The sequence below is a fragment of the Nycticebus coucang genome, chromosome 4 (genome assembly GCF_027406575.1).
Source record: "Nycticebus coucang isolate mNycCou1 chromosome 4, mNycCou1.pri, whole genome shotgun sequence".
In the NCBI taxonomy this organism is placed as follows: Eukaryota; Metazoa; Chordata; class Mammalia; order Primates; family Lorisidae; genus Nycticebus; species Nycticebus coucang.
In genome coordinates this window covers 67,367,180-67,489,075 of record NC_069783.1, presented here as the reverse complement: position 1 = coordinate 67,489,075, position 121,896 = coordinate 67,367,180, and the positions used below count along the sequence as shown (strand labels likewise).

The following is a 121,896-nucleotide window of genomic DNA, read 5'->3' as shown; positions in this document are numbered from 1 at the left end:
TAAGACTAAGAGAATTGTCCAGCATCAGAAGTAGAAATTATATTTGCAGATGTACGTTGAGATTCTCTGTTCATTTGCTGCCCTGGGAAGTCTCTTCACTGCTAGCCTATGGTAGCCTGGGATTGTCAAGTGGCAGCTGGAGCGCCATCCTTGGGTGCTCCCTCCTCCCAGCGCTCTCCAGAGAGAGGAAGGGTTTCAGGTGGTCCTTCTACTTGCAGCCCGTATTAATTGCAGGAGCAGCCTCCTGGCTTCCTCTCAGCTCCCTGGCAAGCACTGGCCTAACCACTGGCTGGTATCTGCAGAGGAAGTGGTGGAATGCAGAAGTTTACAGGATGTTAGTGTACATTCGTCTTCCTGTCCCAAGCCCCTGGAGCCCAGCCAGCAGTTGCTGAGCCACTATGCTCCGTGTCCTCCTCTGCTCAGCAGCCTTGGGCAGCCTCAGAGCCTCCCCGCTCCATGCTTTTCTAAAGGCATGGGCCTCTGAGCAGAGCTTATAGTCAGAAATGGGCAAAACGACAACAAATTTTTATTGCTTACATCCTATGCAGCAGTCACTGTCCTAGGAAGGCCACAGACAACTGAAAGGGTCAGCTAGACCCCTAGTACAAATTGTCCTATCTGGTGCACAAACTTATTGGAAAACCATCCATCTGCCTCAAACTTAAGAGTGCCCTGATAGGCACTAGGCTTGCAGCTCTGAGGGAAAAGGAGCTCTGCAGGGAAGAGGGTGAGGGGTTTTAAAGTGCACACTGCAGACCTGTGTAGGTTCTCAGCTTGAGAACCATAGAAGAGGGGGTAGGGGCCGGAGGGGGTGTGGTAAGACAAAGGCAGATTTAGTAAAGTCCTGTCCATGGAAGGGAGCTCTAGCGTCCAATAGCATAGCTGGCAGGTCAGGATCCAGTAGATGGCCACAGGCACTGCCTTCCAGAAACTGGTCCCTTGGTCCAGATGAGGCCTGGAGCTTCCCTGCCATGTGCTTCCTTTTGGGTCCTGGAGTATAGTGGCATCCAACTCTAGATTCTCTTAGTCTGCCTTTGGTCTCATGAGAAAAGCTCTGACTTTTGTGTTCTCCTTGTATGGAGGGTGGCACTGGCCGAAGTAGTAGCAACTTATAAAAGCCAGACGACTCTTCTGATTATGAAGAGGAATCGACACTCCCAGGCTGCCCAGTGCTTCTGGAGCTGGAACAGCTGCTCTGCTGTCCCATAATCCTGGTGGGAGGGACAGGGCAGGAGGCATCGCCAGACTAGGATGAGGTGGGGATCCAGACGTGGTTGAGCTCTGGCTCCCAGACCCACCAAAGTCCTATAACATAGGCCTCAGAGTGAATAGACTTCAAGTGACCAGTAAGTACTTCTATGTTTGGTGCTCTGTAATTACAAAACAAGTAACCTCAAAATAGCAGATATTTTATTGGTTTTCTTAATAATGTTCCAGATCAATTAACCCTCACCCCCAATCTTCTGCAAAGAGGCCTGGAAAGGGACCCATCAATCTGGTCCTCACAGGGCTGGGTTGGTGGAGCAGGGCCTTAAGAGCAGGACAAAGAAACACCATCCCTCCTGTCTGTCCCTTTCACACTGTGGGTAATAAGTCATGGCCACAGGCGAGGGACTAACCAGATTGAGGAAGACTAAGAGAGAACAAGGAAGAACAAAGGAGGCTGAACCCGCCTCTGGGGAAGACTGTGGTGGGAAGGCTGAACCCTCACTGTGGCAAGCACAGATTTGAAATCACTGATTAAGTCCTGGGGCTCCAAATACATTTATGGGAGAAATGGGCTGAAATGGTACGGGTGATAGGTGCTGAGCAATGGACCAGGGTCTCCAGAGCTGAAAGCACATTGGAGAATACCTATTGATCTTTTAACTTATCATCATTCCATTTGGGTCCTGTGTATGTTTTATAATATGTATAATGTAATAATATAGTAGTACCTGTATATAATTTACAAATAAATAAATATATTTATATTGGGAGTGAATGCACAAACATTTCCTACTGATGGGGTACACAGTCAAGACAGTTGGAGACCACTTACTTAGAATGATAACTAAACACACAAGAGAGCCAACCCACCCACGGTGGGGTAGGGGCCCTGACTAGGGGCCTCTGCCGGGATGGTGACATAGGAGAAATAGTCAGCTGTCCACTAGGAAAGCCCTTCTCTCAGCTACTGTCTAGTGCTTGATGTCCTAAGGGGGAAAATCACTTGCATTTTGGTGAAAGAAGAAAACAGATATTACTATCATGACTATTGCTGTCTACACCCACAATAAGGGGGTCACATCATAGTAGGAAGCCTTTGTACCCAATTGCTCTATACACAGTGGTGGCCACTGAAAGGCAAGTTGAGGACTGGAATCCAGCCTATGCCCTGCTCACTAAACCAAGTGCCCCAGAGATAGTTGCATCTTTCCCAAGGAAGAGTTGACTTGTACTAATTCTCACAAAGGTGCTGTATGGATTAGCAATAGCCTTGCCTTTTTTGTTTTTTTGCTTTATTTGAATATAATTTTTGTCTTTTATAAACGCAGTTTGTTGGTGGGTGTGTCTTAGTCTAGTAATGTTCGAAAATCCCTGGTGGATGAGCATTGTGGTGGGGTGGCAGAATGGGGTTCTGGTTTCAGAAGATGCAGCCTCTCAAAGCTCAAACTCCACAGCTGAGCACTCAAAAACCAAATAGCATTTTCTGCCCTGCGGCTCAGGGATGCCCTGAGGCTATCTGACAAGGTGAGTTGTTCCACACAGAAAACAAAGAACTACCACATCAGTCCAGCCTTTATTGGAGCCAGCCTGCTGCCTGGTTGAGATGTGGCCTGCCTCAATGTCTCCACTGGAGACAGGCATCCAGCCATGGAAAGTTCCATTTGATTCTGCTTGAGACTGCAGTGGAATAACGCAATCTCTCTGAATACAGCGGTGTGCCATCACAGATGTCCACACCTGTCCGTGTTCACCCTCATCTCCCTGCAAACTCCACTGATTTATTTTCTGGGAAATGAAATGTCTTCCCCCCAAATATCTTTTCCCTCTTAGAGAACAGTTTTGCTTCCCAGTCATCGGGTAGCACCAAGAAAGGCCACAGAGTGGGGCCTCCCTCGGGCTGTCCCTGTAGTACTCATGGGACACTCAAGCCTCAGCCTTGGGTTCCTTCATGGATTTGACAAATTCCTTGACTTCTTCTTCCAAGGCCTTGTTTCTCTTCTCAACATCCTCCCGGGAGCGCTCCACGTTGCGCAGGCTGATCTCCAAGGCTGCAAATTTCTTCTTTTCGTTCTCTAGTTCTTCATTGAGCCTCACCACCTTAGCCCAGACGTCATAATTTTCCTTCTCAAGGCTAGAGGAAAGAAAGAAAAGAATGAAAGACAGGGCATTAATTCTAGGCACTTCCTCCCCACTTGATCACCACCTCCAGGTCTAATACAGGATTTAGTATATTTTTACCTCTATAGCACTTTGTACCAGTCCTGCTCAACAGAAACTGCAGATTCTGGATTCTTCAAACCTTTGTCCACAAGAGAACCCTCTCATTCTGCTTTGGTGGAGAGCAAATACCTGCACCCACTCTTATTAGGGGCCTCCTCGGGAATTGCCCTTTGGGGAACAGTGGTCCTGGCAGTCCCACTCTCACTTCTAAATCCTGCTCCAGGTGAAGACCTGCAGACCTGTAGGATTCCTGAATTCCCGAAATTACTGTAGGATTTTCATTGTTATTGGCCAAAATCCTGATAATAGTTCCAGGTGACTCCCTGCCAGGCTAAGCAGAATTAACCCTTAGAAATGAGTGTCCATATGCTATTTATTAAGGCAGAGGAGGGAATTTCAGACCTGGTGTGTGGGGAGGAGATTACGCTTCAGAATTTCATTCTGTGGGGGTGCTGCCTTGCCTCCCCAAATGACCCACCCACTCCATTTCCATATGGAGACTTGAGCTCATGCCTTGGGTTCTATCTTCAAGGCCTTGGCCCACTTCACAGGTGACGACCCCTCTTCAGGGCCTTGCCTCCTCCTCCCTGTCTCTTGTTTAAGCTAAATTAGTCTCATTCCTTCTGACTCTCTCATTGCAAATCTAGTTTTCTCCTCCAAGTTTTCCACACCCTCTGGCTGTCGGGGAAATCCCAAGTGAGACACTGGCCACCGGTTCCAAGTGGGGGAGGTGGTGTCTGCGGGCTGGGGCCTAACATGGGAGGCTCCCCTGACAGGTGGCTTCTGTGTCAGGCAGGAGGACCAGCCACCTCTGCGGGGGCCAGTATTTTTATGCTTTGTCAGTAACACTCCCTATTAAACTGTCGTGTAGCCTTCTCTGTGTCACTTCTCTCTGCTTGGGTCCTGTAATTCTGTAGGTGATTGATTTCAGGTTCTTAGATAAAAAAGCAATGTTGTGCTTTCAGATGGCGGCCCTCTGTGGGGGCACCAGATGAGGGCTCACAGAAATCTGTTTTTCAGGGACCTGAGTCTTAGTGGACGAAGACACACCCATAAATGTGAAAGACCTACAAACTGATACTGCACTGCTTCACGACTAATATTGATATGGGATGGCTGGATTGAGGTTTTCCCCCCACGAGAAAGAACTTGCTGGCCAATCAACAGTGTGAAAAGATTTCAAGAAAATATTCTACTACCTAACAGAATAAATTGTGTCCAAGTATCTATGGAATTTGCATGTGATGGTGGCAATATCTGCCCAGCTGATCTCTTGCCTGTTTGCCTCCTGCAGCCTGTGCCCAAGGGGAAGCCAGTGATCTCATGAAGCATGAGCTTGGTTGAATAAGTCCAGATGCTTCCACCTCTTCTACCAGTTACTCTCCCCTGCCCCAGCCACTTCCACACTCTCTCTGAGAGATGGTACTGGTCCTGTTCCCTTCTCATGGCCTTGGCCTCTGTTCTTGCTCTGCTCTGCCTGACAGCCGTGTACCTGCTCCCTCAGCTTCTTCCTGCCTTTACTTACATGCTGCCTTCTCAGGGAGGCCTTCCCTGATCCCCCTATTTGACAGTTGAATTCCCTTCTAAATTCTCCAACCTCTTGACCCCCATTGTTTTTCTCTATAGCATTTTCCACCAGCTGGCATAACATATTTTACTAAACAGTGTGTATATATATATATATATATCTTATATTTTTTATATTTTATTAAACAGTGTATATATATTATTTTTATATTATTTACATATATAAATAATAATATATAATATAATTATATATATAAATATACAGATATACACATATATATTATCTGTCCCCACTAGAGTAAAAGCTCTGTAAGTGTAGGAACTTTCATCTCTTTTGTTCACTGCTGATCCCTAAAACCTGGAGTGGTGTCTAGCACAGAGGAGGAACTTGAGAAATATTTACAAAATCAGTGAGTGATATTTATATGAAAAATGTTTAAAGTTCCTTTAAATTCATTAAATCATGTTAATCCTTAAAGAACCACTCTTTGGAAATTGCTGATTAAGCTAGTTTAGGTTAAAACTTAAAGCTTCACAAATATAATCAAATGTAGAGGATTTGCTAATTTCGTCATCTCATCATTTCCTTTACCCATATCAGGCCCAACTGCTGTTGACTGTCATCTTCCCCAATCAAAGCTTTTTATTATGATTTCCCTTGCAGATGAAAACAGTCCCTATTATTTCTAAAGATGGAAGCTAAGTGCTGCCCAGTGCTCCTCTGTATGGAACTTCTCCTCTGTGTGGGACTTACTTTTTAATCTGTTCCTCATACATTTGCTTCTGTGTTTCTATTTCCTTTCGCAGCTCCTGGACCATTCTCTGCAAAGAATCAAGATCCTCTTCTCCAGAGTTCTTTTCGCCTGGCCCAGTTTCAGAATTTGGGCTGGTAGGAATATCTTTCCTGGAGTCACAGGCATGGGAAGAAAGTGGACCTGCTTTGTCCCCAGGGGACGCTGGTGTGGCAGGGACATTATCATAGGTGGAAGTCCTCTGGGAATCAGAAAAGGGGTGCAAATCTTGAGACATTGCTCTCCTGTGCCCTTCTCCTGCCTTAGATTCTGAAGAAGGTGACCAGAACTCATTTTTAAAGATCTCCACTTTGCTGCTGTTGGCACCTTGAAAAGCTGATGTCAAGAAGCATTTCCGGTTAGGAAGTGTTTGTGTCCTTTTTCGAGATTGTGTCTTCCAATCCCCTGGCTTTTCCTTGGGGTCTTTGCTGCTGTCATCCAGATGCCCATCACTCGGCTGTTGTCCAGTGGGGCTGGTTGTGTCAGAGTCACTTGTCTAGAATAAAAATGGCCATTGGTGTTACATGGGCTCTCCCTCACCTCATGTAAGACAGGAAATGTTTCCTAGTTACCCACCTATAAAATTCTTAATTAGAAAGATACTTATTTCTTTTAACTTATCACATAGTTATTACGTGCATTACCCCCCCCACCAAAATATGGCACTTAAAGGAACTCATTCTCTAGAGATGAAATGCTCACTAAAATCAATTGTTTGCGACAGAGAGTCCTACACTGAGATCCTAATATAACTTTAGATGTGGTGGTCTTTCAATTATGACTCAAAATCTGGAAGCTATTAAAGAAAAGTTAAAAAAATTCAACCTACATGAATTCCTGGGACCTAAAAAATTAAAAAAAAAAAAGAAAGAAACAAATGAAAAACTGACAAAAGTATTTGTACACTTCGCACAGATAATAACCTAATCTTTCTAGTATACAAAGTTCATAAAAATTGAGGAAAAAACCCCCAGCAACTACTAAAACTACGGGAAGAGAACAAGATCAGACAGTTCACAGAGGAAAAAATGGAACCGACCCTTACACATATGCACAGATGTTCAGCTATGCTTTCATGGTATGTAAAACTCAAGTTAAAATGACTGACACTCCAGTTCTCACCTATCACATAGGCAAATCCCCAGAATTTGACAATATACTCTGTTGGTGAAAGAAGTATAAAATAGAACAAATTCTAATAATTTTCATCAAAATGGCACATTCAAATATATTTACCCTGCAATCCAGTAATTCTTTTTTCGGAAACTTATCCCAGAAATACATCAGCCTGAGTACAAAAGGTCTGATCAAGGTCATTCACCACAGACTTGTTCATAATGTAAAGGACTAAAGCCAAGCTACTTATTGATAGAGGGTGGCTGAGTAGATTGTGGTACAGCTGCGGAATGGAACACTGTACAAAAACATGAGATCATGGGAGGGGGTTGTCTATGCATCAATGTGAAAAGTCTTCGCAATATACTATTAAGTATAAAAATGCAGTGTACAGAGATAGGGGCGTGTGTGTGTATGAGAAGAAGAGAGACAGAAACAAATTCTACTACATTTTGTGTAAAAAGGAGGGTAAATAATTTACATTACTGTCTTCTTATATTTGCATAGAAAGATAAATAAAAAACTAATAAAGACAGGAAGGGTGGGGGTGGGTGAGAATGGGGAGGAAACGGGATCTCTCAATGAATACCTTTTATATCTTCTTGATTTTTTAAACCATGTGTATATATTATGTATCTTAAATTAAGTTATAAAGAAAAAGAAAAAAGGAAGAAAGTGAGAGCACAAGAGTGATCCCTAAACATAGCATTGGAAAATCAAGGCTCAAGCTCTCCCTCTCATCTACTTCTGGCTAATCACCTTGTCAGCAACCTTATTTGGAGTTAGAAGCATCCGGGTCCCAAAGTGAGAACCAGATCTGAGTCCTACTCTATAACATGCTGCTACCCTGGGGCAGCTGGTCAGCCTCAGCTCCTCAATTATAAAATACAGATGAAAAATTCTGCCCTGCAGTGTAATGGGGAGGACTCTATAAGTAATCTACTTAAATTACCCAGCACAATGCCTGCCTGTAACAAACAACCAACAGCAGAAACCTGTTGAATAAGTGTGTAATGACAGCTATTCTCAAGGTCTGCTGAGTTGATCTTATTACATGAAGTATGAGAATGTCTAAATTTTAATTTAGTTTTAGAGTATTAGTAAGATGCTAAGTCTCCAAATTGACCTCACCTAAGAAAAAAGTCACAATTATTACTATGACCCACCCTTTTTTTCATCTTTAAGATTAACAGTACATGGAGGCATGGTCCCCTGACTCCAACTGGTCTGGCAAGCAGAGGCTAGCTGGGTATGGACTGAGACTGGAGGGTGGGGCACAGTGCCCTGACTCCAACAGAGCCTGCAAACAGAAGCTTGCCAGGCAGTGGACTGAGACTGGCAGGAAGGGGCATGTTCCCCTGACTGCAACTGGTCTGGAAAGCAAAGGCTAGCTGGATATAGACTGACATTGGTGGGCGGGGCATGGCCCCTGGCTTCAACTGGGCCTATGAGCAGAGAAGTAGACAACAGTGTGTGACTAAGTCTGGCGGGCAGGAGTGTGCATCCCTGGCTCCAACTGTGCTATTGGAGACCCTTGAATCCCTCTCTGTTGAGCAGGGTTTGCACTGCCTGAGACAATTTAATTGGAACCCATGTCTGGAGCTGTCTACTCAAGGACATTCTGAGGTTGACCTTCGAAGTTCTGTAGTAGAAAAATAACTGAAGGGTGGGGACTGAGTGCCACAGCTGTTTGTATCTCTTCACAGTTGAGATTTCAACCTAATACTGTGGTTTCTTAGGATAGGGTAGAAGTTGGCTGATATCAAAACAGAGGTAGTTTGTGCTATCTCACCAAGTAGGTCCTCTGAGTCTCCAGCCAAAATTCTGAAAGGGGCCTTTGTAAGGTTGTAGGAGATAAGCCACAATTACAAAGCCCAGGGCTTCAGTAAAGGAGCTATCTCTACTACTGGGGAACCCCAATTCAATCTCATCCTACCAGTACTAATAACCAAATGGTGGAAAATAAACATGTTGCGGACCTAACAGAAGAACTCTGGCAACATGAATAACCAGAGTAGATCAACCTCCCCAAGAAATGACAAAGGATATACAACTGAAGATACCATGCATAGACAAATGTCAGAAATGTCAGAAATCAAGTTTAGAATATGGATTGCAAATAAGATAGATACAATGGAAGAAAAGATAGAAATTGAATTCCAAAGAGTAGTTCTAAAGTTGTCTCGAGAAATTAATGAATTTAAAGCCCAAGTCACCAAAGATATGGACATAATGAGAAAAGAGAAACAGAGATCAAGAAAATGAAAAAGTTAGTTGAGGAGCTCCAAAATACAGTAGATCTCTCAGTAATAGAGTTGACCAGGCAGAAGAAAGGATGTCTGAAACTGAAGACAAAGCTTTTGATTGTTTCTGAACACTCAAAGAGGCAGACAAATGGAGAGCAAAAACTGATCATTCCCTGAGAGAGTTGTGGGATCACTACAAAAGATCAAACATTGGTCTTGTAGGGATTCCTGAAGGAAAAGAGGATGGCCCTAAAGGTACAGATGCTCTACTCCAAGAGATTTTGGAGGAGAATTTCCCAAGCATTGCAAGAGATACAGAACTTCAGATAGCAGACAGTTTTAGAACCCCAGCAAGACTCAATCCAAATAAAGCATCTCCTAGACACATTGTGATTAACTTTGCCAAAGTTAAGATGAAGGAGAAAATTCTGCAAGCAGCCAGACATAAGCAAAGCATCACCTACAAAGGGAGAAGTATCAGAATGACTGCATATCTCTCAGCCGAAAGGTTTCAAGCCAGAAGAAGATGGTTATTGACCTTCGATTTTCTAAAACAAAACAACTTCCATCCCAGGATCCTGTGTCCAGCTAAACTGAGTTTCATTTGTGATGGAGAAATAAAATACTTTAATGACATAGACACGTTGAAGAAATTTTCCATAACTAAACTAGCAGTCCAGGATATTCTCAGATACATCCTCCACAATGATCAGCACAATGCTCTACCTCCAAAGTAAACTCACCCAGAAATTTTTGAGCAAAACCCAACTTTCACAGTGGCAAAAGGATTAAAAATGTCCACTGGACATCCAAAAATCATGACACCCAAAACACAACCAGGCTTATCAATTCCCTCAATTAATGTGAATGGTTAAAATTGTCCTCTAAAGAGGCACAGGCTGGCTGACTGGATACATAAAGTGAGACCAGATATCTGCTGTATACAAGAATCCCACCTTACCTTAAAGGATAAAAACAGATTCATGGTGAAGGGATGGACTTGTATAATACAGGCAAATGGAAACCAGAAAAAAGCAGGGGTTGCAATTTTAGTAGCAGATATAATTGGCTTTAAACCAACAAAGATAAAGAAAGATAAGGAAGGTCAGTACATATTTGTCAAGGGAAACACCCAACATGAAGAAATTTCGATAATTAACATTTATGCACCCTACCAGAATGTTCCTCAATTCATAAAGCAGACACTAATGGATATGAACAACTTGATATCTTCCTGCACTATAATAGATGGATATTTTAACACTCTTTTGACAGTTTTGGATAGATCCTCCAAGAAGAAACTAAACAAAGAAATATTAGACTTCAACCTAATCCTAGAACAAATGGACTTTACAGACCTCTACAGAACATTTCACACTAATAAAACTGAATATACATTCTTTTCATCAGCCCATGGGTCATCTTCCAAAATAGATCATATCCTAGGACACAAGTCTAACCTCAGCAAATTTAAAAATGTAGAAATTATTCCTTGTATCTTCTCAGACCACCATGGAATAACAGTTGAACTCAACAGCAACAGGAATCTTCATACTCAAACAAAGTCATGGAAACTAATAATCTTAGGCTGAATGATAGCTGGGTCAAAGTTAAGATTAAGAAGGAAATCACCAAATTTTTGAAACAAATTGATAATGAAGACACAAATTATCAAAACCTGTGAGATACTGCAAAGGCAGTCCTAGGAGGGAAATTTATAGCATTGGGAGCCTTCATCAAGGAAACAGAAAGAGAGGAAGCCACAACTTAATGGATCATCTAAAGCAACTGGAAAAGGAAGAACACTGCAACCCCAAACCCAGCAGAAGAAAAGAAACAACCAAAATTAGGGCAGAATTCAATCCTGTAATTCCTCTGCTGGGCATATACCCAGAAGACCAAAAATCACAACATAACAAAGATATTTGTACCAGAATGTTTATTGCAGCCCAATTCATAATTGCTAAGTCATGGAAAAAGCCCAAGTGCCCATTGATCCACGAATGGATTAATAAACTGTGGTATATGTACACCATGGAATATTATGCAGCCTTAAAGAAAGATAGAGACTTTACCTCTTTCATGTTTACATGGATGGAGCTGGAATATATTCTTCTTAGTAAAGTATGTCAAGAATGGAAGAAAAAGTACCCAATGTACTCAGCCCTACTATGAAACTAATTTGGGGCTCTCACATGAAAGCTATAACCCAGTTACAATCTAACAATAGGGGGAAGTGGGAAAGGGAGGGGAGGGAGGGGGGTGGTGGGTTGAGGGAGGAGGATTGGTGGGATCATACCTGTGGTGCATCTCACAGGGGTATTTGCGAAACTTGGTAAATGTAGAATGTAAATGTTTTGGCACAGTAACTGAGATAATGCCAGGAAGGCTATGTTAGCCATTGTGATGAAAATGTGTCAAATGGTCTATGAAGCGAGTGTATGATGCCCCATGATCATATCAATGTATACAGTTATGATTTAATAAAAAAAAAAAAACAAAAAAAAATTAGGGCAGAATTAAATGAAATTGAAAACAAAAGAATCATTCAGAAGATCAATGAAACAACAAGTTGGTTTTTTGAAAAGATTAACAAAATTGATAAACCTTTGGCCAACCTAACCAGAAATAGAAAAGTAAAATCTCTAATATCACTATCAGAAATGATAAAGGAGAAATAACAACAGACACTTCAAAAATTCAAAAAATCCTCAATGATTAATACAAAAATCTATTCCCAGAAATATGAAAATCTAAAGGAAATGGACCAATACCTGGAAGCACACCACCTTCCTAGACTCAACCAGAAAGAATAAGAAATCTTGAATAGACCTATATCAATCACTGAAATAGCATCAACAATACAAAATCTCCCAAAAAAGAAAAGTCTAGGACCAGATGGTTTCACATTCAAAGTCTATCAAACCTTTCAAGAGGAACTAGTACCTATATTATACAACCTTTTCCAAAGCATAGAAAAAGAAGGAATACTTCCCAACACATTATATGAAGCAAATATCACCCTGATATCCAAACCAGGAAAGGATTCAACAAAGAAAGAAAATTATAGACCAATATCATTAATGAATATTGATGCAAAAATATTCAATAAGATCTTAGCAAACAGAATTCAACAACACATCAAAAAAATTATACACCATGATCAAGTTGGTTTTATTCCAAGGTTACAGGGTTGGTTCAACATACAAAAATCTATAAATATAATACATCACATCAATAAAATAAAAAACATAGACCAAATGATTCTCTCAATGGATGCAGAAAAAGCCTTTGATAATATCCAGCATCCTTTCATGATCAGAATACTTAAGAAAATAGGCATAGAAGGGACAGTTCTTAAACTAATAGAAGCCATCTATAGCAACCCACAACAAATATCATATTGAATGGTGTAAAATTGAAAACATTTCCACTTAGATCAGGAACAAGGCAAGGATGCACTGTCTCCACTGCTATTCAACCTAGTAATGGAAGTCTTACCCATTGCAATCAGGCAATGGCAATCAAGTGTATCCAAATAGGGTCAGAGGAAATCAAACTTTCACTCTTCACTGATGATATGATCCTATATTTGGAAAATCCCAGGGACTCAACTTCAAAACTCTCAGAAGTGATCAAGGAATATAGCAGCAGCTCAGGATACAAAATCAATACAAGTCAGTAGCTTTTAAATATGCCAACAATAGTCAAGCTGAAAATATAGTTAAGGACTCTATTCCTTTTACAATAATGCCAAAGATGAAATATCTGGGAATTTACCAAACAAAGGATGTGAAAGATCTCTTTAAAGAGAACTATGAAACTCTGAGAAAAGAAATAGCTGAAGATGTTAACAAATGGAAAAACATACCTTGCTCATGGCTAGGAAGAATCAACATTGTTAAAATGTCCATATTACCCAAAGCAATCTACAGATTTAAAGCAATCCCTATTAAAACACCATTGTCATACTTTAAAGAACTTGAAAAAATAATTCTTTGTTTTGTATGGAATCAGAAAAAACCCTGAATAGCAAATACATTACTCAGAAATAAGAACAAATCAGGAGGTATCACATTACCAGACTTTGCACTACTATAAATCTATAGCGATCAAAACAGCATGGTACTGGCACAAAAACAGAGTGGTAGATTTATGGAACAGAATAGAGAATCAAGAGATGAACGCAGCTACTTACTGTCATTTGATCTTTGACAAGCCTATCAAAAATATTCAGTGGGGGAAAGACTTCCTATTTAATGAGTGGTGCTGGGTGAACTGGCTGATGACCCGTAGAAGACTGAAACTGGACCCACACCTTTCACCATTAACAAAAATTGATTCTCACTGGATAAAAGATTTAAACTTAAGACATGAAACTATAAAAATACTAGAAGGGAGTGCAGGGAAAACACTTAAAGAAATTGGCCTGGGAGGATATTTTATGAGGAGGACAACACCAAAAATACATTACTGGGATCTGATCAAACTAAAAAAGCTTTTGCACAGCCAAGAGCACAGTAAGCAAAGCAAACAGACAACCTTTAGAATGGGAGAATATTTTTGCAGGTTATGCTTCTGACAAAGGTCTGATAACTAGAATCTACAGAGAACTCAAACTAATCGATAAGAAAAGAATAAATAACCCCATTTCTATGTGGGCAAGAGACTTGAACAGAAACTTCTCTGATTAAGACAGGCTCATGGCCTACAAACACATGAAAAAATGCTCATCATCCTTAATCATCAGAGAAATGCAAATTAAAACCACTTTGATATATCATCTAACTCCAATAAGATTGACATACATCACAAAATCCCCAAACTACAGATGTTGGTGTGAATGTGGAGAGAAGGGAACGCTTCTACGCTGCTGGTGGGAATGCAAGCTAATATGACCTTTTGGAAAGAAGTTTGGAGAACACTCAAGGAACTAAAAGTAGACCTACCATTCGATCCTGCAATTCCTCTACTAGGTATATATCCAGATGATCAAAATTATTTTACAACAAAGACATGTTACCAGAATGTTTATTGAAGCTCAATTCATAATAGTCAAGACATGGAAACAGCCCAAGTGCCCATCTACCCATGAATGGATTAACAAATTGTTGTATATGTACACCATGGAATACTATGCAGCCATCAAAAAATATGGAGACTTCACATCTTTTATGTTTACCTAGATGGAGCTGAAACATATTCTTAGTGAAGTATCTCAAGAATGGAAAAAAAAAGTATCCAATGTACTCAATACTACTATCAATATATAATCACCTACACACTGATACGAATGGCAAAACATAACTATAGACCAGAAAGTAGAAGGGAAGAGGAGAGAGAGGGGAGTGGGGATATGGGAGGCGGGAGAGTATTTGGGGGACATCACCTAATGTGCATGATGCAATGGTACATTTCAAAACTATTAATAAATGAGTATAATTAAAATAGAAACAAAGGTACTTATTTCAAAATCAATAGAAAAACAGAGCATGCTAAATTTCCCCCCAAATAAATTCACTCTGTCATACTGATACAAGATCACCATCTTTGTCTGTGGTGTCTTGAATATTATTTGAGGATGTTTTTGAGCCCCTCATGTTCTCAATTGTAACTGCTCAACTGGTAATTCTGGGAGTTAACAAACACTGTGAATAAACTGTAACTTTCTTCGAAAAAAAAAAAGAAAGAAATGAATGTAATTGTGATGGATGTGTTACTTAGTTCAATGTAAGCATTTCACATTGTATATCGAAACAGTACCCTGAACTCCATAAATGCATCAATGTACAAAGTTATGATTTAACAAAAAAATAAATAAATAAATAAAATAAAAATAAAAAAAGATTAACAGTACGATGGGTAATAATCTGGTCAACCAGAAATCTTAAATTCATTTCTTGGCCACACATAAAGATCAAACTGCTATGTAAAGTTCACATGTTCTTTTTAAAAATATTTATTCCTATAAATACATAAATATCTTTGACCTTTGTAAATTATTGCCCTCAAATAGTCTACATTTCGGAAACAGTGCAATTTTTGGACATTGGGAACGTGAGCTCCCACCCTTTAGTACAAACAAGGGGGCTGACATTGCTGAGACAGCTTATCAGGGAATGAGAAATATTACATAAACACACCACATACTCTGAGAAAAGAATCACGTTTCACGCGTTAGCAGGAAACCAGTTCTCTCTGGACTCTCACCAGAACATTTATAATCAGGTCAAAACTTTCTCCATTGAACTTCTCTGATTATATTTGAAAAGGTTTCTCTTTTAGAGTGGGCTTCAGAGAGAATCCTCATGGCTCAGTCATTGGGCAACTGGCACACCTGTCACCAACCTCCCTCCAGGATGCTAAGAGGGACTAGATTTTGAAAGAATTCAATCTTTCAGGTGATGTGTTCAGATGGGTCTGCACCAGCTACCACATCATCCAAATTCCCCAAATGGCCACCCTGGAGCAGCTCTCACATGGAATGGCTCAGACCAAAAGAGGGCCTGTTGGAAGCAGGCAGGCTGTCCACATCTTACCATGCTACTGAGGCTGTCTGTCCTAGAAATTGGAGGGTCTTCAGTGGCATCCCAGCCCACAGAACTTCGGGGCACTGGAGGTTTCTTGGGGTCATTTTGAGGGGCCGGAGGTGACAAGGGTGCATCCTTGGACTTGGGGAAAAGGACTTCATGGTCTCTGATCATCATGGTCATCACTCTTTGGATCTGAGGAGTCCCTGAAAGAAAGAAAAAGAGAACTGTAGTTCTGAAGTGCAGGACGAGAGGCAGGTACAACTCCAGAGACTCCACGCAGGGAAGTCTCCAAACTTGGCTTTATAACCACAGGGCCCAAAGGGAGACCCATTTTGTTCCTCACAGGACCTTTTTAATGGCTTGGGGTAGGAGATTATGGTTAAAGGTATGAAATAGAAGAAGAAAATGGGAGTAGGGTCAAAGAGGGAGCTGTTTTGGTTATTTTCAGCCTATAGTCCACTGGATTAGTTTTTGATCAGGAAATACAACAGGAGAGAAAAAGAAGACATCTTTCTCTCCTGATGTGGTTCTCAACATGACATCTGCTTTCTTACAGACACAGCAAATATGTGCCAGACTCACTGCCCTCCCCATGGCAGATGTTAGTACTCTATGCCGGGAGCCTTGCTCATTGAGCCAAGACACAACTTCAGAAGCCTACTCAACACAACTTCTAAAGACTTTTTTGAACTGACTTATAAAATGACACCTGTTTTCTCTGTCTAGCTAAGGATATTTAAAAGTAACAAAGGAGCACAAAACACCAGCAAACTATTTTGGTGCTAGCCTACTGTACTGTGTACCCCTGGGCAAATCCTTAATCTCTCCCCTCTGCTGTGATCTGAAAAATGGCCGTAATTCCTACCCTGCCTACTTCACAGGGTTATCGTGGTATTCAGATGAGATAATCAGCTGAAAATGCTTGGCAGACTGCAGAGCAGTGCGCAGACATCAGGGCCTGTGTTGTATTTGTCGTTCCTTCCTCTGTGCCTGCCTTGCTACAGGACCAGCCGTACCTCTCATAATCACTGTAGGGTCCTCGACCTTCGACTTGATGAGATTCACACCGATCACAGTGGCCAGGTTGTCCACATTCATCTTGTTAACGGCACAGTTCAGCTGGATTTCATGTAGGAACCTGCAGGGTGCCAAGAAACCCCATAGTATAAAACAGGAAGTGGTTGGGGGAAGCACTTCAAGGTACCAACAAGCACTCAGGGATGGATCCCAACTCTGTCCTTCTGGTCTCAGGAATGTGACCAGCCTGCTCTGCTCACAAGATTTTAGCTTCTTCCTAAAATACCCAAGATCAAGAAAGGAAGAAAAGGGCGGCACCTGTGGCTCAGTGAGTAGGGCGCCGGCCCCATATGCCGAGGGTGGTGGGTTCAAACCCAGCCCCGGCCAAACTGCAACCAAAAAATAGCTGGGCGTTGTGGCGGGCACCTGTAGTCCCAGCTGCTCAGGAGACTGAGGCAAGAGAATTGCTAAGCCCAAGAGTTAGAGGTTGCTGTGAGCCGTGTGATGCCACGGCACTCTACCCGAGGGCAGTACAGTGAGACTCTGTCTCTACAAAAAAAAAAAAAAAAAAAAGAAAGGAAGAGAAAGCAGGCGGGGCCTGCACAGTTGCTGGGGGCTAAGTGGGCACCGCACAAGCAGGAGGCAGGATTCAGTTCGGGGAGTCAAGTGGAGTCTAGAAAGATCAAAATGGGTATTTGGCTGCCCCCTTGTCTTGCCTTACAAACCTGTCTCCCAGCTCTCAGCACCTGTCCCACCCAAGTCTCCAGGAAGGACACCTTTATTGGTAAGAAGGTCTCAGAGACAAGGAATCCATGGTGCCTCCTCCTTACTCTCATCCTCTGATCAGAGCACCAAGAATCATTAATTTTTAGCAGGTGCTCAATAACTAACACAATGTTCACTACTATTCTAACCATTTGAATCAAGCAGCTCTCAGATTCACTGTAACAAAACAAAAACAACAACAAAAAACCCTGAACAGATCAGTAGGGAATTTTTAAATACTCTATCTAAAACCATTTTTTAAATGAATAGATTGAAGCAACATAAAACTCCAAATACAGAGAAATTATTAAATACATGTAAATGATGATGTGTCCAAATGATGAAACATTATGACTATCATGGAGTCATTCATAATCCTGTTTTATAACATAGGGAAATGCTCACAATGTAACATTAAATCAAAAAAGACAGGATACAACCCTTCTTATAGGTATATAGTATAATTTAAATTTGATATTTAAAAGGTTGTTCTTCTGTATTTATATTGATGAATGAAAATATCTATCACAGAGAGAAAATATCCAAATGGGAAAATGCCTGATGTTGACAGTGATTATTGCTGGAAGAGGGAATTATAGGGATTATAGGTAAATTTATTTCTTATTTATAGTTTACTTTCCAGTTTTCAAATCAAGTATCACCTTCATAATTTGAAAACTTTAACAGATTATTTTTTAAAAATATAATAAATGACAAAATTCAGGTCTGGAATTAAGACCCAGATTCCCAAGCCAGCGAGATTTGGGTCAGTTCACATCCAGATGTTGCCACAGGGAAGGTCCAGAGCAGGTCCTCAGAAAGGGCTGAGGAATATAGAAGGACCTGGCCCAGAAGGAGTATCTCCAGCTAAATTATGGCCCAGAGTCATCAAGATGGGAGGTAATTCTAGATATAAGGATTTGGGGTTCTCTTGTGTGTTCCAGGACTCCCGGGCAGGGCTAAACACAGGAACATGTTCATTCTGTGCACAAACCCAGTTTCCAGGGATCCTTGGTATTATCTTGTGGAAACAGGAAGTTACCTCAGTGCTGTGTGAATGGATTTGATCTTCCAAAGTTCTGGGCAGAATCTCTGAGTTTACAAAGACAGCCCTCCTTGTCTAAGCAGGGACTGCTCTCTGAGGCAGCTGAAAGCTGTAACATTGATGTCAGGGTACTCTCACCTGCAGAGGTAGCTCAGGAGACTATAGTTGTCACGAGGAAGGATGGAGAGCTGCTTCATCAACTCCTGCTGAGCCTGGGAAGAGATTTTTTTTTAACTCTGGTAAATAAGCCTGCCCACTTGCCCACAATGAGACTATCTTCATATCCCAACAGAACTGGTTATCTAAGGCAGTGCCTGTGGCTCAGTGGGTAGGGCGCCAGCCCCATATACCAAGGGTGGCGGGTTCGAAACCGGCCCCCGGCCAAACTGCAACAAAAAAATAGCCGGATGTTCTGGTGGGTGCCTGTAGTACCAGCTACTTGGGAGGCTGAGGCAAGAGAATCGCCTAAGCCCAGGAGTTGGAGGTTGCTGTGAGCTGTGATGCCTCATCACTTTACCGACGGTGATAAAATAAAAAATAAAAAAAAAAAGAAAAGAAAAAGAAAGAATTGGTTATCTGTGCAGAAACAACACTTTGGCAGTCACTCCTGATCCTATAGTTTGTGGGTTAAAAATAATAATAATTAACTTAGAAAAACTATAAATTCTCAAAAAATTGTAAAAAATATCATAGAGAGGGTTGTAGTTTTTTGTCTGTCTTTAATTATGCCACTCCATCCCACTTCTAACTCCAACCTACTCTATCCCAAGCAAGGACTGACAACTCAGGCACTAATTGTTTGCTTAATGAATGCTTGAGATGTAACAATTCAATAAAGAATTGGACCATAAATATCTCAGAATCACTTTAAGACCAGCAAGAAAGAGAGAATGCTTTATTTATTTATTTATGTTTTAAAAACAAGACCTCAATTTATTGCCTGGGCTGGAGTGCAGCACTGATCACAGCTCACTGAACCTTCAAACTCTTGGGCTTAAGCGATTCTCTTGCCTCAGCCTCCCAGTAGCTGGAACTGCAGATGCATACCAACATGACCAGCTGGTTTTCTATTTTTAGTAGTGACTGGGTCTCACTCTTGCTCAGGTTGATCTTGAACTCCTGAACTCAAGTGATCTTCCTACCTTGCCCTCACAGAGTGTTAGGATTACAGGTGTTAGCCACCGCACCTGGCCAGAGGATACTTTTGAGAAGGGTTTCAAATACTGCGGCCTTCCTGAGACCTGCTGGGATGCAAGGACAGGCTGTCTATACTGGAGGACAGATGTGAGGTCAGACTGTTCAAGCTCTGTAGTGGCCACGAGTGTCACACATGGTTGTTCAAAGAGCACATGTGCTGGGGAGAAGAAAGATAGGGAGCTTTTCTTTGTTCCTTTCAGCCAGAGCTGCCTGCAGGGTCTGTAATCACCAACTGCAAGGGCATGTCCATGAGAGTGCACAAGTTCACATGAGACATGTGGGCTCTCCTCAAACATGAGCACCTCCTCACAAACTTGTGCTCTTCCAGAGAAAATGCGCCCTCCAAGCCTGCCAGCCCACCCATACGTAGAGTGCCTGCTCCATGCCAAGATCTACCCCCTTCATGTGACTCAAGCACATTCTTTGCAAAATTTGCTACAGCCTCACCCTTCCCAGCTACACCTCTGCCTCCTTTTCACCAGTGAGAAGGACGTTGTGCCTTTGTCTTGTGCAGATATGCATTGCCGTAGATCTGGACACTCTCAGATAGGTTGAGAAAAGCTGGGAGAAGTGGGTCTGAAGTGAGAAAATTCAAGGGAGGGAATCTTATGGTCACGACAGCATCTACGTGTTTTAGTTACATTCCCTACAGCTGAGGTGTGAGATGCTATGGAACTACTTTTCTTTTTAGCTGATTTTAAAATGTTATTTCATAAATTTTCATTACTTCCACACGAATAAGCTGATATACTTGTATAAATTCAGACTTTTCTCCCTCTCTAATTAATAAATTATCTACAAAATAGCCTACATTAGATCATGCAATCTAATCCTGGTTTAGAAAAAAGCTGTAATAGCTACAGCATAGCTGTTCTGTTCTTATTCTTTTCCTTTCCTAATTTTGAAATATCAAATTACTTTTCCTTTCATGCCAGGATCTACTCAAATCACGAGCCTCCCCACTCCCAGGCAGGATGGAATTTCTCACGGGGCACCATTTCTTCCTTCATTTTTAAAGTACATATTCTGGGGAGCAGAATATATAACAAATTCTCAAATAGAAGAAACTAAACTTACCCCTACACCAATATTTTTTTTTAAAAGTCACTCACCTGTGTCATACTCCTTGGCCCTCAAAACAATCCTGGGCATAGAGATGATATTATGAAAATTCTCTAAGTTTGTGCTAGCCAATATAGCAGTTACATTGCCACAGGTGGTCACTTAAATTTAAATAAATTAAAATGAAATAAAATTAAGAATTCCACTCCTCAGGGGCAATAGCCACATTCCAAGCCCAACAGCCATGTGCAGCTAGTGGTTACCACAGTGGACGATGCAGCTATACAACAGTTCCATCAGCATAGAAAGCTCTATTGGTCCAAGTCAGGGGTTCTCAACCTGTGGGTCGTGACCCCTTTCCCCTTTCACAGGGGTTGCCTGAGACCATCGGAAAACACATATTTCTGATGGTCTTAGGAACCTAGACACCGCTCCTCAGGTGTGGGGTCACCACAACATGAGGAACTGTATTAAAGGGTCGTGGCATTAGAAAGGTTGAGAACCACTGGAAGTAAATAAATGGAATCTCATAGATAATGCATAATTTGCCTAATGGCCAAATCAAAATTAAATCTAGGTCTTCATTATAGGTTTTTCTTTGTACCACTTTGCTACAAAGAGCTTTTAACATAGTTGTGATAAAAACCAACCTACTTAAAGGAATCAGACACCCCCCCCCCCAAATTAGAAGTGTAACACAAATGTACTCATGGGCCATTTGGTTTTGAAAATCTTAGTTAAAATCTATGAAGGTGTTATTGTTGTTACTTGCTTTTTAAAAAATTTTTTCCTTTTGGTGGGGGTGGGATATTCATCAGTTTATTGCCGTGACTCCAATGTGGTGATTGTTGACTATAAGGCCTCTACAGTGAAAAATCCTGCTGGCAAATTTGTGTGCTCTCATAAACGTGATGTTGTAGACTACAGTCCTTATGGGCTAAAAAGAACAAACAAAATTTCCCTGTCCTTCCTCTTCTCCACACGTGCAGTTCTTGAACGACCATGCCTGACACTCATGGCCGCCGCAGAGCTTGAACAGTTTGACCTTGCACCTGCCCTCCAGGTTGGTCACCTCTCCTTGCATCTCGGCAAGTCTCTGAAAGGCTGTAGTGCTTGAAAACATTCTCAGAGTAGCCTTTTTTATTTCACTACATTTAATGTGACTTAGGGATTTTTGATTATGGTCCAACTTTTACTGGATCATCACATCCCATGAAGGCTATCCTTTGCCAGTCACTGTGACTGGCTTCATTTGCCTTTTGTTGCTGAGGAAGTTTCAGTTTGACAATGTATCTCCCCAAAAGATATGGTGAGGGGCCTTGACCTACTGCTGCCTACCAGAATAGTGTTCAGAAAACCAATCACTTTCTGCAGAAGCAGGGCAACCAGCTCTAATGAGATACACACCTTTGCCTCATCTGTGTTTGTGAGCTGCCCGCAGACCAGGAAGCCTTCATACTGGCCCCAGGGAACCACTGGCTCCGGGAGGTCTCGGAGGTAGAGTTTTAATAGGGAGGCCACGGTGTGCACATCTGTGTCTCTGGAAGAAAGTAAACAATGCTCTTAGAAAAGGAAACTGCAACTTTTCTCGCTTCCACTCTGGTGATCCGTAAGTTACACAGGGGAGTAGAACCCTAAGTTACTCAGGAGAGCTAGGCAGAGGAGTAGAGCTCGATAAAGAAGAATCAGATCAAAACATTTTTGCTAATTCCTCCTTCTAGAGTAACAACTCCAAACACTTTTTCATCTATCTCTTCCACCCAACTACCTCAAAGGTAAGTTCAAAGTCCACTTTTTACATTAAATTTTCTTTAATTATTTTAGTCTTTATTGCTTTCTTCAGTCTCAAGTCACTTAGTGTCTCACAATTAGCACTGTCTACTTAGTCCTTAATTTTGGATGTGCTAACTTCTTTATGTCCTTGGTCCATTGATCTCTGTGCGCTTCTAGAGTTCTTAAAATAGTTCTGGGATTCTCTCATATATTCACTCAATAATTCATTCTCTTAACAAGCATCAAGATAGCCTACTAGATGCAAGATACTGTGCCAAGCAAGCACTGGGATTTCAGCAGCCAATACTAGGGACACACAAGACCCTTGGTTTCACTGACCCACAGAGCTGGGAGGACTCCAGTGTTACCAGGTCCAGACCATCTGGGAATCTTCTGGGTTTCAGTAAGGAAAAACCTAGAGTAGGCTGGGCAGATATGCCTGCTGGTCTTAGGAACTGGACAGGAAGAGAAGAGAGGCTCTTAAGGCAACAGGAATGAGCACACGGGGCCTTGGTGGAAGCTCTGCCAGAGCAGACTGTGTTTGTTTTGTTTTGTGTGTATGTTTGACAGCCAGTTGTTGGAGCTGTCATCTGAAAAGTCTTCCCCTTTGCAGCGTGTGAACTCTCAACCTCGAAAGGAGAAAACGGGCTGGCACAGAGCCCTGTCTATGCTCCACGGCTGCCCTCAGGAAATCTAGGGTGGGGACCATTCACATAACATTGGAATTCTAGAAAATCTTTCCCTGCTGAGTCACTATCTAAAAATACCCCTGTGCAAAGTCAGGCTGGGAAAAGTACTCTTGCCAAATTATAAGTTCCCAAGAAAGTGGCAGAAAAACAATTAGTTTGATGACTTGCAGGAGTCAGGCATTCTCCTGACACCTCTACCTTGCTGTCCACCACTTAGTTGTCTCTGTCAGAATCCCTGGGACTCTGGTTTAATTGAAGCCTCTCCTTTACCCTACGTCCATCAGTCTTCCAAATCCCCTGTGTTCTATTATCTCAAAGGGAGGGGGAGCCCTGCACACTCCTCCCCTACTTTCAGTGCCCTATCTCAGCAGGCCATTGTCTTTGGCCAAGACTCCACCCAGCCTGTCCAGCCTCCCATCCAATGCACTGCCCAGTGCAGGACAGAGCCTCTACACTCAGAACACACCCATAGAATGATTCATAAAATGAATCTGGAACAAGAAAAACAGCACATATAATAAGTCAAGAAACTTTATCTTTTGAAGAGAAACCACAATAATAAAAAAAGACAACTAGACTGTTGAATCAGGATAAATTAAAACAACAAAAATATCCAATATTAGAAAAAAGGCAGGGTTACAATGACAGATGTAGTATGGATACTTCAAAGTCTTAATATAAGAACACAATTAACTATATAAACCATATTAAAATGCTGAAACCTACAGAAAGCTTCCAAATTCATTTCACCAAAGATAAGGCTGAGAAGCCATGTCCCCCAGGTCTGGCTCATTCCTCATTCTTTGTTTACTGGGTCTCTGTTTAAATGTCATTTTCTTGGGGACCTCCCTAAATCCACCAAACCATGTCAAAAGCTCCCTATTCTAAGTCATCTTAGTGCTATGTTTCATGTTTAGCACTTAAAATAATGGAACTTATACAGCTAGTTCTGTACATTTTTTAAAAATTTTTTTTATTAAATCATAGCTGTGTACATTAATGCGATCATGGAGCACCACACACTGGTTTTATAGACCGTTTGACACATTTTCATCACACTGGTTAACATAGCCTTCCTGGCATTTTCTTAATTATTGTGTTAAGACATTTACATTCTACGTTTACTAAGTTTCACATATACCCTTGTAAGTATGCACCACAGGTGTTTTGTTTTAATGTTGGTTTCCCTGTAATAGGGCTGACTCAGAGGCCAATTTTGTGATCTAAGTTTCCAGCATTATTTTCTCCGATTTTGCTGTTCCTCCAAACCAATGAAACATCTTTAAGTATATGTGTATATATATATATATATACATATATATATATAATTTTATTTTATTTTTTTTAAATCAAGGGCTAGAGCAAATCAGGTAGTTTCTGGGCTTGACAGATACTTGACTGATCCACCAGATACTACCTAGGGCCCCTCAGTTGGCTTTGCCAACCCATCCCTGAGGGCACCATTGCTTGCAATGTGGCATATCTGTGAGTCCATTTTTCATGGAAATGTAGGTGTGAGAAGTATGTTGGCTTTATGGCCAGAAATTATCCATCCTAATAGAAACTGGACAGGAGGTATTAAAATTTCATTATATGGTTAATGATACTGATTCGCCTGCACTAAATATCATCAAACAGGAGCTCCTTTGTTTTTCTGTGTTCTAATGAGGCAATAGGGTGGTGGAGTCTTGGGGTGGAATTGAGCACATGGATCTAGGTGAGTGCCCACAGGAGTGATGTCAAGGCACAAGGTAGGGGCTCCCCACTCTCCCCAACCCCCTTCTTCCACTCACTGCCTCCTAGAATCTCTTATAGGAGGCAACAGAATCTATAACCACGGTCAAGGTTTAAGAAGCCAGTAACCCAAGAGAGGTCAACAAAACTGGCAAATTAACTGTGAAGTGAAAGTGACCAGCATTAGATGATTTCTTGAGCATAGTCTGGTCTGGGGATGGGAGGGGAAGAGATCCACCTTGAGACTGTTCACCTGAATTGTATATGTGTGTGTGGGGGGAGGGAGGTGGGAAGAGTGGAAGGGGATAGGCGAGGGCAAGAGAAGGGGAAGGGGAAGGTTTCTGGAGTTGTGAGTGACCCAGGGGTGAGACGACCTGAGGCCGATTCTTCACAGCCCAAGAAGAGGCTGCCTGCCCTTCAGTGAGTTGCTTGATCTTTCTAAGGCCACTTCATCACCTACAGAATGGCAATATCCCTGCTCTCCAGGTTTGCCTTGAGAATCAAATCAGGAATGTGTATGAAAATAATTTCAAAACTCTGTAGTCCAACGTGAGATTAGGCTTTCATATCACATCACAGAGGATGAAGAAATGGAAAGCTGGGCACTGGGGTGGGCTCTGCTCACTCTACTGCCAGGCCCACTGTGGGATGCTTTATTCTGATAATCCACAGATGGAGAAGTTTCCTTTAATCTGAGACATGCTTTGAGAGGAGGCCTGGCTCCTAAATATGTGCAAATGCAACTAAACAAGAATCAAATAAGAACCAATCACACCTCCCAATCGGACTTGGTCTCTCAAAAGTCACGTGAACCCAAGAGTCCACCCTGGCAGGACCCTGAAGAGCCCCAGGTGACTGACCCTTCCTATTTCTGAGTAAACTCTGCCCCTCAATTGTAGGGGTGAAGATATCATGATGAGGTGTGGCAACTCTTCTCTTTCCAGCCTCTAATATTTCACAGGAATCAAAGACTCTGACACCACCACCCATAGGTGCTTATGAACTTTATAGGTAGGTGCGTAAGCTAAGGCCTACGGCAGTTATTTGGCAAATCTCAGTAATCTCCGTTCCTTTTGGCACACTGTCTGGATTGCTTTAGCAGCACCCCACTTGTATCTTTTGATTAAGTCAAAACTAATTAAAAACGTAAGAAGAAAACTGAATATAAATGTGGTAAGTGTAATGGAACAGGGGCTGGAAAATAACACGCACTTCATGGTGCTGCTGAAAGGTCCCCAAATGTGTTGCCCATTACCTGCTATAGTTCCAGTAACAAAACCCATACCTTTGCTTCCTTAGCAGACCCTGGGTCACTGAAATACAGCACCCTTGGTAAATTAACTTATTGCATGACAAGGGCAGTGGTCCACACTCTAAGACTGGCCATGAGCACGGAGACAAACAGACGGGTCTCAGCAGTGTTTCAGGGGAAGAGCAGGCAGCACTGGTGATTAGAGTGCAGCGTGAGGGAGAGACCACACAAGCATGATGCTTAGGGCTTCACAGTTTCCCCAGAATCAGCCCTACCACTTTGGCCTAAATAAACTCTGGAGAATTGCAGTTTTCAGAAACTGAATAGCCTTCAGGCCCATCTTACTAAATCCTGGTTCTCAGCTGCTAATTTGGCAAGAAGGGTCATTCTTTTGCCAGCAGGACAAGTACACACAGACAACCTGGTGAATATTGCACAACAGACAGGGGGTGCACACTGGGGTTCGCACTCACAGAGTGTGGCAGGGAGGGAGGCCTCAGACGAGTGGCTGGAGGTGGCAGCAGGGAGAGGGATAGTGGGAAGAAGTGTCACTACGCCCCATCTGCTCCAGAGAAGGCCAGGCAACATCCACGGAGGAGATGTGGCAACACCAGGCTGCCAAGACATCAGTTCATCAGGACACCAGCCCCAAAAGGGCTCCAAACTGAATCAGAATCACACAGTCCTGTGGTCTCAGAAACTAATGAGAAGCTCTGGTTCTGGAAGGCCACTGGTGTCCTCAGATTAGATGCAGTGTGTTCTCTACCACACTGAATGTTCGTAAAGTTGGCTCGGCACTCTGTGTTCCTCATTTGCCCCAAAGGGTGGGTCTCAGTTAGGTCCCATCTTCGGTACATCCCCTTCCCCAATATCCCGAACCTCACCCGAATTCCCCCAGCAAGGCTCTAGTTCTGGTTCCCACCATCGCTCACACAAATTATCTGATACTCTCCTAACTGTGCTCTAGGCTCTCAGATTTGGAATTATGAGCAAAACAAAAGCTCTTTCTGTTTCAAGCCAGGGCTCTCAGACGTGTCTACACAAGTCCTTAGCTCAACTGAATGGAGAGGTCCTCTCACCCAAGCCAGGCAGAGGGGAGGGCAGAGGGGGGACACTGCATACCTGTCAAAGGAGGGCCGCTCCCCGGCATCAAAAGCATCTCTCAGCTGCTTCACCAGGTTGTCCTGCCCAGGCAGACGGAAGATGCCCTCTTCATTCAGGCCGTGCTCGAGGATGAACTCTGCACACTTCTCCACCAGGATGGGCACCAGATGAGGACCGAATTTCTGCTCATAGGCCACAGTCTCATCCAAGCGCTGACCAAACACGGCTGGGGAGAGGAGACACAGGACCTGACCATCATTCTCACTTCCCTTGAATGGACAGATGGGTCAATGCACTTTACCTATTTCTGGATTTTTCTGTGTCATCTGTAACTTCAAAATTCTTAGTGCAATGATGCTCAACAGTCTTTTTCTATTGGCCCTCAGTTTTTATATATTCAAAATAACAGTTGGCTTTTACTGAGTACTTCTGTGCTAGGAATTGTGCCAAGCACTTTGCACACTTTTTCTCATTTGGTCTTGACAGCAAACCCCATGGGGTGGTAGTAATGCTTTACCCATCTTACTGTTATAAGACCCTGAACCTCAGAGGTGCCAGTGAACTGGCCAAGGTCAGGCAGCTCAGGGCCCAGCCCAGTGGGAATCCAAGCCCAGGAGGTAAACTCCTGAGAATATGCACTTACCACAGCAGCAAGCAGGCTGCCTTGAATTCTGCTTGTGCCACAGAATTATAGCCTCCCCATATCCTGGGGTTTGTTTCACACACTTTCAGTTACCCACGGTTAACCATGGTCTCTGAAAATAGCAAATGGAAAATTCCAGAAATAGTTTATGAGTTTTGAGTATTGTGATGAAATCTCACGCCATCCCACGCTGTCCCACCTGGGATCTTTGTCTAGTGTATCCACGCTGTACACACTGCCCGCCTGGGAGTCACTTGGCAGCTGTCGGGTTACAAGAACAAATGACCAGCATGCTCAGTTCCAGGCATCCACTGGGGGTTTTGGAACATAAATCTCCCCAGGATAAGGGGAGACTAGCACACTGATGTTTCATACATGTAAGTAATTTGGGTTTTTAACTATGTTCTAATTATACACATTGCCACAGCACATGTGTTCATTCATCTAGCAGAGTTCTTGGAATGGCTATAGGACAAGGCATCATTTTTAATGATTTAATTAATTAACATCGAGATGGATGAACATAACACGTTTCATTCTTTTGAACTATTTCCTTAGGACAAATTCCCACATGCAGGATTACTGGGTCAAGTTGTTTGAACAATTTTATGACTTTAATGGTACGCAAATTGCTTTCCAAAAATATTTTCTTAAATTATGCTGCCTCCAGCACGGCAAGCAAGGACCAGCTCCACCCCAACCCCATCAGCACCGGATTCTATAGCCGGGCTCTCCAGCCTGGCAGGGTAACAAGATTAGTTTATAAATCAGGGCAATCCTCGCCTACCCATTCTCCCACCCAGCCTGCACACCCTTGGCATCCTGGAGGTTCAGAGACAGGCCGTGGCTTCAGTCCTGTTCTGCCTGACTTTCCCTCTGTCACACTCAGGGCTCTGCTGCACCTTGCATTTCACTCCCAAGGACACCGGTTTGCAAAGACCCTCAGTTCTCTTCCTGACTCTCTCTGGTTGTCCCCTTGTATCCAATCTCTGAATGTGGATTGCTTCTGTAAAGAGCTGTGTGAGGCTCCTCAGCATCCTCTCCACTCCCACCTGCTGCCTCAGCCCAGGGGCCTCCTCTCCACCTGTAACTGCTGCAGGCTCCTCAGCATCCTCTCCACTCACACCTGCTGCCTCAGCCCAGGGGCCTCCTCTCCACCTGTAACTGCTGCAGGCTCCTCAGCATCCTCTCCACTCACACCTGCTGCCTCAGCCCAGGGGCCTCCTCTCCACCTGCAACTGCTGCAGGCTCCTCAGCATCCTCTCCACTCACACCTGCTGCCTCAGCCCAGGGGCCTCCTCTCCACCTGTAACTGCTGCAGGCTCCTCAGCATCCTCTCCACTCATGCCCGCTGCCTCAGCCCAGGGGCCTCCTCTCCACCTGTAACTGCTGCAGGCTCCTCAGCATCCTCTCCACTCACACCTGCTGCCTCAGCCCAGGGGCCTCCTCTCCACCTGTAACTGCTGCAGGCTCCTCAGCATCCTCTCCACTCACACCTGCTGCCTCAGCCCAGGGGCCTCCTCTCCACCTGTAACTGCTGCAGGCTCCTCAGCATCCTCTCCACTCACACCTGCTGCCTCAGCCCAGGGGCCTCCTCTCCACCTGCAACTGCTGCAGGCTCCTCAGCATCCTCTCCACTCACACCTGCTGCCTCAGCCCAGGGGCCTCCTCTCCACCTGTAACTGCTGCAGGCTCCTCAGCATCCTCTCCACTCATGCCCGCTGCCTCAGCCCAGGGGCCTCCTCTCCACCTGCAACTGCTGCAGGCTCCTCAGCATCCTCTCCACTCACACCTGCTGCCTCAGCCCAGGGGCCTCCTCTCCACCTGCAACTGCTGCAAGCTCCTCAGCATCCTCTCCACTCACGCCTGCTGCCTCAGCCCAGGGGCCTCCTCTCCACCTGTAACTGCTGCAGGCTCCTCAGCATCCTCTCCACTCACACCTGCTGCCTCAGCCCAGGGGCCTCCTCTCCACCTGCAACTGCTGCAGGCTCCTCAGCATCCTCTCCACTCACGCCTGCTGCCTCAGCCCAGGGGCCTCCTCTCCACCTGTACCTGCTGCAGGCTCCTCAGCATCCTCTCCACTCATGCCCGCTGCCTCAGCCCAGGGGCCTCCTCTCCACCTGTAACTGCTGCAGGCTCCTCTCTCAACCTTGTTCAAACCCAACCTGCTGCTCACCTTCCTGAACCACTGTTCTCCCTGAGCACTTCTCCCTGTCTTTCAATAGTCATCTACTTCTTCCCTAATGGCCACTGTGATGTTTTTTAAATTGCCCTTCAAAGCCCTGGGAGTTTCTCAGAGCCCCCTCCGTCATCACATCTGGTGCTGGGAGGGGAGGGTATCCACCTAGGAGGAGCTGGGTAGGGGGACTCCTCGCTCCTTACCCATAGCCACATCTATCAGGCTGTTTTGGTTTCACTTATGGCATTGCAATGAGAAAATATTTCTGTGGCTGAAGTTTGAGAACCAAGGCTGGCATCCCCCAGGTGGGCCTGGCACCCACCTGGCTTTCTGGCCTGTCATCCTGCTGGCAGCTCCCTCTTGTGTTTCTTAAACACAGCGCTCTGCACTCCCATGTCCTCTGACAGTCTTCCTGTGTGTTTTCTCCTGTCCCATCTGCTGGAAGCCTGTGTGTCCTCCTTGGCCCTTTAAATATCATTGCCTCTGCCATGCCTCCCTGCCCCCCAGATGGAGCGACTACCTCTCCACACTGTGAGCCCATGTTCCTTCTCAAATACTCCAATCCCTCGCCACACTGTGCTGTAACAATTTGTGTGTACCTGTGTCCATGCATGACTGTAACCCCCTGATACTAGGACAAGAAGAGGAGCTATTCTTATCCTGCTGTTTATCATAATGCCTGGCACAAGGTAGATGGTCGATTAATGAATTTGTCTTTACACAAGTGTTTTCCAGGATGAATGGTTATTTGGGCATTTCTTTAGTTTAAACACTAGTGGGACTCTCCCCTGTCCGTGAATTCCACTTCATGCGACCGTCTACCAAGTGCTGCCACGTGCCAGCAGCAAGCCTCATGCACCGGGCTATACAGATAAGGTACATGGATGAGCTTGCCACCAAGTTATGAAAATAAAAGGGCAGCCCAAGAAATGTTAATAACCATCTAGACCAGGTTTCTATTTGTCTGTAAAAGGAGCTGGATGTTTTCACCAAATTGGTGCGACACGATTGAAGTGATCTGACTTAACACAGGCAAAATGGTGCTTGGAAATCCCCATTGAAGGTGAAGGAAGGGGCCCTCAAACAGAAAGGCCGATGTCTTTGGAGCAGTTGAAACTTGGCTCCAGGGTCCTGCAGGATCCTGATGGGGAAAGAGCCTAAACACAGCGTCAGGACGCGCGCAGAGAAAACAGTGCGCACATGTGAGCTCTAAGTTTGGGGCCCCAGGCCTGCGTTCCCTCTGACAGGTGATTTGGAATCACGTTCCTTCTCACACCACTATGTGACTAGTTCCTCTAACTCTCCTCATCAAGGTTGTCAGCCATGTCCTGCACCCATCCTTTTCCTCCCAAGCCCCACACGCAGCCCTTTCTGTGCCAGTCGCACCAGGACACTTGATTCCCTCCAACACCCCCCTCCTTGCCAGTTCCCATGACCCTCTCCACACCTTCACCAGGCCACCGAGAGCTGAGAGGGGATGTGCAGAAGTGCTTCATCTTCCCAAGAGTTTGGAGCCCCACCGTTCCCGCCCCTTGATGCCTCAGTGGGTGACCTGGGCTCCTCTATCTTTCTCCTGCTTTCCCAAGTGGAGGGAGATGTATAACCCCCTTCTCTGCCAGCCCTGACTGTCCCATCCTTCTTCCTTTGCCTGTGTCCCTGTCACCTGCTTTTAGAGGAAGAAAAGGGCTCTGGCTTTCTTCTAGGATGATGCCTTCCTGAACGGTGGCGTCCATCCCTTCCACCTCTTCCAGGACTTACTCTTTTTCTTTGTTTCCTCCCCCCCCCGAGAATACCAATTATAAATTTATTTATTTGTTCTTTAAAGGGGGAGATGGTGAGGAAAATAGAAACATGGTTGACATCGTCACTTTGTTTCTTCATTTTTTCTCTTTCAATTGAAAGACCTCATGTGAGTCTACTTCTTTGTCAATTTCTGAATAATCTTCCATCTCAGCTCTCCTGCAAATGACCAATATTTGCCTTTTTTCTCTTCACCATTGTATTCCTAGAGAGTCCTTCGCCCCCTGGCCCCTTCCTTACTTATAACTTGCTTTCAGCTCCTCAACCCACCGCAATCTGGTTTCATTGGCCTGCATCTCTCCCCTGAATCTGCCCATTAAGATTTCTGGTGCTTTCCTAATACTCTCTCTACTTACTGATCTTCTCTGAAGGCTCCAATGGTGCCCCTCCTCCTTCTCTTCAGGACTTCAAACCTACCCCTTCTCATTCCATCCCGCCCCCCGACAATGCCTTCAGTCTCCTTCACTATATTCCGTCCTCCCCCCGCTCTTTCAGTGTCATTTCCCGGGATTCCAACCCAGACTTCCACTTTATGCATTTTTCTTGGGAAGGTTCACATGACTCCATACACTTGAGTATCACCTAGAAATTGATAACTCGTTAATCTGTATATACGATAGCGATCTCTCTCCCCTTTACCCTGCTCTATTCCTATAAATCCAACACCTAATGGCAGTTATCCTGGTACCTTCTTTAATTTACTCTCATCCCACCCCTAAATCCCTGCTGCTCCCACACAAGCCCTAGCAGCCTGCCAAACAGTCTAATCCCAGGTGCTCCCGAGGCCCTGAGACTACAAAGCCATGAATACAGGGTGCCTGCACTCAACCAACCCAATTGGCAAAACTGGTATATTCTAAATATGCTTTAACTCAGCTCTCTATCTTCACCTCTTCACAGAATCATTGAGCAAATGGAGTCTGAGCACCTGCCGTGGGGCAGGCTCTTTGGTAGCTGGAGAGTATGATAGGAAGAATGAAAAATGATCTTTGCTCTTAAAAACTGTCAAGCTAATGCCCTTTCCTCCTACCCCCAACCTGGAAACCCAATCTGTCTGAGTTTGGATGTCTTCAGAGGGACTCTCGGTCACTGCCATCTCTGCGCCCATTGAGCTCCCTGTGTGTGCCTCTATTTTATCACTTTAAACATCTCTCTCTTCCCCTGGTCTGTGGACTCCTCAGACTGTCTGCCTGGCTCACCATCTATTTTCATCCCCTGGCACAGAGCCCAGCACCTGATGGACCAGCCCTCACAGATCTGTCACTTCCTGCTGTCTCCTAGTCCTCCCCTCCTCTGCCCACCCTCTCTGCTCCACACTTCTCCAAACCTGCTTTCATCAAGGAGTTCAATTTTTAAAATCTCAGTCTCCATCTGAACTGCTCTACCAGCAAGAGCATGTGACTTCACGAACCCACCCTCTTTCTGGGACACTTTCTCATGCAGCTTTTGGTTCATCATTACATCAGTTCTCCATTTACCTCACTAGTTGCTCCTACTTAGCCTCTGATGACTCTTTCTTTTCTTACTGTTCTCAAAATGTCATGGTGTTCAGGGCCTCCCTTCTTCACCTGCACATACTTTCTCATAATCTCATGGCTGTAAATATCACCCATATGATCAAGGTCCTGAACTTACACCTCCAGCCTAGAAATCAGTCCCAGCTAGTCCCCCCAATAAGAACTAACCACTGCATGCTCTGGAGACGTTAGGACCAACAGCGTCCCTTCGTATACCAGAGAAAGAGCTTACTTGTTTTTGTTAGTATTTTGTCACTTTCATCTCAGATCACATGTGAGGAGTACAAAACATCCCTGTGACTCCAAAGACCTGATCTTGAGCTCTCCTGATCTCTACCTGTGGGTCTTTATTGCTACCCCTTTGATTCTGTATGGGCATGAAAAAGCCTCGGTGTAGGGAAAGAGAAGAACAGAGAAATCCCTAGGAAACTAGGGATGGAGACCAGTGACGAAAGAAGACAGTGGGGCAGGAGTTACTCAAAGAGCATTCTCCATCCCAACGACAACCAGGGGAAAATCTAGGCTCTCCCTGCTGTGTCATGCCCTCCTAGGTGACATCCACTCTTTCAGAGAATTGAAGCCACAGCTTTTTCTACCCTTAGGCAGCAGGCTAGGGTCTAATCAACTTGGAACTCATCAGCACTTTAGGACTAGCATACATTTTAATTAATTATAATTATCATATGTAACATAATTACTATAAAGTAATATGACTTAATATACAATATAATAATTATAACTATTAACCAATTTAATTAATAAAATTAATTTTATGCTGAGAACTGACCTAGAGGGTTTATGTGTGCAACCTTCAGGAAAACTCCACCAAGTATATATCATTATTCCATTTTATATTTAAGAAAACAGTGACTATAATTAGGAATTTCTCTACGGTCATATTTAGGAATTTCTCTATGGACATGATTCTATATTCAGTGCTTTAATTTCTTTTGTTTAAAGTAGATGGAATAAAATTTCAGATATCAGCAGGTCTCAAGGTGAGGGAGTAAGAGGTGAAGACTGTTGGTGCTTCTTATGCAGCCCTCCCACACTAGCCCCACCTCCCCTCCTACCAAGTCCACCAGTTCTTTTCCAACGCCTAGACCTAAGGTTTTGGACACAGCCTCATCCTGAGTAACCACAGATGACCTCATCACCAGACCAGTGAGCTCTGCTCAGCAGCTGTCCTGCACTCTTTACGTCACCAGCCCCTCTAAATTGACTAGAAACCCCAGGACACCAGGTTGGTTTGGGGAAGTGAAAATGGAAGGCTCAGCTATCACCTCCTTCCCCGCCTTGCTTCTCCTTTGTCATCATTTAAAAACTCCTGGAATCAGAACAAGAGCCCCTCCCAACCACACCACAGGAGAGCACCCCTCTTCACACTGCCCCTGGCCACCCAGTGCTGGTACCAGCCTCCCAGGGGCTCATTCTAGGAGCTTCTAGGAGAGTCCCAATCCCTGACAGGAGAAGAAGAACAGCTGGGAAAAGTGTCTTTTAGTAGAAACACTGAATCACAAAATAGGGCAGAAATACCTTTCTTTTGCAGCCTGGGGGTTTTCCTCCTGAAATCCCAGCAGAGGAGCAGGGCCAGGGCAGGAAAGCCACAGTCCAGCTCCCACCGAGGCATCCTGGGGAGACGAGGCATGGCAGGGCGATGATGTACGCCTCTGATGAGCCAGTCTCAGGCCTTCCCTCTTCCCCAGGCCCTCCTCTTTTACTTCCAGATCAGCACATGCTTGTAAATACTGCTCAGGTTCTGATTCCAGAGCGGAAACCATGGGATCTGTCGGCACCTGCCCTGGTCCTCCGGGCCTCCTTCCCACGCCATATCCCCTCCCTGCTCACCTTTACACACAAGGCTCTTGGCTTTTACAGAGTGAACATAAAGCTGTCAGGGCTGGCAATAAAAATAAGTGCCTCCTTTTACTTAGCAGCTAATTGTCAACTGCCATTCAGAGGATACCTCAGAGGTAGGTTTAAAAAAAAAAATCCCACACGCAAGCCCTTACCAGCACTGCTCCATATATCAAAGTGTCTGGCACAAACACAGAATTTCACTTAGGGTTTATGAAGTCAGCCCACCCTTCCTTGGAAATGCTTTCAGAGTTGCACATGGCTCAATCAGGACCTTTAGAGATAATGATCTTGGAGGTGGGTTGCCGAGTAGATAGAGATGATGTTTACAGATAATGGTCTGGGAGGTGGGCTGCTGGGTACGTGGAGATGATGTCTCCCTCCTATTGAAAAGATTCAGCAAACAGTGCAGCAACTCTACCAGATGAACCCAGGAGAAGCGAAATGAACTCTCAGCATCACAGGGGAAGGAGCAGGGTTGTCAGGAAGGGCACTGGAGTAGTCTCATGCTGTCAAAGTAGTGTTCCACTCTCCATTCATTGGTTCATAGGCCAGAAATCATGGACTCATCTTTGAGACCACACTCTCTCTCCATGTTGAATTCACACTCACGTCCCGCCAATGTTACCTCCAAAACATTGTGCAAAGCTGTTTACTTCTATTTCCACGTCAGCACCCTTACCCAACCCACCATTCATCATCTGTTGCCCAGATGCCAGCCTGAGTTTTCTCTAGTTCAATCCATTTTCCACACAGCAACTAGAATGATCTTCTAAATATAATCTGATTTTATCACCTTCTTTCTTGAAACCCTCAATGGCTACCTATTAGAGTTAGAATGAAGACCAATATCCTCACAAAGCTGTATCTACTGTTGGCACCTTCTCTTTACTCCAGAGACTATTGCTCTTTCTATGACAGGACCTTTGCACAAGCTGTCCCCTCTGACTGAGACACCATTCCTTTCCCCCCTTCTCTGTCTAGTTAGCTCCTCATGGCCCTTCAGCATTAAGTTTAATCATTATTAGTTCAAGGAAGCCTTCCTTGACCTTGACAAAGACATTTTTCATTCTACGTGACGTATCTTTCCTCTGTGGCTCTTTTCACAGCTGTGGTTTTATGTTTTTTCTGTGTCTTCTACTAGCCTGTGAGTTCCTTGAGAGAACGGACTTGGTCCTTTCTTTTTTCTCTCTCCCCTGTCTTTCTCACTGTTGTACCCCTAGTGCCAGCATGGTGTTTGGCACGTGGCACATATTCAAGAAATAGTTATTGAGTAAATGAATAAATATCTGTTTGGTTTTAGGAGCTGTGGGAAGGGGAGATGATAGAATTAGTGAAAATAAATAAACATCGTCCCTCTTATTGTCCAATTTAACCAGTGAGAAAGAACCAGAAGACAGGGAATAACAATGGATCAAAGAGATAATGCACCCCACAGGCTCAACTGTGCTGTGGGTTATAAAATCACGCTCTGAAGGTTGCAGAGAACTTAAAAGAATGAGAGGATGAAAAGCAACCCATGGTATATAACAATTTAATATTTACATACTGCATACCTTCTGTTGGCAAACTCACAAAGATGCTTAAAACACAGGACCTGCCCCAGGCCTTACAATGGGTTGGGCAGAGCAGAATTAATGTACAATTTAAGGCCTTGCTTACTACCCAGCAGGGGCCTGAGCAAAGCCTCAGATGGTTAGCCTCAGGAGGAAGAGGAAGAAAGCAAGTTTGAACTGAATGTCAATTTGCAACTTGAATTGCCTGCCTTCTGGGGATGGGACAGAGACCAGGTTTCACTGTGGGAATCCAGAGGAGCCATTGCTTTCTTACTCAAAAGAGGGGGTGATTTAGAGAAAATGGGTGGGAGTGAGCCTGGGAACCAGTTGTTAGAAGTTGAGATGTGATTGCCTCTGGTCCCTTTCTTAAATCTGGAAAACATGGGCTTGCATCCAGAACTTCTGGGGAAAACAGTTGCTCTAAACTTTCCAGCCAAGCCCTTAAGCTAGAGTGGTGAAAATTAGCCTGCTGAGAAGAAAAAGACTGAGACGCTGAGGTCCTGCTCCCCAGGGGAGAGGAACATTCAGAGCCAGCTACAGGCAGGAGGAGCCCAGAGGAAGGTCTGGATGGTCATGGAGACCATGGGGACCCGTCTGTAGTTGGGGATGGTGGGGCCAGGGAAAGGGGCCACAAAGGGGGCTGGGAGCAGGAAGAGGTGTCAGCTCTGAAAAACTGTCGCCAGAATGCCTTCTAAAATTTAAACTTGGGATTCATTACCTAGGGTGTTCAGATGGACCCTGTGTCTGAAAAATACTCTGCTGTTGAAAGAAAAATTGTCTAGGTGTTTTTCAAGGGAGAGTCTTCATAGCTTTTACCCTATTCTCTAAGGGGGTCTTTGAACCATCAAGAACTTCACCTAGGCTCAGTACTGACATCTGGAGGGCACAACCCATTTACCGAACCATTTCTCAAATAAGCCAATGATCATTTAAGGAAGAGGAAAGCCTAGGCGAGTAGAATATAGTATGGAACATGCTACAGGAAGGAGGTCACGCCTTCACCCATTCATTCAATCAATATTTATTGAGCACTGTTTAGATCCTGGGATAGGATAGTAAACAAAACAGAGAAAAATAATTTCTGCCAAGTAGATTGAAGCTTTCATTCTAGTGAGGGGAGACTAACCATGAACAAAACAAATGAGTAAAATATTGAGCATATTGGAAGGAAGCCTGTGCCAAGGAGAAAAATGAAGTAGCACAGAGGGACAGGAAGGGCTGGGCTGGGGTAAGAAAGTGTTCAAGTTCAACAGAATTGAACTTGATCAGGGAAAGTCTTACTGCAGTGATGTTTGAGCAAAGACCTGAAGAAAGTGAGAAACCAACCATGCAGCTGTCTGTGCAAAGAGGATGCCAGACAGAGGAAACAGCAGGTGCAAGGACCCCGAGGCAGGAATGCGCCTAAGTCATTTGAGGAGGATGGTGAAGCTAGAGAGAAATGAGCATGGGAGAGGCTTCCAGAGAATAAGTCAGAGAGATAATGGGGGCTTAGATACTGTGCTATAAGACATCCTAAGGCTTTTGACTTTTTACGCTGCATGAGAAAAGGAGGCTATGAGAGAATGCTGAGTCAAGAAAATTCTTGATAAGACAGGCTGAACAGGTTCACTCTGGCTGCTCTGCTGAATATTGCTTCCATATGTGCACTTAAGTCTTCATCAATCAGATCCCAGCTGGTACTGAGTACACGCGTTTGATTCTCCATTCCCGTGATGTTTCACTTAGAAGGATGGTCTCCAGATCCATCCAAGTTATCACAAAAATACTAGATCACCATTTCCCTTTATGGCTGAGGAGTCCTCCATAGGACAATGCTGTCTGAGTGGAGGGCACTTGTATGATCTTGACTTAATTTGTGAAAAAAAAAGGTATGTAAACAAAACACAATGTACTTCCTAATATCCTGAAATTTAAAAACAAAGAAAGGAAACCACTAGAAGAAGGCAGAGGTGAAATGAGTTTGAAGGCTACTGCTGTAATTTGGACAAGAAAGGATTCCATCCTAACCAAGGTGAGATATGGGCAGCTTCTGGGTGGAACAAAGCTATAGAAAGTTTCACAAAAACCTAGAAAGGGGCAGCAGCAACATATCCCAGTGACCTCACAATATTTGGGGGACATTCCCCATCCATGTAGAAGGCCTGTGTTAGACATGCTTTACAGGTGATGATATGCCATGGCAAAAGGGCCCTGGCTCTGCCCTGCACCTGCTGGCCTCCATGAAGGTCATTTATTTCTTCAAGACAACAGTTCCCTATTTTTATATATAGGAAGAACACATTTCTGATTTGCCTAGTGGCTTTAGATGGAACTCTCTGCTATCTTGAAATGTCTTCTCATTCTGGTATCTATGATTTTGGTTCAATGAGGAAATTTAAAAACATCTGAGATGCCACACCAGAGCCAACACTGTTCTTTGAATAAATAACTATCATCACACTCTGATTTTCCCTTCCCTGGACTTTCCACCACCTACAGGACTTATGCTTGACTTGCTTCTTGGGGCAGGGTGAGGGAGAAATCCCCATGTGGTTATAACAGAGTACAGCAGTGCACCATGCACGGCTCAGCCAAGCATCACAGAAGGCTCAGGTCCTACTGAAAGTATGAAGCCAGCATTTTGACCCAGAGCAGGTACATAACTAGACAACATCCCTTGTCTATGTCGACAGCCTAAAGCACTGGACTGGAGAGGTAGAGAAGGGTGGGTCACAATCTCATGATCCAGAGCAAGAAGGAAGGTCACGGCTAAGATTACCCATGCTGAAACAGCACGTAACCAAGCTTTAATAAATAAAAATCTCAGCTCAGCCTGGGGGATGGTTAATGAAACTATGCTAGTCTTTTTTTTTTGTAACAGGATACAGATGTTAAGGAGGACTGTGGCTGGTACTCTCGAGTTGGGCTGTCCTCTTCAGGCCACTTCTTTTCGTAAAGCCCCAGTTTTGTGGGTCCCAAGTCACACAACTGCCTCCCTGCACCAGATCCTGGCTGCACAGGTGGAATTTTGACTTCAGCCAAGCCAACTAGAGTCTTTTTCTTAGGAGGGTGGGGTGGGGCTGTGGAGATTGAGCTTGTTCTCCCTCAGCACTGAAGGAAGCTGGGGCTGGCACAGCAGTATCTGAAACAAGCACATACCCTACGGGGCTGCTGACTTGCCAAGAGGCACACATGCACAGAAAAGTAGACCAAGAAATGGCTTGGCCCCAGAGAAATTGACAGGACAGGCCCAATGCTGATGGATATTCCATTTCACCAGTCCCTGGTGAGGCCTTTGCCAGTTCCTGCCCTGGTTTCTTTGAGTAACTACTGTATCTACCTAGTAAATCCCTCTTTGTTGCTTAACATCATTGGATTTCTATTTCTTATAGCCAAATAATCCCTGAAATGTATCAATTAAGATTCTGTTGCAGTGTGGAGAAATGCTTATGCTATAAAGTTGTTAAATTGCATATATATTCTATGTTTGTCCTTCTGGAAAAGCTATGTAGATGAAAACACTGGAAGGGACACATAAGAATATCTCTGGCAGCAGGCGGAGCAAGATGGCAGCCGAGTAACAGCTTCCTTGCATCTGGGCACCATGAGTCTGGGGAGATAGGACTCCAGGCATCTCTGGCTGGTGGGATCTGCCTATCATCACCCCTGAGAGGATACAGGGAGTCAGCGAGAGACTTCTGGACCCCAAGAGGAGGACTAAAACAGTGGAAAACCGGCAAGTGGTCGCGTGTGTTCAATCCGTCTAAACCCGCCCGCAACTGTAAGTTCAGTAGCAGCGAGACTGCAAACCAGAAAGGCCTTACCTGTGAACTGTTTTGGTGTCTTTGGACTTGGCACTCAGCTGATCTGCCTTGGGGAGAGCCTGAGCGGGAGTGCAGAGAACTGTGGCCTTTGTCTAGGGCCCCAGTCTGAGCCACTGAGCCATAAGGAGCTAATAGTGTTTGGCTCTGGGTCACAGGCAGCCATTGTGAGCGATCTGCCCCGGCAAGCTCCGCCCTCAGGGTCGCAGAGCTGGAATTGGGTGGGAGCTGGTAACCCAGCGACCAAGTAGCCTAAGGGCGGTGTCTGAGCCGCCTTGCAGCCCTAACCCTGGGGGCAGAGGGAGACCAGTTTTGGCACACAGGGTAAGTGGATAGCCACTTCAGCAGTGATTCCAGCGACAAGCACTTCCCTGGGAAAGCTTCTGCTCAGCAAGTGAACAAGCGCAAAGTGCCTTTTAAGTAGGCTGAAGAGAGATTTAGGGTGTCTACCTCCTGGGGTTTGAGAAACTAGCAGCCTCCAGTCGTATCAGAACTGTGATTAACATCTCATACCCCAGAAGACCACGTGTTGCCCAGACAATATTCAATAACATATACATACTGCTTTGTTTTTGGTTGTGTGTTTTTTTTTTTTTTTTTGGTTTGGTTGTTTTTTTTTTGTTTATTTTGATGTTGTTGATTGTTGTTTTGTTTTTTAAGTTCAACCTTTTCCATACAGATCCTTTTTCTTTCTCAATTTTTCTAGTTTAATTATAATTTCCCATTGCTGCCTATTTCAATAATTAGAACTTCATTTTTGTTAGTGTTTCTACCGCTATTATTTGGTTTTTACAGCCAATTTTATCCCGTAAAGTTTTCTGTTTGCTTGTTTTGGTTTGATTTATAGCATTTTTGTCTTTCCTCTCTACTTGGTGGAGGTGGGGTACTGTGTCTGATCAGGTTAGCAAAGAGCTGCTGACCTCAAGGGAACCACCCAACTGGGCACCCCCAGAAGGTGGTTTTTTTTTTTAAGGTTGTATCAAAGTACCCTACTGTACACCTATATTGCTCTGTCTCCCTCTTTCTGTGCCTCTCTTCTTTTTGTCCATATTCCTTTTACCCACCCCATCTCCTTTCTCTATTTTTCTTTTTTTTTTTTTCTTATCACTCGGTCCTCCTTTCTTTCATCCCTTTTTTGCTCTTCAACCTTCTCACCCTTCTGGTCCTGTAACCCTTAGTCCACAGGCACGAGAACTTAAACGGCAAGAGGATGTGAAAGGAAAATTAGGGCAAGGAAACAGATAAAAGAAATCATTCATGAGGAAGAATCAGCAGAAAACTCCAGGCAACATGAAGAACCAGTCCAGAACAACCCCGCCAAGGGACCATGAGGTAGCTACTGCAGAGGATTCCACCTATACAGAAATGTTAGGAATGACAGAAAGGGAATTTAGAATACACATGTTGAAAACAATGAAAGAAATGATGGAAAAAATGAAGGAAACTGCTAATAAAGTGGAAAATAACCAAAAGGAAATTCAAAAACAGAATCAAATAAGAGATGAACGATATGAATAATATAAAAAGGATATAGCAGAGCTGAAGGAAATGAAACAGTCAATCAGGGAACTTAAAGATGCAATGGAAAGTATCAGCAACAGGTTAGACCATGGAGAAGAAAGAATTTCAGAGGTAGAAGACAAAGTTTTTGAGATATCTGAGATAGTAAAAGAGGCAGAAAAGAAGAGAGAGAAAGCAGAACGTTCACTGTCAGAATTATGGGACTTTATGAAGCGTTCCAACATACGAGTTATAGGAATTCCAGAAGGGGAAGAAGAATGCCCCAGAGGAATGGAAGCCATACTAGAGAATATTATAAAAGAAAATTTCCCAAATATCAACAAAGATTCTGACACACTGCTTTCAGAGGGCTATCGGACCCCAGGTCGCCTCAACTCTAACCGAGCTTCTCCAAGACACATTGTGATGAACCTGTCCAAAGTCAAGACAAAAGAAAAGATTCTGCAAGCTGCCAGGAGTAAGCGCCAGTTGACCTACAGGGGCAAATCCATCAGAGTGACCGCAGACTTCTCTAATGAAACTTTCCAAGCAAGAAGACAATGGTCATCTACCTTTAATCTACTTAAACAGAACAATTTCCAGCCCAGAATTCTGTACCCTGCTAAGCTAAGCTTCAAAATTGACGGAGAAATCAAATCATTTATGGATATAAAATATTGAGGAAATTCGCCACAAGACCAGCTCTACAGGAAATACTTCAACCTGTTCTGCACACTGACCACCACAATGGATGAGCAGCAAAGTAAGAACTCAGAAATTAAAGGACAGAACCTAACCTCCACACTGATGCAAAAGATAAAACTAAGCAATGGACTCTTACAAAATAAGACGAATAGAATACCACAAAATAAGACGAATAGAATACTACCACACTTACCAATTATCTCAATAAATGTTAATGGCTTGAATTCCCCACTGAAGAGACATAGATTGGTTGACTGGATTAAAAAACACAAGCCATCCATTTGCTGTCTGCAAGAAACACACCTGGCTTCAAAAGACAAATTAAAGCTCTGAGTCAAGGGTTGGAAGACAATTTTTCAGGCAAATGGAATTCAGAAGAAAAGAGGAGTTGCAATCTTATTTTCAGATACATGTGGATTTAAAGCAACTAAAGTCAAAAAAGACAAAGATGGTCACTTTATATTGGTCAAGGGAAAAATACAACAAGAAGACATTTCAATTCTAAATATCTATGCACCCAATTTAAATGCTCCCAGATTCTTGAAACAGAACTGACTCAGTCTGAGCAATATGATATCTGATAATACCATAATAACAGGGGACCTTAACCCTCCTCTTACAGAGCTGGACAGATCCTCTAAACAGAAATTAAACAAGGATATAAGAGATTTAAATGAGACCCTAGAACAACTGTGCTTGATAGACGCATATAGAACACTCCATCCCAAAGAGAAAGAATATACATTCTTCTCATCACCCCATGGAACATTCTCCAAAATTGATCATATCCTGGGACACAAAACAAATATCAACAGAATCAAAAGAATTGAAATTTTACCTTGTATCTTCTCAGACCATAAGGCACTAAAGGTGGAACTCCACTCTAACAAAAATGCTCGACCCCACCCAAAGGCATGGAAATTAAACAATCTTCTGTTGAATAACAGATGGGTGCAGGAAGAAATAAAACAGGAAATCATTAACTTCCTTGAGCATAACAACAATGAAGACACAAGCTACCAAAACCTGTGGGATACTGCAAAAGCAGTTTTGAGAGGAAAATTCATCGCTTTAGGTGCCTACATTCGAAAAACAGAAAGAGAGCGCATCAACAATCTCACAAGAGATCTTATGGAATTGGAAAAAGAAGAACAATCTAAGCCTAAACTCAGTAGAAGAAAAGAAATATCCAAAATCAAATCAGAGATCAATGAAATTGAAAACAAAAGAATCATTCAGAAAATTAATGAAACAAGGAGTTGGTCCCATTACTGGGCATCTACCCAGAAGGAAAAAAATCCTTTTATCATAAGGACACTTGTACTAGACTGTTTATGGCAGCTCAATTTACCATTGCCAAAATGTGGAAACAGCCTAAATGCCCACCAAGCCAGGAATGGATTAACAAGCTGTGGTATATGTATACCATGGAATACTATTCAGCTATTAAAAAAAATGGAGACTTTACATCCTTCGTATTAACCTGGATGGAAGTGGAAGACATTATTCTTAGTAAAGCATCACAAAAATGGAGAAGCATGAATCCTATGTACTCAATCTTGATATGAAGACAATTAATGACAATTAAGTTTATGGGGGGGAAGCAGAAAGAGGGATGGAGGGAGGAGGGTGGGGCCTTGGTGTGTGTCACACTTTATCGGGGCAAGACATGATTGCAAGAGGGACTTTACCTAACAATTGCAATCAGTGTAACTGGCTTATTGTACCCTCAATGAATCCCCAACAATAAAAAAAATAAATAAATAAATAAAAAAAATAGATAAACCATTGGCCAGACTAATGAAGAATAGAAAAGTAAAATCTCTAGTAACCTCAATCAGAAATGATAAAGGGGAAATAACAACTGATCCCACAGAGATACAAGAGATCATCTCTGAATCACTACCAGAAACTCTATGCCCAGAAATTTGACAATGTGAAAGAAATGGATCAATATTTGGAATCACACCCTCTCCCTAGACTCAGCCAGGAAGAAATAGAGCTCCTGAACAGACCAATTTCAAGCACTGAGATCAAAGAAACAATAAAAAATCTTCCAACCAAAAAATGCCCTGGTCCAGATGGCTTCACTCCAGAATTCTATCAAACCTTCAAGGAAGAGCTTATTCCTGTACTGCAGAAATTATTCCAAAAAATTGAGGAAGAAGGAATCTTCCCCAACACATTCTATGAAGCAAACATCACCCTGATACCAAAACCAGGAAAAGACCCAAACAAAAAGGAGAATTTCAGACCAATCTCACTCATGAACATAGACGCGAAAATTCTCAACAAAATCCTAGCCAATAGATTACAGCTTATCATCAAAAAAGTCATTCATCATGATCAAGTAGGCTTCATCCCAGGGATGCAAGGCTGGTTTAACATACGCAAGTCTATAAACGTTATCCACCATATTAACAGAGGCAAAAATAAAGATCACATGATCCTCTCAATAGATGCAGAAAAAGCATTTGATAAAATCCAGCATCCTTTTCTAATTAGAACACTGAAGAGTATAGGCATAGGTGGCACATTTCTAAAACTGATTGAAGCTATCTATGACAAACCCACAGCCAATATTTTACTGAATGGAGTAAAACTGAAAGCTTTTCCTCTTAGAACTGGAACCAGACAAGGTTGTCCTCTGTCACCTTTACTATTCAACGTAGTGCTGGAAGTTCTAGCCAATACAATTAGGCAAGACAAGGAAATAAAGGGAATCCAAATGGGAGCAGAGGAGGTCAAACTCTCCCTCTTTGCTGACGACATGATCTTATACTTAGAGAACCCCAAAGACTCAACCACAAGACTCCTAGAAGTCATCAAAAAATACAGTAATGTTTCAGGATATAAAATCAATGCCCACAATTCAGTAGCCTTTGTGTACGCCAGTAACAGTCAAGATGAGAAGCTAATTAAGGACACAACTCCCTTCACCATAGTTTCAAAGAAAATGAAATACCTAGGAGTATACCTAACGAAGGAGGTGAAGGACCTCTATAAAGAAAACTATGAAATCCTCAGAAAGGAAATAGCAGAGGATATTAACAAATGGAAGAACATACCATGCTCATGGATGGGAAGAATCAACATAGTTAAAATGTCTATACTTCCCAAAGCAATCTACCTATTCAATGCCATTCCTATCAAAATACCAACATCGTACTTTCAAGATTTGGAAAAAATGATTTTGCATTTTGTATGGAACCGGAAAAAACCCCGTATAGCTAAGGCAGTTCTCTGTAACAAAAATAATGCTGGGGGCATCAGCATACCAGATTTTAGTCTGTACTACAAAGCCATAGTGCTCAAGACAGCATGGTACTGGCACAAAAACAGAGACATAGACACTTGGAATCGAATTGAAAACCAAGAAATGAAACTAACATTGTACAACCACCTAATCTTTGATAAACCAAACAAGAACATACCTTGGGGGAAAGACTCCCTATTCAAAAAATGGTGTTGGGAGAACTGGATGTCTACATGTAAAAGACTGAAACTGGACCCACACCTTTCCCCACTCACAAAAATTGATTCAAGATGGATAAAGGACTTAAATTTAAGGCATGAAACAATAAAAATCCTCCAAGAAAGCATAGGAAAAACACTGGAAGATATTGTCCTGGGGAAAGACTTCATGAAGAAGACTGCCACGGCAATTGCAACAACAACAAAAATAAACAAATGGGACTTCATTAAACTGAAAAGCTTCTGTACAGCTAAGGAGACAATAACCAAAGCAAAGAGACAACCTACACAATGGGAAAGGATATTTGCATATTTTCAATCAGACAAAAGCTTGATAACTAGGATCTATAGAGAACTCAAATTAATCCACATGAAAAAAGCCAATGGGCAAGAGACATGAATAGAACTTTCTCTAAAGTCGACAGACGAATGGTTAACATACACATGAAAAAATGTTCATCATCTCTATATATTAGAGAAATGCAAATCAAAACAACCCTGAGATATCATCTAACCCCAGTGAGAATGGCCCACATCACAAAATCTCAAAACTGCAGATGCTGGCGTGGATGTGGAGAGAAGGGAACACTTTTACACTGCTGGTGGGACTGCAAACTAGTACAACCTTTCTGGAAGGAAGTATGGAGAAATCTCAAAGCACTCAAGCTAGACCTCCCATTTGATCCTGCAATCCCATTACTGGGCATCTACCCAGAAGGAAAGAAATCCTTTTATCATAAGGACACTTGTACTAGACTGTTTATTGCAGCTCAATTTACAATCGCCAAAATGTGGAAACAGCCTAAATGCCCACCAACCCAGGAATGGATTAACAAGCTGTGGTATATGTATACCATGGAATACTATTCAGCCATTAAAAAAAATGGAGACTTTACATCCTTCGTATTAACCTGGATGGACGTGGAAGACATTATTCTAAGTAAAGCATCACAAGAATGGAGAAGCATGAATCCTATGCACTCAATTTTGATATGAGGACAATTAATGACAATTATGGTTATGGGGGGGGAACAGAAAGAGGGAAGGAGGGAGGCGGGTGGGGCCTTGGTGTGTGTTACACTTTATGGGGGCAAGACATGATTGTAAGAGGGACTTTACCTAACAATTGCAATCAGTGTAACCTGGCTTATTGTACCCTCAATGAATCCCCAACAATAAAAAAAAAAAAAGAATATCTCTGGCAGTTTAAGGTATTTTGTTTCCAAATTTCCACAGAATTATTGTAGTATTCTTAAAATTTTTTAAAGAAGCTATGGGGCAATCACATACATATTTAATTTTTGAACTATGATTACTTCCACAAATGATTTCCAAAATAATAGGTGGCACAGCTGACAGACAATTATATACTTATACAGTTATCCTGGAGTTGACACAGTAGGTGTGTTCCTAAAAAGTTGAAAGACACTGTTAACTTGAGAACTCAGATATGTCAGTTCTTCCATAATTTTTATAAAAAAAGGGAAACATACTACACTCATGTGCTTGTTAATTTCAGGGTTTTTGGTTTGTTTGTTCATTTGTTGGTTTGGCAACAGTTTCTGCAATTAGGACCCTCCTCAGGTGTGAAATCATTACCTGGATTCACAGAGAGCTCAAACACTTGAGATTTTAAAATGCTGCATTTGCTGCATACCTGCAAGACTCTGGACAAAACTCCTGAGCCTTTCTCTAGTCTGACTGCCCCTCTTCTGGACAGCAGTTCTGTTTTCCCGTGCTGATCAGCTTCATTTACGCTTTCAGCACAGCTCTTGCCACCAGTCCTCTCAGGGTCCCACAAATCCCATGACCGGGCAGACCCCTGGTGCTCTGTGAGTTAGCGCTGTGGGGATCTGGGCGCAGCTGGGGTAACCCACACATTTTACAAAGGAGGGCACTTGGGCCCAGAGAGGAGAAAGGACCACTTCAGGGTATCATATGTGTTCACTGATCAGTGCAAAGGACTTGCATTCTCTCCAGCTAATCTGGAGTTGCCTCTTTGAGATGACCAAGGGTGGGAAGCTGGAGACTCTGAACCCAGTTTTCTCCACATTCAATGAAGGACTTGGGCGTGACCGTGCAGGGTTGTTTTCTGGTAGTCTCCCTTGAATACTGTTCAAGGAAGTTTCACATCTGCAGCTATTTGCTCCTCAAGGCTGAGATGTCACAGACACCTGCCTAGGTAAAGCTTGGTGGGGTCCTTACCTCCAGAGGGTGTGCCAGCAACTCTCCTGAGGAATTTAACCCACTCCTCCATCTCCGTCTGAGAGCTGGCCATGAGGATGTAGGAGTCCTGTCCCATGCGATTCTGGTCCCATGAGGCTGTAGGAAGAAGCAGCACTTATGAAAGTCTTAGAGTGGTAAAGAGGTTAGAGCAAGAGGAAGGGGAGGGGAGCCAAAGCTGAGCTGATGCCCAGGTTTGCTGAAGCACCGTCAAATACAAAAGCCTCATCTAATGATCCTCCATGGAATGGACAACCATGCGCTCTCACTATTATTGCTGAAGCTCTAATTCTGCAGACATATCATTAAACATTGTGGCTTGCTATTGGGATGGCTTGAGCTGAGGGCTGCTTCCACAGAGGGCAGAAGCCATTCCTACCAAAGGAAGAGGAAGTTCTTGGTGCAGCTTCAACATCAGAGGAGACAGGATTAGCCCATACAAGCTCAAAGACTTTTCAGAAGTCCTCAAACTTTTTAAATAGTGGGCCAGTTCACTGTCCCTCAGACCGTTGGAGGGCCGGACTATAGTTAAAAAAAAAAAACAACTATGAACAAATTCCTATGCACACTGCACATATCTTATTTTGAAGTAAAAAAACAAAATGGGAACAAATACAATTACACCGCTGCATGTGGCCCGCAGGCCGCAGTTTGAAGACCCCTGCTTTAGATCATCACTCCAACCATGGACACTTTCCTAAGCTAGCCCTGAGCTCAGGTTAGGGGTGGGGAAGGGGGTGACAACCTCAGAGGGAGAGACAATGAGCACATGTGTGAACGTTTTTCATAAAATTGTCACTTTCTGTTCAGATTACTGCTCTCTTGACCACGCAAACCCTTGCAATGGGAGGTTCTCAATACTCAGTTAATGAACACACAAAACTTGTTAGGACTTTACCACTAAACCTGAGATTATAGACATGTGCGTTGTTCCCTGGATTGATGTTCTCAAATGGACAGAACATGGGAGAAATGAGAAGGAGGCAGGTTGGGAGGAGTGAAAAGAGAGGAGAAGACCAAAAGAAAGAATGAGGGGAAGAGATGAAAGAAAGGAAGAAGGGAGGGAGGGAGGAAAGGAGGGGAAAGCAAGAGAGGAAAAAGTATCAAACATTGGTTTTAGACCATGGAGTTAGTAGCAGATACAAGATTAGAACTTTCGCATCTCCCATTGACCTCCTTGCAAGTAGAAATCGGCAAAGTTGGAATTTGCTTTAGTTGGTTAAAAAAAAAAAAAGATCTTAGGAGGGACAAGAAAATAATAGTGATCTCTTTCAAACTATAAGATACTGTTAAATTCCAAAGTGCCCTTTAAAACATCAATCCATTCCTCTCACAATGGCAGGCCACTTCCTTCAGAGAGAGCCTATTCTAGCTAAACGGTTGGGCCCAAACCTATACTTTCCTGCAGGGAAACACAAGATAATCAAGTTCCCTTAGGTTATGATCTCCTATGTTAATATCACTGAGCCTCACCTTCTTTCACCCTTTGGGAAAACCTAATTCTGAATCCATCTTGTCACTGGGTGATCAGTCCTCCTGACCAGAAGGGTCCCTCTGTGAAAGCCCTGGCCATTCAGGAACATCTGGAGAGCTGGGTGTTTCCAGAGGTAATGTGAGAAGTAAAAAGTGTTCAGGACAGAACGTGAACATACCCTAGGAATTACAATATGCCTTGGAAGTAGAATGGGAAAGTTAGTATTTCCCATTTCACAGATGATAGACCTGAAGCTCAGAGAGGCAAAAGTACCTGCTCATTATTATCCAGGAAGTGAAGTGCCGGGCAAGGGCACTAGGCCACTGGCTTCCTTGCTCCCAAGGGAGATTTCACTAGCTCACATCGCTTCCAAATTTGACCTTGGTCAAAGTTTATCTGGAAAACATTCCCACAATGCCTTACTGTCCCTGTCCACTATGTTGTCAAAACATGCCTTCATAGTTTCCCCTGTTTCTTGGGAGATAAATTCTCTTCAGTCACGAGCAACCCCACTGCGAAACACCCAACTCTCAGGATGTCCCTGAATGGCCAAGGCTTCCATGGACTGACCCTTCTACTCAGGAAAAGTGATGATGTGATGACATGGTAGATTCAGAATCAGGTTGCCTCAAAAGATGAAAGAAGGGGAGGCTCAGTGATGTTAATATAAGTCCAAGTAAGTGTTTGAGCATAATTGGGGTGCTGGGAATAGGCTTTCTCTGAGGGCATTTGCCTGGCATTGATGCAAAGCCCATGAACAGTAACTCTGCCCTTAAGGACATACTCTCTTTGACTTAAATATAGCCTGTCCAACATGTATTACTTATTAGGCTGTTTCCCTCCTTTCTTTTCTTAACCTACTTAGGGAACTCTTACCCATTCTTTAAAACCTGGCTCAAATGTTATCTTGTCTAGGAACCTTGTCTTCTCTCTGTACTCCAAATTGAGTGTGTGTGTGGGGCTCCCCACTCTATAATCCCTTATATCCTGTCCTAACTCTATCGCAGCAGCAGCTAAATTATATTGAGCATCAGTTTCCTTAGAACACTTGAGATGATTACTTAATACCACATACGTCTAAAACTGAAGCCCTAATCCTCCCACTCAACCGACCCCCCCACACACATAATAAACAAACAAATCTTAGCAAATACCAGCAAATCTTACCTTTCCCACTGTTTAGGCCAAAGCCTTGGAGTCCATCTTGCTGTCTCTCTCCCACATCCAATCCATCGTCACATGCAGTCCTTTCTAACTCCATCAGAAACTGCTTATTTCTCAGCCCCCTCTCCTTGCTGGCTCTGACTTGCTCTTCTTCTAAGAGCCTCCTCAGCACTCTCCCTGCTCTGCTCTTGCCTCCACTACTTATTTTTTACTCTCAACTCAGAAGAGCTTTAAAACATGAGTTGAGTCATATTATGTCACTCCTCTGCTCAAAATCTCACAACAAAGTCCTTTCGACTGCCTACAAGCGCCTATACAACCTGTGCCCAACCAACCAAGTCCCCCACTCTTATCTTTACATCACTCCATCCAACCACACTAGCCTCCTTCATGCACAAAATAGGCTTTGCACTGATGTTCCCCTCCTTGGAACACACTGCCTTCAGATGTGCCCTCAGCTCACTCTGTCGGCTCCTTCAGATCTTTGCCAAAGGTCTCCCTGTCACTGACACACACTCTGTGGGCTCTGTTTGGAACAACAAACCAACCGCCTCAGCCACGTTTTCTCTCTTTGCTTTAATTTTTTCCATGGTACTTATCCCATAAGAGAAACCACATGATTTACTCATTTATTCAGTTTGTTGCCAGCCTCTCGGCAACCCCCCACCCCTAACAATGTTATAAATGTGGGATCCCTGATTCTGCAATAGTACCTGGCTCGGAGCAGGTGCTCAACAAATTTGTTGTATAAATGAATGACAGCAGCTTTGAAAGTGGTGTGAGAATTAAATGAGATTATGCATGCAATGGAAGGGACAACCTACCTACCTATCCCTGGTGACTCCCTGGGGTAGGAGGAGAGCAGATACTGATACTTACTCTGCTAGAGGCTAGGAGGAGAGGGAAGTTTGCTCTAAATTGTTGCCTGCCCCCAATTAAAAGAAACACCTAGCATAATTACTATTAAACATTTCTATGTAGGCTTTGTGCAATTAAAACTGGTGCTCATAGATAACTCTGACTAGGATGCCCATTTCTTGCACCAGCAGTGGCCCCTTGCATAACAGAATGACGAAAGGAGGAACTAAAAATTCTCTACATCCTCACATAAAGGATGTCTCGCTTTAGATGGAGAGTAGACTTGGAAGACAGTGGTGACTTTAGGAAAAGGGCTTCCTACTTTACTGTTGTTCTGTTGCTTTACATTTGTCCTTATGAGCCTCTGAGAGAGAGAGAGAGAGAGAGAGAGAGAGAGAGAGAGAGAGAGAGAGAGAGAGAGAGAGAGAATCTGTTCAAGAATTTCCCCAGCAGCCCAGGAGACTGCTACAAGCATTAGTGATAACAAGACAAGAAATCCTCCCTCCCATGCCACAGCAATGTAGGAGGATAATGCACGTTTGGTGAAAGTCCACAGTGAATTTTCAGCTGCAGCTCTCAGTGGGGTTTTCCTAGATTGAAAACTCAGGTTTTAGGATACGTGTTGCCAGGGATGGTTGTGTCCCATAAATTGTACTGGGAGAGGGATCCTAAGACCAGAAGAACCCTTCTGGGAAGAGAGTGGGACTTTCCTAGAGAGGAGAGATTGAAAAAGCAATCTCTTTTGTCTTACCTTCAGATCACAAAGCAAAGGAGGACCCCTGAGGGGAACACCTGCGGACTACAACAATTTCATTTCTTGGTTCTCTATAAACAGTCATAGTCAGGTTTAGGATGTTTTTCCTGCATTTTAATTCCCTCTAATTATTCCCAAGACATCCAACACTTACATGGTATTTACCATAGGCATTACACCAAATATTTCATATAGATTTCTTTATTTAACTCTCACTGTTATGATCACTGACTCCATTTTTAAAGACAAACAGAGGCAGGGAGAAATTAAGCAACCTGTTACACAAACAGTAAGGGTCAGGAGAAGGACCAGGGCAGCTGGCTGCAGACTGAGCACTTCTAAGCTGTGTGCTACCCTGCCTTTTCCATGAACTTTCTTATGGACACAGCTTGTGTAAGTGGGAAGGAGAGAATTACGGGCAGGGGCACTCAGAGGAGCTGTGGCCTCCCTGCAGTGCAGTAAGGCATGGCTAGATGGGCAGTCCTGGAGTTCTAAGCAGGGATGGGGTAGGAGCAAGAGGCAGGGAGGCCGGGAAAAGCTCCTCAGCATGGCAGATTCAGAAGCAGCAGCCAAACTCCCCTTGTGGCAAAGGCACTAGAGGAGGGTAACTCTGGGATGGGAGGAAATGCCCTCCTATGTACTGCTCCCATATGTAGTAGGTGATGGCAGCGCCTAACACCTGCTAGGTGCACACCAAGTGGGAGCTGTCATTCCTCATTAAGTCATATTGAATCATATGAGATTGCTGACTTTTCACCATTTTTGACTCACCAAAATGGCAATTTCATATGGTTCAATTTCTATTTTACTGCCTAATTTAAATGTCCCACCCACTCACCTTCTAGAGACGGAACTCATGTTAGTGAGGAGAGAAGACTCACTTTTTTTTAATCAGTGGTTCAGTGCCTCGCGCATTGCCAGGGTCCAGGCATGCACTCGTGAAGTGCTCACAGGGTCGAGCTGAACGCACAGCCCCTTGGTTCACAGGTGTTATTCAAATACTTGACACTATTTAGTGAAGTAGGACTGGTCCATTAGCTATGGAACCACTGTGTGTTCTTAATAGGCTGGTTGGTGAGTTGGTTGAAGGACTCACTGAAGACTGCTTGCTGTCTAGGACACAGAAGTAAAACAGGTATGGAATACACTTTGGTGCCAACTTTCGTCACCTACCCGGAATGATTTCAAAGACAAACTTCCCAGCTTCTTCTGGGTTTGTGGCAATCTCCTTGATCGTGCTTCCTGGGAGATACATGCAGCCCTGAAAGATCAGAAGTCAGGCCTTTTAGAAGAGCAGCAGTTTTATCACCTGTGAACCATAATTAAGTTGGAGAACAGAAAGGATAAAGGTGGGACGGGAGGCGTGTAAGTGCAGAGAAGATGCGAAGCCAGGATCCAGGATCCAGGAGCCAGTCTTTTGGGGGCCCTTCTGCTACTCAGGCGCTGGGGAAATTTAGTGGCAGCTCCCAGAGAGCAAGCGAGGTGCCCAGAGAGAGGACTTGGTCCCAATAAGGACCCGAGTTCAAGGGCAATGCAGACGCTTGGTCTTTGTGAGACTGGGGTGGGAGGGCATACTACCTAGCAGGTTGTGGAGGATGCAGTCAGAACTGACCAGTGGCCCTTAGTGGGACTGGGGCATCTAGTCCTTTCTGCAGGAGGTTGTTGTGTCCGTTTACAAGTGAGAATACTGGGGATCAGAAAGGTTCTGTAATTTGCCCAAGGTCACAGAGCCAGTAAGTGGCAAAAAGGCAGCTCATTCGAGAAGTGAGTCCAAAACCAGTTCTCCTCATAGTCAAGGCAGTGGGAAATGTCACCTTAACCCCATTGCTACCCCCAATTCCTTGAGGGGTGTGCAGGTTCACTGGGCTGTGTGACTCCTTACACACAAGTATGTTAGCAGAGAAGCAATCACTTCCAGCCTGTGCATGCAGCGGCTTCATCACTCACTGCACTCTTTCACATGTGACAGCTCATTAGGCCCTGCAATAGCTCCTTAGCAAGAGCTTGGCAAGATTTATTAGTTTATCACTGCCACTGTGCAGACAAGGAAAGGCTGAGTGACCGTGTAAAGGGATGCAGTGAAACTGTACTGGAGTTAGTTACTCCTCATTACATCTCAGTGGATGTCTAAGGTACCCTGTTTCCGCGAAAATAAGACATCCACCAAAAATAAGACCTACTTACAGGAAAGATAAGATGTCCCCTGAAAATAAGACCTAGCGCATCTTTGGGAGCACACCTTCTTATTTTTGGGGAAACAGGGTAGCAACTTCTGGGTTGAGTAAACACGTGCGTCTTGATTCCAGAATAAAGTGGAGAGGATTGGCGATAGAGAACACTCCAAAGGCAAAGGGTGAAAGGAAATCTCAGAGGTAAAATCTGCTCAGGACCCTGAAAAGATAAATGTTTCTTAAAGGTCTAGAAATAAAAATGTGTAAGAATGAAGGAGAAGAAGACAGGAAGAAGGAAGGAAGAATACAGGGGTAAGGGGAAAAGGAGGGGAGCATGAGGATGAGAGGAAAAGTAAGGGGGAGAGACAGAGGAGAGGGGAAAGGAAAAGAAGAGGAGGAGAAGGGGAAAAGAATCTGCCTAGGAAATGGAATTCTGCAATTCCTCTACAATCTCTGATTTTATTACTAAAAGATAACCTTTAACTCCATGGCCCTCACCATCTTCAGTACATTATATCAATGCTCTCAAAGTGACCCTGTGTTTGTGCTGCTGGGCTACTTTGGATGAGCTTTGGCACCAGAATTAAAGGCCGTGTTACTTCTAGACAGGAAAGAGCACAGCCTCGCAGGAGGAGGAAGGTGCAATCTCCCTGGTGCCTGCTTCCCTTAAGTTCCTCTCTCTAAACCGCCATTGATACCCCAAATCATTTCATCAGAAGATGGCAAAAATAAAATACTAAAAATATACATGCCATTTATTAAGCAGTTAGTCCGTGCTGATCACCTTGGAGGTGCTAGCATATCTAATCTTCCTAACAGCTCTGGGAGAGAAGAACTGTTATTTTCCCCATTGGAGCGATGAGGCAGTAAGGCTCAGAGAGGTTAATTAGCAGACCCAACATTACAAAATTGATTACTAACTCTTAGGAAAGCTACGATTGAAACCTCAGTCAGTGTGATTCTAGAATTACAAATATGGCTTCACTTACAAGTCCCATTTGCCAGAAGAAGTGACAACCAGAGTTAAACTTATTAGCACCAATAGGTTAGTGACTAATTGTAGGCCTTCCCTCCCCACTACCTGCGCTGAGAATGAAAGCCTTGGACTTCATAAATGAATAGAAGAAGGTAGGTGAGAAGAGACACAAGTGAGGTTGAGGGTGGGTCCGTTGACATGGAAGGAAGAAGGGCCCAGGTTGCTGAGAACCACTATCGCCCACTTTGCAAGGGTGGGCTCTGTATAAAGAAGGAAGGAGGGAGAAGCTTATGATGGAGGCCACAGTGCCATAGCAACAGAGCAGGGGAGGCAGCTATGGCAGTGGGGTGCTAGAAATCCAAATATAAGTTGATCTATAAGTCAGTTATAGCCCAGTTCCTAACGACAACATTTTTCAAAATGCTTATGTTGGTTCAGGACAATTAACTGTTACATTGTCAGGAGTTCTGTGAGCCAGTTGTTAGAAATGGCAGAATTTAAATTCTATAAACTTACAATGAAATAGTTTATATTAAAAAAGGTAATGATACTCAAAATTTATGACTTCATAATTATTTTCTGTATCTGATTGTTATTTCTGCTGTTGTGTCTATTTATATCTGCTATGTATGTGTGGTGGAAATTCTGTATCATGTTGCACTATTGCACATATTTTCTCAACTCTGGGTTCAGTGATAGGACATTCGTAGTTTACATCAATCACAATGGAAGTATTTGCACCACAGAAATTAACACATGTTGCACTTCAATCAACTCCCTACCAGAGAGCTGGTTGTCAAAAACCAATGGTAGGATGGGGGGAGGGGGTAAAGGGCCAAGGACTGACCCCACCACTGATGGTTTGTGGTTTGTTTTCGCATATCCTGTTGTCCTGCTTAAACAGATGTACAACCCCCACTTCGGTGGGGTTAGTCCCTGACCCAGCCACTGGCATATGACTGTCTAGATGTTTATTGGCACACCACTGGTAGACAACCACCTGGGTTACCTTTTCAGAAAACAAGGGGATGAGGTATTGGGACAATCGGCTTACCCTACTAAGCTAGGATTGTCTGAAACTGTGATTGGAGCAGAAACTTGAGGGCAATTTTCCGAGATTCTGTTTTAAATAACTTTCCTGACAAAGAGGATTTTGCACTGGGTTATATAAAGCTAGATCATGGACTTACAGAACATTATGCTATTAGAGCTAGCTAGGCTACATACGATCTTTCTGAGAACATGGAGGAAAAGAAATGCACAGATTGCCTTCTATAGAGCCACAAGATTCCCAAAAAGCACATACAGAAAAGTGTAGAACATATAGGATTACACAATTTTTTAAACTATTCTCTTCTGTTGGACACTAGGTCCAAGATTCCTCAACATAAATAGCAGTGCATATCTTTTATTTTATTTATTTATTTATTTATTTTTTGTAAAGGATCTTAGAACCAGAATCACTGGCATTGATGATTATTTGGCTCTTAGAAAATCTGACCAAATGGCTTTCTAGAAAGGTTGTACCAACCTACACACACTATTCTCAGTGTATGTGAAGGCTCTCTTCATCTGACTGCTCCAAGATTATTAGTATATTTATGCTTTTTGATTTCTTGAGGAATAGGATGTATGGATATTTTTAAATTTACAAAGCATTATATTTTAATTGTAAAAATATTACAAAATAAGCAAAAAAGAAGAAATTAAAAGTAGTATGTGTAACCCCAGTACACAAAGATGATCCTTTAACACACAGATTCATAATTTTTTTCAAGAATGGAATTAATATATACATCATCTTCTGTTGTAAACTGTTTTTCTTTAAGACAATAATATTTAAAAATCTTTGCATTTCAAAAAGTATTAATTTAGAACATCAATGTCTCAATTATATTCTATTGCATAGATATATAAAAGTACAGGTTGGGCATGGTGGCTCATGCCCGTAATCCCAGGACTCTGGGAGACCAAGGTGGATGGATTGTCTGAAGTCAGAAGTTCAAGACCAGCCTAAGCTAGAAGGAGACCCTGTCTCTAAAAAATAGCCAGGCATTGTGGTGGGCACCTGAAGTCCCAGCTACTCAGAAGGCAGAGACAAGAGGATCTCTTAAGCCCAAGAGTTCGAGGTTGCTGTGAGCTATGACACTATGGCACTCTACCAAGGGCAACAAAGTGAGACTCTGTCTCAAAATAAATAAATGAATAAATAAATATCAAAAAGTTTGTATTTTTAGAAAGGCATTATTGCCCTCTAGAAAGGTTGTATGGATTTTCATTTCCACCAGCTGTGCATAAGAATTCCTATTTCCAGGGGTGCCTTGGCTCAGTGGGTAGGGCACTGGCCCCATATACAGAGGGTGGCAGGTTCAAACCCAGCCCTGGCCAAACTGCAACAAAAAAATAGCCGGATGTTGTGGTGGGTGCTTGTGGTGGCAGGTGCCTATTGTCCCAGCTACTTGGGAGGCTGAGGGCAAGAGAATTGCCTGGGCCCAGGAGTTGGAGGTTGCTGTGAGCTGTGTGACACCAAGGCATTCTACCAAGGGTGATAAAGTGAGACTCTGCCTCTACAAAAAAAAAAAAAAAAAAAGAAAAGAAAAAGAATTCCTATTTCCTAGTCCTCATCCACCAACACTTCTGGAAAATGTTTGCCAATTTGATAAGAGTACGTTTTTAGCTTATATTGTATGCCTTTAATTATTACTGAGATTGAACTTTGTTTTATATGTTTAGTGGCCATTTCATTTCTTTGGTAAATTGCTCATTTGTATCATAGTCCTTTTTTCTATTAAGCTGTTTGAACATTTCTTAAGGATTTGAAATAATAACTTTAAATATTAAGAATATTTGTTTACTACAATATTTGAACATAGATAATTTTTTCCTGTTTATTATTTGCCTTCTAGGTTTATTTTTATTTTTTAAGGTATATTTTTATTTATAAAATTAAATTAGTCTTTCTTTTGTGCTATTATACTTAATCCCACTTTCCCAGATATTATGCAGATATCTGCATTTTTCTTCTAGTATTTTTATGAATTCACTTTTTACATTTAAGCATTTAATCCAAGTGGAATAATAAATGGTGTAAAATGTAATGTGAAAATGTTACCTTTACTCTTTCCCGAAAATTTAACTCATGTCTATAATTTACATTTTATTTCTAGATATTTGCAATGTCTAGAAATCTTATAACAAAGTTAAATGATGGTATAATAATGGTATTTTATTTTAAATAGTTTTTTAAATCTTAAATAATTGTGGCTGTATGAAAAATCTATAAAGCTATCCACTTAATTCTTATTTGTGATAATAATACATGAACATCAGCCCAAATTTCCAACAGTAGAAAATTAATTAAATAAATTATAGACCATCCATACAATATTTTGCCACCTTTAAGAATTTTATTATATAAATGCCTACATCCAGAAATCAGAAAGATCAACAATTGAATGAATCATCTCAAGGAACTAGAAAAGAGAAAGCAATCCAATCCCAAACCTAGTAGAAGAAAAGAAACAGCTGAACTTAGTTCAGAACTACATGAAATTGAAAACAAAGAACTATTCAGAAGAATAACAAGACAAAAAGTTGGTTCTTTGAAAAGATAAATAAAATTGATAAATCCTAGGCCAGATTAACTAGAAACAGAAAAGAAAGATCTCTAATAAGCTCAAATAGAAACAAAAAAGGGGAAATAACAACAGATAACACAGAGATATAAAAGATCTTCACTGAATACTACAAAAAACTCTATGCCCAGAAATTTGAAAACACAGAGGAAATGGACTAATTCCTAGAATCACACTATCTTCCTAGACTCAACCTCCCAAAATCAACCAGGAAGAAATAGATTTCTTGAACAAATCAATACCAAGCACCAAAATTTTAACAAGTATTAAAAAGCTTCCAACAAAAATAAGTCCTAAACCAGACAGTTTCACACCAGAATTCTACCAAATCTTCAAAGAAGAGCTTTCACCTATATTTCAGAACCTATTCCAAAACATTGAGAAGGATGTCCTTCCCAACTCCTTCTATGAATCAAATGTAACCCTGAGACTGAAACTACAAAGGACACAACAAGAAAGGAAAACTACAGACCAATTTCATTAATGAATATTAATGCCGAAATACTCCACAAAATCTTAGCAAACAGAATTCAGCTACACATCAAAAAATAATTCTTCCTGAACAGGTTGGCTGGTTCAACATATGCAAATCTGTAAACATAATTTACCACATAAACAGAAGTAAAACCTAAGACCCTATAATCCTCTCAATAGATGCCGAAAAAGCATTTGACAAAATTCAGCATCTTTTTTTATAAGAACACTTAAGACAATTGGAACAGTGGGTACATTTCTTTTCTTTTCTTTTTTTATTGAGACAGAGTCTCACTTTGTCACCCTCGGTAGAGTGATGTGGCATCATAGCTCACAGCAATCTCCAACTCCAGGGCTCAAGTGATTCTCTTGCCTCAGCCTCCCTAGAAGCTGGGACTATAGGTGCCTGCCACAATGCCTGGCTATTTTTTTGGTGGAGGGAGGTTAGCAGGCCTAGGCCAGATTCAAACCCACCACCCTTGGAGCATGTGGCCAGTGCCCTAACCACTGAGCTATGGGCGCTCAGCCAGAGGGTACATTTCTTAATCTTATGGAAGCCATATATGACAAACCCACAGCCAATATCATACTGAATGGAGAAAAACTTAAAGCATTTCCACTTAGAACTGGCACCAAAAAAGGATGTCCACTATCATCTTTACTACTTAACACAGTGCTGGAAGTCTTAACCAATGCAATTAGGCAAGACAAGGATATCCAGGGTATTCAAATTCTTTGTTGATGATACGATCTTATGCTTAGAAAATCCCAAGGACTCAACCATGAGACTCCTGGAAATTTTCAAGAAATACAGTAGCATCTCAGGGTATAAAGTCAATGTTCACAAATCAGTAACCTTCTTATATGCCAACAGCAAGCAAGCTGAAAATTAAACCAAAGACATAATACCTTTCACAGTGGCATCAAAGAAAATGAAATACTTAAGGAAGGATGTAAAGAATCTCTACAGAGAGAACTATGAGACACTGAGAAAAGAAATGGCAGAGGATGTTACAGATGGAAGAACATGCCATGCTCGTGGCTGCAAAGAATTGATACTGTTAAAATGTCTATACTACCCAAAGAAATCTATATATTTAATGCAATCTCCATTAAAATTCCAATGTCATACTTTAATGAATTTAAACCTACGTTTCATATGGGACCAGAAAAAAAATGGAATAGCCAACTTGATTCTTCGAAATAAGAACAAATCTGGAGGCATTGCATTACCAGACTTCAGGTTCAGGTTATACTACAAGCCTATAGTGATCAAAACATGACGGTACTGGCATTAAAACAGAAACACAGATCTATGGAACAGAATAGAGAACATAGAGACGAAATCAGCCTCATAATTGTCCTCTGATCTTTGATAAAGCAAACAAAAGCATTCAGAGAAAAGAATCCCTATTTAATAAATGGTGCTGGGAGAACTGCTTAGCCATTTGTAAAAGACTGAATCTAGAGTATCACTTCTCATCACTTAGGAAAAATTTTAACTCATGATAGATAAAAGATTTACATCTGAGACACGAGCAAGTATAAAAACTCTAGAGGACAGTGTGGGAAAAACTCTTAATGATATTAACCTTGGGAAAGAATTTATGAAGAAGATCCCAAAGGCAATTGGAGCAACAGTAAAAATAAATAAGTGGGACCCAATCAAATTGGACAGCTAAGAACACAACCAACAAAGCAAAGAAACTATTTTCAGAGTAGGGGAAGATATTTGCATGCTACAAATTTGACAAAGGGATAATAACCAGAATCTACAAAGAACTTGTGCAAATCAACAACAACAACAACAACAAAAAGAGCAAACAACTCCGTTAAAAACTGAGCTAGAAACATGAACAGAATCTTTTCTCTTGAAGACAGACAAATGGCCAATAAACACATGAAAAAATGCTTATCATCTCTAATTATCAGACAAATGCAACTCAAAACCACTTTGAGATATCACCTAATCACAGTTAGAACAGCCTACATCACAAGGTCCCAAGGCAACAGATGGGTGCTGTGAGAAGGGAACACTCATGCACCGTTGGTGGGACTGCAAACTAGTACAGCCTTTATGGAAAGAAGTATGGAGAGTCCTCAATGAATTACAAGTAGACCTTCAATTTGATCCTGCAATCCCGTTACTAAGTATCTACCCAAAAGAAGAAGCCATTTTACCATAAGGACACTTGCACTGAAATGTACATAGCATCCCACTTCACAATTCCAAACGCCCTTCAACATGTGAATGGATTAATAAATTGTGGTAGATGCATACCATGGGTACTATTCATCCCTTTAAACAGATGAATATTTTGTATCTTTTGTGACAACATGGAGAACACTCTCCTAAGTAAAGTATCACTGGAATGGAAAAACGAGCATGTATACACTAAGTACTAATTTGAAACTAGTAGATTAAAACTATGCGTTCATATGAGAGAAAAAACTCATTTAAATTAAAGAAGGGAAAGGGGGGAGAGGGTTCATCAAGTTCCTGCCCCACAGGAATGATGTACAGATATATGTCACACTTTCCGGCTGATAGACTCCAGTACACCTTGAACTTTACCTTAGAAATACACTGTAACCTGATTATACGTACCCTCGTATTAGTCTGAAATTAAAAAATAAAATAAAATAATGAAAAGAATTACATTATAGAATCATTTAATGCTAAGGAGCAAGATTCTTGACATATTGTTAGTTTTTAGTTAAACAATGTTAGTACACTAATTTTCACTTATAATAGATGAGTTTCTAAATGTATATGTATAGGGAAGGCTAGAAAAAGTGGGGATTTAGGTGGCGATTTCTTACTAAGGGAATTATGAATAACTTTTATTTTCTACTTTGTGCTTTTCTGCATCTTCCAAATTTCCTACCATGCGCATGTACAGCTTTGCAATCAATATTTACATATTAATACAGTAAAATACGCTTATTCCTTCTACTAAATTATCAATGTATTCCTAGAAGCTTTATTTTTATATCTGAAATAAGAATTAAATTTTACCAAATGCTTTTTTCAGTTATCTATTGAGGGGGTTAAGTGGTTTTTCTTACTTGACCTATTTGATCTGATATATTATATTAAGAGATATCCTAAAAAGAAGCTATCCTTGTAAATCCATAAGAAGTTTTACTTAATTATTCTGAGCTAATTTTTTTTTACATGTAAATACAAATATATAATTTAATCAAATACAAAGTTTAGTAACAGGTGGCTGAGATTCATGATTTAATGCTTTCTAGCCCTAGTGACATTTTCTCAGAGAGTCAAGGAACATTTGACTTCGAACAGCCTTGTGCACTTCCCAGCAAGAAAAAGACCATGAAAAAGGCATGATTCACCAGGCAGCACCTGTGGCTTAGTGAGTAGGGTGCCAGCCCCATATACTGAGGGTGGTGGGTTCGAACCTGGCCTGGGCCAAACTGCAACAACCCCCACCCCCCAAAAAGGCATGATTCCAAGGCCTCCTAATAAACAGGAGCCTCCCCTGAGCTTTCTCCCTTGCCTGCAGGTCTTATTTCCCCAGATCGGTGCTCCTCCAGGTTCCAAGGGCTGGGGTGGGGAAAGAGGAGTGACTCCTCCCTCGCCAAGTCTCTGAGTCCTGAGCTATTTTAATCTTGAGAAGGCTTTGAGTTTCTTCCTCTCAGAAGTACAGGGAAGAAGCAAGGACCTTCAAATATTTATTTCACCTTTTGACATTAATTTGTTTTTACAAAACGGTTTTTTAAACATGCTTCATATCATTTGATCCAGTGAAAAGTTTGGGCCAGGCAGTCTTGCTTCATTTTATAAAAGAAGAAAGAGTAGTCCAGAAAAATTAAATTATATGGATAGGCAGTGGCAAAGCCAGGAAAAGAACATGATCTTTGATTTCAGGTACTGCTCACCCTCTACACCCGATGGAAACAAACACCACCCAGCTACTCTTTCCATAGATTTGGGATGAGCAAAGAATTATTGTCATCTCCCTTACTCTGCAGATAGGAAGACTTGCTGCTTTGTCTTAATGCACCAATTACCACTGTCTTAGCCTGAAACTACTTGCCTCTGATAAGGACTGGGTTGTTCATAAAGAGAAGGAAGTCTGATTACCACCCATAAGACACTGGGCATGAACCCAGTGGTGGGATCTCTGTGGTCCCTTCCTGGCCTCTGCAGGGAAGATACTCAGATTGCTCAGAGACCTCCAGTGGAGGACCTGCTTAGTCAAGTCCTGCTGGTGTGTGACGGGTTCCCAAACCTTTTAGTCCCATCTACCCCTAATACCCACAAACTTCTTATCCTCACCTTTTTTGGAGTTTTGTTCTGGGTTCAGAACAAAAGTTTCCAAAGTCTGTCTTCCCTAATAAATTCCTTCTGGCCCAGCCCACCCTTTGTCTCCACAGACGTGACCTCTAGGGTAGGTGACCAGCTGTGCTGATTGCACCGAGACATCTGGTTTACACTGGGGTCTCAGGATAATTGTTATAGTGCTCTCTTTCACTCTCACACACCACAGAGGGCATGAAGAATCAGCAAGGTGGAGAGAAGACATCTGGGCCCAAGAATTAGAATCAAAGTCCATTTTCACAGCCTCATCCATCCCATTAGGAAATCCTGTTTGCTCTACTTTCAAAGCATATCTGGAAGCTGACTGTTTTCCTCCAGGCCACAACTCCCACTGAGATTCTAACCATCATAACCCTTACCTAGCTTGTCCCTGCATCCCCTCCCCCAGCTCCCAATCTATCTGTGAGCATAGTAGCCAGAGCCTTTGTTTTATTATATAAGCCAAAAATGTCCACTCTCTGCTTGGAACCCTGCAATGCCTTCCTGAGGGACTCAATATGTAAATGTTCAACTTCTTGCAAGGGCCAACAATGCCTCTGGCAATCTGGCCCCCAGCCCTTGAACCTGCCCTCACTTCTCTGATCCTCACTACCCACTTGCTCTGTCTCCCCCCACCCCGCCCCCTACCCAGTGACCTCCTTGCTAGTCGCCTCACAGGCCAGGCGGGCTCCCCTTCTGCCTTCAGGCTTGGCACTGGCTGTTCCCTCTGCCTCGGGATCTTGTCTAGGGACCCGCCTGGCTAATTTCCTCTCCTTTTAGTCTCTGCTCAGATGTCATTTTCTTCCTCACGTCATTTGAACCACCCTATCTAAAACTGCAACACCTCCCCAGATTCTTGGTCTTCCCTCAACCCATTCTATTTTTCTCTCATAGATATTTTTTTTCTAACAAATTACATACTTCCCTTATTTATTTTGCTTATTTTCTGTCTTTTCCTCCCCAATATTCTAAGCTCCACATGGCAGAGATTTTTACCTATTTTCCTCACTGATTGATTTCAAGTACCTAGAACAGTGTCTGGCATGTAGTAAATGCTCTATCAATATTTTTGAATAAACAAATCAGTGAACTGCCATATCAATTTTCCCACAGCTAGATCACCACCATCACCACTGTGCTGGGAGCCTTGAACTAGAGCTGCATGTAAGATACTCCCCAGTCTCCATTGTGAGCTTCCTGCAGGACTACTGTGTCACCTGTACAACTCCATTTATCTGTCTAGAAAATGGTGACAAGGCAAAAGTGACCTCTCTCAAATGGATGTGTCTAGTCCTACTGAGAAAGCCTGGGAGAGTCTAAGTGCAGTCTCAGTGGGCTCCACGCCTGCCCCCTCCGAGCCTGTAAAGGGATGGCCATGTCACTAATGGGGACAAACATCCAGGCTGGTACCTGTGGCTTCGTGTCCTCTTCATCCTTGTAGTAGTAGAGTCGCTGTGCCCTCAGCACAAAGTATCTCTGCTGCCAGTTTTTCACGATGGACCTCTGCTTCTTCAACCAGCCCATCTTGATGGGCCTCTCCAGAGGGTTGGGGGTGGACGACAGATGAGAGGCGGCCATCTGCTCGCCAGTCATCACGCTCCTTGACCGAGCTGTAGAGAGGAACAGACAGGCAGACTGACTGAGGGACATGGGGCAGCGAGCACAGAGTGGGTGGAGAGACGACAGGGGAACCCCTGGGGGTGGTACGAGAGGTGGCTGAGGCCACAGTCAGGTCCAGTTCAAGGGTACAGATCTGTATCAGAGACAACGCCCCAGGAGCCAGAGAGGCAGCCAGGGGTCAGCTCCTGATCAGGGCCAGACCAAGACCAGAAACGAGGTGGGAGCCAGGGGCCCCGTGCACACGCAGTCCAGCACCGCTGGCTGCCCTCTCATTCCGCAAAGTGAAAGGTTGGCTGGAGCCTTCTGAAGAGGAAGTGGCCGCAGCATCTGACACAAGGTGCTTCCTTTTTCCTGCGTGGGAGTCAGCATCTGACAAGAGAGGGGAGAAAATAATGCCTCGCTCTGAGGGTTCAGGGTGAGTCCCACGCAGCTGCAGAGGCCGCCGGAAGTGGCCTGGGCATTCTTCCACAGCGGCTGCTTCTGAGGAGGAGCTAGTTGTGTTAGCTCTGACCTCCCTGTCAAATAGAGTCTCCCAACAGATACTGCTGAAGCCCCTGGTCCCTGGCCACGCAGCCAGCCTGAAGGGAGTCCCCACCTCCTGTATTTTCCTGCTGAGTGTCCTGAGTGCCACTCTGTCCTTTGCCTGCTGACAGTGCTTACAGCACTCTGATTGGACAAGGACGTCACCCTTGCCGCACTCCCATGGCCATGGTTGTCATTGCCAACAGAATTCAGAAATGGGACTGGAAGCCAGACCCCTCAACCCACTGCACGTAGTGGCTTTTGTTTTCACACAGGACTTGTGCCCATCATCGGGTTGGGTCCAGGGCTGCACATCCATACCTTGCCTCCATGGCAACCCCACCCAGGACAACTGTCTCCTTTCCTTGCCCCCACAGTGCTTCATTGATTGTCCCATCCCCATTCCACACCTTCCTTCTGAGCCTCACCTTCCTTCTTTGCTAGCCAGTTCCACCGTGACCTTAAACCCAGGTTAGAGCTCCCTGTCGCCTAGGCCTTGTGCCGCCCTCCACCCTTGCTAATACCCAGCATCTGCATTCCTTTCCCTCCACCACATGTTGCAGGAGGAAGTCTCCATTTCCAATGCCTTCGTCCAACTTTTGTCAGTCCTAGTACCTTCAGGACATAGCTGAATCAAGCCATCAACTTCTCTCTGGCTGCCTCACCTAACCAGAGACTAGGTCTACCTTTCCTAGCACTTTAACCTTTGATAAATGAAACAATTTCCTGGAGCCTCAATTTCCTTGCTTGTTAAATTGGTATTAAAATGGACCCTGCTATATGGAATTGTGGAGATTAAACAAACTAACATGTACAAACTGCACGGTCCCTGGTCAAAGATAAGCAGATGTTACTCTTATTATTTTTATCAACGGATGAGTTTATTTCCTGTTACCAGGGGCTTATTTTTGAAAGCTTCCTCAATGTCTCCACTTCGAAATGTAATGGGCACAAATATACACTTAGAAGAAATAATACCAATAGACCTATTGATACCTTGATAGGTCTATAATGTGACCATGCTCACATTAATCCATCACTCATTGCAAAATAGCTAGAAAGGACTCTGCACTAACTGGGCTCCCTGACCCTTCCAAGGGGTCTGTGTTCTTTAACACACCTTCATACCTAAGGTCCAGCTTGTAGTTCTCCTTATCTCCCACCAGGGACCTGGAGAGGCCATACCATATTGTACGTCAGGTTGCAAGACATATTTAATTCAACCTCTCATTGGATGGACCCCATCATAAGAGTGTATATACTCAGAGGGAGTGAAAAGCATTTTGATATTTGATGACAATTTGGCTGCACACTTACAAAGTGCTTTAATCAGTGAGTACCAGCAGCCTAGTTAAGAACATCATCTTAGATCTTGCTCCATTTACCTGCTGCCTTCAAGGTCTCCCATATGTAACTCAAGGGATAGCCACTCTGGGGCTGATCACTTGGTCTAAGGCTAAGCCCGGGTAAATGATTTGGCGGGGGTCCTCAAACTATGGCCTGTGGGCCACATGCAGCAGTGTGATTGTATTTGTTCCTGTTTTGTTTTTTTACTTCAAAATAAGATATGTGCAGTGTGCATAGGAATTTGTTCATAGTTTTGTTTTTTTTTTTTAAACTACAGTCCGGCCCTCCAGCGGTCTGAGGGACAGTGAACTGACCCCCTGTTTAAAAAGTTTGAGAACCCCTGAAAAGGAACCACAGAAAGGTTTGGCAGAATGCAGTGGGGAAAGGGAATTTGAAGACTGTACACACCTGTGGGTCTCACTAGTTCAGTGACTACACCTTACAAGGACTCTTATCTATCCTAAAAAGAGGGCAGAGTAGGCAGAAAGGAAATGGGTGGTTTACACACTAACTTTTTGGGAAAATGGGAGAGTAAGGCATTCTGGCCAAGGCAGAGGCCTTGTCCCCACCTCTCTGTAGTCCATCACAGTGACTTTTGTGACCATCCACCAGAAGAAACATGAGACGTGACAGGGAGGGCCTCCTCCTGGAAGCTGCTCAGTGAGGAACCTTCCCTTGACTTTCGGGGTGGTGCCTCTAACTCATGAGGGGTGGAAATCAGTCAGGTGCCACATGGTGGCTATAAGGTCTCAGGCCTCTCGTGGCACCTCCAGAAGCCCACAGACACTGTTTGGACCACTGTGGAAGAGAGGAGAAACTGGGGGTCTCCCACAGCATTGAAGAATGGGATGGCGTTCACAGGAGCTAGAAGGAGAGGTGAAAGAGAATTAGCTCCGTGTGGCAAAACTCAACAACGGGTATTATTCTGTGCTTAGTTCTGTTAAATTTTCATGCTTCATTGTGGCAAAACCAAAAAACATCCCCTTAGAAACATCTGCTTCTCTGCAGAATGGCCTGGCCAAGGCAGGAGTAGCTGTGAAGATCCTATGCTCTCAGAGCTGGCCGAGAGGGGCTCTGGGGCCCTGTGGCTGGAGGGCAGCCAACTTGTCTGCCTACATTTGACCAAGGCTTTGACTGACCATACTTCATAATCCACAAATCATACCACTCACTGTCCCTCCAAACAGTGTTTCTGTCATGCCTGTTATCATCCCACCATAGCTGGTGTGACTGTAGCTACTGAGCTGTCCTTACAACTTGGGGAGTGGGGACAGCTCAGTACCCACCCCCAACATGCTGGAATTAGGCCCAAACATGGGGGTGGGGTGAAATATGGGGGCTCTGACAAGCCAGCGATTAGACAGGGGCACTTTCTGTTCCATGTGCCGAGCCCTCCAGGGTGCTCACCAGCCAGGCCTAGCATGAGATGATTCAAATATCAGAGAAGAAAGGCCCCGGGACCTTGAGTTTGACTTGGTTTTGACTAACTTTCCTTGTTAGCTTCTTTGAAATGCCTCTCTTTGTGGGTGTGACTTGTTCCAGATAAAGTAAACACAGAGATCTGTTACTATTAATGGAGCTATTTCTCATAATGAAAATAAGCGTGATAAGATTTGCTGTGAGCCAGGCATTGTACACTGAATGCATGTTCCCAGCCCTTTGGGAAGGAGGTCTGAAGTAGGCTGTGGGTCGGAGAGGGGGCTGCAGGAGGACCAGGGAGGCAAGGCGGGAAGGCAGTTGCTCGGTGTTTACAGAATGCTCTGGGTGAGTGGGAAATGAGGCTCTCGGTGAGGTCAGAAACCCACACTCACTCTGGAAGACAAAGAACAAGTTCCTAGCACTGCACTGTCAGTACAGAAGCCCCTAGCTGAGTGGCTGTGTACGTTTAAATAAATTAAGTTAAAATTCAGTTCCTCAGTCATATCAGCTACATTTCAAGTGCTCAGTGTTCCCATGTGGCTTGTGGCTACAGTACTGGACAGCACAGATAGAGGTCTGCACTTCCTGGAACCTACTCTGTCATTACAGAGCATGGGATGAAATGAACCACAACGGTGGGGCAGTATTTCATCCAACAGTGAAATCAAACGGGATGGCCCAGAGAAGAAGAGATTGTAGGTGCAGAGTGAAGCATTCAACCTTGATCTGGGAGGTAATAGGGAGCCATTTCATGTTCTTGAGCAAGGGAGGGCTATGATGAAATACAGGTAAGTTATGTAGTTGAACTGTTTATGCTGAATTTTAGTCTGCCGTTGAGGGAGGGTGCGAGAAGGGAATGAAGAGAAATGGAAGAAGAGCCACATTGCCAGGGCTGTGGTTTCTGCAGTAGAAGTTAGCTAGTTTGGGGCCCTATGCTGGAATAAGAGAAAATTAAAGAAGGAAGTACAAACAGAGAAGTCAGCTGAGAAACATTATCACTTCCTTTCTTCATCTTCCCATCTTCTGACCCCAACCCACAAAATAATCACAAAATCTCCTAAGGTTGACACTCGGTCCTATCTGCCCTCAGTTCTGCCTCAGTCTAGATTCTACTATATTTTAGACGGCTGTTCATGTGCAGGTGAGAAGTTTTTTCCAAGATGGGGAACTATTTCAGCTGTTTCTCCATATGTTGACATGAGGACTGCATGAGTTTGGGAACCACACGTGAATGGATTGACAAAGGGAGTTGAACTTACATGGCTTCTCCCAGCCCCTTCCCCTGAGCTGCAGACCCAGGCAGCCAGCTGCTCGATGTGCCCCCACGGGAATCTTGAGCTCACCATGTTGCTAAGTACACTTAACACCTCTCCATTCACACTTTCACCCCATTCTCCTGCTTTGTGCTGATCTGCTTCACCACCACCAGGCTCTCGGAGGTGCTGTGAGTGACATTCTCCCAGACAACCCACCAAAATAGAAAGTAGCCCATTCCTGCAGTCAGCACAGATGACATTGCTTATGACACAAATATGATCATGTGACTCTCCTGCTTAAGAGCCTCCCACAGCCCTCAGTACCCCTCTCCTAAGATATGAAGGCTAAACGCCCGACTATGGAGTGCGAGTCCTCTGTGGCCTTGCCTACGTCACTTCCTGCTTTTCCTCCATACCCACCCTGTACCTTAACCATGGCAATGTGCTATTCCCTCTGCAGGAATATTCTCTCCGCCCAGCCCACACTTATCCACATCCAATTCAACCTGCTAGAAAACTCTCATTCATCCTTCAAGACTCACTTCAGAGAAGCCTTTGCAGCCCAGCCAGACTCAGTCGCTCCCTGGCCCTGCCCCCCATTGGGGACGCATGCCCACTGTAGCCCTCATCACCTTGCTTTGCCCTGTTTTATACCCTGTCTTCCCTCTCCACTTGCACTCTAAGAAGACGGGGATGCCGCCTTGGGGTTTGGCCTCGCTCATCCTTGTATCCCAGCACCTCCCCCAGCGCCTGATGGAGAAGGCGGGATAGAGGTGCAGAAGGGCATGGATGCTGACACGTGCAGCCTCTGGGCAGCCATGTCTGTCCCTGAGGGCCAGCTTCCTCCTCTGTGAAATGGTGATAATTTGTGTACCCTGTGGGGTGATTAATCTGAAAGGATTAGTAGGACAGGTGGACAGGTCCCAGCCGGTGTCTGCCTCTTGAAACATGGGTATTAAATGGAAGGTATTATTACTAGTATTGTTATAAAAGTATGGCTGGATTATATGTTAATGAGAGAAAAGAAAGAAGATATTAAGCAGGACAGGGATGAAAGGAGGGAGAAAGGTGGAACAAAGGAAGACTGGCTGGACAGTGCACAGTACCCTAGGGTGGTGCAAATGGAAAAGGAAAGAGTACACGAGGCAGACGGGCAGGCTGAGGAGGAGAAGGCTCCACAGACCGTCCTGGGGGTTGGGTTTGAGTGGCTGAGGTACAGCGGCCTCACCTGCCCATTCACACAGCTCTCACCGAGCACCGGGCATGCTCCAGGCACCACGCCAGGCCCCGGGCGTGTGAGGTCAGGCAGATGCAGCCTGGAGAGACTGGGGACACCCCTCAGGGAAGCAGGCAAAGAAATCGGAGAACAAGGCCCCTGAGTCCAGGTCTGGTTGTGATGAAGTGTGAGGGTGGACTGAGCGCCTTAGGCTTCCCCAGAGTTCTGGTTTTGACAGATCAAACTTATGGATTAAGAGATAGGGGGCGTGGTGCCCGTAGCTCAGTGGTTAGGCTCTGGCCACATACACCGGGGCTGGTGGGTTCGAACTCGGCCTAGGCCTGCTAAACAACAATAACAACAACAACAAACAGCCAGGCTTTGTGGCGAGCGCCTGTAGTCCCAGCTATTTGGGAGGCAAGGCTATCGCTTAAGCCCGAGAACTTGAGGTTGCTGTGAGCTGTGATGCCACAGCACTCTACCAAGGGCAACAAAGTCACACTCTGTCTCAATAAAAAAAAAAAAAGAAAGAGAGAGGGGTGGGGGAGAGGTTCAAGGGAAATCCAGGCGATTTGAGTGACATGAAAATCTTGGATCAGGAAAGCAACATCATAGATGTTCAGAAACTAAAGAAAAGGAAACTAGCATTGAGGGAAGACTATAGCTTGAGGCTATGGAGATAAACGTAGATGCAAGACAGAAAAGCGTGCTATTTATATCTATTGAGTGAACAAAATAAACATTTTAGACAGAAATGTGAGCCCACCATCCAGGCCTTTTATCTTTGGAGCAAATACTGACCAATTCACCTGCTTGTAGGATTTCTAGAGATGTTCACTGTGCCCATTCCCTGATCTAGTAATAATGAATATTGACATTTGCTTATAGACGACTTACCATGTGCCAGGCACAGTGGAAGCACATTGCCCAGCTAGTGTCATTTAATGGTCATGCTCTTTATGGTACATTCATAATGTCACCCCATTTTTCAGACAAGGAACTGAAGCTCATGGAGGTGAAATGATTTGCTCCAGGTAATGGCTGGAAATCTTATTTCAAAGTCCAAAATCCACACAGTCCAGAAAGGAACATGTGTTCTAGTACTACAGAGAGGCATCTGCACTGGGAACTAAATTGCTGTGCAGTAAGTCACAAGGTTACAGAGCGCAGAGTGAAGGGGACAGGAGAGATGGTGCTACCCTTCCTCTGGGCAGAGGACAAAGCCACAGCTCCTAATCTATCTCACAAAGCACCTGCCTCAGCCCCACACCTCTTGCCTCAATATTGCGCATAAGCAACTTTTGGCTATTATTTCCGCCCAATGTGTGCTCTGCGAGGCTCAGCACTCCTTGAGAAAACAGTGACAGAGAAATGGTACTGAAACCTCAAGCTCACCACCCAAGCTGTGCTGACACCCCCAACAGGAAAATGGCCATATTAGGTCATTCTGTCATGTCTTATCAGCTCACTATCCAAGCTCATGTGAAGAGACGTAAGGGTTCTGGCCAAAGCCCAGAATGGCTGAGGCGCCGGAAGAAGGGAGACTGAGAACCCAGGCTCAGGCCACACCATGGCAGAGAAGGGAGTCACTGGGGAGCCCTCTAGAACACAGGCCCCTCACCCCTGCCTCCTGAAGATGATGAACATAGATCCGTGCACCCTCGCCCCACCGTTCCCATGTACGTGCATGTAACGCCCCCTCCACACACACACACATACACACACACACGCACACCCATCAGACTGTGGGATGACAGCTTCGGTATTCATCCAGAAGAAAATTAGAACATTTGACTTCAGAACCTCCAGGCTCACTTTCTTAATCCCTCTTCTGTCTCTAAAGTAAACTGCCCTCCATTTAAAAGCCCCCATCACACAGGGGGTGAGGAGAACTTTTATAACTTTTCTCTTGTAAAAACTGGCATTGAGACTTTAGGATAAAGACTCTCCTGGATTTTTATTGCTGTTGTTATTCTAAGTTTCATTTTGAAGTTTGGTATGAAAAACTTTGCCCCTTCGAAAGTTGAGACAGATGACAGCAAAAGAGCTTTCTCTATACCCTGAAATTAAACAACGTCACCTTCCCAGGACACTCACCCTTGGGACAAATTTATATCACCTGATTCATATTCTCAAATGCCTGCCTCAAGACCCAGGAGCTGAGAGGGTTTCATTTTCCATGTTCTATAGCTTCATTGCTGGGCAGGTGAGTATTTCAATATAACAGAGTAAATTCTGCTTTGGAAAGTGGCTTACCACAGATAGCTATGTCTTCTGCAGGAGGAGGCAAAGATGCTGTCTCAGTAGCAGTAGAAACAAAGAGAGAAATCGAGAGAGAGAGAGAGCACGCTCTGAAAACCTGAGCTAGCAACAAGTCTTGCAAGCTTTTTGTACTTCATCTAGAGAATTCACTTGGGCAAGGCACGGTGCCTCTTCAGGGCCACCACTCTGGTGTTCATGTTTTCACGTTTCTTAGGAATTTAGAGTGCAGTTGCCTCTTGTAGGTCCGTATGTGTCTCCATCAGCTGCAACACTTTACCAGGCCTTCTCGGCCCATCTTTGCAAAACAGGAAGCCACGTGCAATAACGAGAAGCTTGCAGAATTGTGAATGCTTCCTACTAAATGCTGCGCTGGAGCTGCCTCTCCCTCAGCACAAGGTGAAGTGGAGATTTGGCAATCAGGTGGTGAACTTGCACGGGGTGGATGATGCAGCCAGTAACTGCCTATGGAAGTTACCCAGTTTTCGAGTCATGAATGTAAGGAAGAACAGTTCTCATAGGGTAGGACAGGTGGATAACTAGCACAGTGAGCTCTGCCCGGCACACTCGTGGTGTGTTAAATTAAGAAGAGTACTAGAAGTATTGATGCTTCCATTGTCAAAGCTTGTTATTTGTTTTAGGTAAGAGGTTGTGCTTCCTGGTTCACAATTACACATGTGCATGAGGACGCCTGAAGCGTTGGTATCGAATAAGCACAAATGGACTCTCTTCTTCATGGCAAGAATCCTGCAGGGCAACACTCGAGGACTGGCAAGATTACCAAGTGCCAGGCCTTGAGGAGGCTACACACTATTGCCCATCTCAACAGATGGCACTCCTGTCTGTTCCTGGGGCCTACACTGGTCTTTGGGAATAGTGATGTCAGCCTTTATCTCTACTGAGAGTGTGAACAATGACTAAAGCTAGCTGTGAGGTGGGCCCAGGATCCAGGTCACACTGTGTTTCTCTTATTCTACAACCCGATTAAAAAGAAATCCATTATTGCTATAGGACAGATGATGCCAATAAATTATTGATTTATTCTGTTAGGTATGATCAGGGCAATGTGGTTAGAAGATAAAATTTTTATATTTTAAAAAATGCACACTTAAACATGAAGAAAAACATATGTAATGTCTGGGATTTGTTTTTAAAATATCTCCCCAATGAAAAGGAGCAAGGGGAGAAAGAAAGAGATAAAGCAAATGTGACAAAATCTTGATGAATGTTGCATTTCATTGATGAGTCTGCGTGGGGGTTCATTATACTTTCTACCTTGATGTTTGAAACGTTTGTATAATAACAACTTGTTTTCAGTTTCTGTTAGGCTTAAGGAAAGAAATTGTATTAGGCTTTTTTCCCCTGCACATCAGCTATTGCCCTGAACTTCAACTTGCCTGTTTTCCCAGGGCTGCATTTCCAGACCTGTTAGTCACTCCGCAGAATGACACTGCACAGATGTTACACCACACATGTAGGCTTACCCTGCTAGACGACCTGCCCCACAGCCCTCCCCCACTCCACCCCACACTGTCGTTTTATCAGTTAATGAGTGGAAAGAAGCAAGGGCCTCCTGATGCTTCCAGTATGGACAGTATTTCCTGTAAAGTCAAATTTCACTCCATATGTCAGGAACCTGAGGGAGCCTGAGGATGGAATGACTGCCTGGAATTCTAGGTGGTCTGACCTCAAGGCAACAGCTCCCATTTCCAAATTTCCACTGACATGCCCAAGGGACTAGCTCAGTAATAATAAGGGGAAATCTAAAAGTAAAGTAAAAATCAAGAAGGATACTATGTGCATGTCACTGTGGGGGAGGGTGATTTCTTTAAGATGCAGGCTAGGCAAAGCTAACTGGAAAGAGCTGAACAACCCACAGCTCAGGGATGTGGGAAACAGGCTGCTCCAGAGGGGTGGACAGAGTGCCAAGAAGAGCCTGGAATTCCTGGAGAGGAGACACAGAGCTGGCAGCAGGGACCTGATGGAAACCCAAGGTGCACAAAACAGAGGCTGTTCTGTTCAGAGGGTCCAGGTGATTCCCAGTTTGCCCTGGGTGCCCAATGTCAGGCTAGACAAAAAGTGGCAGCCCCGTCTTACTGTCTCCTAATCTGGGTCACAGAACAGAGAATGATTTTTCCAACATGGAAGTACCACAGGGAGAAAGACGAGAAGAAAAAGAAACTCTCCACGGGCTGAGGGGGAGCTACCCTCCCTTAACTGGACGCTTCTTTAAAAGTTACCTGTAAGCTTACCCCACCACCCAGCAGTTCCACTACTGGGAATCTACTCAGGAAAAGGGAAAGCACGTGTATGTGAATGTTCCCAGCAACATTGTTCATGAAGGTCAAAACTGGACACAAGCTAGAAACAGGTAACTGGCTAAATAAAATGTGGGATAAGCAAGCAAAGCAATGCCACTCAGCAACAAAAAAGAACAAAGAATTACTGCACGCTACATAATGAACCTCAAAAATATCACGCCGAGTGAAGGAGGTGAATGTAAAAAACAACATATTATATAATCCCTTACATAAGAAATACCTAGAAAAGGCAGCTCTGTAGATACACAAAGAAGATCGATGGTTTCCTGGACTGAGGTGGGGGATTGATTGTAAACGGGCTGGAGAGGACTTTCTGGCTTGATGAAAGTTTTCTAACACTAGGTTGTGGTGATTGTTACACAACTCTTTAAATTTACTAAGAATCTGAATTGTGCATTTACAATAAGGAAATTTTAGGGTATATAAATTATACTCAAACAAAGCTCTAAAAAGAAAGATCATGAATGAAATAAATATATATAGAGTTGCCATACACAGCAAAGTATTCTCTGCATTAAACAAGGAATAACTTTCAACACATTTTATGAAGCTAAATATACCATAACCTCCCTGAGGTTCGAGATTTTTGCCCGTTTTGTTGCTCATCTGTCCCAAGTATCTAGTATATTCCAGGAATGCAGGGGTAACTCAATATTAGGAATACTAATAAATAGTTTATCATATCAATAAATAAAAAAGCCATATGTTTTTAAAAGATCGTGACCTTTCATTGGATAAACTCAATATTAAGTGTTAGGACTGTTAATTATCAAGAACTACAGCCTTAGGTGTTAGTAGAATATGTATTTCAAATCAAAAACAGGAAGGAATTGAAAGAATGTACTATGTTGACAAAAATTCAACTACTAAAACTTGGAAGAATGATAAGTTCTTAGGACTCAGACAAGTGTTCGCTTGGTGTGTTAGCTGTTAGGAAGCATGATAAAGACAGGTGAGACTGCAAAGCAAATGACACAGCAGAAACTTCCTGACACTTTTACTGTGACTTATAATTGAAGGCTGTGGAGCATATAAACATTTCCACTATTGTGACATTCTGCAATTCTCTTAAACATTTTTTAGCGTTGAACAGAAGAAATCATTCTAAAAGTCATGAAAGATAAAAAAAAAAAAACCAATGTCAATGCCATGCTTAGAGCTACTGACTTGTGAAAATTACTGAGGATTTACTATTGCATAAAATTATGTCACTTGTCAGCATTTCTATCAATTTCAAGCTATGCTTCATAGTTCTTGAGTGAAGCTTTGCAGAAAATAGAATTTTCCCTGTGATTCTGCCACTGACATCTGGCAGCTCTATTTCCTCTTCTAATCTGTCGAACATTATCAGTTGTCTGAAAAATGCTTTAAGGGGTTTCCCTTTTATTGTCCAAGGTCCTTGCAAAAATGTCAGGACTTATTTTGAATGCATCTGGGAGCGACCCTAGTGCCTGTCTGGCCGTGGCTTTCTTAGTGTTCATGCACCAGCCTTTGCCCTGATACATGTCTCTGTGGCTGGACACTCCTTCATAGTTTTTATAGAAGATTATGAAACATCATTTTTTTAAAATTATTTTTAAATTTTATTTTTTAAAGGCAAGATCCTGCTCTTTAAAGAGATCTTGCTCTGTCATCCAGGGTGGAGGGCAATGGCACCATTATAGCTCACTGCATCCTCAAACAACTTGGCTCAAGTGATCCTCCTGCCTCAGCCTCCCGAGTAGCTGAGACTACAGGCACATGCCACTGTGTCTGGCTATATACATATTATTAATATTTTGTAGAACCGAGGTCTCTCTATATTGCCTAGACTGGCCTCAAACTCATGGCCTCAAGGAATCCTTTTGCCTTGGCCTCCCAAAGTGTTGAGATTACAGGTATGAGCCTCTGCATCTGGATTCTTTCTTTTTTCTTTATCTGTGTGCTTTTAGCCAACTGTCGTGGAAAGCTTTGAAGAAGTGGTGCAGAGGCTGCAGCAGCAGCAGCAGCAGCAACCATGGACAACATGGGGAGGCAGAAGATGAAGCAGAGCAGGTGACTCAGCAGGCTGCCACCAGAACACCCAGGATGCGCTCCCAACCCTGGCTCCCTCTGGATCGGCACACCCAATAGATGTCTTAATAGACATCTTTTTATGGTGAAAAATAACTTGTAATGCTTGATTTTTTTCCAATTTTTTTGTGTATATACTGTAAAAGTCACTACCTTAATCATTTTTAAGTGTACAGTTTAGCAGCATTAAGTACGTTCATTTTGCTGTGCAGCCATTGCCACCATCCAGTTTTAGAACTCTATAGTTTTGAAGAACTGAAACTCTGCACCCATTAAATAGTAACTCCCCAATCCTTCTTCGTCCGTCCCCTGGTAATCGCCATTCTACTTTCTGTCTCTATGAATTTCTTTAGTTTAGGCACGTCAGATGAGTGGAATGATACAGTATTTCTGACCACTTCACTTGGCATAATGTCCTCACGGTTCACACGTGTTTCATTCCCTTTTAAGGCTGAAGAATATTCCATTGAACACATAGACCACATTTTGTTTGTCCAGTCATTTGTTAACGGACACTTGAGTCACTGCCATGCTTCAGCTGTTATGAATAATGCTGCTACAACATGGCGTACAAATATTTCTCCAAGACTCTGCTTTCGATTCTTTGAGTATATATTTAGAAGTGGATTTGCTGGATCATACAGTAATTCTATTTTTGATTTTTTGAGGAACTGCCATACTGTTTTCCACAGCAGCTGTACCATTCTAAATTCCCACAGTGTACAAAGGTTTCATTACCTCCACATTCTTGACAAAACTTGTTATTTTCTCTTTTTTGGTAGCAGTAATAATAATGGGTGTGAGGTTGTACTTTTATAGTCTTTTTTTTTTTTTGAGACAGAGCCTCAAGCTGTTGCCCTGAGTAGAGTGCTGGGGAATCACAGCTCACAGCAACCTCCAACTCCTGGGCTCAAGAGATTCTCCTGCCTCCACCTCCCAAGTAGCTGAGACTACAGGCGCCTGCCCAGCTATTTTTTGGTTGCAGCTGTCATTGTTGTTTGGCGGGCCCAGGCTGGATTCCAACCTGCCAGCTCAGGTGTATGTGGCTGGCACCTTAGATGCTAGAGCCACAGGTGCCGAGCTGTACTTTTATAGTTTTGATTTGCTTTCCTCTAATGACTAGTCATGTCGATAACATATTTGATTTTTTGATAGCATCTTTTTATGTGCTTGTTGGTCATTTGTATATCTTCTTTGAGATGACCGCATTTTTTTTTCCTTCATTCTGTTAGTAATATGTATTATGTTGACTGATTTTTGTATGTGGAATCATCCTTGCATTCCAGGAATAAATCTTAGTTGGTCATAATGTATAATCTTTTAAAGTGCTGTTTAATTTAGTTTTTTAGAATTGTGTTAAGGATTTTTGCATGGATGTTATAAGGGATATTAGTCAGTAGTTTTTTCCTAGTGTTTTTCTCCGGTTTTCATATCAGGGTAATGCTGTCTTATAGAATGTGTTAGGGAGTTTTCTCTCTTTCAAAATTTTGTGAAAAAGTTTGAAGATGATTGGTGTTAGTTCTTCTTTAAATGTTTGGTAGAATTCACTGGTAAATCCACCAAGTCTTTTCATTTGGAGATTTTTGATTATTGATTCCATATCCTTAACCATAAGTATATTCGTGTTTTCTATTTCTTTGTGGTTTAGTCTTGGTAGGTTTTGTGCTTCTAATAATTTTTCCATTTAATCTAGGTTATCAGATTTGTTGGTTTACATTTGTTCATAATACTCTTAAAATTCTTTATATTTTTGTAGAATATGTAGTAATATCCCACTTTCATTTCTGATTTTAGTAATACGAATCTTCTTTTTATTCACAGTCCACAAAAAACTTTTTAGTTATAATTTTGTCAATTTTGCTGATCTTTTTGAAGAGCCAACTGTTGATTTTGTTGATTTTCTCTATTATTTTTCTATTCTCTCTGTTTCATTTATCTCTGTTCCAATCTTTATTATTTCTTTCCTTCTTCTAGCTCTTGGTGTAGTTTGTCCTTTAGTTCTAGTTCCTTAAGTGTAAAGTTATGCTGTTAATTTGAGAACTTTTTGATTTGTAAAGCAAGCATTTATGACTATTGATTTCCCTCTTAGTACTGCTTTCTATATGCCCCATAGTTTTGATATGTTGAGTTTTCATTTTCACTCAGCTGTATTTTCTAGTTATCCTTGTGATTTCTTCTTTGATTTATTGCTTGTTTTATACTATATTGTTTAATTTCCACAATTTTGTGAATTTTCTAACTTCCTCTTATTGATTTCTAAGTTCATCTCATGCCTAGAGAAGATACTTTGTATGATAGCTACCTATTTATTTATTTGAGACAGAGTCTCCAGCTGTTGCTCTGGGTAGAGTGCCGTGGCATCATAGTGCACAGCAACCTTCAACTTTTGTGCTCAACCGATCTTCTTGCCTTAGTTTTTCTATTTTTAGTAGAGACAGGGGGTCTCACTTTGTGCTCAGGCTGGTCTCGAACTCATGAGCTCAGGCAATCCACCCGCTTCAGCCTCCCAGAGTGCTAGGATTAGAGATGTGAGCCACTGTGCCTGACCTCAATAGCTACCTTTTAAAATCTATTGAGACTTAATTTGTCCACTAACATATAGTCTATCCTGTTGAATATTCAATGTGCACTTGAGAACAATGTGTGATCTACTGTCGTTGGGTAGAGTATACCTGTCTCTTACATCTAGTTGGTTTATTACATTGTTCAAGTTCTCTATCTCTTTACTTTGCTTCTGGTCTGGTTGTCTTATATCTTACTGAGGGTGAAGTACTAAAGTCTCCAGCTATTCCTTTATAACTGTTTACTTCTTCCTTTAATTTTGTTAATTTTTACCTTATGCATGTTTATAGTCTCATTAGGTGTGTAAATGTTGATTATTACATCTTTTTGCCATATTAACCTATTATTAAGAGTGGTATATAATAGCTCTTCAAGTCTATAATAAAAAAATGGCCTCCAATAAAACTACGTTGCAAAAATTGAGAAAGAAACAGAATAGAAAGAGTAAAAGCGTTGAAGAGACAGAGCCTGAAGGATTTTTGGTGGAAAAAGTATTGGATCGATGAGTACTTGGAAGTATTGAGAAGGAGGAGGGTTTCCTAAAGTGGAGGAGATTGACAGATGCTGACAATACTTGGGAACCTGGCTTTTAGAAACCTAATCAGATGGCTAAGAGATACTGGCAATTTCAGACTTGCTGGCATAAATCGATGAACAAACTCTGTAATCTAAACTATTGACCTGCATGGTTTTTCCTTACCCCCAATTCATTCCTTACATGTAGACTCAAACTTTTCAGTATTTGGGTTACTGGTTTGAGCAGAAGTCATTAAAAAAAAAGTCAACTTCATAATAATCAGAATGTTATACAACTGTATATTATTTACTTTATTATAAATAACAGGGAACAGTGGTAAATAGTTTTATATTCCTTTCTAAAAGTTCATTTTTTCTTAAACTCTCACAGAGGGTAATCTTGAAAAGAAAATTCTTTTTCTTTTTTTCTTTTTTTGCAGTTTTTGGCCAGGGCTGGGTTTGAACCCGCCACCTCCGGTATATGAAGCCAGTGCCCTACTCCTTTGAGCCACAGGTGCTGCCTGAAAATTTATTTAATTAAAGAAAAAGTTCATTTTGTTTGATATCAGTATTTTTACTCATTGTCTTTTGGTCATTATTTGCCTGAAATATCCTTTTCTATCATTTCATTTTCAATCTGTTTGTATCTTTGAATCTAAAGTGAGTCTCGTGTAGACAGAAAATAGTTGGATCATATTTTCTTATCAATTTTTCCAATCTCTGTCTTTTGAATGGGGAGCTTAATCTTATTTACATTTAGATAATTGCTAAAAAATGAAAAATAAATTGCTGATAAGGAAAAACTTACTTCTGTTCTATAATTTTGCTATTTGTCTACGTGACTTAATAACTTTTTTGTCCCTCATTTTCTGCATTACTGTCTTCTTTTATGTTTAGTTGATATTTTTGTAGTAAAAGTTTTAACTTCCTTTCTTATTTCCTCTTGTGCATATTATTCAATAGAAAATAGCTATTTTCTATTGGTTACAATTGGGATTACACATAACATATTAAGGTTATAATATTATAATTTAAATTTATATCATCTTAACTTCAGTAACATACAAATACTCTGCTCCTTTAAAAGCTCTTTCCCCACACCTTTAAGTTGTAAATGTCACAAAATTGCTTCTTAATATACTGTGTGTCCAATTAACTCATTAATAATTTCTAATGCACTAGCCTCTTAAATTAAGTAGAAACCAAAATGTAAGATTATAAACCAAAGTTACAATAACACTAACTTCTAGATTAATCTTTGTTTTTAAATGTATTAGTCTCTTAAATCATGCAGAAAACAAAAGGTGGAGTTAATGTAAACTAGTTATAATAATTTTATCCTTTATAATTGTACATGAGATTTACTGAAATCTTTTTTATTTCTTTATATGATTTCAAGTTACTGTTTAGTGTCCTTTGATATCAACCTGCATTTCTTGCAAGGAAAATAATAAACCCCCTCAGCTTCTGTTTATCTATGAATTTCTTAGTTTCCAGCTCACTTTTTTTAAAATTAATTAATTATTTATTTATTTTGTCCAGGGCTGGGTTTGAACTTGCCACCTCCGGTATATGGGGCTGATGCCCTACTCCCTTTGAGCCATAGGCAACGCCCTCCATCTCATTTTTAAAAGATAATTTTCCTGGGCAGAAAAGTCTTAGTTGACAGCTCTTTTTAAAAAAAAAAAATTATTATTTTTAATTGTTTGGGATTCAATGAGGGTACAAAGAATTAGGTTACACTGATTGCATTTCTTAGGTAAAATCCCTTTTATAATTGTGTCCTATCCCCAAAAGGTGTGCCATGTACTATGACCCCCATCCCTCTCCCTCCTCCCTGCTTTCTTATTCCCCTACCCCCACCTTGTATTAAATCATCTACTGCCTTCATATTAGAATTAATTGCATTGGATTCTTCCTTCTCCATTCTTGTGATGCTTTATTAAGAATATGTTCCAGCTCAATCCAGGTTAATACAAAAGATGTAAAGCCTCCATCTTTTTAAGTGGCTGAATAGTATTTCATGGTATACATACACCACAGCTTATTAATCCATTCCTGAGTTGGTGGGCATTTAGGCTATTTCCACATTTTGGCAATTATAAATTCAGCTGCAATAGACAGTCTAGTGCAAATGTCCTTATGATAAAATGTTTTTTTTTGCTTCTGGGTTAGATGCCTAGTAACGGGCTTGCAGGATCAAATGGGAGGTCTAATTTGAGTTCTTTGAGGATTCTCCATACTTCCTTCCAAAAAGGTTGTATTAGTTTGCAGTCCCACCAGCAATATAAAAGTGTTCTCCTCTCTCCACTTCTAGCATCTGCAGGTTTGAGACTTTGTAATGTGGGTTATTCTCACTGGGGTTAGGTGTATCTCAGGGTAGTTTTGATACGCATTTCTCTGATGATTAGGGAAGATGAGCATTTTTTCATATGTTTGTTTGCCATTATCTGCTGTCTTCTTTAGAGAAGGCTCTATTCATGTCTCTTGCCAAGTGATATATGGGATTGTTGCCTCTTTTTCTGTTGATTAATTTGAATTCTCTATAGAGACTAGTTATCAAGCTTTTGTACAATTCATAATATGCAAATTTTTCCCCATTTTGGAGGTTGTTTATTTGCTTTGGTTGTTGTCTCCTTAGCTCTCCTTAAGTCCAATTCACTGTCCTTGCCTTCTCCTAGAAGTTTCAAGGTTTCATTTGACATTGGAGTTACAAAATAGTTACATCAGAGAGACTCTGAAAGGGCAATTGTTGTCTAGGTGGAGAGATAGATTTCTGGTGCTTCCTACTCTGCCATTTTTCCAGAGTCTTCTGTGGCAATGTTTTAAGGGTATGATTTCATTAACTATAATGCATGAAAAGAAATAGTAAGTATTTAATGTATAATTTTAAAAGTGAAACAAGAAAATTATTTGCTTCATATACTGAAGAATGAATCATATTTTTCCTCTTTTAACTTTTTAACTCAACCATTCTTCTCCCTTCTTTTCTTTCTTGGCATTTACTTATTATATTAACTGTGAAATGAACCAACTTCAAATCAGAACCAAGAGAAGTAGAAAAGAGCGGAAAAAGAAAAATAAAAGCCACCAAAAACATCTATTTCTTTTAATATTCTGGAAGATGTTTCAAAATATAAGTACATAAACAGCTAATTAATTGAGCTGAAAATTAAAAATTCCATTAGCATGTAGCATGTGTTTTGTTATACCAGGGACAGATGTTTTTGGGGGGAATGAGCTTGCAAAATGCCATTTCAATTAACTTTTATAATTTTGAGAAAGAGGATCCAGAATAATATTTCAGAGTGTTCTGCCTTAAAAATAGCATGGGCCACTCCAATCTTATAGCACTTTCCTCTGAGTGATAAAATATACTTGGAAAATGTGGCTTTTATGATCTTTGGGAGGAGGTATGGAAAGGAAAGGCTGAGGGTTCACAGTGACACAGGAAATCTGTGTCTGTAATGTTTAAGTGTGTGGGTGTGTTCGTGTGGGTAGTGCTGGTGGTAAAAATGAGAGAAAATGTCTGCACATCATTGCAAACAGGAGTTGCATGAAATCCTCAAAGAGTTTCTAATACTTATGAAATATATTTAATAGCCAAAAAATATCCTGAGTTGGGATTATCAAAATGACTCCTGACATCAAAAACATAGTCCATAAAAGAAAATCTTGATACTGGGATTCATCAAAATGAAAATATTTTTTTCCTATAAAAGGCACTAAGAGAATGAAAAACAAACCATAGACTGGGAGAAAACATTTGCCAGTCATATAACATTCAAAAGACTTGTACTCAGAATATAGAAAGAACTCTCTAAACTCAACAATAAGAATACAAGCAAGCTAAGTTTTAAAATGAACAAAATATTTGAACTGAAACTTGATCAAATAAAAAGATGCCAAATGAGCACCAGTAAAATGTAAAACACTCCAATGAGATAAAACAACTACAAACATATTAGAATGACTAAAATAATTTTTTTTAAACCTAACAATATCAAGGCCTAGTAAGGATGAGAAGCAACTGGAACTTTTATACATGGTTGGTGAGAACCCAAAATGGTATAACCATTTGGAAAAAAAAAAAAATTGGCAGTTTCTTATAAAGTTAAATATACAACTATCTTATGCCTCAGCAGTTACATTCCTCAATATTTACCCAAGAGAAATGAAATACTATGTTCACACAAACCTATAAACAAATATTAATATTTACAGCAGTATATTTGTAATCTCCAAAAATTACAAACAACCCCATTATCATTCAACTGATGAATGGATACATCCATGCAATAGAATGTTATTCAGCAATAAAAGGGACAAAACCATCAATACAAGCAACAACATGGATGAATCTCAAATGCATTCTGCTCCATAAAAGAAACAAGTCTCCAGAGCAGTGATTTTCAACTGGTGTGCCTTGGCACCTTAGTGTGCTGTGAAAAGATCTTAGATGTGCCACAGAAATTTTTAAAGGCCATTAATTAATTTTTTTTTAAGAAATTCAAAGTAAAGTATATTCTTTTTGCTCTAATTTCTTTTGATCAATATAAATTAAGCGTGCCATGGAAGTTTAACTATAGGTTCAAGTGTGCCATGAGATAAAAATGGTTGAAAAACCCTACTCCAGAGGCTACCTACTATTACTATATGATACTTTAGAAAAAGAAAAACTATAGGAATAGAGAATAGAAGAGTGGTTGCCCAAGGTTAGGGTTGGGTAAGAGGAGTTGATTAGAAATAGATAGTAGGAGGAAATTTTTACAGTGATGAAACTATTCTGTATCTTGATGGTGGTAGCTATAAAATAATTCTATGCATTTTTCAAAACTTACCTAATTGCAGATCAAAATGAATAAATTTTACTGGATCATTTAAAAACAAATATTTTTTTCATCTCACATTTGTTACATGAACTGATGTTCTTCCTCCCCACCTCAAAATGTTTCCATAGCTAATGCAAATTCTGAATGAAAAAAAGTGATGTTTACTATTACACAGTGATATGATGGATGATGCAAATGGCCTCAAAACCAAGCGAACATGAGAAGACCACATTCAACCTAAATATCAAGCTGAATTTACCCCAGTGACCTGAAAGTAAAATCTTATAATTACCCAACAGTGCCCCTTCATTGAGCTAGTCCAGAGGACTAGGGAGGGAAGGCAATGGCAAGCCATCCTTAGCAACAAGCCCAAACTGCTTCAGCTTCCTAGGGAGAAATTCCGCCATGATCCTCACCCACATTATTCCTTTTGGTGTCCCAAACAGATAAGGGAAGATAGCCAGCAGTCTTTCCTTTTATAAACATAATTTCCTAATTGAAGTAGTACTGAGTTTCATTAAAAGGGCAAGCAAAATGTTACGCAAGTTGGTGTGGTTAAAGACGGTACAAAGAAGAGCTCTTGTGGAAAGCAGTAGAGAGCCCACTAGTGTTAAAGAGATTTGATATCTGGTGTTGATTCTGCCACTAACTTGCTCTGTTTGTATTTGAGCATTTCACATAATTTCTATATGTCTTCATTTTCTCATCATCTTAGTGGATAATTTTTTAGCTACAAAAACCAGATATTGAACCAAGCTGTTTTAATCTAGATAGATAGATAGATTGATAACTTTCAGCTGGGGTGGTCCTGTCACTCACCAATAGTGGACAGTTGGCAATGTTTGGAGACATTTTTAGTTGTCACAACAGAGAGGGCTGCTTCTGCTATCACTTGGGTGAAATTCAGGGACAGTGCTAATACCCTACAATGTATAGTATGGCTCCCAACAACAAAGAATTGCCTAGCTCAAAATAGTGCTGAGGTTGGGAGACCCCTATATGTGCATGTAATTTTTAAAGGATAGCATATTATTTTACAAAATCTAAGGAAATTTTGAAAAAAAAATCATGGCCCAAGAAGAAAATAAATCAAGGCAGGTTTTGAGTGTTGTGAGTTCTCAACAGAATTCAAGAGCCTTCCTTCTAGTGCCCTGTGATTAGCAGAACTCAGTTCTAAATGCCATACTATGTGAGTCTCAGACTGAGGGAAATGAGAATGACGCAGCTTGGTTCACCCTGTTCTAGTTGTCTATGTCCAAGGGTGCAAGGTTGTAAAGTTCAAGCCAGTAACCATCCCTGGAGACTGGGAGGGGAGCCTTCAGAGAGGCGGAGCTGGGAAGATAGCCCTAAGGAGGGCAATTACATTTACTGTAAAGTGGCAGTGTTACCTGTCCTCCAGAATCCTACCTTTAAAGAAAAGGCTATTTGCCCAAGGGAACAATAGAAGCAGCAGGTCTCTCCTTGAAATGGAATTTACATTTTTTGTTTGGTTTCTTTCTGTCTTGAATGTTTTACACCACCACACAACAAACGGAACCAGGACTCACATACAACCATTTGATAAGGTTATTCATGAACATTAGCAAGCCTTATCTATGGCAGTCTCCTGTTTTACCCCCTTAGAGATGTCAGGACGCCTAGTGTATTTTGCTGACTGCCTTTTACGATGTAAGGACCAAGTGAGATGATTGAAAAGACAGTAAATCACTGCCCTAATATAATAAGAGGAGTCCAAAAAAGATTTTAAGTGGGATTTAAAATTTAGTTTTCTACTGCCCTGGTCGCGCGCATTATTTTGATGCTAATGAAATGGCTGCCATGAGCCTGAACATCTTGTGTACTGTCAGCTCCAACTAAAATCCATCCCAAACTCACATGGCTGAGTTTGCTGCCATCTGGTGGCAGCTTCAGCTTGTACATCGACAAAGAGGATTTGTGGGCAGGTGGTTTGCCAGGACCAGCAATAAGCAAGAAGCAGCTACGGTGCATCTTAGAAGAGTACAGATTAAAGTTACTAAATGCAGAATATACATGTCTGAACACAATAACTAATAAAATGCCATGAAGGCTATGTTAACCAGTTAGATGAAAATATTTCAAATTGTATATAAACCAGCACATTGTACCCCATGATTGCATTAATGTACACAGCTTTGATTAATTTTTTTTTTTTTAAAAAAAGAAGCAATTCTTAAGAATTTCATAGTTATCACTCTCAGATTGGCCTAAACCAGGAAAACTGGGCTAGGAAAAGGCTGTGAACTGTGGGACCCATGCTGTGTTTCCCAGCCAGTCTAAACTTTTCCTCCATCTTTTCTCTACACACAAAACCCTTTTGCATAGAAGAGGCAGGGCAAAGCATGGAAGGCATTTGCCCATCATGTCGTGTCTCAGCTATTACAGGATTCCTTACGGGGGGATTTTTCTGTACTTGGAAACATAAAGCCATGATTTTAACCTTTGTAAGATCGCAGGCCCCTTTGAGAATCTGCATGGACACATATTTTTCATACAATTTCAGGAGAGTTGTGAGTTTACTGAAGTCAATCCATGAACTCAAAAGGGAAGATACAATGTAGATCTGATAAGAGATGTCATTAGTTGGGTATAATTGTAAGCTACTCTGAAGTTGTTTGGAACAGAAAGGGGAAATAGCAGGGGTAGGCAAGAGAGAAGGAAGAGGACAGTGACTGCTACCTAGAGGATAACAAGTGTCACACTGTCCTCTAAAATGTGCCAGACGCCCATGGCTTTCCAGCTGTCTATACCTGCTGTGTGCGCCACTTCATCTTTTCACCTAAACGTGAGTTCCCTGTTTTGCACACTTGAGTTTTTCCTGCTCCTTCCCACATCCCTCAGGCTTCCATCCAAAGTTCCTGAAGACCAGCAATGATGTTGGAGTTGGCATTGAGAAGAGGCTAGGATTAGACCAGCACCCCAAAGTGTCCAGTGGGGGAGCCAGATCTGCACCCTGTCTGGGCCCCGAGTGAGGATGGCATCTTTCAGTCCCTTTGGGGACGGAATGAGACACTGTGGAGCTGGGAAACACTGAAAAAGTCAGAGTGGCATACAGTTTTCAGAGTCTGCAGTGTTATTCCAAAAACAAGTCCTTCTAGGATCCCCCGGGCAATTCATGTTTCCAGCAGGTAAAGTCAGGTGGACTTGCTGGGAGAAAAAGATGCAATGTGCTCTTTTCCCTGGGTCTGTTGACAAATGGCATCAATAACTGTTATTAGTACCTCCACTGTACACAGGCATTTGAAGTGAAAAACTTTCACCTGTGGTCTTGGCAACCTCCTAAAAATATCACTTCTACCTCATGAACTATTATACATCATTCAAAGCCACACTCTGGAATATTAAATAATGTTTTAATGTGCACATTTGGAGAAGAAGACTTTTCAAAACTCATACCCACCACAATAAAGTAACACAATTCCAAACATTTCAGAATCACTGCTCCACACATCTCCTTCCCATCTGTCGTAGGTGTTGCCATCTTGCTGTGGTTCTGGATCTTAGCAGCAATTATGGCAGTGATTCCCAAACGGTCCCTTAGGAGCTTGTAAAACTCTGAGTTCCTAGACCACAGCCCTTGCCACTTACATCAGTCTCTTCAGAGTGGAACCCGGGCAGTAGAATTTTTTCAAACATCCCAGGACAGCTGAGTTTGAGAGGCAATGAATTAGAGGAGGGGGAGAGAGTATCCAGCTCAAGAGCTGCTGATACCTGTGTGTGATTCCCTTGGAGCCCTGGGGTGACTGATCTGATCAATGAAATGACTAACACCCGCGCTGGGGAGCTCGCAGGGAATAAACTAAAGGCTGTGAAAACTGGAGGATGGGAAATGGTCAAAGGCTCACAGAATAATCTAGGCCTGAACTGGAGATGAGGGACGGGGTGGATCTGAGATGCAGGTAGGAAGTAGGTAGAACTGATGGGGGGGGCACTAATTGGTGTAGAAAGAGGTCCTGAGGCAAAGGGCTGGCTAAAAGATGGCCTGGTTCCTGTAATGTAAGGTGGAAGAACGGCAGGGTCAGCCATGTGATTTGCAGAGCTGAGTGAAAAATGAAAATGTGGAGCCCCTTGTTCAAAAATCGTTAAGAATTTCAAGCTGGTAACAAGAAAACATTAAGCTCAGCATGGAGCCCTTCAGAACATGGGGCCCCGTGGAACTGTGCACGTGTTACATGTCCCCTGCAGCCAGCCCTGAGAATGGGATCTCCACCACTAGAAAGAGCCAGGAGGAGTGGACAATAAAGGGAGTACATGGAGACGTGACCAGAAATGCAAGGCTACTAGACCAACAATCTCTGCGCTTCTGAGGGACCCACACGCATACCAGCTGGTATGATTGTAGGAGATTTCCCCACCACTCAGTGAACTTCTTAATGAATATGTGAATGGCAGAAATGTGTCCCTGAGGCCTGTGGTTCACTCAGACATTGAATGGCTGTTGGGGTGTTGATGATACCAGAAACTCTATAGAAATATGTGGTGAGAATCTGTGAAATGGGCCCATCTGGGTGGAGATAACAAAGTTACGTGCAAACGTAAGGATGACAAGCGAGTATATGCAAGAACCAGGCACTACCTTACAGGGATTTATACAATATTTGGAGGAGCTGAAGGAGCAGGTTCTAATCCCCTGAACCATACCCCAAAGCCATACCGAATTGATCCCTTAGGGAGTGACCCCCTTTGAAGCCGCAGCTGGGGAAATTCCATAAGTGAGGTGTCACCACAGCAGCAGCTGCCACTGCTCTTGTGCCCAGGACCTTGGAGCCTGAATACAAGGGCCCTGCTCCTCAGAAGCCGAGTGCAAAATAAGTGCTCTGCTTCTCAGAAGCTCTGGCCTTGCTCACCAGCAGCAGCAGCAGCAGCCAGAAAGGAGCCACAAGGGGATGTCTTGAGCCACTGAGAAGTTTCATTTTTGGCTTTCCGACTCTCCACGTAGACAGAAGATAGAATGGAGATAGACGGAAATAGTCCAGAGTAACAAACCCAGCCTGTTTTGTCATCAGCCAAGTGATGGCCAGCAGGATCACTTTCTGAAGGTGTGGGTGACAGCCTCAGCTGACTTGAAGGGCTTTCCCCAGTGTCCTCCCAGGCTGCAGAGCCACACGGAGGTGTCCCTGCCCACCCCCAGACATTCTCCACTTTTCCTCCTCTGAGTTCCCTCCGTCCACCTTTGCTCTGCACACCCCACACTGTGGTGTCTCTCTCACCCTCTGTCTGTCTACCTGTCTGTCCCTCCCTCTCCCTGTCTCACCCCCGTGGGCATCGTACTACCTACTGACTTCCCAGATACAAAACTGAGGTCTGACTTTTGTGTCTGGATTCCTATGTAGAGCTGCTTTCTTCATCCTCGCTAATAAATGTGAGTTGGATTTTTCTTTAAGGAGGAGGGGGAAAAGGCTACTTCAAGTTTCTCACTTTACCTGTAGCCCTCAGTATGGAAAATCTTCAAGTGCCTGAGTTAGGCTCCCTGAAGTAAAGAAGAGAAGCGATGTCCAGTCAGAGAAAAGTGGAGGGAGGGAGGCGGGCGAGCGAGACGGCCCAGCCCCTGCGTCTGAGGACCTCTTTGCCCATGATTTAGTCTCAGTCATCAAAAAGACTTTGATTACAGGAGGAAGAAGTACCCTTGTGACCCTACTCAGCCCTGACCGCCTTGGGTAGAGCTAAATGGTCAGCCATCACGTGTTGTTCCAAACCAGCTCCAGAAACTGCGAGTCCTACTTCCCCTCTCCATAAGAAAGTCAGAAATATATCTCTGGATGAAACCCTTGCTCAATCACTAGAAAGGACATGAAAAAAAAAGAAAGCTGTGGTCTTATTTAAACCTTAGCGTGAGCAACTTGGGGGATGGGAGAGCCCTTTACTAAGGTCAGGTAAACTGGGTAGGGAGGAGCAGGAAGAGAGGCAATGCAGAAGATGCAGAATTTGTTCTGGACACGCAGCGAGTATGGTGTGGGAGACAGCCAAGCAAAGATGCGCAGACGTCCAGAAGCCCCCGGGCTGGGGGGCTAAGGCATAGAAGTACAAATAGAATTCAAAGCCAAGGGGAGGGCTGAGATCACCTAAGTTTAGAGGTTGGATAAAGAGAATAGGATTCAGGTACTGAAGGTCTGGCACCAGAGCTGGCTATACAGACAGCCTGTGCTTCACACAGGGCCCCCAATTTAACTGGTCCCCCACTTGGTTTAGTGCTCTGCTATCACCATCTTGAAATTCCTAATATATCTTGAACAAGGGATGCCACAATTTCATTTCATACTAGGTCCCACAAATGATGTAGCCAGTCCTGCCTGAGACACTTCTGTGTTAAGAGTTCCAGCAGCGAAGGAGACATCATGGAAGAGCGGCTAGTGAGGTAAGGGAAGGTGAGGGGATGGTGTTGAGGAAGTCTGAAAAGAAATTATTTCAAGGAGAAAATGGGTGATTGCATCAAATGCTGCAGAAGAGCTGAGTGAGATGAGAACAGAGGGTTCGCCCATGGCTTGGCAAGAGATGAATTATTATTGGTGACTTGGATTAGAACCTTCCTGGGGGAGTGGCATGCACTCATGCTTAATTAGGTCGGCTGCTGCGTGAGAAGTGACCAGGGCTATAGCTGAGAACCTGTAGCAAGGAGACAAATGGAGGTCCCCGTCTCAGAGTCCGTGTTCCTTCTCTTCCCACACTCAGCTCCCTTTCTCACAGTGAGGGGCCTCTCACAAATGCAGGTGGACAGCCCAGCACAGACGTCCAAACTCTGGGCCTCTCTGCAATCAGCCATCCTGGGAACAAACAACTAGGAGGAAAGCTCTTACACAGTCCCTGAACACCTGTGTAGGGAATTTTACAATCACAGATGGTCTAAGAAGCAAGCAGGGCACAGGGCCTAGGTAAGCATGTCCCCTAGGTAAGCAAAGCCAGGCTCTTTGCCTCTGAGAAGGAGCACAGCTGGCGCAAGACCAGAACACGAGCCTTTAAAATATAGGTCTCCAGATGGGGGCCCCCGCTGTCTATGTCTACAGGAGTACCCGAGGTACAGATGTGGGTAGACAAAAGTCTTTGGCGGGAGGAAACAAAGTCATTCTTACTTGGTTTCATATATATTTCTTTCTATAAGTGAGGTTGATAACAGGAGGAGGTGGTGAGGCCTAGTGGAGAGAAAAAGTAAAGGCATAAAAGTTTTGGGGGAAAGGAAAGTAAAATTACTAAATAGGTACAAGGGTTTGAATGATGTTGTCCCCTTCAGAATTCATGTTGAAACTTCATACCCAATGCAACAGTATGAAGAGGGATAGCCTTTGGGAAGCAGTTAAGTCACAGATGACATTAGGCCCTTTATAAAAGAGCTGGAGGGTGTGGGTCCACCCTCCGTTTTTACTGTGTGAGGTCACCGTGCTTCTCCCCTTTCATACTTCGGTAGCTTTTGCCATGTGAGGTCACTTACATGGCACCATCTATGAGAAATGGAGCTGTTGCCAAACCTCCAGAATTGTGAAAAACAAACTTCTGTTTTTTATAAATTGCCTGTTCTTGGGTATTTTGTTGTAGCAGCACAAAAGTATGTAGCAGGTTTGTCAGGCTCCATTGAGTTCCTCTCTGGAACTCAAGGTACATTTGAAGGTCTATCAGGCTCTGTTGAGTACCTTCTAAGATGACTAGTCATACACTGGAAGTTTGTCAGGCTCCATTGAGTATCCCTCTGAGCTGACTGGTCATACATTTGAAGGCTTGTTGTTACCTGTGAGTACCCTCTGAGATGAATGATCATACATTTGAAGGTCTGTCAGGGCTCTGGTAAGTATCCCCTGAGATGACTGGTCATCCACTTGAAGGTAGTTGGGCTCTGTTGAGTACCCCTCTGAGATGATTGGTCATATATTTGAAGGTTTGTCAGGCTCTGTTGAGTACCCTATAAGATGACTGAGATGACTGGTCATACATTTGAAGGTCTGTCGGGCTCTGTTGAGTACTCCTCTGAGATGACTGGTCATACTGGTCTCTGTCGGGCTCTGTTGAGTATTCCTCTGAGATGACTGGTCAATTGCTTAATTGAAGGTCTGTCAGGCTTTGGCAAGTACCGTCTAAGATTACTGGTCACACATTTGAAGGTCTGTCAGGCTCTAGTAAGTACTCCTCTGAGATGACTGGTCATACATTTGAAGGTCTGTTGGGCTCTGATGAATACCCCTCTAAGATGATACATTTGAAGTAAATCTGGGCATCTCAGTGGCCTGACATTCTCCAGTGATATTCAGCTACCCAGGTACAGGCACTGAGAAGACAGACTGTTGGGTTTAAGCTGGGTTAGGGGTTCTCCAGGTGGTTATGATGAGGAAAGAGGATGTTAGGGTCCTTGTCCTGTGGTGGATGTAGTGCCAGAGTAAGGAATCTATGTTTAGGGGGATGTAATGGGGTGATTAATAGCAAAAAAGTAGTAGGAATATGGCAATGGAATGTTGCTCACTGGGGTGACATCAGAGAATTGCTGGAGTAGGCGCTCTGGGTACAGAGGATGTAGTGGGCACAGAGTGGGACGTCTGAAAGTAAGATTTCAAAGATGGTACAATTACAGGGGATGACATGGTTTACTTATGACTGTGAGTGCCTGAGCTGGTTGGAGGAAGCATTATTGAATAACTCTAGAAAATAGGCAGAACTACTGCCCCCATTTCTCAAATGAGAAAACTGAGACACAGAGACATTAAGGTGATTTGCCCAAAACCAAAGAGGTGGTAAAAGGCTGAGCTGGAAATCAAACCCAGGATTAGCTGCCTGCCAGCGCCTCCTTTTCAATGGCCCCTTCACTGCACTCAGGTCTAGCTTTTTAGTTAAATCAAGAGTCATTTTTGCTGCTTCTTTCAAGAAATAAATTTTATATGAAACCTTATTCTATCTGTGAAGACACAAAGTTGATTACCTTATCAATCACTCACATTATAAATAATGCTGGGCATTTCAGGCCACAGAAGGATGAGATTTGAGGATAATTTTGTGCTGAACAGAGAAGTGGTTAAATTCAGGGATTTTTCTAGAATTGGCTAAATTCAGGGTTAAATAATGGAAAAAGACCACATTTTTCATTGGAAAGGCAGCTACATTGTCCGTAGACACTCTCTACTGGCTCTAAATTAGAATAGCAATTTAGGATTGGAAACTTGATTTATAGGATTTGGGAAGGAGCACATAGATTTGGATTAACATGTGAAAACTTGCCCCTTGTAGATATTTAAGGGCTGTGGCTCAAGTGGGTTAAGAGAATCAGTTACGGGTGGCGCCTGTGGCTCAGTGAGTAGGGCGCCAGCCCCATATGCCGAGGGTGGCGAGTTCAAACCCAGCCCCGGCCAAACTGCAACCAAAAAATAGCCAGGCGTTGTGGCGGGGGCCTGTAGTCCCAGCTGCTCGGGAGGCTGAGGCAAGAGAATCGCGTAAGCCCAAGAGTTAAGAGGTTTCTGTGAGCCGTGTGATGCCACGGCACTCTACCCGAGGGCGGTACAGTGAGACTCTGTCTCAAAAAAAAAAGAGAATCAGTTACAGAACAAATCCTGTGTCAGCTTTTTACATGTCATGATTACAGTTACACCACATCATCTATTCTCTTTTTTAGCAGGAAAGCCCTGCTTGTTCAAAATGCCTCTAAGGAGACTGTCAGAATTTTAAACTTTTAAAAAATCTTCCTACATTCTGAGCCTTCTATAGTGTTCAGCACATAGTAATGTATTTTATGCGTCAATCAGAATAGAAGAAAAATAAGCAAAGTGGTACAGTTTCCCAGAAGAAGGAGCAACTGATCCCACTTGGATAATTTTGGAATTCTTCCCAGGAGGAGAGAAATCATGGCCATGGTCATGGGAAGAGAGGGATGGAGTTGAAAAATAAAGCCCAGTTTGATGTAAGCACTCCAAATTGTATTAAAAAACCAACGCATTGTATCCCACATGTGCATAAATATATTCATGATCTATGTGTATAAGACTTAATAAAAGGGAAAAAATAATAAAGAAAAGAAAAAGAAAGCCCAGAAAGTAATAGTAATAGAATATAAACTTAGGGGTGTGATAGAGGATCTACAAGGGCACGAATTGTTGTGTAATTCTGGAAAGAAGTACCTTGGAAAGACCCTGGAAAGAAGACTGACATCTGTGACTCCAAATCCTTCCAAAGAAAGTGTGAGCAAGAATAAACGATCTCACAAGAACAGATGGGAAAGCTAGCATGGCAGCTTCAAGTAAGTTGAAAAATGAATTTGGAAGGACCACTGACCATGGATACTAGAGAGAAAGAACAACGTGGCTGCATTTAAAATTGTTTCCTTATAATTCAATTTTTACCTTCAATTGTAGCTTCACAGGAAATTCAATCCTAGGAATAAACAGGGCACCTGAAACATGGTATTTGGTATTTGTCATATGATATTTGTTTTCTCAAGCCTCAAGAATTGATTCTAGGATTACTTTCCTGATTCTCACACTGTGAGCTCCACATCCCAGGAACTCCCTGAGACTCAGGCAAATCCAGGTCAGCTCATTCCCCTCCGCTGGCAAGGAGAGTGTGGATTGCTCAGAGGGAGAGGATCAGTTGCAAAATGAATATCAAACAGGTTGTCTCAGAACACAGCACAGAGTCCTGGGCTGAGAATGGACTGGAGGGGACAGCTCAGTGTCCGTTATCATCATAACTCTGTGTTGTGGTCCTAATAAGATTCCTCACCCACTGGCAAAGTATAAATGAGCAGGTACATGAGATAAAAAGTAGAGCACTGGTCAGAGGAAGTAGCACACTCACAAGAATCCTTGGGGAGCAACAGCAGAATCCAGGATAGAAAGATAGAATTGCGAATGTTCTGCTGATCCTTTACCATTCCCTACAAATAATGATCTGAATGTGAGTAGTGGGCCAGGTGCAGGATTCTTGTAGCAAACAGGAAAAACTTCTCTGCCCGCTGTTGCCTCTGCAGCTGCTTTAACCCACATGTAAGTGATCACAAACAGTTCAACACTGAGCCCCGGTGAGGCCCAAACAATCAAGTTGCAACCTCCCTTCGGTAGCCAGAGGCACACATGGGAAATGGTCAGCAACTGGGGAAGCAGCTCCTCAGTCATGGAGTAGGGTGGTCTGAGCAGTGCCCCACCCAGAGTCCCCCTTTTCCTACCCAAAGTAAGGAAAGTAGTTTGAAGAACTGCTCCTGTCACAATAGCACCTCTGATATTTCTGGAGGAAACTGACAAGAAGCTATGATAATCCTTACTGGAAAGTCACGACTCAGGCATTTTGCTGATTTAGAAACAAGGAAAAACCAAGCAAACAAGAATAGCTATGCAAACACACAGATAAAATTCATGTGCATTATGGAAGGGCTGAACACATGGCAGTTGGAGGCATAAAGGGTAAAAAAAACAAAATTTTTGGTCAGTCAGCTACAGAGCAGCGTGTTTGTTGTGTGCCAGGAATAAACATTGGGCAGGAAAGGGAGTCTGCAGATGTTGTAAAGGCCATATGTGTAAAGAAAAGAAAGAACTAAGCCCGGCCAAGACAAGTCAGCACTGCTGCCTCTGGTTTTCACCAAGGCCTTGATTTGAAGTTGATGTCAGACCTGCCCACTATGGTGATAATCCCAACAAGTGTTTCTAAAACACTTGCACCCTTATGTTAAGGATTTTACATGGATCATTTCCTCTCCATACCCGCATGAGTTAGCATGATGATCACAGCCATTTTACAGTTGAAAAACCTGAGGACCCAGATCACAGAGCTGATAGTCAGGGATCCAGGGATTCAAAGTTAGGCAATCTGACTCCAAAGCCAGCATCCTAACCACTACTCTACAGCTGACTCACTCCATTGGAGTTCATTTAGACTTTGTTACAAAATTCATTTCGTAAACTTTATATATTTTTTAAAACTATTAACTACTGGGAGGGAGAAGAAAGAAGGGGGAAGAGACGAGGAGAGGGGAGGAAGGAGGGGTTTGCTGTGCTCCCACCTAAGGGGCACAATGTAAGGCTCTATGGCGCACCTCCTGGGAGTGGGACACAACTACAACAGAGACTTTACCTAACAAATGCAAACATGGTAACCTAATTGTTTGTACTCTCATATTAATCTGAAATGAAAAATAAATAAATAAAATTTTAAAAATATTAACTATTATTCACATCAGACTCAGAAACTCTGTGCTATTATTCTGCTTCCTCTTTCACTTTGATATTTCAAACCGACGAGGAAGCATATAAATGTTTGGCAGTCGTGGACCAGACTCCAGCAGCAGAGCACCACCAGCCCCATAGGGCTAAAGTCTCTGTGCACACGTTTTGGGGGTGAATGGGTAGGGAGGAGTGAAGCAGCTATCACCTAAGTCAGTCACAGCCCTGGTGACAGACACATCACAGCTTATGGAGAATATATAGCAATTACAAAGTTGAGGAATACTCTCATTAGCAAGGTGGATGTGTAGGGGAATGGAGTGCTCTCAACATGAGAAGAGGCCCAGCAGGGCAATGCACCTTAAAAAGCACCTATCACACAGAGCTGAGCAAATAAATGCTTCCGTGCTGTCTGAGTGAATGAATGAATGAGATGCAGTGATGGGTTTGAATGTACTGGAGATGCCCTCATTGTATATAACTTCAGGGAAAGAACATAGGTGACCATGGAATTCTGGTGTTTTCATTTACGAACTCAAACAATCCTCAGCACTTTGATGTTCTTGGAACCTTTCATCAACCCTTGTAATGTTTAGTTGCTACTACAACATAATGGAATCTACCCACTGGAGTTGTGTATTGATTGATGTAATGCTTATCTTTGAGGAAGAGACTTCGGGAGGTTTTCCTATGCAGATAGAAAATTATTTGCCACGAACACATCAACTTTTACCAAAGATAAAGAATAGAATATGTTAATCCAATGGGCGGAAGTAGTTGTGATTGAACTTCAAATTTAGCTCAGCTTCCTGGCAGTCAAGGAGGGGAACACAGTCAGTTGAATTACCGTCTTTGAGGAAGAAACATAGCAGTTCCTCAAAGAAGACAAAATCATTCCTGAGCACTGAATCAGTGATACTTCCTCAGAAGAGTTATCTGCAGGAGTCACTGGCATTGTCCATTCCTCATCCTCATGCTTCCAACACAATGAGGAGCAGATTTCACAAAATCGTCCCTTACAGGAATGACAAAAACTGAGGGTGTAACATTAAGCACGACTCAGTAGGTCTTATTTTACGGATGCCCAAAATAATATAGTCCAAGTGCAGCCTCTAGTCTGATTTGAGGTTGGAAATAAGATTGTCTGTAATGAAAAGAAACAGATGTTTGCTGAGCACCCGACATACGTCACATGCATGAGCACTTTCTTCCTCTCGGCATACGTGCTGTTAATCTTATTTGTAGAAGCCGAGCAGCTTGCTCCAGATTCACAGGTGCTCAGCCAGGGAGCAAAGCTTATGCAGTCCTTCCTACGCCACACAACTGCCTGCCTTTCACCACTCCTATCCAGGAGCCTCGATGGACAATTCAGCCCTTAGACAATCTCTGCCCCTGCCTCTTTCGTCAGACAAGTCAAGGTTGTTGTCTCCAATTAGGGCCTACAGTGCTAATGTTACAAATCCTTTCCCTCAAAACCAAAGCATCAGTTGGTTCATGGGGCTGACTCATGCATGTTCAAAAACACTGCCCAGCTCTCTCCTCTAAGGAAGCCCCTAGTCTTGAGAGTAAAGTCTCTGTTTTAGTGGCTTGGGAAAGGGTTAGTGTTCTCTCTTTCCGGGGCTTAGCAGCCTTACAGACTCCCAGTGGACAAGATGTCTACACTGTGACCAAGGGGTGGGCAGGAGTTGGATGGTGGTCAGGGACCCACAGGTGGGGAGAGACACCAGGCAGATGAGAAAGCTGGGAGCTGCAGAAAGCAAGATGTGGCTGAAGTTCTAGTGTGTGCATCTGCGTGTGCGTGCGTGTCCACATGCTCCCAGGAAAGGGGCACAGCAAGAGACAGGGCAGGTGAGCAGGGCCAGTTCGTAAGGACTTTCCATTTAATCCCTTCACAAAAGAGGATTAAAGGAGGCGTTACACAAAATTACAAAGTTTCCACCTCTCCAAAAAAGTAGAACTATGTTCAGGAAAATCAGTGTGAGAAAACCGGCAAGTCGGGGACCTCCTGAGGAATATACACACCTGTATATTAAAGAAAGGGAATGACAGTGCTCATCACAGCGCTTCTTCCCTGCGTCAAAGTCATTTCCCACCCATGTGCCCACTTGCCTTTGCTCTGCAGGGCTGGCTTTAGATTTGGTTGAAAGACCTATAGGTATCATTTTTTTTTTTTTTTTTGTAAAGTGATTTTTTTTTTTAAACAAGATTTCAAAGAGAAAAATGATGATGAGTAAAGCATAAGACAAGAAATGTAAATCTTTTCTCTTCGTAACTTTTATATCTCAGTTCCTGTCTGGGGACTCCACAAAATTTCCGTGCCCTACTGTGTGGTGCAGTGTCTGTGACCGGCCTGTGCCTCTCCGGGCTTCTCCTTGTGCTCTCCCAGGAGCTCCCCAGTTTGGGTTTCGGTTGCTGTGGCCGCAGCTGGGGCTTTGCTTCTGCTCTTTACACCATCCCATCTCTGGTATTTGAACTTAGCTAATTAGTTAATGCGGTACTACCTCAGTGTGAGGTTCTTTTCTTTCAAGCTGTCTTGTGTGTGAAGGGACCATTGTCATCAGCTTATTCCTAGAGCCTTTCTACACCCCCATAGTGGGCACCCCTCACCCAAAGGATCATGCTCCAGCTATGCAGAGTTGCATAGAGTCCTCCCATTGGACACTCTGTGAAGATGTTTTATAAACTGTACTGCGTGAGACGAGGAGATGGCATCACCAGCACTGCCGTAAGCTGCTTATGGTGATGGGTACCCAGGCCAGGCCATGGAGCTACTCAAGCCGGCCCCATTTTCAGAGACACAGGCACCACTGAGCTAGCCTCTGCTGATCTGAGTGCTCTTGGCTCCCAGTCTAACACCAAGTATAGAATCTAAGCCAACCTCATTTAGTGTCCATAGAGGAGACTTTGTTCATAAATGGGCATAAAACCAGGTTCTGTCTTCCCATCACCACTTAGGTTGTTCCTTGCTCTGCTGCTGCCAGAGGCCCAGACATGCCATCAGCCCTTATTCCCCAGGTGACCAGGAAGTATCAGCCCGGGTATGCACCTTCCAGAAAGACTTTAATTTATGCCTAAAGGTTAAGTCAATGACAACATAGGAGCAGATGATTTTACTGGAACAAGGAATAATGACATCACCTTCACATAAGGTGACAACAGGTGTGGGCACTGCAAGGAGCACCTCCTTGTGCCAGTGTGCACTGTCCTAGGAAGGCGCGTTCCTATCCTTGACTGCACCTGCATGTGTAGGAGCCTGTATCCCGCAGAGACTGGGAGCTCCTCAGGCAACACAAAGGATTAGGCCACAACAAATAAACTACCCTCATTCCAGAACCCAGGCGGTGCTGGATTAACACATGGTAAGTTTGGTAGTGAATTGTAAAGAAAGCGTTCCCAGTGCTGAACACCAAACACAGACGGACCAGACCAGCTCACCACAGGCTGCCTGATTTCAGGACGCTCAACCCAGGGAACAAGCATTTTTGCCAAATAAGGTACAAAATACGTTCCAGCAGGCTGACCTGCTCACTGAGAAGCCATGTAGCTCTTTTAAGAAAGCCTCATACCCTGAGACTAGAGATCTAGAAGTCTCCAGAAGAAAAGGTATGCACCTTGCAGAAAGAATTTAATTTACGCCTAAAAGTTAAGTCAATGACAGCATTGAGCTTCTTCAGCCAGACAAGGGCTCTGGAGCTGGCTGCTGCGTCACTAAAGAGTGTGTGCCATCTGTAAAACACTAGGCCACGATGCTGGCCAGCACTTTGGAATGTGTGTTAGCTCTGGGTATTTTTTTAATTTTTTTGAGACAGAATCTCACACTTGGTTGCTCTTGGTAGAGTGCCGTGGCGTAATAGCTCAGAGCAACCGCAAACTGTTAATCTCAAGTGATATCTTGCCTCAGTTTTCCATTTTCAATTTTTTTTAGTAGAGACGGGGTCTCACTCTTGCTCAGGCTGGTCTCTTAACTCATGAACTCAAGCGATCCGCCCACCTCAGCCTCCCAGAATGCTAGGACAACAGGCCTAAGACATCACATTCGGCCAGCTATGTGTAGTTTTAAAAACACAGTCAATACTTATTAATTGTAGAAAATACTTACAAAATAATAATACATATATGTTTGGGTATATCTCACTCATAAATCCTTCATGCACAGTTAACTACTATTAACAAATGAAGTGCATCCTTCCAAATTTTTGAGTGTTGACTTATATTGTTTGTTTCTTTGCTCATCTGATAAGCAGTAATAAACTCTCATATACCTACGACTGAGATCAAGTATTGGCGAGCCTTCCCTAATGCACTTGCCATCCTTCCTTTCAGAAGCAACAACAACTGTGAGTTTTATAACAATTTTTGCTTTTCTTTATGATTTTTCCATATGCATTATATTTTTAACCTTAATATAAATAAGTCTGATTCTACTTTTTTTTGGCACTTCCTTTTTTTGGCCCAGTATTAAGTGTTTGCTGTTTAATCTTATTTAAACATGCAACCAGACCCAATTACTCCTTGCTTTCGTGTAGCATTCCAGTTCATATAGATACCACAGTTTGTTTTTCCATTCTGTTACTCATGGACATTCAGGCTGTTTCCAGTCTCCCCTCATTACAAACAATACTGCTATGATCATTTTGTGTATTTATTCTGGTCCACAGTCACAGGGCTTCTTTAGCGGGGAGTGTTGGGAGTGGAAGAGCTGCTGGCAGGGCTTGTACATCATCAGCTTCTCCAAGCAATGCCAAATGCTTTTCCAAAATGATTGTACCCTCTGTGTATGAGAGCCTGTCCACATCTTTGAAAACTCTGGGTATTTCAGCCAATTTGGTGGGTCAGAACAAGCATGTTGCCGTGCTCTTAATTTTCATTTCCTGATTATTGAGATTAAGTATAGCGCCATATGTTTTTTGGCCAAGCATTATTTCTGTTCTTTAAAATGGTTATTCTTATTTTTGCTCATATTTAAAAATAATTTTAAAATAATTAACAGGACTTCTTTATGTACTCAATTCTATTTCCATACATTTATATATTTACCTATGAATCTATCTATCTATCTAACAAAAACTATTCTTCCCTCCCTCCCTTCCTTTCTTTTTTTTTGTTTTTAGAGACAGGGTCCCACTCTTCCTTCCAGACTGGAGTGCAGCGGCACAGTCATAGCTCACTATAACCTTGAACTCCTGGGCTCAAGCAATACTCCTACCTCAGCCTCCGAAGTAACTGGGACTACAGGCACACACCACCATGCCTGGCTAATTTTTTAAAAAAAATTTTGTAGAGACTAGGTCTCATTATATTGCCCAGGCTGGTCTGGGTATGAAAACCTTAAGTGGTAAATGTTTCATTCCCTTTACTCTGGTTTTCTAAAAAGCAAAACTAGAGTTTTTCATTATTAAATGTCAGGGGTAAAATAAGTTGAAAATAATTACCCCTCCATAGTCATTCTCATGATGATCTCAGAATCATACACGTACTAAACCATCTTCTTCCCTGTTTTATCTTAGGGAGACTGAGAAAAAATGAGTTTGAAATATGGGTGGTCCTGAAATTCACCCCATAGTCTTTCAACTAACTGCTCCCAACTCACAGGACAGAGGGAGCCCCCCTTCAATCGATGGTCACTGCCCTCTCAGCAGACCACCTCTGTGCAAGGCTCTAGCAAGGCTCTGTACCAGACCCTAGGGAGCATGCAAGAAAGGATGCTATGTCCTACCTCCTGTCCTCCAGTGATGACTATTCAGAAAGAAAGAGTAAAATATTTGAGTAACAGTTTGTGAACACAGTGAAAGGGTGTCATGGTTCCATCTCTGGACTGTCAGTGAAGACATAAAGGATCAGAGAAAGAAAGGCACGCTCCTGGCCACAGCTCAAGTCAAGACTCTTTGCTCTGCATTTTCCCTTTTCTCCCAACCCCTTCCCCCACCCCACCCCTGCCCAGGAACAAAAGTTCAGATGCAAGATGGTCTGTGTCATGTTCTCCCATCACTGCACAAAGAGCCACCAGGCCCAAGGTGGTGGTCTCCGGTCAGTCCTGCCATCCAGCAAAGACCCCTCAGCTCTGAGATGGAGTACAACAGAAAGTCCCTCCCCCCACAGTCAGAGATTTTCACTTTCACACCAGCCCTGGCTCAGCACCCAGAAGATACAGGGGAAACTGGAAGTGCAGCTCACCAAGAAAAAGCTGGGCCCCTTCCTGGGCCACACTGTGAGTCAGTGCCCTGCTGTTTCCCCAACTGTCCATCCTGATGTTTATCCTAAGCTGTGGCCCATCCCTCTGAGGGCATATTTCAGTAAGAATCTCCTGAAAATTGAGCTGGACAGTGAACCATGAATTCATTTTGGGTTCTCATTGAGGGACCTTATAATCTACCTGTTAAGTGATCATTTACTCCAGTGGTTCTCGACTAGGAAGGATATTACACTCCCCTCCCCCACCTCCAGGGGACATTGGCATATCTGGAGACATTCCTGGTTGTCGCAACTGGTGGTGGTAGTGGGGTATGACCATCCTCTAGTGGGTAGAGGCCAAGTATTCTGCTAAATATCCTGTAATGCACAGGACAGTCTCACAATATATAACCTCAAATATATAACCTCAAAAATATAATTTAGTCTCAAAAATATAACCAACACCAAAATGTTAATGGTGTCCAGGCTGAGAAAACCTGATCTACTCCGTACTATCCAAGCTGGAAAGAAACCACACATCGTTGGCTTTCCTGACATGACCCCAACTCCACAAGCTTCCCAAATATAGGTGAGCGTCTTTGATGTATTGTTCACCCAGTTTCTACAGCTGCACCTGGATACAGGATGCTGGAGAAGGGACCAGAAGTCCTGTGACCGATTCTGTGACTGTCCCCACTCAGAGGGCTCAGCCCGTGATCTGAATTCTAGTTCACATGACACTCATAAATGCATTCTACTGCAGTCCAGTCCCTCAGGATGATAAACTTGTAGATTGCATGGATAACGACAAAGGATCCCCATGTCCCATCATGGCGTTATTATTATTTTTTTATATTAAGTCATACTAAATAATATTTTCTTGTAGTCAAACATTCATTCAGCAACAAATATCTGTGATGTGCCCAGAAAGTCCAGGCAGATGCTCTGTGCTAGCTGGATGCTGACTCTCTGAGATTGCTGGACCTAGACCATGGCACCATCGTGGGGTGATGGGAGGGGAGGGTGTTTGTTAAAATGCAGAACACTGGGCCAAGCTCCAGAGATTCTCACTGTGTAAACATGGTGCACATGAACAAGTACTTTCAGCCAGTTCTTACAATGACTCTGATGCAGGCTATCCATGGGACCTTTGTAAAAATCATAAAATCCACCCAATTTAATCCTCAGGCAAGTATTTGCAGATTCAAGCTCAAATGTGGCTAACTTCCTACATCCCTAGGGGGAAAAGTTATTTATCTATTAATTGTCTCAAGTTTTTAAACTGCAGGAGAATAAAACTCTTAAAACTGTTGAAATATAGATGGCGAGAGGGCAGAATGACCTTATGTAAGTAAAAGCAGGACATTTTGAAAGGAATAGAACCACGGAAGGTTTACTTGTAAAAGTGAATTTTTCTGACATGGACTGAGTATTAGCAAAGTATATTTAGATCAGTGGTAGTTAGTAGAGAAATCCTTTGCTCATGTAAGAAGTATGAACACTACCTTTTTTCTGAAAGGACCTCTGGATGCAATGATTCCTAGCTTGGTTAGAGAATGCCAATTCCACCTTGTTACCAAGCTAAATGATACTCTGATTACCTTGTTTTCTTTCAAATCCTTCCTCGGACCTATATCATGAACACTCCCTAACTATGAGTATTTATTTTGGTAGCACACAAACCACCTTTAGAGATATAAATCTAGGCCTTGTTCTAAGCAAAACTCCTCCAAGCTGTTAGGAACACCTTACACTTTTATACACCTAATATCAGGGAAGTTATCTTATTATATGGGTGAGAGTTGTAGAAAACATAGGAAATCACTTTCAGCCCAATTACTCTACCCTGAATTACTATGATCAATTTAACAATAGAAGAAATCTACATAAAGGACTTTATGATAACAATTCTATAACAGACTAAACTTAATGTGTCAGCATCATTAGAAGGAAAGGATATGGATTAAAGGCCGGAATATCTTAATTACTATTAAGACAATTAATCAAAAATGTATCTCTCTTCCAACTCTTAAGAATTCTTTCCCACTCTTTTCCTTTAAAATTGTCTTCATTGTACCTGCAAATAAATGTCTCTGTGTTCCTGTCTTGTCCTCCTTGTCAACTTTTTGCCCTAAGTAACCCCACCTTGACCCCTTGGGCTCATTAAACAACACTCACTGAGTTTATTTACAGGTGGAGCACTTCAAAAGACTCCAGTCGTTGTGCTTCTGTTGAAAACCATTCAAAACATGGATGAGTTTCCAAATAGGAGGGAGAAAGGAGTCTTCCATGATATATGGCAAAAAACTCACAGTTCTGTGTGTGCTCTATAGCCGTAGACCATCTGAAGTGCCCCAGATCCCACATAGCACAGGACTCCATTTCAGTCTACCTCCAAATGAAGGGGAACCCTCCCCCCTCCAAGCATTTTAGAATTTTGAGCCAACATATCAATTAGAATGCAAATTTCCCCCAAACCCAGATTTGCTGGGAGATCCATTTTTAAGTAGACTATGCTCCCTGCAGACCAACATGCAAATGCAGGGGGCTCAGGTACAATTAAGAACCACAGAGGCAACGAAGAAACGCTGACCATACCTATTTTCCCAGCCTCCACTTTCAGGTTGAAATCCCAGGTCCGTGGCAATTTCAGGGACATTTTGCTTCTGGTTTGGGTGAGCAGTTGGTGATGAAGCGAGTCTGCCAAAGTTTGCTCCCTTCTTGTCTTTCCGCGCTGTCCCTCTAGCTTGTGTCTGTTGTCATTCCCCCTCAGGTTCGCCTCACAAGCAATCTTAGGTGTGCGGCTGAGTTGCCAACGCGCCTTCTCCTTTCTCTCCGATGAAAGGTCCATCCATCTGTCACTTGGGGATGGCACCCAAACTTCCCCAGCCTCAAGGGCCCCTTGGGAGCGGGCACCAGGCTTTTCTTGCTTTCAGTTTTACCAGAAATATCCCAGTTGATACTTCCCTCTGCGTCATGGGAAGCAAAGCTCCCGTTTGAAGAATCTCAGGCCTCACTGAGGCGAGGTTGTGATAAACAACTGCAGCCTCTCAGCTTTTTTTTTTTTCTTCTTTAACTGTCTGCTTCCTTGCATTTGAGGAAGTGGGTGGCTGTTCAGTGAAGATGATGCATTATGAGTACTTTCTTGAGAAAATGATTTTTTGGAAATGCTTGTAAAATTAGAATGAGTACTTTTGTTATGAAAGGCTGTAACTAATTAAAAAAAAAAAAGAAAATGCTAAGATTCCCACTATGGACATCAACTATAAGCTCTCCTCCTCTTCACCTAACAGATCAAGCGTGCACAGATGCAGATATTGGAGGAACCACCAGCATTGCCCCAAGTTGCCTTCCTTGAAATTCTTCCTGCTGGAAGGACCACACAGCCAAGTTCTCTACTTGCTCAGGATAAAGGTTGCACGGGAACACAGCCTGATGCAGGCAGGGTTTTGATGTCTTGAGCTAATAAATCAGCTTTAGCTAGGCAGACCCGCCCACGTGTCAAAAGTGTTTTTAGGCATTGTGTACCCAGGGTGAGCTTTAGAATCAGACCCACATATCTTCAAAACTCAGTTCTTCCATTGCCTAGCTTTGCAACTTTTAGCAAGCAACTGATTCTTCCCAGACTTCTATGCCCTCATCAGTAAAAGAGGGTTGATAATAACCATGACTCACAGAGTCTTTGAGAAGGAATCTAGTGCAGAGCTTGACACAGTGGCTTCACTGCAACATTAATTCTACCCTTATTGTACTTCAGTTCCATGATAGCCTTTCATATGTTTAACCGGGTCAACCTAACCTAGGGATTAAGCATTTGTGCCCTGAAGCCAGATTGCCTGCATTCAAATCTTGGCTCTACCATTTTATTGTGTGACTTTGGACAAGTTCTGTCTACTTTATGCTTTAATTTTCTCCTATGTAAAGGGGGCAAATAATAAGGCCACTTCATATGCTTGTCATGAGGCTTTCATAGATAGCAAATACAAAGTGCTCAGAACAGTCACTGCTAGCCAGCACGCAAGCTGCACACCCTTGGTCATTGGTTCATTCTTCAGCTCTCCTGGATGACTCTGTCACACTTTCTTCTTCACTTCCCACCTGCTCACTCTCGGTAGATGACTTGGCTTCCTGTTTCATTGAGAAAACTAGAAGAGAGTGTCCCCAAGCTCCCCCTACTCTATTTGCCCACTCACTTGCCTATAAGCTCAAACCTTCAACCTCCCTGGCACAGTGGATGAACCACTGTCATCCCCACCCCCATCTCTGCTGCATCCTCATTTTCTTCTCTGTTTTGGATCTTTCTCACCTGCATTCAAACTAAATATACACTTTAAATGTGTATTTTATCCCACACTTGAAAAGTCTGTCTTAATGTCCCTTCCCCCTTGGACTATAGCCCCATTTCTCTCCTTCATGTCTGAGCAAGCTTTGGTAAGAATTGTCTTCACTTGCAATTGTCTCTCATCTTATTCTCTCTCGATTCCCCTCTGTTGATATTTTTGCCCCATGACTGCACAGAATATATTCACATCAAGGATACCAACAACTTTCCTGTCGCTAAATCCATAGGTCAGGTCTCCATCATCATCTCACTGACACATCAGCAGTGTCGGACACCTTTGATGGCTCCCTCAGCTCTGAGCCCTCTCTCCATGTGGCTCCCAGGGCCTATGACTGGCCGGGTTGTCTGCCTGCCTTCCTGGCTGCTATGTGTCTATTTTCTTGCTGATTCGTTCTTGTCTCTCTGACCTCTAAATATTGGTAGAAACCAAGACTCAAACAGTGGACTTCTTTTCCATCTGTGGTACCTTGGTGAGCTCATCTATCTTAAGGCTTTAAATATCATGTATCTGCAGACAATGCCAATGTATTTTTCCAGTGCAGACCACGCCCTCAACTCCAAATCACACACATCTCTGTTCAGATCTATAATAGCCATCTCAAACTAAATATGTCTCAAACTCTTCAGGGGACCAGACTGAAGGATCAGTGGCCGCCTGGGGCATATTCTTCTCATCGGGAATGAAAGGAACATAACAGAGAAGAACCACAGGAGTGCCTCTGCTCACATTCGATTGGCCCGTTCAGGTCACGTGCCCACACCCAAAGTCAGCAAGGCAGACAGTACAACCACCCCAAGGGGAATGGGGAAGGGAGAAAGACTGGAGTGTCGCTGATTGAGGCTCCAGTCCATCACACTAGCCCCATCTACCAGCTAGTCTCTATCCTCCCGGGGATGCTCAATGCCTCTGAACTTCACTCAGCCAGCTGGAAACTTTGGAGCCCACTCTGCACTACTGCCTCCCCAACCCAAACACCACTGCTCTCTTTTCCATCTTGACCACAGGGTTAGGCATCCTGAGCCCCAGGCCACCAGTATCTCCACAGGGAACTTGACATCAAAGTTTCAATCCTGGGACCTTTAATTCAAAAACCCTGGAAATATTTTGAAGCTGGCATTTAGAAACACATAGGGAACTTCCTATGCTCTTTAGGGTAGGTTCCTGTGAGTCTTGGAAAATCTCATGACCCATGGGGGAAGTTGGCTGTGCACATGCGGAAAGGCCCCACCCAGAGGCCCTCCCTCCACAGTGTGGGGCCCTGTTTCCATGGTGCAGAGCTCTCTCGGGTCAGTCAGCTGCCTGGGGTGGGTAGAAGGCTGTCTTCTGTGATTCTGTGATACTGCCACTCCCTGGCCTTCAGAAGATGAAAAATGACATGTCATGTCTGATCCCAAAGTTTGAATTAGCAGCTGAAAAAGCAATCATTTATTGGTCTATATGCTTATCAAATGCTAATCATTTATTAAAGACTACATTTTTGCTGGATGCTGGAGGAATGCTCACGAACAAGTAGATGTGGTATTTGCTCCCCATCCCGCTCCACCACTGTCCTGTGCAGCGTACAGTCTTTTGAGGGAGAAGAACATTGAAATGAACAATTAAGTATAGAGTGAAAAGAGCTATGTTGAGCAAGGGTAGGGAGTTGGGGGGGGGGCTTAGGGGAGGAGCCTAATTGAGACCTGGGGAGTGAGGAAAGTCTTCCAGGAATCAGTGGCTTTTACTTATTTATTATTTTTTTGCAGGTTTTTTTTTTCTTATTTATCTATGTTTGTTTTGGGGTTTTTTTCAAGTTCAAATTAATATGAGGGTACAAATTTTTAGGTTACATTATTCTCACTTCCAAGGTAAAGTTCAAGTTGTAGAAGAGCCCTTCGTCCAGGGGACGTGCTGAACACCCTCCCATTGTGCATATTGGGTGAGATCCCGCCAATTGCCTCCCTCTTTCTCTCTCCCCTCTCCTGTCTCACCACTCTCCCTTGTGAGATTGTATTTGTGTTTCATCATTAGTATGGGCATGTGATTGTTTATATGTTGTTTCATATCAGTACTGAGTACATTGGATGGTTTTTTTTTTTTTTTTCCATTCTTGAGATACTTTACTAAGAAAAATTTGTTTCAACTCCATCCAGGTAAAAATGAAAGATGTAAAATCTCTATCTTTTCTTATGGCTGAATAGTATTCCATGATGTACATATGCCACAGTTTATTAATTTATTCATGGGTTGATGGGCATTTGAGTTGCTTCCACAACTTGGCAATTGTTCCCTTCTCTCCACATCCATGCCAGCATCTGCAGCTTTGGAACTTTGTGATGTGGGCTAATCTCACTGGAATTAGGTGATACATCTCAGAATGGTTTTGGTTTGCATTTCTCTGACGATTAAAGATGATGAGCATTTATTCATGTGTTTGCTGGCCATTCATCTGTCATCTTCAGAGACGTTTCTGTTCAAGTCTCCTGCCCACTTAGAAATGGGGTTGTTTGCTCTTTTCTTGTTGATTGATTTGAGTTCTCTTTAGAGTCTAGTTATCAGGCCTTTGTCAGATTCATAACATGCAAAAATCTTCTCCCATTCTGAAGACTGTTTACTTTGGTTTTAGTACCCTTAGCAGTGAAGAAGCTTTTTAGCTTGATTAAATTCCCAAGGGGACTCTTCCTTATAAAATCTTTCCCCAGGCTAATATTTTCAAGTGTTTTCCTTATACTATCTTCTAGAATTTTTATTGCTTCATGTCTTAAATTTAAATCTTTTCAATTAAGGTTTAATGGATGAGTCAGGGAAGCCAGAGGGCTGGAAAAGGGGATCCAGACAAACCAAACAGCATACAAGAGGCAGGGAGGCAATCAAGAATTCTGCAGGTCGCTCCTGAGACGGATGAAACGCGGTAAGGTGGGGAAGAGGTGAAGCTGGAGAGCCAGGCAGGGCCTGGGTGGGTGATACAGAGCCCAGTGAGCACTGCGAAGAGTTCCAACTTTACTCTGGGGGGAAGCGGAGGTCATTAAGGACCTTTTAGCAGGGTAGGATTGAGGAGGCAGATATTGAAGTAAGAGGGAGAGTAAGGGAGAGATGTCATCATCAGTGGCAGTGGAAAGAAACACAAGAGCCACCTGTGGCTCAGTGAGTAAGGCGCCGGCCCCATATGCCGAGGGTGGCGGGTTTGGACCCAGCCCCGGCCAAACTGCAACCAAAAAATAGCCGGGCGTTGTGGCGGGCGCCTGTGGTCCCAGCTGCTCGGGAGGCTGAGGCAAGAGAATCGCTTAAGCCCAGGAGTTAGAGGTTGCTGTGAGCTGTGTGACGCCACGGCACTCTACCCAGGGCCATAAAGTGAGACTCTGTCTCTACAAAAAAAAAAAAAAAGAGAAAGAAACACAAGAGCCACATACATGGTAGAACTGATAGCCCCAGGGGAATGGTGATGGGAGAAAAAGGAGACACCCAGGATCCTAGCTGTACTCACCAGAGGGGTACAGTTTCCAATCACAGACATGGGGTATGCCCAAGAAGATCAAGGATGGATATTGAGGAATAGGCAGTCAAGGTTCCCCCAGGGGGAGTTGGCAGGTGCAGTGTGGGGCACTTGTGTGCAGATCTTCTGCAAGTGATGAGCCCAGAGCTCAGACAGACTCATTCACTTATTTTGTGCACTTACTGTATAAACATTTGTGCAGGACTTTGCTGCACGCTGAGTAAACAAGAATGAGTAAGAACCTGCCCTAATCCTCTGATGACTCATTGGAGAGAAGTGTAAACAGAACGGCAGTGCCGTGCAAGGTACAGAAATAGTGCACGCACAGGAGAGGTGGGAGCAGGAAATGGTTAGCTTTGCTAAGTGGCCAGAACAGCTTCCCAGGAAAGGTAACCGTGAGAGAGTAGTCAGAAAGCAAGGTGGGGGAGCACAAGGGGGTCGTTCCAGGCAAATGAAACAGCAGATACTGTTAAAACACAAATGCAGACCCCATTTGGAAATGGTATAGGGCTAAAGGGTGCAGGGGCCATTGGGGCCGAGGCCTGACACTTGCTGAGAGGTTGGACCCTACCCAGAGGTGAAAGTCACTGGAGAGCTTCTCAAACATTTCTACATTGTTAACTTTCCCATTACAAAAGTCCTTTCTGATCTTTCAGAACTTTTAAACAAGCATAAAGAAAATAAAATCCCAGCTCTCAGGACGCCACAGCACTCTACCCAGGGAGACATAGTGAGACTCTGTCTCAAAAAAAAAAAAAAAAAAAAGGAAAGGAAAGAAAAGAAAAAAAGAAAGAAAAGAAAATCCCTATTACCATTTAATGTGTCATAATATTTTTTTCCCATTCTTGAAAAACAAAACAAAAAGGAATAGTTATCTGTCCTTAAGCATTTTCCAAAACTTCATTAGTGGCCTCTTAGTTTTTAATTACATATACATGATGAGAGAAACATTTATTGAGCAAATCCCTTTGTCATTGAGAATTGGAGATGTGTATAATTTTCCTAATATTCTTATAGCTAACTATGTGGATAAATCCATTCATTTCCCCCCTCAGGAGGAATTCTCAGAGGTATAAATGCTGAGAAAGTGTATACAAATATGTTAAAACTTGATACGTATTCTGAACTTGCCCCCTGGAAGGTTCCACCAGGTTTTGTTTCTGTCAGCAAAATATGTGAGACCTGCTTCCCGCAGAGCCTCACTAATAGTTGACACTGTCATTCTTTTTAGAAAATCACTTCTAATTCAATAAGCGAAAATTTTTTATTAAATAGTGAAACTAAATTCTTTTTTAATGTGCTTATTGACCATTTGTAGGAGTTGGACAAGTCTAGTGTCAGTGTGTGTATGTGATACAGCAAGGAGTCAGTGCTAAAACTTTTTCTTGTATCTTTGTGATTTTTACCCTACAGAAGATCTGTTGATCTTCTCCAGAAACTCCAATTATCCGCATGCTAGCTCTCTACTTTGTCGCCCCTTGTCTTTTATTTCATCATCTCTGCTACTGTCCTTGTTTAGAGAGCATATGAGTCCTTTGTCTCACAAGTCCAAAGGACTTGGTTCTTATACAGCTTTATTGATATATAACTCATGTGCTATACAATTCACCCATCTAAAACGTACAATTCAATGACTTAATATGTTCACAGAGTTGAACAACTATCATTAGCAGACCCTCCCCATTCACTGCACCCCCTAGACAACCATTTATCTACTTCATGTCTCTATAGGTTTATCTGTTTTGGACATTTCGTACAATGGAATCATCTACTGTCACACACAGTCTTTTGTGCCTGGCTTCTTCACTCAGCACAATGCTCATGCATATTATAGCATATATCAGACTTTTATTTCTTTTCATGGCCAAGTAATATTCCATTGTACGGACATTCCACATTTTGTTTACCTCTTCATTACCTGATGACCAGTTGGGTTGTTTCTACCTCTTGGCTATAATGGTACTATGTACATTCATGCGCAAGTGTTTGTGTGAACATATGCTTTAATTTCTCTGGGGTATGGGCCTAGCGGTGGAATTTCTGGGTTAGATGGTAACTGTATGTTTAAACTTTGAGGAACTGCTGGAATGTTTTCTGAAGTACATGCATCATTTTATATTCCCTCCAGAAATACATGAGGGTTCCATTTTTTCCACATCCTCCTTAATACTTATATCCTCTGTCCTTTTGATTTTAACCACCCTTGTGGGTATGAAATGTTATCTCGTTGTGGTTTTGATTTGCATTTCCCGGATGGCTAATGATGTTGAGCATCTGTTCATGTGCTTATTGGCTGGTTTGGTTTTCCAAAGCATTAAGTCCTGCTTTGTGAAACACCCAAAGATGTAACCACACTGAACCTGCATTTCCTCAAGACCACATCTAGCTAAAACTTAAGTTTCCAACTTTGACTTCAGTTCTACTATTTTTGTTTTATTTCTTTGAATCCCTCCTTAGGGAAAGCTGGTATGTACTGTGCTCAAGATCATCTCAAATTCCAGTAGCCTTTTTCCTATATGTTTTGGAAGTGCCATCTTCCCTACCCCCGCTTGGTTCTCTAGAACTTTCAAGTGATGCTGTGTGTGAAAAAGCAGTCTTATCTCCCTGGGAATGATTCGATCTTCTGGAGAGAGTCACTTGTCGCCAGATTCCTCCCTCTCTTGCCCATTGCACACTCCAGGTTGTGGTTGTCACCACCGTCATGGAGGGAAAGGGGAGTTGAGTTTTCTGAATTTTATACAGTTTGGTCTGTGAGTGAAGAACAGACTTGGGAGTGGGCATGTGAGTGTCCACCTATGTCAGGAGGTCTCTGCTCATGGAACGAAGCTGGGGGAGGCTTCTCTGAACCCAGGCCCTGTGTAGTAGGACAAGGCCTTGTTGATCACTGAGTGGAATCTCAGCACAGGCTGACCCTTGCAGACAGGTTTTGGACAAAACCCTTACCCTCCCATGAGGCATGGCCAGGAGCCAATGCCGTCATACTTGCATTGATGTTTTCCTTCTGACAGATTTAAGAAGAAAAAAATAATACTTTGTATCATATCTCATTTAAAAGTGGGGAGAAAAATGGTAGCCGTAAGTCAAGACGGTTTCATTTGCTTCTGTCTCTCAGGGTGCTCCCGCAGTGGTGTGAATGTGGCCCCCCCCCCATTGTGGATGTACTCAGCTGGCGACTGTGCTTAAGCTAATGGCAAGTGCATAGGGCTGATGGCTGTATCTTGTGATGCTGAACGACAGATTCCCCAGCATGTAGGTCCAGAAATGTAGCATTTGGAGACACCAAAAGTAAAGGTCTTTTTCATTTGCATTTTAATAGCCTATATCTTTTTTCTTAATTAAAGAAGAATTTTTTTTCTGAAACAGAGTCTTACTCTGTGTCCTTGATAGAGTGCCATGGGGTCCTAGCTCACAGCAACCTCATACTCTTGGGCTCAAGCAATCCTCTTCCCTCAGCCTCCCAAGTAGCTGGGACTTCAGGCACCCGCCACAACACATGGCTAGTTTTTCTATTTTTAGTAGAGATGGACTCTCACTCTTGCTAAGGCTCATGTTGAACTCCTAAGTTCAAGCTACCCGCCTGCATCGGCCTCCCAGAGTGCTGGGATTACAGGCATGAGCCACTGCTCCTGAACAATGATCTATGTCTTTTAAAAAGCAAGATTTAGAAGGCACAAGTTTGAGGTTTTATTCCTTTGCCCTTGGATATATGAGAAAAACAGAAAGAGCAAAATCTTGGCTGAGAAAGAGATTTCTGTCCTCTGCCCAGATGAGTACCAGATCACAGCCTTGCTCCTGCCACCCCTGAGCAGTGAGTTGAAGGTGTCTGTCTCCTTCCTGATCTGATCTCTGCCAAGGTCCCTGCCACTGGGCCTGGTTTCTGAACACAGTTTGATAATCTGTTAACCTTTACTTTTTCTAACTGTCCCATAGCTAAAAAAGCTTATACCTGGAAGCCTGAAGGCCAGAAGACTGGCATTGTTGCAGAAGAAGGTTGCTCTGTGGATCATGGGGTTAGGAAAAAAGGTATCTATTTAAACAGGAAATGTGTTACCAAAGAATTATAAACAGAACTTTAATGTTTTCAAATGGGATCACGCAGAGCAAATGGGGAGAAAATGTCCCCCACATAACACTTCCTTACAGCCATTGTTATAGGTTACCTTATATTAGACTGAACCACATGATGCTGCCAGTATTTGAGAGCTTTTCACCTGCAAAAACAATTTCACGTGGCTCAATATAATAGGCCCACTCTGCTTCCTGCTGCTCATTCATTCAACAAATATCCAATGATTGTTCACCTATTAGGTACGAGGGGCTGCTCCAGGTGCTGAAAACACAGCCCACAGCAGGACAGACAAAAATTCCTGCTTTCATGAAGCTATCCTAGTGAGAAGACACAGACAATAAACCAAATACATAAGTGGAAACCATATAATTTGGAGAAAAAGAAAAATTAGTGGGGGAAGGGGAGGAAGAAGTGTCAGGTTAGGGGAGCAGGGAGGGAGCGCAGTTTTAAAGAGTTAGACAGCAAAGTAGGTGGCACTGAGTGAAGGCCTGAAGCAAGAAAGAATGAGGCAGGTACACACGTGTGGATGAGCCTCTCAGCAGAGGGAGGAGTGTATGCGAGAGCTCCATCCCAGGGCAGAGCAAGCCTGGTACATTTGAAGGACACCACGATGACAGAAAGGTCCAGTGTCTGGAGCATAGGAAAGAAGGGAGATTATTGGAAATGGGGTCAAAAAGATAACAGAGCACTGACTGGACCTGGCTAGGACTTTGGCTTTTACTTGGAGTGAGGTTTATAGCAGAGGAGTGACTTGATTTGATTTATACTTTAGTAAGATCATTGTGGCTTCCATGTTGAGAATACACTGAGGGTTGGGCAGGGAAAGGACAGAAGCACAGAGGCAGGGTAGCTGCTGGCCATGGTCCAAGTGAGTGAGAATGTTGTGTCTGCAGTGGGGACTGGCCAGTGCCCTGCACGTGCTCGCACAGTGGACACATACAGGGCAGCGGCCGCCATGCACTCTGCCCAGGGCCTAAGTGTGGGGCTGCATTCCTCCAAGGAAGAGGCACCATTCTCTGCACAGAGACTCTGCCTACCAGTGGGTAGGTCAGATGATGTTTTCTAAATTTTACACAACCAACACCATATGGGCCAACACAGGCTCTATTGGTAGCCAGGGAGGTGGTAAGAGGTGCTGAAACTCCAAATATATCCTGGATCTACTCTGTCAGCTTTACTGATGGACTGGATGAGGGATGTGAGAAAAGAGAGGAACAAAAGGAAAAGCTGACATGATGGCCTGAGAAATGGAACAGTGGAGGTAACCACCTGCTGAGAAGGGAAAGATGGGGAAGGCAGGCTGGGAGAGGGGTAGAGATCCGCCCATATTAAGCTAAAATGCCCAGGAGACATCCAAAGGAGATGTGTAGGCAGGTGGATATGAGCATGGTGCTTAGAGCTGAGGTCCATTGCGTGCATGGTCTAGAATCCAGATGATGTGAAAAGACTTCTTTCCTTGATCTTAAAGATTTTAGGTCACCCAAAGTGGCTCAGGAGGAAGACTGGTAAATACAGTTGGTGACAGCCTGAGTCTCCAGGTGTCTGGGGCGGGGTAGTGTTCTCTCAGCACCCTGTAGAGATTATGCCCTTGGGGGCTTGCCCCAAGAAAGGCATTGGCCCATTGTTCTTCTTTTCTATTGTTGTCCTATTGCTCAGGGCTAATAAACATTATACTCTGGGGCGGTGCCTGTGGCTCAGTGAGTAGGGCGCCGGCCCCATATGCTGAGGGTGGTGGGTTCAAACCCAGCCCCCGGCCAAACTGCAACAAAAAATAGCCGGGCGTTGTGGCGGGCGCCTGTAGTCCCAGCTGCTCGGGAGGCTGAGGCAAGAGAATCGCGTAAGCCCAGGAGTTGGAGGTTGCTGTGAGCTGTGTGACGCCACGGCACTCTACCGAGGGCCATAAAGTGAGACTCTGTCTCTACAAAAAAAACAAAAAACAAAAAACATTATACTCTGATGGCAGTGGTCTAAACTGAGAGGGCAGGTGTTCAGGGGGATCAGGAGAGAGTCACCTCCCTAATACCTGGAGACTCTGAGGGTGCAGACCAGAAGGGACTCAGGCTTCCCCATTGGAAGAAGGGTGGCCATCTTTCCAGGCACCCAGAGAGCACCTGTGGTCACTCGTCTGACAGCCCTCAGCAGCATGGTTCTGCTCTCCAGCCACCCTAGTTCATCACAGGCCCTGACCTGTCATATCTGGTTAGGCCAGGGGAGCAAGGCGGTAGAGGAGTTAACTTCTCTAGTCCCTCATCTTTCTACACTCAGGGGTCCAGGAGCCTCCCTGCAGCATGGGAGTCCCTCAGAGAGCCCCTCCATCTCAGCGTTTCCCATGCAGTCAGTTCACACCAGCCCCTACAGACGGATGTCAGTGGTTGAGATGCCAAGAGTCAGTGCCCTCTCCTTCCTCTTCCAAGGCCCCTGGACATGATGGACTGGTTACTAATCCCTGGATGGAGCCTAGGGCAAGAAGGGACCCCCTTTCCCCTTCTTCTCCCTTGGCCATGTTCTGGATGGTCACCCTCTTTCTGAGGACTGCCCTAGGTTTTTGTCTTCCTCTCTTACTCTATTCCAACTATGACAAACAGCCACAAAGGGATTCCCAATAAATGTAGCCCATTCCTGTCATCTTCAAGGGCCCCTCCAGGTCTTAGGTAGCCGACTGGTTTTCTGCTTGACAGCTGGTCTCCAAATAGGTCTGCAGGTCTGGGCAGGCTGCCCAAGGAGCCCTGTGTGGGTGAGTCCATCAGAATGCCGTCTGTCGATGCCCACTCTCCCTCCTCACACTGGCTCTGCTGAGCCTATTTTGCTATTAACCAGTAGCCATCAAGGTGGCTTCTCACAGGCTCTCATAAGCTCAGATGTTTCCTCTTGGCCTTGAGCATGAGCCCACTGCCCTGTATAGACCAACCATGTCAGGTGCCAAGACAGACAGCCTCATGGGCATTTGCCCTGGTGCTCCCAGGATTCTGTCAGGTCTGGGAGCTTTCTCTTTCAGGCTTTCAGTATATTTTTATACATAATTTAAGAATTAAAAATTGCTCTATTTCTCATCTGACAAAAATGTTATTAGCCATCTAGCTTTAGATGATGGTCTCCCACAGCAGATTTGTAAAGCTACTTTTTCCTTTCTGGCTTTCCTCTACCCTTTCTTTACTAACTCTTGTCTTGGTGAAGACCCTGGGGGTTGTACCATCCTGCCTGAGATCTCACAGTTCATGGGGACAGACTGGGCTGTGTCCAGGTGCCTGTGGTCTTGGCAGGGGTGTTCAACTTTGCATGTGGGGTCTCTAGGAAGTTACGTACCCCACACAGGTATGTAGAATTAATCACTGTAAGTCCAGTTCAAGACTGGGAAAGATAAGTCTTCTCCCTCCTGATCAAACAGACCAGACATTGCATTGTGTAGTAAAGGGCCCTGTACTAACCTGCTACTGCTTGTTGTGTGGCTTACTCAACTGCAGAGATTCTATCTTGCAGCATGGGCCTTCGGGAGCCCTGTTCTCTTTCCCCCAGAAAGCCCCAGGCTGGATCTGTGCAGTAGCTGCTCTACCAGGGCACATCTTTGGTCCCATTATGCCCTCAGTGCTCCATGCCATGAGGAGCAGCTAAAGGACTAAACCCAGAAGCCCCCTGGCCCCAGCTCCCCCTCTATGGGTAACACCCCCATCAGGGGTTCTCCAGGACCTTCCTAAGGGTCTTCTTGGTCCACAGCTGACAACATGGCCAGCAGGTCACCAACCCTTCTTAGGCCAGTAATCTGCCCTCTTGAGGTCTTTTTGGCCCACAGATTGTGGTTACCCTGGTCACTGCTCCCCCTAACCAGCTATCTCCCTTGGGGCAGGGGGACATCATGGACCCCTTTTGCATGCCTAGTTGAGCAGCATTCTTTTCACATCGGCACTCTGCCATGGAAATCACTGGTGCCATCGTTTGTGCAAGCTGGGACCAAGGGGAAGAGACCCAAGGTCTCCATCATCTCAGCTAAAGTGTGAGCTCCACAGGGGGGACCACTTCTGAGAAAAGCATTTGAAATAAAGAAACCCAAGAAGCTTTTGGATGCAGCAGCCATTGTCTTACACCAACAGACCACAGAGGCCTGCAGGACCTAGGGCAGTAATGAAACAGCCACCAAGGACTCGGAGGCCCAGCAGAGAGTATGTTTGGCTCAGAGCTACATCACTTGCCAGCTAAGTGGTTTGTGGCATGAGTGAGCTGAGCTCAGGCCCGCATGAGTCTAGCATGGCCCACAACTAGCAGGCTAACTTCACAGGCTCCCTATGGCTGAACACAGGGCTTCTCTTTCTTGAACATGCTCTCAAGGCATGTTCTCCTGAATATCAGCCCCAGACTATTAAGAATACAAATAATCTCCTTTGTTCTGTGCTTAATTCACTGACGATCCAACAACAGAACCTCCACTTACGACCACTGCCTCCCAGTGGGCCTACGGTCATGGAAAAGAGAGTGTGGAGGTGACAGTGTCCCTCTGCTGGGGCACAGGCCCATGCGTCTCCAGCTGAATCCCAGATCAGACGTTTAGGGAGTGGGGAACCCATGTGCCTGTTGACCTCCTGCCCGAGAGTGTCTGCACCAAGTAACACAGATCATGTTGGCCTGAGTCCTACTTTGCACAGTGCTTTACAAAGCTGCCCTGGAGTGCCCACATGCCCACATATGACGTGAAAAGATTGGGAAGTTCAAGAGCCTGTGCTGGGCCCCTAGAGCCAGACTGCCTGTCCAAATCCTCCCTCCTCAGCTTCCTGCCTATGTGACCCTGCCATGTGGATTGACCTCTCCAAGCTTTCCTTTCTCACCTACCAAATGGAGGTAACTATTGTATCTATTTCACAGAGCTGACAAGATAAAATGAGGTAATACATAAAAAGCATTTAATATCATGCCTGGCATATACGAAGGTCTTAATAAGTGTTAGAGAAGAGAATAATTTAAATCCATTTCCTTCTCGCTTTCCATCAGTGAAATGATGAGTTCTGAAGAGCCCGTACAGCTCTGCTTCATGTGACTGAGAGCTAACAAGTTAAACGGGACAATCTCTGCTCCAACTCAGGAAACCTGCAGTGCCTTGGGCGGCACCTGTGGCTCAAGGAGTAGGGTGCCGGTCCCATATGCCGGAGGTGGAGGGTTCAAACCCACCCCTGGCCAAAAACCACAAAAAAAAAAAAAAAAAAAAAAAACCTGCAGTGCCTGCCCGTCCTTGTTTCAAAGACCTGTCTGGGTGCCGAGCCAACCTGGGCCAGCTGGGGTGGGCAGGTGGAGGAGTGAGGAAGGACACCATCCCCAAAGCACTGCAGTCAGTGCTGGACCACAAACCACTGGTGTTCACATGCTTGGCCACTTGCCTGCCCAGTGACCCACCACACGTGCAAACAATGACACACCCAATTTGATCAGGTTGGATAC

General features: G+C 43.2%; 1 protein-coding gene across 4 annotated transcripts; it reads right to left on the bottom strand.

Moving 5' to 3' along the window:
* Positions 1-510: 510 nt before the first annotated feature.
* ARHGAP25 (Rho GTPase activating protein 25) lies at positions 511-107,654 on the bottom strand. 4 transcript variants are annotated; one of them, XM_053588887.1, is made up of 11 exons: positions 107,193-107,654; positions 65,775-65,974; positions 53,958-54,045; positions 48,517-48,633; positions 27,299-27,506; positions 22,136-22,268; positions 18,608-18,681; positions 16,659-16,780; positions 15,649-15,845; positions 5,711-6,243; positions 511-3,340 (listed from the first exon to the last, which is right to left on the bottom strand). In XM_053588887.1, exons 1-11 carry the CDS (start codon positions 107,443-107,445, stop codon positions 3,133-3,135), a joined length of 2,133 nt encoding a protein of 710 aa, XP_053444862.1. In that variant the 5' UTR covers positions 107,446-107,654; the 3' UTR covers positions 511-3,132. The 4 variants fall into 4 exon arrangements, with proteins under 4 accessions (XP_053444862.1, XP_053444864.1, XP_053444863.1 ...); XM_053588889.1 differs by having other exon boundaries at positions 65,775-66,353; positions 107,193-107,294; XM_053588888.1 differs by lacking the exon at positions 107,193-107,654 and adding an exon at positions 106,907-107,118.
* Between the last annotated feature and the right edge of the window lie 14,242 nt (positions 107,655-121,896).

What these genes read in the sequence shown, in the direction of transcription:
- ARHGAP25 (XM_053588887.1), bottom strand. Translation starts at nt 107,445, where the DNA reads ATGGACCTTTCATCGGAGAGAAAGGAGAAGGCGCGTTGGCAACTCAGC. An exon ending in TGTCTTTGAAATCATTCCGG is followed by an intron (nt 48,634 to 53,957) that starts GTAGGTGACGAA and finishes TTCTTCCTACAG; the next exon opens with CCTCATGGGACCAGAATCGC. An exon ending in CAGACAGCCTCAGTAGCATG is followed by an intron (nt 6,244 to 15,648) that starts GTAAGATGTGGA and finishes TTTTTATTCTAG; the next exon opens with ACAAGTGACTCTGACACAAC.